Source organism: Salmo trutta, chromosome 3, assembly GCF_901001165.1.
Source record: "Salmo trutta chromosome 3, fSalTru1.1, whole genome shotgun sequence".
In the NCBI taxonomy this organism is placed as follows: domain Eukaryota; kingdom Metazoa; phylum Chordata; class Actinopteri; order Salmoniformes; family Salmonidae; genus Salmo; species Salmo trutta.
The window spans coordinates 6,338,419-6,481,279 of NC_042959.1; the positions used below are offsets into that span (position 1 = coordinate 6,338,419).

The window sequence follows — 142,861 nt, forward strand, 5'->3', positions numbered from 1 at the left end:
AGAAGGATAGCATGGTATTTACATTCACAATTATGCAATTAAATCCAATTTAAGAGGAATAAAAAGTGATTCTTGTGTACTTAGGACTCCAATCCAGTACTCAAATCTTTTTTTGGTATACAATATATCCAGGGAGCACAGAAGCAGTTGAAAAGGTCTGATCAAATACATAAATCCACTCTAATCAGGTTTAATTGAAATATACCTTCGGATACACCTATCCAGATAATATGCCCAACCCTCCTCCCCTGATTGGTTGTTTTGGGTTGTCACCTCTCTTTGAAGATCATGTGAGTTTAAGTCTATCAGTAGTCTCATCCCAAACACAGGGATTAGCTAAAGCTAACAACAACACCCTCCACCTGCCCTCTGCTACTCACGCAGATACCCCTGTCTGTCTCAACCCACACCACCTCAAGGTCAGGGAGGAGAATGATCCCCAGGTTGCAAGCCTCCCCTAAGGACCCATCAGGACCCATCAGACAGACTAACCCCTCACACCTTGTCAGTCTGTCATCAACCAGGACGGTTCCTGAAGATCTGAGGTTAGCTGGCAGCTTGGCTGGATGATTAGGAGGGTTAATGACTTGTTGGTAAAATAGAGGCTTATTTTCTGTCTAATTGATGTTGTCACCAGGTCTAAGTATCACAAACTGCTTCTTAGCACCTAGTTGTCTTGGCAGCATGCGATACTTAGCCAACACGTCGACAGTATAAATAAATACATCATTATGGAGTCATTAAGATAAGAACTAATACATAAAGTATGTCCCAATCAAATGATAAAGAACAGTATTATTACTCGCACATTCAACTATTCCATATTTACAGTATACTATGCTCTTATTACTGAGTTAAGAAGTACTCTAATAAAGACTACAGTCAGAGGAGCTGCTCGTATCAAGACGTTAGTCTGATTAAAAAGTGCTGGTATTCAACAGAGTAGCATTTTTACATTTTTTATTTAACCTTTATTTAACTAGGCAAGTCAGTTAAGAACAAATTCTTATTTATAATGACGGCCTAGGAACAGTCTTATCAAGACGTTAGTCTGATTAAAAAGTGCCGGTCTTCAACAGAATAGTATTGATCTCGTTGTAAATTCCTTAACATTGTTCTCAATTTAAAACCCATTTTATGTGCTTTGTCTGATGAAACCAAAGGCTCTGCAGTGTACATTTTACTGCCCGTTTTACGAAGGGCTGACATCTTTTTGTCCTGCCACTGATTCAGTTCTCCAACCACACAGTGTGAGGGGGAGAGAGGAATGTGTCAACAGAAGCCTAAAGCTAGTTTCCTCTGGCCTCTGAGGGAAAAGGTAAGATAACTTCCTTTCCACCACATAAGCATTATGCCACAGGCTCTGCTCTGAGCTACTGTATTGACTGTGTTCCTCCAAGCACTCTGACTAGCTGTTCTCAGACCTCTCATTGTTTACGGCAGGGGATATAGGTCAATGACTGTTTTATACCAGTTGAGACGGCGATAAAGACTAGCAGTGAGTGAAGTTGATGGAGGGCACTGTTACATCGAGTTATAATGTCAAAACATAGGTTATAACATGAACTCTTCATAAGGACGTTATAATGTCAGAACATAGGTTATAACATGAACTCTTCATAAGGACGTTATAATGTCAGAACATAGGTTATAACATGAACTCTTCATAAGGACGTTATAATGTCAAAACATAGGTTATAACATTAACTCTTCATAAGGACGTTATAATGTCAGAACATAGGTTATAACATGAACTCTTCATAAGGACGTTATAACGTCAGAACATAGGTTATAACATTAACTATTTATAAGGATGTTATAATGTCAGAACATAGGTTATAACATTAACTCTTCATAAGGACGTTATAATGTCAGAACATAGGTTATAACATTAACTCTTCATAAGGACGTTATAATGTCAGAACATAGGTTATAACATGATCTCTTCATAAGGACGTTTTGTGAAATGAGCAGACAGGATCACAGAGCGTACTGCCTAGATATCAATAGGCTTTTATTCGCCACGTTTGTAAAGTGTAATATTGATCAGAGTTGTATCTTCATAATGCAGAAACTGCATGGTCTAATAAAATAACTCTATTCCTCAGAAAATCATTGTTTAAGAAGACAGCTAGTCTATTTCGTCTTTTTGTGGGATGCCATAAACACCTTAATTCCTTGTCCCTGTAGTTACACTGATGTCCTGGTCATTTGAGATGGACCACATCCAGCTGTAGTGAAAGACGTACTGTGAGTGCAGATGTTCACCATGCTAGACTAGGCATATGCCACCCATAACCCGAGGTAGAGAGAGGCCAACCTCATTTAGGGGGAGAAGGTCCACTTTAGAACGGGGAGGAAATAATGACACAGAGGGTCCTAGCCCCAGGCCCTGGCTGTTCCAACTGACTGTTCTCAGTATGGAAAGATATCTTGTCTTCATTTGTAACAGAAGCTCCCAAACACACACTTAAAGCCATATGCCCCTCCCACCACACACACCTACAGCCATATGCCCCTCCTACTAAACACACACTTAAAGCCATATGCCCCTCCCACCACACACACCTACAGCCATATGCCCCTCCTACTAAACACACACCTACAGCCATATGCCCCTCCTACTAAACACACACCTACAGCCATATGCCCCTCCCACTAAACACACACCTACAGCCATATGCCCTTCCTACTAAACACACACCTACAGCCATATGCCCCTCCTACTAAACACACACCTACAGCCATATGCCCCTCCTACTAAACACACACCTACAGCCATATGCCCCTCCCACTAAACACACACCTACAGCCATATGCCCCTCCTACTAAACACACACCTACAGCCATATGCCCCTCCTACTAAACACACACCTACAGCCATATGCCCCTCCTACTAAACACACACTTACAGCCATATGCCCCTCCTACTAAACACACACCTACAGCCATATGCCCCTCCCACTAAACACACACCTACAGCCATATGCCCTTCCTACTAAACACACACCTACAGCCATATGCCCCTCCTACTAAACACACACCTGCAGCCATATGCCCCTCCCACTAAACACACACCTACAGCCATTTGCCCCTCCTACTAAACACACACCTACAGCCATATGCCCCTCCTACTAAACACACACCTGCAGCCATATGCCCCTCCCACTAAAAACACACCTACAGCCATATGCCCCTCCTACTAAACACACACCTACAGCCATATGCCCCTCCCACCACACACACCTACAGCCATATGTCCCTCCTACTAAACACACACCTACAGCCATATGCCCCTCCTACTAAACACACACCTATAGCCAAATGCCCCTCCCACCACACACACCTACAGCCATATGCCCCTCCTACTAAACACACACCTACAGCCATATGCCCCTCCTACTAAACACACACCTACAGCCATATGCCCCTCCTACTAAACACACACCTGCAGCCATATGCCCCTCCTACTAAACACACACCTACAGCCATATGCCCCTCCTACTAAACACACACCTACAGCCATATGCCCCTCCTACAAAACACACACCTACAGCCATATGCCCCTCCCACTAAACACACACCTACAGCCATATGCCCCTCCTACTAAACACACACCTACAGCCATATGCCCCTCCTACTAAACACACACCTACAGCCATATGCCCCTCCCACTAAACACACACCTACAGCCATATGCCCCTCCTACTAAACACACACCTACAGCCATATGCCCCTCCTACTAAACACACACCTACAGCCATATGCCCCTCCTACAAAACACACACCTACAGCCATATGCCCCTCCCACTAAACACACACCTACAGCCATATGCCCCTCCTACTAAACACACACCTACAGCCATATGCCCCTCCTACTAAACACACACCTACAGCCATATGCCCCTCCCACTAAACACACACCTACAGCCATATGCCCCTCCTACTAAACACACACCTACAGCCATATGCCCCTCCAACTAAACACACACCTGCGTTTATAATACGCATTTTTTTAAAGTCTTTTTACTTTTCGTTTAAAATAGCTGAGAAAATCCATTGCCTTTTCAGTCACAGAAATGTAGTAGTGTAATATAATGTAATACTGTAATATAATGTAGTACTGTCATGTAATGTAGTACTGTCATGTAATGTAGTACTGTAATATAATGGAGTACTGTAATATAATTGTTACAAAATATGCTTCAAAGTCATTGAAATAAAATCAATGAATATCTTGTTTATTTGTTATTATGCTCAGGAATAATACATGGTCAGGATTCAAATTGTTAGGGAACGGATGTCACACACACTTGAAGGTAAGTGGTTAGCATTGAAGGTAAGTGTGTAGCATTGAAGGTAAGTGTGTAGCATTGCAGGTAAATGTGTAACATTGGAGGTAAGTGTGTGTGTCAGGCCAGGTAACAAGTGCTCTTGACCATGATAAGTGCTGCCTAATTAGTCTGGAGTGGCTGGAGAGACAGAGAGAGAGAGAGAGAGAGAGAGAGAGAGAGAGAGAGAGAGAGAGAGAGGGAGAGAGAGAGAGAGAGAGAGACAGACAGACATAGAGAGAGAGAGAGAGAGAGAGAGAGAGACAGACATAGAGAGAGAGAGAGAGAGACAGAGAGAGAGAGACAGGGAGATAGAGAGAGAGAGAGAGAGAGACAGAGAGAGAGAGAGCGAGACAGAGAGAGAGAGAGAGAGAGACAGGGAGATAGAGAGAGAGACAGAGAGAGAGACAGGGAGATAGAGAGAGAGAGACAGAGAGAGAGACAAGAGAGAGAGAGAGAGAGAGAGACAGAGAGAGAGAGAGAGACAGGGAGATAGAGAGAGAGACAGAGAGAGAGACAGGGAGATAGAGAGAGAGAGAGAGAGAGAGAGAGAGAGAGCGAGACAGAGAGAAGGAGAAGGAGTGGCAAGAGGTGGAGGTACATCTACCTGAATGGATACGCACTGTCACCTACGCCTGCAGAGTGAGCGACCCCACCCCACCCTGCTTCCACCTCCCTTAAACGCTGCTTTTCTCTGCAGGCAAACGGGGGGGGCGACCAGGTGTCCACAGAGGCAGAACATAGCCACAGGAAAGTGTCAATCAAGAGGTTAGCCATCCAGCTAGCCGCCCATATTCAGTTTTATTCCTCTCCAAATAGAGGTCTGTCTAACCTAACCCCCTGCCCTTCCCTTCCCCACTCTGAGAGGAGAGGAGGTCCTCAGAGACCAGAGAGATAAACATCAGGGAAACCAGATCTCCATCCAGTACTCAGGATAAACAGATGGGATGTTTCTTCTCAAATCACGAGCAGATAACCTCTTCCCCTCTCCTCCCATCTTTTACTGCCGGCGCTTGCACCTGTACCCCACGCCTCAAGCACCAGATTGTAGAAGATCATTATAGTTGCACTACGCTGATTCAATCTCTATATTCGTTTAATCATTGATTCATTCCACTGTGGATGGTTGAATTGATTATACAGCGGAAAAGAGGTGTTCTGAATATACAAATCTCATTTTTTTTGCTAGTGAACATACTGTATTTTATGTGCAATACCTATACAATTAATTTGTAGAAATGTATTCACAAATGCAAAATGTATTAGTTTTCTTTCAAGTCAAAGTGAGAACAGGAGGGAAAAATAACATTAGTGCCCTGTGGCCTGAGGTGGACTGTGGCCTGAGGTGGACTGTGGTCAGAGGTGAACTGTGACCTGAGGTGGACTGTGGTCTGAGGTGGACTGTGGCCTGAGGTGGACTGTGACCTGAGGTGGACTGTGGCCTGAGGTGAACTGTGACCTGAGGTGGACTGTGGTCTGAGGTGGACTGTGGTCTGAGGTGAACTGTGACCTGAGGTGGACTGTGGCCTGAGGTGGACTGTGGCCTGAGGTGGACTGTGGTCTGAGGTGGACTGTGACCTGAGGTGGACTGTGACCTGAGGTGGACTGTGGTCTGAGGTGGACTGTGGTCTGAGGTGAACTGTGGTCTGAAGTGAACTGTGACCTGAGGTGGACTGTGGCCTGAGGTGGACTGTGGTCTGAGGTGAACTGTGACCTGAGGTGGACTGTGGTCTGAGGTGAACTGTGACCTGAGGTGAACTGTGACCTGAGGTGAACTGTGACCTGAGGTGGCGGTATATAGTTCCTGAAGCCCTAGGAAGATCCATCTATTTCTATTGTGTGTTTTACTGTCTGGGCTGGGGCCATTACTGAGGGCAGGCTGTGAGGGTTTTATGAGAACTTAATCAGGACTGAGGAAGGCAGGCCCCCCTCCTTGTCTTCAACAATTACCATGAAATTCTAAATGTCCACACGGCCCACAGAAACCCCACGTTTCACAAGAGTCAAGCAGAGGGCGTGCCCCCACCCCTCTCCTTCCCCCTTACATTTCTCTCCTACCAACCCTCCTGAGCTGAGCTGAACCAGGACACCTCTCCAGCCTTGGATTATTTAGGGTGCTGCGTTCAGTGTGGCTGAGCTGAACTAGGACACTGCTCCAGCGTAGGGATATTTAGGGTGATGCGTTCAGTGTGGCTGAGCTGAACTAGGACACTGCTCCAGCGTAGGGATATTTAGGGTGATGCGTTCAGTGTGGCTGAGCTGAACTAGGACACCGCTACAGCGTAGGGATATTTAGGGTGCTGCGTTCAGTGGGGCTGCAGCTGAACCCCTGACCTCTGTAGTTTGAAGAGAAGAGGCAATTTCCAGGGCAATAAACAGTACCATGGCAACAGCTACTGCAATAGCGACCCTTCTAGATTGCTACTTTTATGTCTCCTGTGTTGTGCATTGACGTTGACTATCCATCCATAATCAGTGGGATATTTAAATGTATTTAGTCTTTAGCTGTAGTGTTTGCCAATATCCTGTCCATAAAATAACAAGTTAAGTGACGAAGAGAGGTCATCTGTGGCTCATGTTGACTTTCTGGAAATATTTGAGAGAAAATTTAAATTAAAAAAATGAAGTAAAAAAAGTATATCATATTTTTTGTACGCTTCGAAGAATGCAATTTTAAAAGGTGCAATGTTGCATAAAAATAATTTCAGCAGCATCGCAGTACAATAAACGTTTCCAATTTTTTGTAACATTTGTCACTTTCTACAGTCGCTGGCTCCCTGTTGCTGGTTGAATGAGGAGGCCCGTTTCCCAACTCATACAATACAGCTGAGTCCTCCATTCATTTGGATCTCTCTTTTAGTTTTTTTGTTGAAAAGTTTAAATTCACCATGAAGACAAGTATAAATCAGACATGTAAGTTGGGTCTACTGCACGGTGGGGCCAAACAATGCTGCTGGAAAAGAAGGCTAACACCATAATGTAAAATTGTTAAAAGCTTATTAGAGCCATTGAAGGGCGGCCTGATTTCCACTTTGTTTCGGAACACCCTGAGCTCGGCCTTTCAAGTGATTGTGAAGGGGGCAATTCAAATCTCTTTGGGCCCATATGAATGAAGGCCTCTTAAAGCTCTTTTATAAGCCAGCAAATTCCCCACAGGCGTATGCCCTTTAGGTCCATTACTGATTTACCCAGAGCATTCATCTCAGGCCTTCTGCTTCTCACAGACCCATTGTTCTCCCCTCGCCACCCCAGCACCTGACAACTCTAGAACCAGGCTTCTCAACTGCTACTTAAAACGTATAGGCCCAAAATAATTGTACAATTTTGCTATATATTTTCTTCACCTTCTCTCTTATCTTTAATTTTTAGCATGAAAAAAAAACGGAATATAAAAAAGAAAAAGATATTGATCCATTTTCTTTCTCCTCACCCATGGGGTAGACAGAGCTAACATAGCGGTCGGTAGTGTTAACACTGAGGTCTGAATGAGACGGAGGCGGATCCAGCCCTCTTCTCTCTCTCTCTCTGGATAGAAAAGAAGTCTTGATCCCCTTTCTTTCTTGTCCTTTGGATAAAGGAGTGAAAAACTTCCAAGTGGGCCCATTCGGTCTGTACTTAGATTAATTAGGGTTTCTTCTAGAGTCTATTCAGACCATCTCTCAAACACGGCTCCAAGTTACATTATGGAAAGTTTTTCACAGTCATTTGCATTTGTTTGTGTGTCCCGGGTGAATGTTGAGGAGCACTTGGAGAGAGTCAGAAAGAAATTATAACAAAGAGAGAGAAAAAATATTCTGTTAATAGCTTTTTCACTGTTTCTATACTGTTGTCGTTGCCCATTCATGTTAACAACACTCCAAATAATAAGTGCCTTTGAGAAAATAAAGAAATCCTGTAAAGGGAGAAGTATAAACTAGATCTGTGAATGGTTGGTTGAAATACCTAACACTCAAAGAAATGTGAGAATACGTTTCTGAATGTGTGTGTGTGTGTGTGTGTGTGTGTGTGTGTGTGTGTGTGTGTGTGTGTGTATGTGTGTGTGTGTGAACTCATGCATTATAATCACATTGAACAACAAATATTGCTAATAAAGCACCTATAGCGCATCCAAAAAAGCTTCTGAAAAATAATTTACACAAAACACGTTTGGAGATTCGTCATTCAATGGTATTCTATTGTCAATACAACAGTATTTATTTAGTCTCATTTTGATCTGCTGGAGGAGGGGAAGTGCTCAACTATTTCACTGTGGTGTAATTCATTCAAACACCTGTTATGAAACAGTGAAGGTATATCATTTTTCGCTTGATCTTGAAATACAGCTGCTAAAGATATTGTCATATTGCCAATCTTTGATCATACATGTATACGGATGCGGATAGATAGTACTAACTCAAACTGTCAACCCACATGTTGGTCATGGAGGCAGCACAATTAATGAACTTGAATCATCGCGGAGTCCGTCCTCCATCTGAGTACATCTCGTGTCCACTGCTGAGACAACAACGGGTCGGTCCCGTGCAGCGCTGCAGGCCGAGAAGAGTGACAACAGTGGTGTTGTGGTGCAGGACCAGACTGGAGTTTGAGACCCAGACTTCCACTGTCTCTATATTAAATGGTACAGTCAGCACTGTGCACATTTTGATACATTTTGATTGAGTCCTAACCTTCAAAGATATTTAGGAATCTATAGCCAACAGTCTTGCCTGTAATACTCCTCACACCTGCCAAAGATGTTGTAAACTGACCGATTCTTCCAGATTTATTTGTCATAATCTCTGTACTGAACATAGTGGATTGGGTGAATTTGTAGATTTGTATACAGTTATTTGCATTGTCCCATAATGGATAATGTGTAGCACCTGCTTCTCCCTGGCTGGGAGACTCACTCAACTGGAGCTGCATCAATCACATTGTCAGCAGACAGACAGACAGACAGGCAGGCAGGCAGACAGACAGACAGACAGACAGACAGGCAGGCAGGCAGGCAGGCAGGCAGGCAGGCAGGCAGGCAGGCAGGCAGGCAGACAGACAGACAGACAGACAGACAGACAGACAGACAGACAGACAGACAGACAGACAGACAGACAGACAGACAGACAGACAGACACGATCCACAGGCCATCTCACTAACCTCTATAGTATGCAATAGGATTTCAACAATGAGAGAGAGAGGGATTTTCTGATCTTTTGGTGAGAAACAGTGTTTTTTAATAATACGTTTTTATTGAAATGGTTTGAAGTGTTTGTTGTGGAGTAAAAAGTTTGATCGGTATAAAATGATCTTCATTACGGCAGTATCTCTACTGCTCCAAGAATGGTTTCTTTACCTCAAGGATACATAGCACAAAGAGGCAAAGGGTTGAATGGAAACAGTGTATTACAGACTTGCAAAACAAGGAGGTCGCCTGTGGACATCAAATCTTCCTGGTTCCTCCAGCCCTCTCATGCGTCCAACAACATCTTCCCTGGTTCACCTTTGTGCCTCGCCCTCACCCTCTACAGCTCCTTGGGGAATGGCGCTCATGTGCGTTTGAACTCTGCTTCCCTCCCTCCACAATACAGCCCACCCGAGGCCCCTCTCCATTTCCTTGCAAAGATATAAGCACGTCCACACAGGGGTCACAAGGGGCATCCCAAAGTGGATAACAAAGCTTTGAAAAGCTTCGCCACTTGAAGATCGCCTGACGGAACCCCCTGGCCCAGTCCTCCTCCTCCTCCTCCTCCTCCTCCCTCACAGAGAGGCTCAAAGTGTTGCCTGTCAGATTGGCCCACCCTCACTCACATCAGGTCCTGTAGCCTGGAGCTGTTTCTGTCCATGCCCAGCTACCAACACAAAGAGAGCCCCTCACTGCAGAACACTCCTAAGGCTGTACTCTGCAAGCTTCTCAATACCTAGCCCTCATAACAATAGACATAGCAATGGTGGCTATGGTCCAAACAGTAATTGTGGATAGTGTGTCGGTCATGAAAAGTACAGTCTTCAGATTTGGTCCCTAATTCTTGGTGGTATAAGAAAATAACCCCCCTATCTACCCCTCCCCTCCAGGGTCAGAGAGCGCCTCAACAACTGGCAGTAGTCACGGTTCTGAGACCTCTACTGCTGTGGGCTATCGGCTTACTCTCAGAGATTTAACCCCAGCTTGGCGACCGCAATAAACGTTTCCATTTTAGTTTATTCTTTGTGCCATCTTAAATTCAATATCTAAAATCTTAAAATCTTTATTTATACCATTCTGATTGGCTCACGCTCTTCCAATAGCACAGTACTCACATTTTGTGCATCAGGAACATTTCTAGATTTTAATTTTCAAATAATTTGTGCCATTGTGAGAAGAAGAAGAAAATGAGGCAACCTACAACTGATACCAGTTCAACGATCGTGTTTATCTCCACATGATCTGCATCTTTTTGATTCAAATGAATTCAGATCAATTCTATTTGTTTTTCCTAAAATGTCCCAGTTGATGACAAGTAGCCACGTAGACCCAGCTGCAATCCAGGAGAGAACGGGCACCACTTCCCCTGTACTCCTGTCCTAATGTCACCCACTTCGAATGGGAACTTAGTATCACCTGTAGCGGTAACTTCTAAACCCCACTCATCTGCTCCCTATGTCCATCTTTGGGTTTGGGGGCCCCCACAGAACAAGGATGGACTGAGATGGGATGGATATGGGATGTAGGGGCTGCAGAAGTGTGCCGCCTGGCAGCCAAAAGCCTCCCTGAAAGAGCCAAGCAGGAGATCAATGCAAGCCCCCTGAAAATCCTGTTAGCTCTCAAAAGGCACTTGTTGCCTTGGCTTAGACCTCTGGCTCTGACTAGCCTGGCCGGCCTGCCCTGGGCTACTCTTTGTGCACCTTGTCTTTTTCATAGATTTGATCACATTAGTTCCAGGGTAAGCTGGAAATCGGCAATAATTACGAGTTCTGTGATGCTGGCAAGACGGAGGGGGACGGGGGCAAAGGTGAGGTGGGGAGGGGATGGTGGCGCTGCAGGTGGGGTGGGGAGGGGGTGGCGGCGCTGCAGGTGGGGTGGGTAGAGGGTGGTGGCGCTGCAGGTGGGGTGGGTAGAGGGTGGCGGCGCTGCAGGTGGGGTGGGGAGGGGGTGGCGGCGCTGCAGGTGGGGTGGGGAGGGGGTGGCGGCGCTGCAGGTGGGGTGGGTAGAGGGTGGCGGTGCTGCAGGTGGGGTGGGTAGAGGGTGGCGGCGCTGCAGGTGGGGTGGGGAGGGGGTGGCGGCGCTGCAGGTGGGGTGGGGAGGGGGGTGGCGGCGCTGCAGGTGGGGTGGGTAGAGGGTGGCGGTGCTGCAGGTGGGGTGGGTAGAGGGTGGCGGCGCTGCAGGTGGGGTGGGTAGAGGGTGGCGGTGCTGCAGGTGGGGTGGGTAGAGGGTGGCGGCGCTGCAGGTGGGGTGGGTAGAGGGTGGCGGTGCTGCAGGTGGGGTGGGTAGAGGGTGGCGGTGCTGCAGGTGGGGTGGGGAGGGGGTGGCGGCGCTGCAGGTGGGGTGGGTAGAGGGGCTGGTGGCGCTGCAGGTGGGGTGGGTAGAGGGTGGCGGCGCTGCAGGTGGGGTGGGGAGGGGGTGGCGGTGCTGCAGGTGGGGTGGGTAGAGGGTGGCGGCGCTGCAGGTGGGGTGGGTAGAGGGTGGCGGCGCTGCAGGTGGGGAGGGGGTGGTGGCGCTGCAGGTGGGGTAGGTAGAGGGTGGCGGTGCTGCAGGTGGGGTGGGTAGAGGGTGGCGGCGCTGCAGGTGGGGTGGGGAGGGGGTGGCGGCGCTGCAGGTGGGGTGGGTAGAGGGTGGCGGCGCTGCAGGTGGGGTGGGTAGAGGGTGGCGGCGCTGCAGGTGGGGTGGGTAGAGGGTGGTGGCGCTGCAGGTGGGGTGGGGAGGGGGTGGCGGCGCTGCAGGTGGGGTGGGTAGAGGGTGGCGGCGCTGCAGGTGGGGTGGGGAGGGGGTGGCAGCGCTGCAGGTGGGGTGGGGAGGGGGTGGCGGCGCTGCAGGTGGGGTGGGTAGAGGGTGGCGGCACTGCAGGTGGGGTGGGTAGAGGGTGGCGGCGCTGCAGGTGGGGTGAGGAGGGGGTGGCGGCGCTGCAGGTGGGGTGGGTAGAGGGTGGCGGCGCTGCAGGTGGGGTGGGTAGAGGGTGGCGGCGCTGCAGGTGGGGTGGGTAGAGGGTGGTGGCGCTGCAGGTGGGGTGGGGAGGGGGTGGAGGCGCTGCAGGTGGGGTGGGGAGGGGGTGGCAGCGCTGCAGGTGGGGTGGGTAGAGGGTGGCGGCGCTGCAGGTGGGGTGGGTAGAGGGTGGCGGCGCTGCAGGTGGGGTGGGTAGAGGGTGGCGGCGCTGCAGGTGGGGTGGTTAGTTCTTGATGCTTCAAAAAAATATACACTGCTCAAAAAAATAAAGGGAACGCTTAATAAACAATGCAATGTAACTCCAAGTCAATCACACTTCTGTGAAATCTAACTGTCCACTTAGGAAGCAACACTGATTGACAATAAATTTCACATGCTGTTGTGCAAATGGAATAGACAACAGGTGGAAATTATAGGCAATTAGCAAGACACCCCCAATAAAGGAGTGGTTCTGCAGGTGGTGACCACAGACCACTTCTCAGTTCCTATGCTTACTGGCTGATGTTTTGGTCACTTTTGAATCCTGGCGGTGCTTTCACTCTAGTGGTAGCATGAGACGGAGTCTACAACCCACACAAGTGGCTCAGGTAGTGCAGCTCATCCAGGATGGCACATCAATGTGAGCTGTGGCAAGAAGGTTTGCTGTGTCTGTCAGTGTAGTGTCTAGAGCATGGAGGCACTACCAGGAGACAGGCCAGCACATCAGGAGACGTGGAGGAGGCCGTAGGAGGGCAACAACCCAGCAGCAGGATGGCTACCTCCACCTTTGTGCAAGGAGGAGCAGGAGGAGCACTGCCAGAGCCCTGCAAAATGACCTCCAGCAGGCCACAAATGTGCATGTGTCTGCTCAAACGGCCAGAAACAGACTCCATGAGGGTGGTATGAGGGCCCGACGTCCACAGGTGGGGGTTGTGCTTACAGCCCAACACCGTGCAGGACGTTTGGCATTTGCCAGAGAACACCAAGATTGGCAAATTCGCCACTGGCGCCCTGTGCTCTTCACAGATGAAAGCAGGTTCACACTGAGCACGTGACAGACGTGACAGAGTCTGGAGACGCCGTGGATAACGTTCTGCTGCCTGCAACATCCTCCAGCATGACCGGTTTGGCGGTGGGTCAGTCATGGTGTGGGGTGGCATTTCTTTGGGGGGCCGCACAGCCCTCCATGTGCTAGCCAGAAGTAGCCCGACTGCCATTAGGTACCGAGATGAGATCCTCAGACCCCTTGTGAGACCATATGCTGGTGCGGTTGGCCCTGGGTTCCTCCTAATGCAAGACAATGCTAGACCTCATGTGGCTGGAGTGTGTCAGCAGTTCCTGCAAGAGGAAGGCATTGATGCTATGGACTGGCCCGCCCGTTCCCCAGACCTGAATCCAATTGAGCACATCTGGGACATCATGTCTCGCTCCATCCACCAACGTCACGTTGCACCACAGACTGTCCAGGAGTTGGCGGATGCTTTAGTCCAGTTCTGGGAGGAGATCCCTCAGGAGACCATCCGCCACCTCATCAGGAGCATGCCCAGGCGTTGTAGGGAGGTCATACAGGCACGTGGAGGCCACACACACTACTGAGCCTCATTTTGACTTGTTTTAAGGACATTACATCAAAGTTGGATCAGCCTGTAGTGTGGTTTTCCACTTTAATTTTGAGTGTGACTCCAAATCCAGACCTCCATGGGTTGATAAATTGGATTTCCATTTATTATTTTTGTGTGATTTTGTTGTCAGCACATTCAACTACGTAAAGAAAAAAGTATTTAATAAGATTATTTTATTCATTCAGATCTAGGATGTGTTATTTTAGTGTTCCCTTTATTTTTTGGAGCAGTATATATTGATGCAGCGCATGAAAGCTAATCTGAAAGATTCCTTTGGTGGGATTCAATACATCTGGAAAGAAAGAAAGAAAGAAAGACGGATAGACGGACGGACGGATGGATGGATGGATAGATAGATAAACAGAAGGAAAGAAGCAAGATGAAACAAAACATTGAACATACTACCTAATGATAATAACAATGTAACCGTAGTAACATTTTAAAGGTACTCCCATCCTTGACAAGAATCCTTGAAATCATGAGTCATTTTCCCCAGTCCCCAATGATTTTAAATGTAGCCTTTCTGTTATATGAATATTAAAGAGACCGGGGGAAACAAGGACCAGGAGAGCATCGCATCGTTGTGGGCTGTGTGTCACGCTTCAGCTGTCACAAGCTGACATTCCAACTCTCCAGAGTACGCCAGATAAATGATCAACTAGTCCTGTTGACCAATCACTGCCCTCCCTTTCTTATTCGTGGATGCATGGGCAGCAGCAGCCCACTCCACACTTGACGTAATGCTTCTCTGGCAGATCCTCAGATCCACAGATCCTCCAGTTTCCTGTTTCTCATTATCAGAGGACCAGAGGAGATCATTGATCACTGACTCAAGTGGGGCTTTGGTCTGACGTTGATACAGCAGCAGTAAGAGTAGTGGTGGGTTGGTTTAAGTAGGGCCACTGGGCCACTGGGCATCCATCATGGCTCCTGAGGACCTGTCAGTGGGATGAGGTAGCAGAAAGGCTTTCGCTATCAGCCTGACAATAGAATGATTACCAAACACACTAATATCCCCAGCTAGGCCCCAGCCAGGCCCCAGCCAGGCCAGGCAGGACTCTCCTCTTTCACACTCTTTCACATACAGTAGGAGGGAGCAGAGGGGGGTGAAGAGGATGTCAATACGGCAGGGGGAAATGACCTGGAAGATGAAGTGTCATCTTTCTATGCCATCCAGATTCCATTCTCACATTCTTATGACGGTCCTAAATGGTGCGTTATTACTGAATAAGTAGAGGGTTGAAAAGGTACACTCAATCAGAATAACCCAAGGAGGCCGAGGTAATACAGTTAATTGATTCCATGCTGGAAAGAATACAATAGGGTGACATTACTGAATAAGGTTTGGTTTGTGTCTGTTGACATAGTTCTTGTCAGAACTCAATGGAACATGTTAATGAATTGGAAATGAACTGGATACAATAGCTGGCACAATTACATTTGTGAATCATTACAAGGACTAGAAATGTTGTATGTACAATTTGTTTTTGTTAACCTTTATTTAAACAAAGCAAGACAGTTAACAACAAATTCTTATTTACAGTGACTGCCTACCCCGGCCAACGCTGAGCCATCTAACAACTGTGCAGTTGTTTCCAAGTGCCCTAGAGAAAAAAAGGCAGATTTGTTCAATCCAAAGCCTACATATAAAGAATATTAAATAACGCATTAGGGATTTGTGTTTCTTGCGTCTTTCTGAAGATGTAATAGCAGGGGAATGCCTGTCTGCTACTTTGTGTAGCCAGTTAGTGATGCCAAAACAGTCATTTCTAAAGGCTTTCCCATAAAACTTTCCAAATGAAATGATAACTGCCAAGTAGGCTTAGCAGGAAGAAAAACATGATATCATGATGATTTGTATTAATTGGGTGGTGTTTGTTTTGAAAACTCTGCTATTGAGCATGCAGTACAGAAACACCTCCAGAAAAACAGAACTCTCTTGAGGTGTCCATTTTAATTAAAGGGGAACTTTACCCTCCAAAATACATTTTGTATTTTCTTCCCCAGACCTTAAAAGTGGTTTCTTCATGTGGTTTAAGCATTGTTGTAGACTTAAAACATTCAATCTGGTTGTTTTTCTATTAAAACTTTGAGAGTAAAAACCTGAGGGGGGGGGGGTATTATTATTAAATGTATTGTCTGGTAGATCTACCTGTCTCAGAGGCTGGTGGACCAAAAAGTTTGTTTTTAGGCCCTATTCATAAACCATGTCGCGGGTCGTTCCAAAACAAACCACTCACAGACATTTACTTACACCTTGTTCAGTCATGTTAACCTGGTAACCAGTATATCTAAACCTCAGTCATGTTACATCATTAGCTAGCTAGCTAACTAACAACATGGTAACTTTACCAGTATATCTAAACCTCAGTCATGTTACCTCATTAGCTAGCTAGCTAACATCATGGAAACTTTACCAGTAGATCTAAACCTCAGTCATGTTACCTCATTAGCTAGCTAGCTAACTAACAACATGGTAACTTTACCAGTATATCTAAACCTCAGTCATGTTACCTCATTAGCTAGCTAGCTAACATCATGGAAACTTTACCAGTATATCTAAACCTCAGTCATGTTACCTCATTAGCTAGCTAGCTAACATCATGGAAACTTTACCAGTATATCTAAACCTCAGTCATGTTACCTCATTAGCTAGCTAGCTAACATCATGGAAACTTTACCAGTATATCTAAACATCTGGCAGCACAGAAATAAAAGAAAAAGGATAGCTTCTTCACTCATAAACTTGGCGCTCTTAAAGAGACAGCGTAGAATTTTCTATGTAATAGATCTTAGTGGTTTTACACAATATAGAAACATAATATTCCACAAATTAATTTGTAATTTCAATGACAGGTTTTTGTATAAACATTTTAGCTTTTTATAATAAACAAATGTCTTTACAGGGTTAAATATTAGTTTCTAGAACACAACATGTGCTTCAAAAGTAGCTAGATTGTGTTCATATATGTAGGTCCAATACTCTATATCTCAATCAATAAAAAAATATACAGTACCAGTCAAAGGATTGGACACACCTACTCATTCCTGGGTTTTTCTTTATTTGTACTATTTTCTACATTGTAGAAGAATAGTGAAGACATCAAAACTCAAAACATCAAAACTATGAAATAACTCTATGAAATAACACATATGGAATCATGCAGTAACATAATATATGATTAGCCACCCTTTACCTTGATGACAGCCTTGCACACTATTGGCATTCTCTCAACCAGATTCATGAGGTAGTGACCTGGAATGCATTTCAATTAACAGGTGTGCCTTGTTAAAAATGGGGAATTTGGGGAATTTCTTTCCTTCTTAATGTGTTTGAGCCAATCAGTTGTGTTGTGACAAGGTAGGGGTGGTATACAGAAGATAGACCTATTTGGTAAAATACCAAGTCCATATTATGGCAAGAACAGCTCAAATAAACAAAGAGAAATGACAGTCCATCATTACTTTAAGATATGAATGTCAGTCAATACGGAACATTTCAAGAACTGAACATTTCTTCAAGTGCAGTTGCAAAAACCATCAAGGGCTATGATAAAACTGGCTCTCATGAGGACCGCCACAGGAAAGGAAGACCCAGAGTTACCTCTGCTGCAGAGGATAAGTTCATTACAGTTACCAGTTACCAGCCTCAGAAATTGCACCCCAAATAAATGCTTCACAGAGTTCAAGTAACAGACACATCTCAACATCAGCTGTTCAGAGAAGACTGCATGAATCAGGCCTTCATGGTCGAAGTACTGCAAAGAAAACACTACTAAAGGACACCTAAGAAGAAGAGACTTACTTGGATGATCTCCTGGTTCCCACAGTGAAGCATGGAGGAGGAGGTGTGATGGTGTGTGGGTGCTTTGCTGGTGACACTATCAGTGATTCATTTAGAATTCAAGGCACACAGTATGGCTACCACAGCATTCCGCAGGGATACGCCATCCCATCTGGTTTGCGCTTAGTGGGACTATCATTTGTTTTTCAACAGGACAATTACCCCAAAAACACCTCCAGGCTGTGTAAGGGCTATTTGACCAAGAAGGAGAGTGATGGAGTACTACATCAGATGACCTGGCCTCCACAATCACCAAACCTCAACTCAATTTCGGTGGTTTGGGATGAGTTGGACGGCAGAGTAAAGGAAAAACAGCCAACAAGTGCTTAGTATATGTGGGAACTCCTTCAAGACTGTTGGAAAAGCATTCCTCATAAAGCTGGCTGAGAGAATGCCAAGAGTGTGCAAAGCTGACATCAAGGCAAAGGGTGGCTACTTTGAAAAATCAAAAATATATTTGGATTGTTTAACAATTTTTTGGTTACAACATTATTCCATATGTGTTATTTCATAGTTTTGATGTCTTCACTATTATTCTGCAATATAGAAAATAGTCAAATAAAGAAAACCCCTTAGGTGTGTCCAAACCTTTGACTGGTACTGTATATCTTCTGATGCTCCTAGATTTTATGTTTTACTCCTAACTTTTTAAATTGGGAGCACCAGTTCTCCAATGATTTTTATTTATTTATTTAGGGCCTTGGTTACAATGATTGTAAACCAACAGTGAAGCCAAGTAAAATAATATGGAGAACAACAAAATGTCACCCATTTCTCACCTAGAACAATTACAAATTCATATTTTGTGTCAGAAGAAACATGGAATAAGTCTGGATTCTAAGGACACTAGTTACGTTTTATAGCCCTTGTGAAAAGAGCTGTTGAATTCTTTAAATAGGACATCAGAGTTTTAGACATGTACGGGAAAAGGGTTGCATTATGTGGATATTTTGTGATCAGTAACAACGATGAACTATAAATAATTATGTCAATTATCTTGATAAGGCGTGAGAGCTCATGAACTTACGAACAACACTTCATAGATTGAAGAAAACAAAAGATAAAGGCAGCTAGCTAGCCAACTATAGCAAGTGCTATGCTAACCATATATGCTAGCTGTAGGCTAAATTAGAAATTATAGCTAGCAGACTACACAAAAATATACATCTTTGAGGACATGTTCAAAACCGCACATCTTTTTACAGTGTTTGAAATGGTCTAAGATGTGTTTGTACCTTGGAGGACATCGGCTTGCTAGCAGGCTGTGAGCAGTAGCCTAGCTGTGAGAGGCAGCCACAGCAACCAATGATTTTCCCCCTAAATAAATATTCATGCTTACCCCACTCTATAGCCAAGAGGTGTTCACTGCTCACTAATTGGACTGTCAAAAAACAGAATAGAGGAGGGGCAATGTTTCCTGTGAGGCCAACAGCCATTCATTAAAGATGTCCTATTCCTCTTAGGTAACCTGACCCGAGTGCACTACTAGCCCAGAGTGCCTGGCCCCTTCTTAAGAGTTGGCCACTGTGGTGCCACCTTCAAACCCATTCTATTGTTCCTAACTCAGAGGCAAAGATTATGTGGTCCGGTTAAAAACAAGGGAGAAGGCCCCACTCCAACCCACTCCTCCCCCTTAAAACCTCCCTTAAATGGTCCCTATACAGCGTGGTATGGTTTTACACATTAAGGAGCACTTGACTAACCCTTCAGGTTGCTACGGTCACCTGGTGTCTTTGCCACCCAGCAGGATGTGGCTTTTATCTTTTGTAGCCGAGAGGGGAACGGGGAAGAATGGGCGGTGTATCTGCCATACAGCTGGTATAGAAGGCCTGTCTGTTCCCAAACCTCCCTTCACTCCCAGATACCCCACCAGCTTTACCCCAGTCACCCCATGTTCCCACCGACACCATACCAAAAAAAAATAGTTTCGTCTTCCCTAGGAGAATTATACGTGAGAGTACACAAAGTGAAAGTGTACAAAGTTTTTATTGATGAGATACCACCACCTACACCACCACCACCACCTCCATCAACACCTCCACCTCCACCACCACCACCACACCACTACCACTACTACCACCACCTCCACTACCACCTTCATCACCACCTCCACCACCACCACCACCTCCACTACACCACTACCACTACTACCACCACCTCCACCACCTCCACCACCACCTCCACCACCACCACCACTACTACCACCACCTCCACTACCACCACCACCACCACTACCACCACCACCACTACTACCACCACCTCCACTACCACCTCCACCACCACCACCACCACCACCACCACCACCACCACTACCACTACCACCACTACCACCACTACCACCACTACTACCACCTCCACTACCACCACCACTACTACCACCTCCACCACCACCACCACCACTACCACCTCCACTACCAGTACTACCACCTCCACCACCACCCCTACCACCTCCACCACCACCTCCACCACTACCACCACCACCACCACCTCCACCACCACCACCACCACTACTACCACCTCCACTACCACCACCACTACTACCACCTCCACCACTACCACCTCCACCACTACCACCACCTCCACCACCACCACCACCACCACCACCACTACCACCTCCACTACCAGTACTACCACCCACCACCACCCCTACCACCTCCACCACCACCTCCACCACCACCACCACCACCACCACCTCCACCACCACTACCACCACCACCACTACTACCACCTCCACCACCACCTCCACCACTACCACCACCTCCACTACTACCACTACCACCACCACTACCACCACCACCACCACCACTACCACCACCGCTACCACCTCCACTACTTCCACCACCACCTCCACCACCACGACTACCACCACCTCCACTACCACTACCTCCATCACCACCACCACCACCACCTCCACTACTACTACCACCACTACCACCTCCACTACCACCTCCACTACTACCACCACCACCTCCACCACCACCTCCACTACCACCTCCACTACTACCACCACCACCACCACCACTACTACCACCTCCACCACCACCTCCACTACCACCATCTCCACTACCACCACCTCCACTACCACCACCTCCACTACCACCACCTCCATTACCACCATCACCACCACCACCACTACCACCACCTCCACTACTACTACCACCTCCACCATCACCACCACCACCACTACCACCTCCACCACCTCCACCACCTCCACTACCACCTCCACCTCCACTACCACCTCCACTACTACCACCACCACTCCTGCAACCACCACCACCTCCACCACCAACAACAACAGAAACAACATCATGCAAGGTACCTCTTCTTTCAGTCGGGATAACAACGAACTTTGGGAACTAGCCACATTGGCCAAATTCACCAGAACCATCAGTTTGACGGACGTCAGTTGGTGTGGAACACTTTTTTATTGGATAAGTGGAGTGCCTTTGTGCCTGTGAGCTGTAAGATAGCCTGTTGGGTTCTTAATCACTCACTCTTCTGAGGCTCTGAGGTAACCAGTGTTCAGAGGCCGAGTATAAAGGAGCCGAAGGAGCATTGAATGAGCTGTTGCTGTAGGCCTCATTGTCCTGCCGCTGGGGACTTGGAGAAGCAAGGTAAACAAATGGACAACAAAAGGCGGTGCTTCACATTGAAGCAGGCTCTGTTGGGGGGCTCCCTCTGAGAACAGGAGAAGAGAACGCGACCGACCGACCGACCGTGGTCCCCCCTTGGTTTGGTCCCCTCTGTGCCTATTAGCTATGCACCACCCTCACCTATACCCAGCCACCCACACTACTCCCCTGTTAGGCACGAGAGGCCAAGAGAGGCCACGGAGTGGTGGCGGTCCTAAGCATGTCACACTTACCCTTACACCACAGGCCCTTTGAAAGGACAACTTTTAAAAGATTATGATAATAGAGTAGCCTGAATTGAACCAGTTTTTTGGGGAGAATTTTTTCTTCCTAAGGCAGAATTGGTTTAGTGAAATTACATATCTGTGAAACGCAGGACCCCACTTGAAAATACTTTAAAATGCTGTTAAGGAAGGATGGGCATTTTAGGCAATCTCGATTTGTAGCCTATACGGTTCCTTAGTATTCAGAGAACAGATCTCTTTGACAAATACTTTTGCATACCAATTGGTGTTCAGTCAACCATATATTTTATTCAGATTTTTACCTCATAATTAGAAACAGGTGCATCATTATTAACAAATGCAAAAACAACAACAACAAAAAAATGTAAAGTGGCAATCATGTTGGGGACAATATCATCTTAAAAATGTACCCAGAGAGGGTTATGGCTACAATAGAGAAGCACAGACTGTTCACAACTTGTGATCCAAGACATTTGTAAGACCTACAACACAGTGCCATCTGCTGCCTGCTTAATGCATCACTACTGCTGTGTTTTACACTTGTATTCTCTCATGATGTAAGAAGTGTTGCATTGTATGGATATAGTGACAATCAGATTAATCTGTGCAGGTTAGGCGATAGGCTATATAGGCTAAATAAGATTTTAGATATGTAGGGAGATTTCTAAGCTAGTTAGTTTCTACTTAACCACTCAAGCAAGTCATTGAGAAGTTTAAATGAGATTAGAAAGACAGTCGAGGAGAGGAGAAAAGTGAAACATCGGTATGATGGCGCAGGATGCCATCTTTTAGATAATATAAAGCCCTCCCCAGACGGCGGTGGAGAATACTCTTAAAAAAGGCTTAAACATTTTTTACAAAGCTATCTAATTGAGAACAAACTGTCATTGAATGAGAGGAGACCATGACCGTGGGCTGAAGTGGAACGCAGTCCTCTTCTTCTTCTCCAATGCTACGCTCAGGGAAACAGACAGACAGACGGGGTAACAAGGCGGTGTAGGGGTGCAAGGTACGGCCCCAGTGGGGCCTAGTCTCTATGTGGTCCCTGGTCTCCTCCATCCCTCTGAGTGACAGGAGAGGCCCCAAGGCTAACAGGCCCAACAGGCCCGGACAATACCCTTTCACTGGCCTTCGCAGCAGATACAGTCCAAACGCATCCGACTGTTCAGTGTGAAGAAGGGAGAAGCTACATTTACAGAAACTGGCTTTGAGGTTTTCAACAGTCTATAGAATCAGTAGAAGTTGATCTCTGGTATGCAGACTGTTGGATACCAACATAGCATTAGATAGTGATTATCAGACTGTTGGGTCCCAACATAGCATTAGATAGTGATTATCAGACTGTTGGGTCCCAACACAGCATTAGATAGTGATTATCAGACCGTTGGGTCCCAACATAGCATTAGATAGTGATTATCAGACCGTTGGGTCCCAACATAGCATTAGATAGTGATTATCAGACTGTTGGGTCCCAACATAGCATTAGATAGTGATTATCAGACTGTTGGGTCCCAACATAGCATTAGATAGTGATTATCAGACCGTTGGGTCCCAACATAGCATTAGATAGTGATTATCAGACCGTTGGGTCCCAACACAGCATTAGATAGTGATTATCAGACCGTTGGATACCAACATAGCATTAGATAGTGATTATCAGACTGTTGGGTCCCAACACAGCATTAGATAGTGATTATTGGATGTTACAACAAGACTGCCGTTTGAATTCTTTGCAAATGCAGTCATGCGACGGTTAGTTCCCTTCAGAGCAGCAGAGAATTTGCTCAAGATTGAAGCATTCATTCCAAATGGAACAAATGTAGCTGTGTAGTTACATAGGTATGTAACCAAACGTAGGTGTTACCAATTGTGATAGAGTAATATTTGAACATAGAGTCTACAACAGGTTTATGTAGCTAACAATAGAGGCCCTCACACTTTGTGGCCGGATTCAAGCAAAACTACACCATGTGATTATTTCTATTTCAGTTCATATCATGTGAACAACAAAGTTGTTTATGCCATCAGCTCAGTAGAACAGAAGACAGAATCAACACAGCATCACAAAAGACAAACCAGATGTCACTGAAGGTTATTCTTTGCAATTTAAAAAAAGTGTCCTATTTATCTTTTTAAAACTAGTCTTCTTTGGACAGTCGAACCAGCAAGCGTAGATGATAAATACCCACATCAACAAAGATGAATGCTCATTGTAAAGTGGACAATAACGGCTCGCAAGAGGAACACTGGATTCACTCATCTCATTGCACCACTTTGGGACGATAGACAAAGGCATAAAAACAGAGAGTGCCGTGAGTGATAGAATCAAAGCAGCTACTCCTAGTTAAGAACAACTCATAGGATTCTGTCCCATCTCAATACACCATCAATCATTTCAGATCTGGAGTCAAAAAACTGATGCAAATGTTGGTCAAACTCATCAATCACGATCCAGACTTTCTGGGGTTATTTTTTTGTGTAATTGTGAACACTTTTTGGGGGGCATCAATCCACTCAGTCAGCTTCTATCTCAAGGCCATCAGACTGTTAAATAGCCATCACTAGCCGGCTACAACCTGGTTACTCAACCCTACACCTTAGAGGCTGCTGCCCTATAGACATAGACATGGAATCACTGGTCACTTTAATAATGTTTACATACTGCTTTACTCATCTCATATGTATACACTGTATTCTCTTCTACTGTATTTTAGCCAATGCCACTCCAACATTACTCATCCTAATATTTATATGTTTCTACATTCCATTCTTTTACTTTTAGATGTGTGTGTATTGCTGTGAATTGTTAGATATTACTGCACTGTTGGAGCTAGAAACACAAGCATTTTGCTACACCCGCAATAACATCTACTAAATATGTGTATGTGACCAATACAATGAGATAGTGTTTTACATGTGTTTTACATGAGAATGTATATATATTTTTTCATCAGATGGTGGTCGAAATAGGAAAACAATGGTACCGATGTGGTTCAATGCATTGGCACATTGCATGAATCACTATTTCTTCTTAAATAATAGAATTTGTAAAAAAAACAAAAAAACATTTGGTGTTGTTTACAGCTGTATTTGTGTTTATTTACTGCACAGGACCCAAATGCACTCAAAAAATGTTAAACTAAAATTATAATTTTTCACTTCAACGTCTCCAAAATGGCCTGGACTAAATTATTTTAAATTCTAATTAATTTGGTTGGAGGTAATGATTCTCATTTATTGTGTAATGTATTTCACCTGAGGTAAGCAGCAGGTGCATATAGTTGAAAATAGCCATTCAACCAGTCTTGAAAAGAACAGACCATTCTGCTCCATTGTACAGTGTAAAGGGGCCAATATATTTGACTGCCTCTGTATGCCATTGGAACATGACATGACTGCATGTTGTGAATACTGTATTTGGGCTTTATCTAGTCTGTAGTTGTCTGTGTAGTTGGCATGGACACAAGGTGAAGGCAGCATGCAAGGGAGGTTCCACGGAATCCTTTGGCCCAAGTGTCACTTGTTTCAAGCAGTGGCGGTCAGTGACGTTTAAGATGAGGGAGGACGATTTTTATTTTTTTATGAGCATGGCCTTATTTCTATTACAGAATATTGGATGACTGTCATTCATATTCCATTCGCCCAGTTCAGTGTAACATGGATAGGTTTAGGCTACTACATGATAATAGAATTTTCCCTATCCCAAACCACGTGGTTCCTACTACCTAGCTTATGAAAGAAAGTTTACGACGTAGGAAAAATTCCCTCTGGCTGTCTACTCCGATATCAGAGCACTTTCGTCTGAGTGCCAGAGCGCAGAATAACTGATGAATTTATGAATGCTCAACACTCATTGAATATGACAGATGTCAGTAAACTTTGGCAACAAAAAAAACGGAATTAAATTGTTGCCAGCAGCACAATTACAGACACTAACGCTCTAGATAACATGAAAACAGCCTAAGCAGCTCTGCTAAGGGGAGTAAAATGGTCAGAGTGAGCTGTTCTCTCATTTGTTTCTGGATGTAGCTAGCCAACTTTAGCCAATTAGCTTGGGTGCTTGACTGCAGTTGTGAGGTCAGAACACACGATCAACCCTACTGAACACTCCGAAAGTGACATGCTCTGAATTTACAAGACGGACAGTCTGACAAGTCTCTAAATTTACGCACGCCCAGAGCACATTATTTCGGCACTCTGGCACTCCAGAATTAATTTACGAACACACCCAAGGTGACAGACAGTGACACATTCAATACAGCCTTGTACACTCTTGCCTGCATCTAGCTGATTTAGGGTGTATTCATTGGTCCAACAGTTGCAAACAAGTTTCTATTGGACAAATTCAGATATGTTTATCCCCGTTTCATTCCATTTAAGAAACATTTTTCAACAGAATCGGCGGAATAAATACACCCCTGATCACTTTCATAGCAGCCACATACTAACTGCATGTTGTATATATAATTCCTTTTTGCAACTATCTACGCATTCTCCTCCTCTCACCTTTCCCCTCCGCTTGTGGACTTTAGTGCACAACACATCAGCTTGTGACCAGGCAAAAAAAACTTTCCAAGCCAAACCTTCATATCATGACCGCTAACCGCTACACACAGCCTACATTGTTGTCACGTCATAGACAATCACCATAGTTACTGGAACTAACGCCTTAGTAAACCTGCTACAATCATGCAGTACAGTGTACAGTCAGCAGCAAGCAGCAAGCAGCAAGCAGCAAGCAGTTTAGCAGTTACACCGGTGGGCCCAGATTAAAATAAATGAAGAAAACCACCTTGACTTCGAAGAGTTCCAGTGTTAGATAGCCATAGCCAGCTAGCTAACATAGCATCCCTCTCTGTTTGAGCCAGGTGTTTGAGTAGGCTGTAGTTTATGCTTTCAGTACTAGATTCATTCTCTGATCCTTTGATTGGGTGGACAACATGTCAGTTCATGTTGCAAGAGCTCTGATAGGTTAGAGGACGTCCTCCGGAAGTTGTCATAATTACTGTGTAAGTCTATGGAAGAGGGTGAGAACCATGAGCCTCCTAGGTTTTGTATTGAAATCAATGTACCCAGAGGAGGATGGAAGCTAGCTGTCCTCCGGCTACACCATGGTGCTACCCTACAGAGTACTGTTGAGGCTACTGTAGACCTTCATTGCAAAACAGTGTGTTTTAATTATTTGGTGATGTGAATATATTTAGTATAGTTTTATCTAAAAAGGATAACTTTAATGTTTCAATATTCAATTTTTTAAATGAAATTCACTGAGGAGGATGGTCCTTCCCTTCCTCCTCTGAGGAGCATCCACTGTTTCACAGCCATGTATTTTATGTTGTTTTGTATAAACAGCGGCATCACGCAGCACCTTTATCGTGCACGTTGCATAGCGTTGATTATTCCTCCCTTCCAAAGTCCTTCCATCTGTCCCTGTTTATCTGGCCTGGGCCTCTTTCTCCCCCCCTCCCCACCCCTGACAGAGCCTAAAGCTAGCAGGGGGTCTTGGCCTCACACCCACCCTCTGATTGAGCCCCTCCACACAGAACTACTCTTCTATAGCTTTTTGATAGGCTTTCAATCCTCACGCCACTGACAAGGTTTTCATTGGGAGGAGTAGGAGTTGTGGCTTTTTCGGTGTTGGGGCGAGGGGCTTACTGTGGAGATTTAGGGAGGGGGGTGCAGAGGTGATTTTGGGGGGGAAGGGAGGGAGGGAAGGAGGGTGGAAGGAGGGAGGGAGGGAGGGAGGGAGGGTGGGTGGAAGGAAGGAAGGAAGGAAGGAAGGAAGGAAGGAAGGAAGGAGGGAGGGAGGGAGGGAGGGAGGGGAGAAAGGAGGGAGGGAGGGAGGGAGGGAGGGAGGGAGGAGGGAGGGAGGGAGGGAGGGAGGGAGGGAGGGGAGAAAGGAAAAAGTAGAGCAGATGGGTCTGATTGTGCTCTCTACGCAAATTAAGGAGCGAGACATCTGCAGGAGAAGCATACTGGTGGTCTGAGCTCAGGCAATTAAGAGAGGAGGGGAGAAAAAGGAGAGGAGAAGACAGTCTTGCCTGCCGTTGCATAGAGATGAAGTGAGGCTCACATTACAATGAAGAGCGTGACAATAGGGGGAGCCGGTGAGGAGGACGCGGACTCGGGGGGGGGGGCGGGGAGAAAAGATTAATGTACGGAGGAAGAGAAGAGAGAGGAACAGTTAGCAACACAACACTCTGGGCCTTTATTGGAGGTTTCAGTCTAGAGTTATAAAGCCTAAAAGAGTAGCTGATTGGTTCTGTTTGGGGTTTCAGTATAAAGTTATAAAGCCTAAAGGAGTAGCTGATTGGTTCTGTTTGGTGTTTCAGTCTAGAGTTATAAAGCCTAAAATAGTAGCTGATTGGTTCTGTTTGGGGTTTCAGTCTAGAGTTATAAAGCCTAAAAGAGTAGCTGATTGGTTCTGTTTGGTGTTTCAGTCTAGAGTTATAAAGTGTTTCCTTCTCTCCTCTCTCTCTTCTCCATTTGAAACCAGAGGTCAAAGGTCCATTCAGTGTCGTGGATTTAATTTGGAGCTGCGTTTACTTATTCTTGGTCCCCTCTCCCCCTCTATCCCTCCGTCCCCCCTCTCTGTTTCAGAGAAGTGAGGTGACAAAGCGAGGTCGTCCATGGGATTATTCCCTTTAACCTAGGCTTTATGTACTGATCTGGTGCTGGGGGACATGCGGGGCAGGAGAAGAATGCAGGTAGGGTGTTTACAGGCTAGGCCAGCCAGGCCTCTCCAGGCATGTATGTGTGCAACAATGCAACTCACAGCACAGATTTGCATAACTCTATGCTAATCAACACAATCCCGGGTTGTTTCAGATAATTGGGGCCGCTAACTGTAATGCAATTGTTTGTGTTAGTAGGCCTCTCCTTTTGCACTAAACAAACTAGCGACCAATTATTCTACACAAATTATCCCACGGGGAGGCTAGGGGTAATATTTCCAGATTAGTCTACATGGGTGAGTATCAAAGGTTTGTATGTACCATGTTTTGTCAGAGATTTAGGAATAAGGAGAATCATTTGTGTTACAAAAGCAGGGTAGCCACGTGCATTGCATGAACTACTGAGCTTTTCTGCATGTGCGGTTGATGATGTTTGTTTTTCTCCAGTATGAACTGAAACCATATACACTATATATACAAAAGTATGTGGACAACCCTTCAAATTAGTGGATTTGGCAATTTCAGCCACACCCGTTGCTGACAGGTGTATAAAATCGAGCACACAGCCATGCAATCTCTGTAGACAAACATTGGCAGTAGAATGGCCTTACTGAAGAGCTCAGTGACTTTCAACGTGGCACCGTCATAAGTTGCCACCTTTCAAACAAGTCAGTTCGTCAAATTTCTGCCCTGCTAGAGCTGCCCCGGTCAACTGTAAATGCTGTTATTGTGAAGTGGAAACAAGCTCACAGAACAGGACCGCCGAGTGCTGAAGCACGTAGCGCGTAACAATCGTCTGTCCTCGGTTGCAGCACTCATTACCGAGTTCCAAACTGCCTCTGGAAGCAACGGCTGGAATGGTGTAAAACTCGCCACCATTGGACTCTGGAGCAGTGGAAAGGCGTTCTCTGGAGTGATGAATCGCCATCTGGCAGTCTGACGGACGATTCTGGGTTTGGCGAATGCCAGGAGAACGCTACCTGCCAGAATGCATAGTGTCTACTGTGAAGTTTGGTGGAGGGGGAATAATGGTCTGGAGCTGTTTTTCATGATTCGGGCTAAGCCTCTTAGTTCCAGTGAAGGGAAATCTTAACGCTACAGCATACAATGACAATATGGCAACAGTTTGGGAACGCCCTTTCCTGTTTGAGCATGACAATGCCCCCGTTCGCAAAGCGAGGTCCATACAGAAATGGTTGGTCGAGATCCGTGTGGAAGAACTTGACTGGCCTGTACAGAGCCATGACCGCAACCCAATCAAACAAGATTAATTGGAACGCCGACGGCGAGCCAGGCCTAATCGCCCAACATCACTGCCCGACCTCACTAATGTTATTGTGGCTGAATCTCAGAAATGTTACAACATCTAGTGGAAAGCCTTCCCAGTGTAGTGGATGCTGTTATAGCAGCAAAGGGGGGACCAACTCCATATTAATGCCCATGATTTTGGAATGAGATGTTCAACCAGCAGGTGTCCACATACTTTTGGTAATGTAGTGTACCTATAGCTGAATGTCACATAATCAAATTTCTGTTCCACTTAAACAACCATGTGTGACAATACAAAATATGTTATCAATCAAATATATTTATAAAGCCCTTTTAACATCAGCAGTTGTCCCAAAGTGCTTTACAGTAACCAACCTATGCAGTCCCTAATTGGCCTAGCCAAGGGACAAGTAATAGTAAACGATTCCTCCTATGAGCAAAATACTCTGCAGAAGAAGGTCTCAATGACTCCCTATTGTTCCAGAGAGCCCTCAGAGCTGCTGCCTCATCAATACACCCAGAGAGCCCTTAGAGCTGCTGCCTCATCAATACACCCAGAGAGCCCTCAGAGCTGCTGCCTCATCAATACACCTAGAGAGCCCTCAGAGCTGCTGCCTCATCAATACACCTAGAAAGCCCTCAGAGCTGCTGCCTCATCAATACACCCAGAGAGCCCTCAGAGCTGCTGCCTCATCAATACACCCAGAGAGCCCTCAGAGCTGCTGCCTCATCAATACAATCAGAGAGCCTTCAGAGCTGCTGCCTCATCAATAGACTGAGACACTGGATCCTTCTCTCTGCACTAATCTGGAGGTGTCTTCACCTTCTCAAGCACATCTCTCCCAAGAGAGACACCTCTCATCGGACCAGCTAGACAGACACCTCTCAAGTGTGAGACACTACTAAACTGGATTCAAAGGGGTGTAAGGCTGTGAGGTCCCCATCCAACTCAAAGTACTCAGTGACAACAACATCAATGAAGAGACCAAGGCCAGCTCAGTTCACAGAGCCTCTCTGGTCCCTACAGCTTTCTATGGTCTTAATTAATCCTTGTGGGATCCTTTCACAGAGCCACTCTCCTAGTCAGTCAGATTTAACAAGCCCTGTGTCTCTGTTTACTCACCAGGGAGGTTCCCAAAGTTCCAAAGGCCTGTATTTTAGTTCAGGAGGTCCTGTATTTTAGTTCAGGAGGTCCTGTATTTTAGTTCAGGAGGTCCTGTATTTTAGTTCTGGAGGTCCTGCATTTTAGTTCTGGAGGTCCTGTATATTAGTTCAGGAGGTCCTGTATTTTAGTTCAGGAGGTCCTGTATTTTAGTTCAGGAGGTCCTGTATATTAGTTCAGGAGGTCCTGTATTTTAGTTCTGAAGGTCCTGTATTTTAGTTCAGGAGGTCCTGTATTGTAGTTCTGAAGGTCCTGTATTGTAGTTCTGGAGGTACGGTGTTGTAGTTCTGGAAGTCCTGTATTCTGCCCTACCAATCAAAAAGTCAGTAACTGCTCATAGCGTGGAACTGAGAAAAATGGCTTTTATTTACATTAGTTTCACAGTGACTTTATACAGTTACTGCTAACATGACCCCAATTTCCTCCAAAACACAATACGAGGCAGGATACTTGTCCACATGATTAAGCATGTATTTAATGTAGCAAAAATGACATTAACTAATTTTCGACCAAATAAGCAGTTACTGCCTTTTTTCTTGGTAGGGCCGTATTGTAGTTCAGGAGGTCCTGTGTTGTAGTTCAGGAGGTCCTGTGTTGTAGTTCAGGAGGTCCTGTGTTGTAGTTCAGGAGGTCCTGTGTTGTAGTTCAGGAGGTCCTGTGTTGTAGTTCAGGAGGTCCTGTATTTTAGTTCTGGAGGTCCTGTATTGTAGTTCTGGAGGTATTGTATTGTAGTTTAGAAGGCCTGCATTGTAGTTCTGGAGGTATTGTGTTGTAGTGCTAGAGGTATTGTATTTTAGTTCTGGAGGTCCTGTATTGTAGTTGTAGTTCTGGCGGTCTTGTATTGTAGTTCTGGAGGTAATTGTAGTTCTGGCGGTCTTGTATTGTAGTTTTGGATCTAATTGTAATTCTGGCGGTCTTGTATTGTAGTTCTGGAGGTATTGTAGTTCTGGAGGTCCTGTATTGTAGTTGTAGTTCTGGCGGTCTTGTATTTTAGTTCTGGAGGTCCTGTATTTTAGTTCTGGAGGTCCTGTATTGTAGTTCTGGAGGTATTGTATTGTAGTTCTGGAGGTATTGTATTTTAGTTCTGGAGGTCCTGTATTGTAGTTGTAGTTCTGGCGGTCTTGTATTGTAGTTCTGGAGGTAATTGTAGTTCTGGCGGTCTTGTATTGTAGTTCTGGAGGTATTGCAGTTCTGGAGGTTCTGTATTGTAGTTCTGAGCACCCTCTGTTGTAATTCTGGAGGCCCTGTATTGTGGATCCTGAGGCCCTGTATTGTAGATTCAGAGGCCCTAGTTGTAGTTCTGGAGGCCTTGTATTGTAGTTCTGGAGGCCCTGTATTGTAGTTCTGGAGGTCCTGTATTGTAGTTCTGGAGGTCCTGTATTGTAGTTCTGGAGGTCCTGTATTGTGGATTCAGAGGCCCTAGTTGTAGTTCTGGAGGTCCTGTATTGTGGATTCAGAGGCCCTAGTTGTAGTTCTGGAGGTCCTGTATTGTAGTTCTGGAGGTCCTGTATTGTAGTTCTGGAGGTCCTGTAGTGTGGATTCAGGGGCCCTAGTTGTATTGTGTATCATCAACCAACCACTGACCATCTCAACATGGACCTCTGAGGAGATAATACGAAGGACAAACACGGGAAAGAAGAGCTTGATTTGAAATGAAGAACTCTTAACAAGATCAGGCTACTCCATAGAGCTTGGCTGTATCACAAGTACCCGGTGTTAAAAAAAAAAAAAGGGAGTCTGAACAAAGACTTTAGGAACAAAGATAGACTTGATGACCGAAGAGTTTGAACAGTTACAGTGTATAAGAGCAACTTGCTCACTGATTTAACACTTGAATGGGCTGATCTTAGACCAATGTTTTTTAAATCTTCTATAAACGTCTACTATACAGGTCATAGACATTTCAGATTGTCAAATGTTCAGTCTAGGATGGATGTCTGACATCAACCAGAACATTTCCTTGGTTGCTAATCCATACTTGTCCATGCAAGACTCTTAGAATCAAGCAATGGTTGTGAAAAAATGTAACATAACATCGCATATGCCACCTATGTCGGCCACCAAGTGCATCTATGTGGGAACAAGGCCTGTGCAACTTGAACTAAGTTTGAATAGGAAGCTACTCCTAGCCTGGGGATATTTTCTCAGGAGTCACTGATCCTTCTTATTATTGTTCAGTGGACTGGATCGGCCAATCACAAAACACGGTAGCACATTGAGAAGGCTGCATGGTGGAGGGCATCGGTTAGGTGACGAACGGACTGGCAGTGAGAATGAACTTAATCCCTTAAGCCTCGTGTTGGGGCTTGTCTGTTCTCTCTCTCCCTCCCTTCTTCCATCCCTCGACAGAGCAGAACACAGACAAAAAGCAACAAGAGCACCTCAATCTACTTGTTCCCAAGAAATACATATTTTCACACTTTTCAGAAATGCATTTCACAAACTTGCTCATGCAGATTTTTATTGCGAGTATAAAACATTGCCTTCAGAACTTTTTTAAACGTTTATTATTAGATTTTTTTTTTTACCTCAAAGTGTATTTGAGGGTGCCTACAGTAATATCTAAACAGAAGCCTTTAAATGGTAATCATAAACAAGATAAGGATTGATTTGGAAGAGTATTTTTTTGTCAGTCATTGCATTGGAATTTGAAAATAAAGGAAGATCTCTCTTCATTAGCCATGGGATCACATTCAGATTTATGTCTGGCAGGTGACACCTGAAGATAAAGTGTCACTTAAGGGATAGAGGCAACACCACTTTACGGTGATCCCTTTACCTTGAAAGGGTATCCTGCTAAAAGCTAGGATAATACAATTATTACTTAAAGGTGATTTAGTGGCCAGGATGGTTTGGAGTGACTGATTTCAGGAGGATTTTTGGGGGCAAATGCTTGTAATCTACCGTCTTTGTTTCCAAGAACCTTATGATAGTTTACAGGAAGGTCAGCAAGAGTCTAATTCTACTGTAACTTCTCTCTCTGTCACACAACATGTCAATTAACGAATGAATAACCTTTTTTTCCTTGATTTTTCCTTGTTTTTTACTTACAACCAATATTCTGTAGATTCTGTAAACCTGCAAATCCCATGAACAGCCACTGAACATGCATTATAATGCTGGTACCATTACACTGCAGTCCCAACAGGTCAATCAAGAAAGAAGTATTAGATTTTGGCAACAGTACACACGTAGGCCCTATACTAATATCACGCATGGTTGTAGCCAAAGCCTGATAATGAGATGCAACAAGGGTGTGCCTGCAACACACCAGGGTCATGAACTTGTGACTCTGCTGGGACATCTGTACACATTCTCCCACTGCGACTCCAGCACTCTCCTTGATATCAAGCCTAATGGTATAAAACCTTGCTTGGTCCTCTCCTCTGAAAGAATTTGGCACCCAGACAGAATAGGAAGTCCCAAAGGAGAGGAACCTCCTCGGGTTAGGAGACAGCCCTTTTTGTTCGGGGACTCCCCGCAACAAACCCCAAAAATATTTGTGGACATCTGCCCTGGGCTCATCTACATGCATAGTCCCAGCCTGGGGGTTGGTGACCTGCCCGGGAGACAATGGTGCTGCAGTCTGATCTATCACCACTACTGATACTGCTTTTCTGTCCCAGCTCAAAGAACAGACTCTAAAAACTGGAAAGAGAGAAAAGAGTAAGTGAATGTCAGGACCTCTTTTCAGGGAGGATAGATACAACTTACACTTTGGTTTCTCCTCCCTTCAAGCCTCCCACGAATTATAACTTTTCACTGTGCAGGCAACCAGACCTTTGTCCATAGGCTGCCATTCAAAGGGAAATTGGTGTAATAAAGGGAACTGGATGAAAAAAATAGGATGTATCCATCCGGATGAAAGGTGGATTTGGTGGTCCCTAAATTATCCTCCAAATAGCTATGCAAGTAGATTTTTTGATACCTCTTAAATGAATGTCAAATAAAAAGTTGATAGATTTACACATATATTGGTTTGTTTTTGTGAAATGCAGCATTTCAATTAACATTGCTTTGTGAAGTCATTGGGATAAGTAATAATCACAAGTAAATCCTTAGAAAAACAATCATCCTTAGGCCTGTTGAACAATACCACCATCTCCTGGTCACAACATGAACTGTACGTATAAAGTGCATGCTTACCAATAGAGGGGGCTCTCGACATTTCTTTGTACCCATTCTCCTCCAGTAACATGGTGCAAACATAAACTGGAAAAATAAATAAATGTACATTTCTAAAAACCTTTTTTTGCTTTGTCATTATGGGGTATTTTACTGAGTTACCATTTAAATACAGTGCATTTGGAAAGTATGCAGACCCATTCACTTTGTCACGTTACAGCCTTATTCTAAACACAATACTGTATAATTACAAAGCAAAAATAGGTTTTTAGAAATGTTTGCTAATGTATAAAATAAAATATGAAATATCATATTTACATAAGTATTCAGACCCTTTACTCAGTACTTTGTTAAAGCACCTTTGGCAGCGATTACAGCCTCGAGTCTTCTTGGGTAAGACGCTACAAGCTTAGCACACCTGTATTTGTGGAGATTCTCCCATTCTTCTCTGCAGATCCTCTCAAGATCTGTCAGGTTGGATGGGGAGCCTCAATGCACAGCTATTTTCAAGTCTCACCAGAGATGTTCGCTTGGGTTCAGGTCTGGGCTCTGGTTGGGCCACTCAAGGACACTCTGAGATGGGTCCCGAAGCCACTCCTGCGTTGTCTTGGCTGTGTGCTTAGTGTCGTTGTCCTGTTGTATCCTTCAACCCAGTCTGAGGACCTGAGCGCTCTGGAGTAGGTTTTGATCTATATCTCTCTATACTTTGCTCTGTTCATCTTTCCCTTGATACTGACTAGTCTCCCAGTCCCTGCCGCTAAAAAACATCCCCACAGCATGATGCTGCCACCACTATGCTTCACCGTAGCGATGGTATTGGCCAGGTGATGAGCGGTGCCTGGATTCCTCCAGACGTGAAGCCTGGCATTCAGGCCAAAGAGATCCTTCTTGGTTTCATCAGACCAGAGAATCTTGTTTCTCATGGTCGGAGTCCTTTTGGTACCTTTTGGCAAACTCCCAAGAACGCTGTCATGTGTCTTTTCCTGAGGAGTGGCTTCTGTCTGGCCACTCTACCATAAAGGCCTGACTGGTGGAGTGCTGCAGAGATGGTTGTCATTCTGGAAGGTTCTCCCATCTCCACAGATGAACTCCGGAGCTCTGTCAGAGTGACCATCGGGTTCTTGGTCACCTCCAAGGCCCTTCTCCCGCGATTGGTCAGTTTGGCCAGGCTACCAGCTCTAGGAAGTCTTGGTGGTTCCAAACTTCTTCCATTTAAGAATGATGGAGGCCACTGTGTTCTTGGGGACCTTCAATGACGCAGACCATTTTTGGTACGCTTCCCCAGATCTGTGCCTCGACACAATCCTGTCTCTGAGCTCTACGGACAATTCCTTCAACCTCATGGCTTGGTTTTTGCTCTGACATTCACTGTCAACTGTGGGACCTTATTTAGACAGCTGTGTGCCTTTCCAAATCATGTCCAATCAATTGAATTTACCACAGGTGGACTCCAATCAAGTTGTAGAAACATCTCAAGGATGATCAATGGAAACTGGATGCACCTGAGCTCAAATTTAAAGCTCATAGCAAACGGTCTGAATACTTATTTAAATAAGCTATGTTTTTTTATTTTTAATCAATTTGCAAAACATTTCTTAAAACCTGAAGTCTGTTACAACGCCAAACTGCAGTCAGGTCAAGACCCTGGTGATGCAGATGAGCTTCCCTGAGACGGTTTCTGCAGAATTTCTTCAGTTGTGCAAACCCAGTTTTATCAGCTGTTCGAGTTCATCCCGCAGGTGAAGAAGCCAGAAATGGAGTTTCTGGGCTGGCGTGGTTACACGTGGTCTGCGGGTGTGAGGCCGGTTGGACGTAATGCCAAATTCTCTGAAATGACGTTGGAGGTGGCTTATGGTAGAGAAATTAACATTCAATTCTCTGGCAACAGTTCTGGTGGACATTCATGCCAATTTCACACTGCCTCAAAACTTGAGACATCTGTGGCATTGTGTTGTGTGACAAAACTGCACATTTTAGAGTGGCCTTTTATTGTCCACAGCACAAGATGCACCTGTGTAATGATCATGCCGTTTAATCAGCTTTTTGATATGACACACATGTCAGATGGATGGATTATCTTGGTAAAGGAGAAATGCTCACTAACAGGGATGTAAACAAATTTGTGCACAACATTTGAGAGAAATAAGCTTTTTGTGGGTATGGAAAATTCCTGGGATCTTTTATTTCAGCTCTTGAAACATGGGAACAACACTTTACATGTTACGTTTATATTTTTGATCAGTGTACTTCCTCAACCAAGCAATGCAATTATCTGAATGTCTGCATGGGAGGCATCTATAAGTTCAAATGATCAACCAAGCTCCTTATTTTAGACTCTAACCCTAAAATAACTGGTTACATTGTTCCTCATCTCTGCATCACAACAGTTGGTGAACAAAAGACCAGCATCTGAGAGGGATGTAGTCCTACGACTTTAATATAAATCAAAAAATGCATCTTGCACTTACATTTATAGCAAGATGAGTTGTCAGAAAACAAACAAAACCAGGCATACAAAACTCAATACATTCTCCAGATCCCTTCATAGTTGGTTCCTCCTGGTACAGTGCATTGGTTAAAAGTAAAACTTAAAGCTCTATAGCTAAACATGAAAGCCTAAAAAAAAACTGCCGAAACATCCACTCTAGGGTTACAAACTAACTCTATCCATGCATGAACACTTGATCAACAGTTCGACACGTGTAAAATCCTACACAGGAGTCTTCATCCCTGTGCTACTTTGAGCTTTGGCCTTCTCTTTTTCCAGATGTTTCTGAAAATAAAAAAAAAGGACTTCATTTATGTTTCAGAGGATATAATTGTTCTTAAGCTGAACACTGTTTGATACCAAGTGAGAGACGTATTGGTGTGTTCTGTGTCAGAGCTTTAAATGACTGCTTAGATATTTTGGTATATCTGATAATTGACTAAAACATTGTATATCCCGTGTGGCTCAGTTGGTAGAGCATGGTGTGTGCAACGCCAGGGTTGTGGGTTCGATTCCCACGGGGGACCAGTACGGAGAAAAAAAAATGAAACGTATGCATTCACTACTGTAAGTCGCTCTGGATAAGAGCGTCTGCTAAATGACTAAAATGTAAATGTATATGTTTACCTTGAGTTTTTGGTAGTGAGATTGACTGCTGCAGTGAACCTTCTTGGCTGTCTCCTCATTGGAATAGAACAGGAAACAGACTCTACAGTAGTACCCCATCTTCACATATTCAACACCTGCAATCAGGCAACAGAGTCACTATGATGTTAGGATGTAACGTGTGAAATATACAGTACATATATAGTTCTAATGTTTATGTTTTAGACAAGATAAGAAGTTGCCTCACGGAAAAAGATGGTTATTCTATATGTTATTAAAAAAAGGTTGTACTAAACACACAGAAATCCCTTTCCCTCTAAAGAGTATTAATCTCAGCATGTCCTTACCCACTGGGTTGTTAGGCTCATAAGGCCCCAGAGGAACCGGGGTGGTTGATGAAAGCTTCCCCTCGGCCTGGGATGGTGTGCTAGCGGTCTCTCCATTCTCCTCAACGCTTCTCACACTCACTATGGAAATGGGTGCCTCGTTTTCCTCCGTTTTTATGTTCTACAGCGTAGAGCAATAGACCGTCAGTTCCTTAAGTTACTACTTTTGGTTGACAAACTAAAACTGCCTCGGATTACATCCCAAAATGGTGTCAACTTCCCCATCAGATCATCACTGAGGGATTGCTGATGATAACAGCAAACTACGTTTGACCAAAGCCCCATAGTGTGTTAATACGGCTCACAGTCCTATGTGAATATGGTGCCATTTCAGAACAACCTACACCAGATAAACTTACCATGTCAGTGTCTATTTCGTGTACAGTTGAGTTCTCAGAGGGTTGACCGTATTCCCCCTGGACCCCCTCCTCCTCCTTCCTAACCTCTACCTCACTCTGCTCAGTGGGCGCCTCCACCATCTTCTCCTTGTCAGGCTCGTCTGCTGATGAAGATGCCGTCTCCTCTCTGGACTTCTTGACTGGAGGTTCTTCATCCTGTTTGGCTGAGCTTTTGGCTGCTGAGCTCCTATGGGAGCTTGTTTCACTGCCTGATCGCTCCCTCTTCGACGGCCTCTTCTCCTTCTCCTCGGAGTCAGGGGCTGGTGGTCGGTGTCTAGTGTGGGAAAGAACATTTCATTTCAATTCAACTTTATTGTCCCAGAAGGGCAATTTGGTTTAAGGACATTACATATGTTACATTACATACAGTACAAAGAGAAGTATTTAGTAGTGACAAAAATAACTTGAAGTGTACAATGCTCACACCAAATACACCAACTGTTTAGTTTGACTCACCCGTATTTGAGTTGTTTGTACTTCCTGCTCACGTACACCGTTAGCCGCTTGCCTTCCAATTTAGGGGGCGTGTCCTTGTAGGTCTCAGCCATTCTCTCAGCGTCCTCTCCACGTTCCATCTCAATGAAACACTAGAAATTAAAGAATAAACATGTGATTTCTACCGTATCCCACTCATTCACCCATGAGGCATTCCAAAAAAAGCTCTGTAGCTGAAGAGAGAACAAAATATTGAATTAATATTCAATTACCTCGTTGCGAGATCTGTTCAGAAAATAGCGTCTCACTTTGCCGAACGGTTCAGCAATTTTCAGGAGGGAGGCATCAGAGGATTTGAAGTGTGGAATCTGTCCCACGTATACCACTCTCCCACTCTGCAAGAAGAACAGGAACATTACAAAGAAGTTCTACAGTAGAAGGTTGGCAAATGGAATCTTTATGTACGGAGCTCACCTGAATGGTAGCGTATGTCTGTGAATGGTAGATTTTCACAGATTTCCCACACACCGTTGGTGTTACATTCCCACTGTAGAAATTGACCATTGCTTTCGCCTCTTCTTCCGAAGTGAGTTGCAGAAAGGCCTAGATTCACCAACAACAACAAAAAAGATACACAAATGGTTAGATGTTGACGTCCATCATACTGTTTTTGCTTCACTGTCAAATTAATTAACTAATAAAATCAACCAACTAACTTTACCTCAGGTCTCACGTCAAGCACCAGGTGCTGAACTACTGTACCGAAGGGTTTGGCCAGGGCCAAGATCTCGTTCAGAAAACCATAGGCTCGTTTAAAGCCCACAACGTTGACCACTCTCAATCCCCCAATTTTCTTAGAGCTTCCTGCAAAGAGAGAATGAGAGAGAGAATTACACAACTGTTTCCTTTTTCAACAATAGTTGCTGTAGCCTATTTTATGTGGGCCGACACCGTACCAATGGGTTTATCAATTCCACAGGCGCTGTCATCAATCATCCTAAATGAAATATCATGCTAGAGGTGAAGTTAATGTTGTTTACTTGAAGATGAGTATTTTTCTTTGGATGAGGAGTCCTGTCTCTCCAAGTCCTCGTCCTCTGCCAGCTCATCCAGAGTCACAAAGTCATCCATGTTCTCTGGGAAATCCTGCTCCATGCTGCCCTCCTCCTGTCGGAAAGGAACAACATGTACGTCAACATATAAGTTACATGTTCATTACCATTCAAAAGTTTGGGGTCACTTAGAAAATGTTCTTGTTTTTGAAAGAAAAGCACATTTTTTACCCATTTAAAATAACATCAAATTGATCAGAAATACAGTGTAGATATTGTTAATGTTGTAAATGACGATTGTAGCTGGAAACGGCTGATTTTTTAATGGAATATCTACATAGGTGTACAGATGTCCATTATCAGCAACCATCACTCCTGTGTTCCAATGGCACGTTGTGTTAGCTAATCCAAGTTTATCATTATAAAAGGCTAATTAATCATTAGAAAACCCTTTTGCAATTATGTTAGCACAGCTGAAAACTGTTGTTCTGATTAAAGAAGCAATAAAACTGTCCTTCTTTAGACTAGTTGAGTATCTGGAGCATCAGCATTTGTGGGTTCGATTACAGGCTCAAAATGGCCAGAAACAAAGACCTTTCTTCTGAAACTCGTCAGTCTATTCTTGTTCTGAGAAATGAAGGCTATTCTATGCGAGAAATTGCCAAGAAACTCTGCCTTCTAGGCAGAGTTCTTCTGTCCAGTGTCTGTGTTCCTTTACCCATCTTAATACATTTTTTTATTGGCCAGTCTGAGATATGGCTTTTTCTTTGCAACTCTGCCTAGAAGGCCAGCATCCCGGAGACACCTCTTCACTGTTGACGTTGAGACAGGTGTTTTGCAGGTACTATTTAATAAAGCTGCAAGTTGAGGACTTGTGAGGCGTCTGTTTCTCAAACTAGACATGAATGTACTTGTCCTCTTGCTCAGTTGTGCACCGGGGCCTCCCACTCCTCTTTCTATTCTGTTTAGAGCCAGTTTGCGCTGTTCTGTGAAGGGAGTAGTACACAGCGTTGTACGAGATCTTCAGTTTCTTGGCCAGTTTTATTGCTTCTTTAATCAGAACAACAGTTTTCAGCTGTGCTAACATAATTGCAAAAGGGTTTTCTAATGATCAATTAGCCTTTTAAAATGATAAACTTGGATTAGCTAACACAACGTGCCATTGGAACACAGGAGTGATGGTTGCTGATAATGGGCATCTGTACACCTATGTAGATATTCCATTAAAAAAATCAGCCGTTTCCAGCTACAATCGTCATTTACAACATTAACAATGTCTACACTGTATTTCTGATCAATTTGATGTTATTTTAAAATGGACCAAAAATGTGCTTTTCTTTCAAAAACAAGGACATTTCTAAGTGACCCTAAACTTTTAAACGGTAGTGTATGTCAACATATTAGTTACAGATTCTATATATATCTTGAGAAATTGGTTACATATTCTAAATATATGTGGACATATTAGTTAAATATTCTAAATATATGTTTACAATATGGACAACAATCAGAAAAGGCAGATAAGTAATTGTGCTCAACAGAACTTAGTCTCAAACTGAACAAAACACAAGAGTAGCGCCAACTTGTAAGCAAGACAAATATAATATTTTCTTGAACTATAAAAGTTTTCTGTTTTTGACCAACCTGATCTGCAGGTAACTGTTCTTCATGCATCTCTGAGCTCTCTGCTGGCCCTGCCGACGGCGAGTCATCCTTGTCCTCGGTTTCTGGCTCATCTGTAGTGGCTTCAGTTTCCATCTGTTCACTCTCAGGCTCTGCTTTCTCCTCTGGACCAGGGACAGTCCCTTCCTCCACCTCTGACCCCTCAGCCTTCTCTGTGACATCACTACTGCTCAGAACCTTGGCAGTGCTCGGAACGTCATCTGAGTCCGGAGCAGGTTCTTTCTCCTCCTGCGATTCCAGACTGGTGTTGGCAGCAGTTTCTGGGTCTTCCGTCACGGCTTCAGCATTGTCCGCTGACGGCCCAACATCATGTGAACCCTGGTCTCCCTCTCCTTCATACTCCTCAGCTTTATCTCCCTCTATCACACCAGCCACCACGTCCCCTGATCCCACTCCCTCACCCTCTCTCCCTGACCCCTCTCGCTGTCTCCCTGACCCGCCGTCCTCTCCTTTTGGTGGTTCCTTCGTGTCCTCTTTGGCTTTGCTGCTAGAAGAAGAGGACGATTTGGTGCTCTTGGAGGAGGAAGATTTGTCTTTGGGCCCAGTACTACTGCTCCTTCTCCTTCTCTTGTCATCCATCATTTTGTTGGAGCGATTACTCACACTGTTACAGACAGACAACAATCAGTCCAGAAAGCTCTGTGAAAAAAAAGGACAACTAAGTCCTCTAACATAATAATGAAGCACTGAATCAATCTTGGAATTCTTACTTTAAGGTCTTGTACTTGGTACAGATGTTTAAGCGGACACTCTTTCCCTGGATGGTCAGCGGATTCAGAGTGTAGTACTTCACCAACATCTCAGCATCCTCTGCAGACCCCAGCTGAACAAAAGCCTTGGAAGACGAATGCTAACGATACATTTTAAGCATTCATGACACATCCAGAAATAAATACAAAAATACTGAGAATAATATAATACAATTAACATGTGCAATTTAGCAGACGCTATCATCCATACATTAGTATGATTTTTATACAAACAGAAGAGTAACTTTTACCTCTTCAGTTAGAAACAAGTGTTTCTTCACGATGCCGAAGCGCCGCGCGATGGTGAGGAGTTCCTGCTTCTTCTCATTCTCACGCGGCAAGTTGGAGAAGAAGACTACCTGCGATTGGTTCGCTGCCGCTGGCTCTTTGCCTTGTTTCGCCTCCCGGTTGATTCTCTCAGTTCTGCTGTCTTTCTGTATTCAGAAAGAGGACAATATTACGTCTGCTGATCTGCATGCATGATCACTGCTTGAATTGAATGGGGGTAGTTAACGGTCAGCGAAGTTAGAAACGCAGCTGAGTGATTTGAAGTATTTCAAATCTACACAGCAGATAGATACAGGCAAAACTAATGAAAATAGATGAATAAGGGCATTCCAATATTACCTGAATCACCATGAGTTCTTTGGACAGATAAAGGGTGATTTGTTTCCCATTCAACACCGCTGGGTTCTGCTGGTAGTAGCTCACCACATCCCTAGCTTCCTTATGAGTCTCCATTTCTAAAAAGGCCTGTGGAGTAGGAATACACACCATGAACCCTACAGGACCAGTCAGCAGGTGCTCTAATACAATGCCATCTGTTTACTTCTGTTAAATGAGGCAATAAGTACAAGTCAAGTTTTAGTTTTTTTTTTTTTTTTAAACCTAAATCTTCACAGACAGTTACTCTGTTATTCAAAGTGGAGTTCACGTTGATTTCCGTTGTACTGCAATACGTTACTGGTTTATTCCCACCAGGGATGCACGATATATCGGTGAACATATCGGAATCGGACGATATTAGATAAAAATGCCAACACCAGTATCGGCCCGATGTCTAGTTTAACGACGATGTGAAAAACCGTTATCAAAGCTGACGTGCATACCTATATAATGTACATGACGGAATGACGCCACGTAAAATTTTGCGCTACACGTGCAACACAGCATTCCTAACCTAGCCCACAATGTCTGCTGTGTGGATCGAGCAGTCAACACGTCGAACACTCATTTCAAAGAGTAAGAACATTTTAGCAAGACAACTCAAAGGGGAAATCCATTAACGTCAAGATAATGGAATTCATTGCCCTTGACAATCAACCATTCTCTGTCGTGGGTGATGTTGGCTTTCGCGACTGGTCGAGCACCGGTACGCAGTAACGTTACCAAGTGCGTTATTGTTCAGATGTTTCCCTACCGGAGTTAAACAGTAATAGCGTCACTGCTATTAGCTTCACGACATACTATGGAACGCCGGTTGGGTCTTTGCGTGTCAAAAAAGATACATGTCAAATAACACTATTTGACAATAACACTATTTGACACGTTAAATAAGCTTTCAATTTGACACGTCAAATAACACAGTTCTATTATAGAATGTTGTGTGTTCTGAATTTGCACGTGCAAGCCAAGTGCCATCACTACTATCAGTAGCACTGACAAAGCTGTACAAAAAAAGTCTGCAAACAAGCAAACACCGGCCACGAACGATGTGTTTACAATACCGCGTTAGTAATAAAGCATTATTTGTTCGACCGCAACTTTTGGGGTAGCTAGCTAGCACCAATACAACCAGCCTGAAAACAATGACCAGTAGAAACTGCAGTCATTTTCCCAATTCTTAGCAATGATTTAGGAATCCTTGTGAGGAAGTTTTAGCTAGGTAGCCACTTGTTGTTTGCCTATTGAAATTGAACTTCAGTTCATGAAAATAAATAGCTAGCCAGCTACATAACCATGTTGCCCAAAGCTAACATTATAGACAGCCAGCGAGCTTCATCTGGCTAGTGAGGCTCGACCGGACCGGGTTCTGTGTTGTGAAGTTAGCCAAAATAAGGATTAGGCACAATAGTGGCATTTGCGGTTTGCCTTCAAAAGAAAAGTACCTCTTTGAAAGTGATGCAGAAGGTTACATTTGGTGGAATCATGTCATATTTAGACTAGATAATGTTAAACAAGGTTGGAATGTGAAGCAATGAAATGGGGTATCAGTATACTCTGACACCCACAGAACACAATGGTGAAGAGTTTATGCAAATATTAGCGTTGTAGCTCTTATCTCGGGACTGTGACTGTGTGAAATCACCTCCCCAGTCAGCCTATTGTGTGTATTGACATTCATATTGCACTGTATAACTTTACCTAAGGATTGGGGATCAATAAAATGGGGGTAACAGTCTATTTAATACCCAATATATATTTTCCCAACGTCCTCCTCAGAGTTATCAGACTCCAAAACATCCAAGCAGTATTGTTTTTCCTCGGGAATAGTGTTCAATACACATAGGTTGACAATAAATGTGGCTCAATTCATAGTTGTTTCAGAGTCCCACAATAAGAGCTACGATGCTAATGTTCTCTGGGTGTCACTGAGTAGATTGATACCCCATGTCATTGATCCGCAATCCATAGGTAAGGCTGTACAGTGAAATAAGTATGTCCCCAATGCAATTCTAAAGTATAATACATCCAGTGTGATTTCAACAGATTTTTGTCAAATTAACAAATTAATGTATTTTGTTGATTTTATATAACATTCCAACCTCGTTTAGCATGATCTATTAAATTATGGCATAATTCTACTACTTGTATTCCCTTGCATCACTGTCAATTACATTTTGAAGTCCACTACTGTGGCTAATCCTTATTGTGGCTAGCTTCACATAGATGGGTCCGACCACCATTAATCAAATAAGAACTGTCTTATAAATTAGGGTTATTTAAGATGACACCTAGCTATATAGTTAGCTAGCTAACTATATAGCTACTGAAACAGATGTCATTTTGCTATGTTTTTGGGGAAGAACATCCATGAGCTAGCTTTTTTTTACGACCAGCAACTTTACCAGCATATCGATGAATCATTATGACATGAAATACGAGTGATAGTGTAATCAATGTGTAATAACTACATAAAAAATGAATGAACGAGTTAAATTATTATTGTGACGTACAGTTATTCAGGTCCTGATTGGTCAACAAGCTTATTTGACACGCTATTTGACGTGTATCTGTTTTGATACACAAAGACCCAAACGACGTTTCATAGAAATCCTGGTTGAGAATGAAACGACTGAACAAATGAACAACCAAACAGCACAGCAAGTAAGTTAAAGAAATAGGTTTTGATTATGTTTTACTGGTGATGGGGACATACGTAAATGCCAACAAAATAACTTTTTGGTCAGTGTGGTGTGTGTAACCTTTAACTAGGCAAGTCAGTTAAGAACACATTCTTATTTGCAATGATAGCCTACCCCGGGTAAACACGGATGAGGCTGGGTCAATTGTGCGCCGCCCTATGGGACTCCCAATCACGGCCGATGTGATACAGCCAGGATTCGAACCAGGGACTGTAGTGATGCCTCTTGCACTGAGATGCAGTGCCTTAGACCACTGCGTCCATGTGTGTGTTAACTATTTAACTAGAATGATTAAAAGGCCGCTAAAATGTTAAATATGGGTTATCGATATCGTTTTTTTGTTGGCAAGGAAAATATCAGGTATCAGTATCAGCCAAAAATGTGCGATAGGTGTGACATCGTCAAGGCAGGAGACAGAAAAACAACGTATTGATAAAGTAAATATTGAACAACAATTCATATTTTTGTATAGAAGTGTTGGCTGTAGCATTTACTTTAAAATTGTTCAATAGGCCAATAACTCTTACAGAATGCACAGCCAGTGTTTGGCACCCTCTATAGGCAGCATGCATTTGAGTTTCAAAGCCACTGCAAAAAATTCTAAACATTCTGCCCACACCTCTACAAAAATGTGATAATTTGCTATTGCGCTTTAGAAACTGTCATGGTCTTGTTCCAAATCATAGAGCAAACGAGGGCGTTTTTGTTACCATTAAAAAGGTGAATGGAGGGCGTTTTTGTTACCATTAAAAAGGTGAATGGAGGGCGTTTTTGTTACCATTAAAAAGGTGAATGGAGGGCGTTTTTGTTACCATTAAAAAGGTGAATGGAGGGCGTTTTTGTTACCATTAAAAGGTGAATGTAGGGCGTTTTTGTTACCATTAAAAAGGTGAATGGAGGGCGTTTTTGTTACCATTAAAAGGAGAATGGAGGGCGTTTCTAGGCAAGGTTGTAACGCTTGCTCACGAGTGCAGAAATATAGTATGGCTCTGACATATCAATTTTTATTTATTGTGTGGAAAACATATGTATATGTTGCGTGCGACAGATTGATAAATCGCAATAATTTGTTGCGCACGCAAATCCTAGAATCTCCACGTACGCCAAAATTTAGTGAGAAATGTATAACTGAGACCTCAGGCACAAAGTGTCGTGCTTTACCTTGTTCTTCAGAACCAGGTGTTCACAGAGAGTTCCAAAGGGTTCAGCCAGGGCTAACAAGGCTTTGTTAGACAGAGGACTCTTCTCATATTTGGCCACCACTACTTTGCTTCTGATCTGATGAGAACAGTTACAAAACAGGTTGAATCCATCACTTTCACACCAAAGACACACCAGTAAATACATTTTGATTTGTGGAGGAGTTACTTGGTCACTGCATTACAGTAAAGAGAATTGTATTTTATCAAGATAATATGACAAATTAAACACATTACCTGCTTAAGTGCCATAGAGTGTTGATGTGGCTTGCCTGTTCCAATATTAGATCCAGCACCACCACCTAAACGAAATGATAATAACACAGGGCTTTTATATATGCGGCTTTTCAAGGACCCACAGTCACTTAAATTACAACAGTGGCCAGCTAAACAAAAGCAAACATGGATTGCTAGCTTACTTGGTCTATAGAGTGATTACAGGGTCAGGAAGCCAATATGTAATTTGGGTGAACTAGGCCTTGCCCTTCAATGATAATGATAACATGGTAATGAATACAAAAAAAATCACCAGTAAGTGAAAGCAATAAGCATACCTTGGTTGCGTGCGAAAATGCACCCTATTCCCTATATAGTGCACTACTTTTGGCCAGAACCCATTAATAAGGAAGTAGTGCACTACTTTTGGCCAGAGCCCTATGGGACCCTAATCAAAAGTAGTGCACTAAAAGGGAATAGGGTGCCATTTCAGACACAGACGTAATCTTTCACACAAACACAGAATTACCCCAGCCGGAGCTCATGCGACCTCCTCCAGCCTGCTGCCCACCGCCCATGGGGATTGGTCCCAGGAGACCGGCTGATTGATTGGTGGTCTCCAGTAGATGAGACCCACCTCTGAAAAGGGACAAACATGAGATTCAGTCTACTATTATACAAGACTGATTCATCCACGTATTTAAACGTGCAACTGCACTTCCTGATTTAGCCTCATTTTAGATTTGGTTAATTAAGAAATGGTAGCGGCCATTACTGAATTCAAACGCTAGTTGGTTTCAGGGTGTGGTTTGATGTGGGTGTCTCGTGTGTGTGTGTGTGTGTGTTCACAGATGGGAAGAGTTAGACAAATTATTTCCACAATTAACTTTAGCAGTCTGGTGTGCGACCGTGGTAAATTTGCTTTGACTTTGGATAGCCTATCTCCGGGGCTAGTTATAGACCGTCAATAAATTACACAATGTAAATGAGACAATATTTTCATGTTGCATACCTTTTAGTTCTCATTAAATGCTTTCAGTATTTGAGGTTTTTAAGTCATTGAAATTTGGATTTTAACATATAGTCCCATGTACATTGTGTAATTTACCGATGGTCCCCAACTAGCCCATATGGATATCCAAAGTCAACCCTGATTTACCACAGGCATTACGATCAGGTGGCGTGCAACTGCACTCCGAATTGATGATTACTAGTGTGCTGCCAGCTGTGGGCAGGATTAAAACAAAGCCAACTTTCATTTATGTTGTGATGCAGTCACGACTGCAAGTCTCACAAAACTGTTTTGGACAAGACTGACTTTATGACCAAAATGATTCTATTTATACTTTGTAGTAAATTTTGACATTCTAATAAATGTTTCACACTCATATTGATGCCACACAGCCTGTTTTCAAAATGAGAAGTCGTTTTTTTAGGGTAGTTGCTCTTTAACATCAAACCACCTGAAAGGTTCTGGTTTACTGTGTTCTTATGTTCTTTAACAACCTGAAAGGTTCTGGTTTACTGTGTTCTTATGTTCTTTAACCACCTGAAAGGTTCTGGTTTACTGTGTTCTTATGTTCTTTAACCCCCTGAAAGGTTCTGGTTTACTGTGTTCTTATGTTCTTTAACCCCCTGAAAGGTTCTGGTTTACTGTGTTCTTATGTTCTTTAACCCCCTGAAAGGTTCTGGTTTACTGTGTTCTTATGTTCTTTAACCCCCTGAAAGGTTCTGGTTTACTGTGTTCTTATGTTCTTTAACCCCCTGAAAGGTTCTGGTTTACTGTGTTCTTATGTTCTTTAACCACCTGAAAGGTTCTGGTTTACTGTGTTCTTATGTTCTTTAACCACCTGAAAGGTTCTGGTTTACTGTGTTCTTATGTTCTTTAACCACCTGAAAGGTTCTGGTTTACTGTGTTCTTATGTTCTTTAACCACCTGAAAGGTTCTGGTTTACTGTGTTCTTATGTTCTTTAACCACCTGAAAGGTTCTGGTTTACTGTGTTCTTATGTTCTTTAACCCCCTGAAAGGTTCTGGTTTACTGTGTTCTTATGTTCTTTACAAACTGTTGGGACTAATATTTGCAAACATGTTATAACAACCGGCATGTGTGTGTGAGAATTTTTTATTTAACTAAGCAAGTCAGTTAAGCACAAATTCTTATCTAGAATGACGGCCTACACCGGCCAAACTAGGAAGAAGCTGGGCCAATTGTGCGTCGCCCTATAGGACTCCCAATCACAGCCGGTTGTGATACAGCCTGGATTCGAACCAGGGTGTATGTAGTGACGCCTCTAGCACTGAGATGCAGTGCCTTAGACCGCTGCGCCACTCGGGAGCCCAAGAAAGAGAAAGTGAGAAAGAGAGAGCGAGTGTGTGTGTGTGTGTGCGCAGGCGGGAGACACACATACCCTCTGCTTGTGGCCATGTGTGGATCCCATTCTGGGTACCTAAAGATCATGGGAGAATATTGGTAAAAAAATGGCTGGTGGTAGCACACATTTTTATTATAAGACAAAACTCCAAAAAAGTTCCTTTCTTTTTACAACAGGCACGGGAAAAGATGTACACAGACGTTTCAGTGTGTATCACCTTCTTCGGTGTTTATCTGAACATTAGTGAAAATAACCTCATTGCTAAAAGGCCTATACATAACATAGTGTGTTTGAATAGAACGAGTAACTTACATTTGCAGGAGGAGCCTCTGGTTTTCTGCATGGCGTAATCCATCCGTGTGCTGGTTCCACTCCTGCAGACCAAGACAACCACTGGGTGAGTGACTGATTTACTGAATACATACACTGTATACATGAATTGGCTCCCACACCAATTAGAAAGCAAAGGGTGATTAAACTATGGCTCTTCAAAAGGAGAAAGAAGCTGAATAAGTGGAGATATGATGCTAATATAAACTTGTTGAACCATTACTTTTTGTGTACAGTAGGATTGGCTTTCGTCACTTGATAATAAAAAGATAAAATATTTGATCATAAATTCTGGTCTTGAATTGAAAAAGTGTCCGTGTGTGCATGACAGCAGCAATCAAACTGAGATCAGAGTAGACAGTGTGTGTGGATGGATGAAACAGACAGGTAAAGTGGAAAAGGAATTGGAGTTACTACTCACCATGGTAGAATGCACGTCAAAATCACAAAGCGAGCACACATGGGGAAACATGTGAGGTATAACTCCTAAGAAGTCCTGCACTTTGCCTTGGGACGGGGAACCCATTCTCCTGGTCATAAAGACACTGTCTGCCGCTGAGGTGGGACCCATGCCCATACCGCTGTAGCGATCATGGGAAAGATCTGAATACCAGCCTGGATCTCTTCCACCACTGCCGTGGCCATAGTCAAGTTCATACCTTCCAGCTGGAGTGTCTTGAATGGAATTGTAGCCCAAGTCTCCTTGCTGAGCGTGGGCCGAAGCTTGCCCCATGGAACCACCCAGTCTTCCAACACGCATGTCATCCCAGTTGTCTCTGCCGGCTCTGTATGCGGGCTCAGAGGAGAGCCCGGACAGGTCCCCTCTAGAGTTGCCTGCCATGCGTCTGTCAGAATCCACCTTCCGGTTCTTAAGCTGCATTATAAGCTGAGGCAAGGACTCCACACTAATGTTTTCTTCTGGGATCTGTGCCAGCACGTCTAGGTCAGCGGGCGACAGGCCCAAGCTGGCAAACAGCTTCATGGAGTTGCCAATGTGGCTGCCACCACGACGGGACAGCTGCGGGTCATGGTCGCCCTCACCACCACCCATACCTGAGGACATGCTGTGCAACTGTCTGGAGGTTGAGCCATGATGGAGGCTGTCTGAACGCTGTTCATTCATGCTGAAGTTGAGGGTCTCAGCAGCAGCCAGGAGCCCGCGTCCCACAGCAAAGCCTTTCTGAGAGGTATCAGATGGAATCTTCTGGGACATGGCCACTCTCAAAATGGCTGACGTGCTCTAAACTAACTCAACGTGAGACTTCACGGTACAAGAACAGAATAAGGAAGCAGTTAAGGGAGGGCCAATTTAAGTCTTTGATCGAAGGGAAGATTCAGTCAATTCAAAAAGAGACAACGACGTGGCAACAAGTCAATGTGGATGAGGAAAAGGAAAACTCTCCTCTTCATCTGATGGAATATTTCTGCAGAAACATAATGGTGAAAGTGTAGGGTGTAAGTTCTTGTCTGCCACCCTACTCCACAGTTAGCATGGGGACATGGAGGTGCAAACAACACTGTCCGCAGCCAGGTTCAGTTAGCCTACAATGTACAGATAGCAAGTGTAGAGAGGAGGGCCCAATTCAAATAGTAGTCAATTGAACTGTGTTCAGAATCAGACTGTTAGGTTTATATGAAAGAAACAGGAAGAATCATTTACAAAGCATTGAAGAGAGACAACTCACAGAAAAGGAGGGAAAAGTACAGCAAAGATTCAGACGTGAATTGACCTCATACGAAAGTAGAGGAAGATACTGTATATCATGAACTGTATGTCATAGCCAGAAAAGAAGATTGATTAACCCAAGTTTGATCTTCATAAAACAAGGACAATGCTCACACTTTATCAGATGAAACAGAATAGGCCGAGTGGACACAACTTGAAGAGCTAAAATTTGTAGCTACTAGGTTACAATGAGCAGTGGGGTTTGTGATAAAAATGGAATTTGGATCCAGTCTCTGATCAGGAAAGACTTGGATCAAGCTATAGCAAAGACAAGAGTATAGAGAATGTATCGCAACATTAGCTATCCATCTTAAAAAAAAAAAGTTGCTAGCTAACACGAGATGCAGCTAACCGCAACAGCTTTCGTCTGTACTGCAGCTGTGCAGCCAAAAACATCTGCACTCAGTGTGTGAATATTTGCTTAATTCTGTCCGTATTAGATATAAAAACGTTGTTTTGAAGATGATAGCAACTAACTAAATGTTAATATGCAACAACAGAACCAACATATTTGATCTGAAAGGCCTCTGGCCTAGTTAGCTTGCTAAGCTAATTTAATGGCGGCATTTAGCTGCATGTTTTCACGATGAGATGTACATTATATGCTACAACAACAACAACAAAAATTGGAGTTCTATGAAAACAATATATAGTTGTAATTTTGTAACGTTTGTTATTTTCTATTGAAAAGGACGTTTTTTCCGTGGTTAAGGAGCTCAGTGTTTATTGTCCTTACCTGCGCAGGGGGGGTGATGACGCTGTAGCGAGCCAGGGAGTCTGCGCACTAATCACGTGGGAGGGTCACATGATTTCTTCAGCATGTAAACAAACATCCCCAGCAGCCATTCTTTACACGATCTGAGTTCAACTTACACCTCCAGCTTTGAAATTTCACCGGGTAATTTCACCGTTGTGAAATATCGTAGAGATATATGACATTGCTGTGGTCCGTATAAAACAGAAATGAGTGTCCTTACTTGCTGCTTTTAGACTTTATATCGAGTCGTCTTAATAACAAAGGCAGACAACACGTGTCTGTAGATAGCTACGCTGTTGTCATACTTAGCATTTTGAACTGTACTGTGTGTTTTCCCCTAGTCGTTGGTTGTTTATTTCTGTGTCTTATTATTACTGTGTTCTGAAATATTGTCTTATTCCTGTTGTTCTGTTTTTGCAGATATAGCTAACTTGTCTTGGTTACAGCCAAAATGAAAGACCCAAGTCGCATCAACAACACACCAAGCCTCAGCAACATAGAATTGATCCTACATGGACAGTTCATCAATGATGACAATCCCTTTGCTGAATACATGTGGATGGAGAACGAGGAGGAATTCAACAGACAGGTCCTCTACTTATTCTGTCTATTGATGATGTACTAGATTAGGTAGCTAGTTGATGTAATTTCTCATGCCTACACCACACACAAAGAAATACCTATTTTTGTAATGGTAATGTATCGTTATTTATTTAATTGATAGTGTTACGAAGAGTTGGGTGTCTAAAGTATGTTGAATGCTTTTTCCACAGATTGAGGAGGAACTGTGGGAGGAGGAGTTCATTGAGCAGTGTTTCCAGGAGATGTTGGAGGAAGAGGAGAACGAATGGTTCATCCCAGCCAGAGATCTCCCTCCAACCCTCGGTCAGCTCCAGGACCAACTAAACCTACTGGTCCTCAGTGACACAGGCATCGTCGACGACGACCTGGCGGTAAATGTTTCAGAGTTGTTTTGTTTGTCCAGGTTTTATGAAAGTTAAGTCTGTGGAAAGTAGCCATTTTAGTTGGCCTAGTCCCAGTTTCGTGTTAGCCTCGTAAATACCAGAATGATTACCTCTGCGTGTAGGGATCCATTCATGTAAACGTGCAGGATCAGGCGGCTAGCCAGGCTAGTCTCGTGTGGCCATCCTTCCAAATCTGTTCTCATCAACTCGTGAAAAGCCTGTGTTTCTGAGGCTTTAATATATATATATATATATATATATATATATATATATATATATATATATAACTAGGCAAGTCAGTTAAGAACAAATTCTTATTTACAATGACGGCCTACCCCGGGCCAAACCCGGATGACACTGGGCCAATTGTGCGCCGCCCTATGGGACTCCCAATCACGGCATATATATCTTATATCTATAAATATATATAGATAGCACATATATATCTTGTTCTAGTTTCAAGTTTTATTAGTCGTATGTACGGGATACACAAGGGATACACCATCCAATGAAATGCTTACTTGCAGGTTCCTTGTCGACAATGCAACAACAATAAGAAATAATAAAAGATAAGAATACGAACAGGAAGTAAATGGCTCAGTAGAATCGAATAAACATTTTAGCATAAGTATAAAGTATGATTTTTGTCAAGATGGCACAGGCTGGAACATACTGTACAAATAGTCGGCCTATGACATCGCCATTTGTTTGGATTGAATAATCTCTGTAAGCTTTGATGACATTTTCCCTCGTGTTTTTTTTCTGTTTAGGTTAACAGCAATTTGAACCCTGAAGCGCAAGAATTCGTACCAGGATTGAAGCACTGAGACTAGTCCTCTGATGAACGAGTCATCTGTCCACACTGAAGCCAGCGTAGGAAGATCTGTTGGAGTTTTGTTAATCTGTTGCACTTAATGTGTTGCCAAAGTTTTCCAGCTAGCCCTGCATGTTTAACGTTTTGAATAATGTTGTGTATATAAATCATGGTTTTTTTGTAACTCTTCTGAATGTAAAAACAGCCAGAAGACCTTTTTTACTTTTATTTCCTTTTTGAATATTATAGGCCTATGTTATGTAAGTAGTTCTAACATACCTGCTTTATCAAATAATAATTTTCTGTTCAATCAAAATTAGTGGTTCATTACAAAATCAAAATACATTTTTCATTAGATCTTGGCTTGCATTATGAATTCCTTTTATTGAAATGCAGATTGTAAATAGTCCGGGTGGCCATTCGATTAATTGTTCAGCAGTCTTATGGCTTGTGGGTAGAAGCTGTTAAGGAGCCTTTTATTTTCATTGCTCCTCTACTTCCTGCCATTATTGTTCAGAGCCTGGTGCTTGATATCCTACTGCCATGTAGATGTTGACCTTAGATTTTTTTTTAATGCACATAAAAAGGAAAACTACTGTATAAAAATGTACCAAAAGTATTGCACAAACATACAAAAAAAAAACATATATTTTTTTCTTAAAGTATTTGAAAATAAATATTGATGGATGGACTATATATTTGTGATTTCACACAAAAAAATAAACATGGCTCCCTCATAAATGTATACTCTTGAATACCCTGTTTTCATATAGTAAACAAACGGCAATCGACTTTTACTTTGTACAAATATATTGTAGTTTACTTTTCACTTCCGGTTCCGGTTTAGACGCCTATGAAGCGCGCTATTTCCTTCGCTACAGGTTACGGTAAGATACTTAATGAATAAAGTTGTATACCGATATTTATGTCAGGTCTTTATATGTATTCACTAATTATCTTCATCTTTTAAAAATTGCTGGTTTGTATGATAGCTAGTTATCGAGTTAACGTGAGAGGACGTTAGCTTGCTTACGTTAACGTTAGCTTTGCAGTTCAGCCAGTCATTCGTTTTAGTAAATTCATGCTATTTTAAAAAATGTTGGTATTTAGATGGTCTACAATATCTATCTAGCTTTCTATGCAATTTTTATCACTTGCATGAGCAACCCTTTCAGGCCTATGGTTTGGCTCCATGTCAGAACTAACTAACGTTCAGCCAGCATTTGCCAGATAACGTTAGCTATCTAGCTAACGTCATCTGCATGACGGTTCGGGCTAGGCCTGCCGGTTATCGCCAGCATGTCACACCTACAAGGAATCAGCTAAAGTCAAGATAGACCCCGCCCCCAAGTTTCCTGATATTGAATCCATATAACCCCTAGATTGCTTCTTTGACCCCTCATCTCTTCACTGGCAACTTTCTCTACAGAGATTTGATACGTTTACGTTCCAGCATGTCTCACAACTACTCCTACAGACGACCACCACCAGCTAAAGATCTAAGAGCCAGCGCTTTCGACTCTCCAGATCACCTGCACCCTGGAGACCACGGTCACAATGTTTACAGATCGTCCCAGGAGCCACCGTCTCATTCCACAATACCATCCTACCCATCCTCCTCATCCAGAGCCTCTGCTGCCACCGAGTCCCCTTACTCCTTCTCACTAAGCCAGTCAGACCCTTACTCCTCCCTAAGCCGGTCAGACCCTTACTCTTCCTCTCTGAGCCGGTCAGACCAAACGCTGACCCTCCTGAGCAGCTGTGGGCTCGAGCCCAAAGACTTGTCTCTACTAGCCGAGATGCCTGAGGAGCTCATCACTGTGGAGAACCTACCACGTCTGCTCCTGGAGATCAGAAAGAAGAGGGCGACACAGCAGCCACCATATCCAGCCATGACCTCTTACCCCCCTGCTGCCACATCTCACCCCCCCACTGCTACCCCTCCTCCAGGCCGTGCGTGGGAGCAGGGGGACCGGAGTCATTCTCAGACATTAGACTACCCATTGGACCCCCACCCCGCTCTTCCCCCTTCCCAACTCCTTCCCACCGAACAGGCTGAGCCCTGGCAACTAGATCGTCATGGCAACCCGATGCAGTACACACGCTCTCGCCTAGAACCTGTGCCTGTCCGAGTTGTGGACTACCACTATGGTAAAGAAACTCCCAGAAGTTACCAAACTCCTAGGTCCACTTACAGCACGGCCCAAGGAGGAAGCAGCAACAGCTGGAAACCCCCCAACTCATCCCAACCAGCAGTAGATTACAGGTACCCACCAGCTACAAACTACAGACCACGCCCAGACCAAGATGTCCCAGTTGTCGCAATCAAGATGGCCACCTCTGGCAAAACTCCCACCAAGAAGGCTGCTCTTGACTTCCACGGAGATATCCCCCAAACGTTTCCTTATTCGTGCTCTCTCTGCGATATTACTGTGCTCTCTGAAAAGGTAAGTAGCTTACTCCTCTTATTTCTGTTGAATCTGCATTATTTGGGTCTCCGGTAGGTTCATGTGTGTGTGAAAGGGTCCAAAGTGTATGAATCTTAAGCCTATTTGTGCCACTAATAATATACAGTTAATGCATAGGCTGTCTTCTAACATACGTAGCAGTATCTTAAATATGAACAATCAGTGAGAACATTTTTTTTTTTTGTCCTTTTTGTTGTTGTTACAGTGCTGGTTCACACACGTCAATGGAACTCAACATGCAGACGGACAGCTCACACTTCTTCAAATGTGAGTAATCACATACTCAATGTGTTTTTCCAGTTCTCCACTCAACAGCATGACACAAGCATTTTGCTATATCTGCTAAATATGTGTAGGTGACCAATACATTTGATGACGTTTCAAACTCATACTGTCAGTATTGATATTGTAATAGGCCTAGCTTAAATCGATTTTAAGTGCCTAAGTTGTCCAGCTTTTTAAAAAATCATTCCATCTCTTCTTCTTGTGCCTACGTTTTTAGGTATCCTGAATGGGATTGCCGGATGCAGACCGCCAGAAGGTAAGTGCATATCTCTCTGTCTGTGTGTGTGTGCTTGGTATTAATGTAGAATAGATCCTAACTACAGGCCTTTTAATCCCTTTAGTGGTGACGACCACACAGAGAGACCAAGGGTTGACGAGAAGACTGGTGGACCTTCCCATAGGTCTATTAACTACTTAGGTAAACTAACTGCATTAGCTTGCCTGTACACAATACAGTGCCTTCAGAAAGTATTCATACCCCTTGACTTATTATACATTTTGTTGTTACAGCCTGAATTTAAAATGGATTCAATATATTTTGTTCTCTCTCGCCCATCTACACACAATACCCCATAATGACAAAGTGAAAACATGTTTTTTTGAAATTGTTGCACATGTATTGAAAATGAAAAACAGAAATCTAATTTACATAAGTATTCACACCCCTGAGTCAATGCATGTTAGAATCACCTTTGGCAGTGATTACAGCTGTGAGTCTTTCTGGGTAAATCACTAAGAGTTTAGCACATCTGGATTGTACACTATTTGCACATTATTGTTTTTTAAATTCTTCATTCTCTGTCAAGTTGGTTGTTGATCATTGCAAAACAGCCATTTAAGTCTTGCCATAGATTTTCAAGCGGATTTAAGTCAACTGTAACTAGGCCACTCAGGAACATTCAATGTCATCTTGGTAAGCAACTCCAGTGTATATTTGGCCTTGAGTTGTAGGTTATTGTCCTGCTGAAAGGTGAATTTGTTTCCCAGTGTCTGTTGGAAAACAGACTGAACCAGGTTTTCCTCTAGGATTTTGCCTGCGCTTTGCTCTATTCCGTTTTTTTTATCCTAAAAAACTCCCTAGTACTTGTCGATGACGAGCATACCCATAACATGATGCAGCCACCACCATGCTTGAAAATATTAAGAGTGGTACTCAGTGATGTGTTGGAGCTGCCCCAAACATAATGCTTTGTATTCAGGACATAAAGTTAATTTTTTGGCCACCTTTTTAGCAGTTTTACTTTATTGTAAACCGGATGCATGTTTGGAATATTTTTATTCTGTACAAGCTTCCTTCTTTTCACTTTGTCATTTAGGTTAGTAGGTAGCCTAGTGGTTAGAGCATTGGGCCAGTAACCGAAAGGTTGCTGGATTGAATCCCTGAGCTGACAAGGTTCAAGTCTGTCATTCTGCCCCTGAGCAAGGCAGTTAACCCACTGTTCCCCGGGCACCGAAAACATGGATGTTGATTTAAGGCAGCCCCCCCGTACCTCTCTGATTCAGAGGGGTTGGGTTAAATGCGGAAGACACATTTCCATTGAAGGCATTCAGTTGTACAACTGACTAGGTATCCCCCTTTTCCCTTTAGTATTGTGGCTTAACTACAAAGTTGTTGATCCTCAGTTTTCTCCAATCACAGCCATTAAACTCTGTTTAAAGTTACCATTTGCCTCATGGTGAAATCCCTAAGTGGTTTCCTTCCTCTCCGGCAACTGAGTTAGGAAGGACACCTGTATCTTTGTAATGACTGGGTGTATTGATACACAATCCAAAGTGTAATTAATAACTTCACCATGCTCAAAGGGATATTCAATGTCTGCTTTATTTTATTTTTACATCTACCAATACGTGCCCTTCTTTGTGAGTCATTGGAAAACCTCCCTGGTCTTTGTGGTTGAATCTGCTTGAAATTCACTGCTCGACTGAGGGACCTTACAGATCATTGTATGTGTGGGGTACAGAGGTGAGGTAGTCATTCAAAAATCATATTAAACACTAGTATTGAACACAGAAGGAGTCCTTGTGACTTATTAAAGACATTTTTAATCCTGAACTTATTTAGGCTTGCCATAACAAAGTGGTTGAATACATATTGGCATTTCAGCTTTTCATTTTTCATTACTTTGTTAACATTTCTCAGAACTTAATTCCACTTTTACATTATGGGGTATTGTGTGCAGGCCAGTGACACAAAATCTAAATTGAATAAATTTTATATTCAGGCTGAAACACAACAATGTGGAGTAAGTCAAGGGGTGTGAATACTTCCTGTATATACCATTTTATCAGACACTTATCAAGTATACATTTTCTTATTTCGATTTTTTTTTTTTTTTTTTTTTTTTTTTAACCTTTATTTAACTAGGTAAGTCAGTTAAGAACAAATTCTTATTTTCAATGACGGCCTAGGAACGGTGGGTTAACTGCCTTGTTCAGGGGCAGAACCACAGATTTTTACCTTGTCAGCTCGGGGATTCGATCTTGCATCCTTTTGGTTACAAGTCCAAAACTCTAATCGCTAGGCTACCTGCCGCCCCACAACTCTGGTGTTGGTAGCGCCATGTTCTACAAACTGAGCCACACAGGACCATTTGCTTTAACGGTATATGTCTGATATATTCATATAACATATTAACGTGCCAGTAACTTACCTTTTATATTGTCCTGTAGGTAAACCGTCAAGTAGCGGCTCTAGAAAAAACGTAGACACTAAGACAAAGGTTACAAAGGTATTGTTGTTCTTCCTGCTCTTCTGGTTTATTACTATCTAGTTTTCCCCTTTTTTTTTTTTTTTTTTCACATTGTCTGTTTACTTTCCTTAATTTTCTAGGGGAGTGGCAAAGTGGTTTGTGCCAAATTTACCGCCCGGTGTCTCAACGAAGATGGTTTGAAGGACCTGATTAAACCATTTGGGGAAGTAGTGAAAGTCATCATGTTTCCTGCTTTGGTAAGAAGACTAGTAACCTATTCATCCTGCCATCTATTCAAATACCTAATATATGTGTTTTAAATTCCTATGAAATGGGTCAGAAGTCTTGTATTGACTGAATAATAATTGAGAAAATCTTATAGTCATCATGTTGTAAGTATAGAAATAGAATCGCCACCCATCATGGCCTCATTGACTACAATAGGGATATCCATTCTAGTAATAATGTTTTTATGGTTCTTGTAACGCTGCATCTTCAGGCGTTTGTGGAGTTGGGCTCAACGGACCAGGCCGCCGATATTGTGACATACTACCTCAGTAACCCAGTGATGGTGAAAGGAGGACACGTCACCTTCTCCGTCTCGTCAACATTTAATTTCCTACAGGTACATTTTTACAAGATTCATTAATTTACACAATTTTTGTTAAATTTGGTTGAAGGGGTAATTGAGGATTTTCCCTAAAACAACCACACACGCACACAGTATTATTCAATGAGTTAAATAAATCCATTTATGTCCGTATAGAGTTCCCGGGTGTTGAGTTTTTCCCCTGTGCCTCCTGGTAAAGAGTCTGCCGCGTGGAAAAGAGAGTTACTGGCTGTAGCTAAAGGATTTGGACCTGTGGAGCACTCTCTATTCTTACCTACGCAGGTATTAAACAGCATATTGCTTTGAACTTTTTTGGCATCTTTGTTATAGTATACTACAATTTGCTTACAGTGTATTCTGTCCTCTTAGGCATTTGTGGAAATGACTAATGCACTGGATGCACAGAAGCTTGTACGACACCATACGTCCAAACACCTGAAAATAGATGAGATACATATTAAAGTGGCCTTCTCATCAGAGTATAATACACTTCGGTAAGTTGATGCGTCCCCTATTGTGCTATTAGCTTTTGTTTCGCATGCAAACATGCATTAATTATGGCTTCTGAATTCAGATTGTCAGACAATGTCACTGTTATAACCACTGTATTAAAGGAGAAATAGTTCATTTAGACTCTGTAAAAGCCAGAAAACATGGAAATAAAAGTGTTGTCTGTAAACCTTTTCTCCATCACATCATGCAGGACCATGTCTGAGAGGAAGTCTTCAGACAGGAAGTCTTCAGACAGGAGCAGGAAGTCTGAAGACCGATCTAAGAGAAAGAGAACCCCAAGCCCCAGAAGGCGGTCCCTAAGCCCCAGGAGAGATTCCCCAATCTCCTCAAAGAGGAGGAGGAGTAGAGAGAGGGATAGCGACCGTCACAAAGAACGAGTGAAATCAAATTGTGGGGGTAAAAGCAGGCCAAGGTCCCCCAGCAAACAGAGCTCCAGTCGGTCCTCCAGAAGCCCTCGCTCCCATACTAAAGAGCGGGTGTCCAGTGAGAAGGTATCCCCCATTTCCACATCCACTCGCTCACAACCTCCCACCAAGAATAAGACCCCATCCCAGTCCTCCACTGTGATGGATAAGTCCGAAAAGGCTGTCGACACGATTGACCAGAGCAAGCAAGAAACTGAGACGCAGGACAGCCACGAGGATGGAGCCATGGAGGCCTGTGATATGGACAGTGACATCGAGGGGATGGCCGTGTATGGGGAGGATGGGGAGGAGAACTCTGACATGGGAGAGGAGGGAGAGGAGGGAGGGGAGGAAGAGGAACCGCAGGAGAGTGCTGAGGACTTGATCCAGGAGTTTAAAGACCTATGTGAGCCCAGGCAGAAAGCAACCTCTGAGACTGTAGATGATGCTCCTACAGAAGAGCTCTCAGCTACTGGGTCAGAACAGGGGAAAGAGCTCTCAGCTACCGGGTCAGAACAGGGGAAAGAGCTCTCAGCTGCCGGGTCAGAACAGGAGAAAGAGCTCTCAGCTGCCGGGTCAGAAGAGGGGAAAGAGATCTCAGGTGCCGGGTCAGAACAGGGGAAAGAGCTCTCAGCTGCCGGGTCAGAACAGGGGAAAGAGCTCTCAGCTGCCGGGTCAGAACAGGGGAAAGAGCTCTCAGCTGCCGGGTCAGAACAGGGGAAAGAGCTCTCAGCTGCCGGGTCAGAACAGGGGAAAGAGCTCTCAGCTGCCGGGTCAGAACAGGGGAAAGAGCTCTCAGCTGCCGGGTCAGAACAGGGGAAAGAGCTCTCAGCTGCCGGGTCAGAACAGGGGAAAGAGCTCTCAGCTGCCGGGTCAGAACAGGGGAAAGAGCTCTCAGCTGCCGGGTCAGAACAGGGGAAAGAGCTCTCAGCTGCCGGGCCAGAACAGGGGAAAGAGCTCTCAGCTGCCGGGCCAGAACAGGGGAAAGAGCTCTCAGCTGCCGGGTCAGAACAGGGGAAAGAGCTCTCAGCTACCGGGTCAGAACAGGGGAAAGAGCTCTCAGCTACCGGGTCAGAACAGGGGAAAGAGAGAGATGGTGAAGACCAGAAAGGAGATATTTCATACGTTGATGAGGTAAAGTACACGCCGGTCTTTAACATGTAGTTCATCTATACATGCTCTGTCAGGTCTTTAATGTGTAGTTCACCTATTTAATAAGTCAAATTGAAAAAAGACAAGTGACATAGTTCCAATATGTAAAATACAAGGTGTCATGTTTAATACGTGTTGTGTGTTTCAGTAAATCCTAAATGTTACGTTTTGATGTTTGTTCCCCTCAGCCTGATTTCCCAGAGGACCTTGAGAATCTTATCACGTTGGATGAGCTGGAGGAGGATTCCTCAGGTGATAACCAAGGTGACTTATTACTCAACACCTAACAACTGGACCATAGATTCCATTCAAACTTCAGCACTTCTAAAGAAAGAGTAACATTGTTATGAAGGTCATTGATTGTATGTTTATCTTACATTGCAGATAACCAATCAACAGATGAGACCAAGAGCAGATCCAAGAGCAAGGTGAGCAAATGTGTATATATATAGTTTTTTATTATTGTTTCTGATGTGTTCTGTGAGTCAGTACTGGTCATCTGTTTAGAATTGTTCATTCAACCTTCTAACTGGGGAATATTGGTTTTAAGCAATATATCAGTCTAACACACACATATATATATATATATATATACATACATACATACATACATACATACATACATACATACATACATACATACATACATACATACATACATACATACATACATACATACATACATATACGATCTGGGTTGAGTGGGTTCATTGCAGCTTTAGTTAACTATTGTCAATAAGGTTGTTACAAACACATCTGTAAAATATTTTCATTTCAGCCCTCAGGACGTGATCAGACACCTGGTAGAGTGATCTACGTCAAAAACCTTCCCAGAGGCTTCTATACAGATAGTGACTTCCTGAAGATTGTTAAAGGCTTTGGGAGAGTGCACCGCTATTTCCTCCTTCGCAATGGTGAAGAGGTATTTTCCCAACAGAAGGAAATCTAAAATGGAGTCGATCCTAATGATGTACTACAAGTCTGGTCACATTTGTTGTTTCAGTAACCATGGTCTCTCTACTCTCATCTATCTCTCAGGGCTTCATTGAGATGGAGAGGTCTTCTGATGCGACAAAGGCTTTAAGAGAGCTGCGTTATAACGGCTGTAAATTATATGGCCAGAAGTTGATCATCCTGCGGTCTCAGAAATACAAAAGACTAACAACGGGGTTGGTGCTGCTCTGCTAAACAGACGTATAACACACTCAGTCCCATCCCGTGTGGGAGCCACTGATAATTGATGTTCCTCTGTCTCTTCTGACAAAATATGATCAGACAGGGATATTTTCTATGTGCAGTGATTTCTGCCTATCTATTTTAAGGTTTAACGTTTCTAAACTTATATAATTCTGGACTAAAAAGAAATTATCTTATTTTGTCAGGTGGAAACCTGAATCTGATTCTAAAAGTGATCGGAAGAAAGATCACAGGAGTACTAGAAGCAGTAGCAGAATAAGGAGTGGACGGACCAGCAGTCACTCAAAGTCAGCGGCTAAGGACGAGGAGACAAAAGAGAAGGACGAGGAGACAAAAGAGAAGACATCACGACAAGTACGCTCCGAGCCAGCCCAACACTGTGACAAGGAGGACAGAGGAGTGTCTGAAGGGAATATTGACAAATCCTCCAACAGTGAAGACCAAAAGGATGCCCCTGTCCCTGCTGCTGAGGAAGAGAAGCAGGCCTGTAGCAATGAGGATAATGTGGAAACCAAGATGGAGGATAATGTGGAAACGGGACCAGATTCCATGAAGACTGGAATGGAGTCATCGTTCCAGGCCAACAACCCAGTGGGTAAGTGTTTGGATGGGATTTATATCCTCACTGCACTCACGGTAGCTTGGTCTCAGATCTGTTGTCTTCTTCTATAGCCTGGTCTCAGATCTGTTGTGTTCTTCTATAGCCTGGTCTTAGATCTGTTGTCTTCTTCTGTAGCCTGGCCCCAGATCTGTTGGTGCTCTTGTCAACTCCATGGCATGACAATTCTATTAGGAGTAGGAAAGAGAGCACAATAAGACTGGCACCCAGGCTACTGCCATGTCTCCTTTCAAGAAAAATAACCCAATTACCTTTTTAGACTTCATCACTGAAACAACTATTTTAATTTGTTTGCTTTGAAAACACTACCAAGTTGTGCAGCAATGAACTGTAGTAAGAGGCATTGTCTTTATGAAGTACAGTACTATGTTTTCTAATGTGTTTGCTACAGGAAGAGAATTCATTAAACCTGTCACGGGCTACTTCTGCGACCTGTGTCAAGTCATCTATGTCAATGAGGACGAAGCAAAGAACCAACACTGCAGCAGCCTCGGTCACTATCTGAAGTTTATGGTAAAGCACCAGAATCCTGTTGAATCTCATCAGAATCATCTCACTTGAGTTTTTTTATGCTTCTTTACCGTAAGTGTAGAAACAATGGTTGGCCGACTGCTCTTCTATAGTCCCTATTACCAAATAATGTAAGTCACAGGTGCGTAGATTTGAAAAAGTAGGATCGTGGAGGAGATAGGTCGCGGGTATCTATTCTTCACATTATTCAACCACCATTTCTGTGCAGTTATTTGCTGTGTACATTAGATGTTTACCTGGACGATTACTGAGCTGTATGATTTGTGTTGTCTCACAGGAACATTCAGGTAAAGACACAGCCTCTAGCTAAAAGATGTCCATCTCTGGAGGAAGTTGACAAGATGACAGTTTTAGGCCCAATTTGACGGGAAGTGTACAAGTGCACACTTCCGCAGGAGGGTGGAGAATCTGGATTTTTCTTTATATTGCACTCAAGAAGAACAGCACAGGTTTACCTAATCCACGAGAGGCTCTTTGTGAAACTCATCCTAGAACAATAAATGAGATTGCAGATTACGTTAATCTGTATTGGTTTATATGAACAAATGTTCAGCACCTACCTACATGTTATGTTTGTGTTTATAATAGCTCAGATCTACTTTCTGTAACGTGAATAGTTTGTTCAGTTTTCCTATGTTATTTTTTTTCAAGATTTGTTTGAAATTCATTCTAAAAGATTGTTAATAAACATGCTTAATTATTAATGTTGTAATTGAACATTCTTCAAGCAAGATAACATCACCGCCTTTTAGTTTGCTCTAGGTTCAGGATTATAACCAATGATGTATATAAACCCTGGATGACTGACGCTATGTATTGGCAAATGAAAGGCTTTGAAGCCACCGGTCGGCCATATTGGCACTCCTCAGTAGGAGCAGTCCTCCATAGGAATGAATGGAATTCTACAATATTTAAATTAAATTACATGTATAATATAGGTATATATATTTTGTAGTAACATTAGTACTTTCTACAAATTATACTTAAAAGGAAAATGTTTATTTTATTATGTTTAGCTCACATAATTTAAGTATGCATTAAGATGTCTGTAATAGAATAAATGTGGCAAAAACAAATGTAGACATTTAAAGGAATTTCTATATCTTCCAAAATGTTTTGTTACAATAGTGGCTTCAAAACAGTGCCCCATGTCAGTCATCTATTTGTCAACAGCTAGTGAGCGATGTCTAATATTAAAGAAGTCTTGAGGTATTGCTTGCCTGAGGTAGTGTACCTTATGATAAGCTGTAGACCACACTATCTACCGAGAGAGTATTCAATATTATTTGTAGTGTCTATTTACCACCACAAAACGATGCTGGCACTAAGACCGCACTCAACCAGCTGTATAAGGCCATAAGCAAACAAGAAAATTCTCATCCAGAAACAGTGCTCCTAGTGGCTGCAAACTTAAATCCGTTTTACCTCATTTCTACCAGCATGTCACGCACAACCAGAGGGAAATCCACACACAGAGACGCATACAAAGCTCTCCCTCGCCCTCCATTTGTCAAATCTGAACATAATTCTATCCTGATTCCTGCTTACAAGCAAAAACTAAAGCAGGAAGTACCAGTGACTCGCTCAATACGGAAGGGGTCAGATGACGCGGATGCTACGCTACAGGACTGTTTTGCTAGCACAGACTGGAATATGTTCCGGGATTCATCGAATGGCACTGAGGATTATACCACCTCAGTCATTGGCTTCATCAATAAGTGCATTGACCACGTCGTCCCCACAGTTGACCGTACGTACATATCCCAACCAGAAGCCATGGATTACAGGCAACATCCGCATCGAGCTAAAGGAGCTGCCGCTTCAAGGAGCGGGACAGTAATCCGGACGCTTTTAAGAAATCCCGCTACGCCCTCAGAAGAACCATCAAACAGGCAAAGCGTCAATACAGACAGGAGTAAGATTGAATCCTACTACACTGGCTCTGATGCTCGTCTGATGTGGCAGGGCTTGAAAACTATTACAGACAACAAAGGGAAATCCAGCCGCGAGCTGCCTAGTGACACGAGCCTACCAGATGAGCTAAATGCCTTTTATGCTCGCTTCGAGTATTTTACACTGCTGCTACTCACTGTTTATTATCTATGCATAGTCACTTTACCCCTACCTACATGTACAAATTACCGACTAACCTGTACGCCTTCACACTGACTCAGTACCGGTATACCCTGTATATGCACTCAGGCTATCCGGAAGGCCAAAGTTAGTTACTTTAAGGAGCAGTTCTCTCTCTGTGGGTCTAACCCCAAGAAGTTCTGGGAGCATTAAAGACCTGGAGAATAAACCCTCTTCCTCACAGCTGCCCATGTCCCTTAATGTTGATGATGTGGTTGTTACTGACAAGAAGCACATGGCTGAGCTCTTTAATCACCACTTCTTTAAGTCAGGATTCCTATTTGACTCAGCCATGCCTCCTTGCTCATCCAACATTTCCTCATCTCCCACCCCTTCCAATGCAACTATCCCCGATGCTTCTCCCTCTTTTTCCCCTGCTACAAAGTTTCTCCCTGCAGGCAGTCACTGAGTCTGAGGTGCTTAAGGGGTTCCTTAAACTTGACCCCCCAAAAAAACATCTGGGTCAGATGGTTTAGACCCTTTCTTCTTTAAGGTTGCTGCCCCTATAATCGCCAAACTGATCTCCAACCTTTTGAACCTATCTCTCCTTTCTGGGGAGGTTCCCATTGCTTGGAAGGCAGCCATGGTTCGTCCTTTATTTAAAGGGGGAGATCAAGCTGATCCTAAGCTGATCCTAAGGCCTATTTCTATTTTGCCCTGTTTATCAAAAGTGTTTGAAAAACTTGTCAATAATCAACTGACTGCCTGTCTTGATGTCTATAGTATTCTCTTGGGTATGCAATCTGGTTTTCGCTCAGGTTATGGATGTGTCACTGCAACCTTAAAGGTCCTCAATGATGTCACCATTGCCATTGATTCTAAGCAATATTGTGCTGCTATTTTTATTGACTTGGCCAAAGCTTTTGATACAGTAGACCATTCCCTTCTTGTGGGCCGGCTAAGGAGTATTGGTGTCTCCGAGGGGTCTTTGGGCTGGTTTGCTAACTCCCTCTCTCAAAGAGTGCAGTGTATACAATCTGCTGTCTCAGCCACTGCCTGTCACCAAGGGAGTACCCCAAGACTCGATTCTACGCCCCACGCCCTTCTCAATTTACATCAACAACATAGCTCAGGCAGTAGGAAGCTCTCTCATCCATTTATATGTTGATGATACAGTCTTATACTCAGCTGGCCCCTCCCCGGATTTTGTGTTAAATGCTCTACAATAAAGCTTTCTTAGTGTCCAACAAGCTTTCTCTACCCTTAACCTTGTTCTGAACACCTCCAAAACTAAGGTCATGTGGTTTGGTAAGAAGAATGCCCCTCCTCCCACAGGTCTTATTACTACCTCTGAGGGTTTAGAGCATGAGGTAGTCACCTCATACAAGTCCTTGGGAGTATGGCTAGACGGTGCACTGTCCTTCTCTCAGCAAATATCAACGCTGCAGGCTAAAGTTAAATCTAGACTTGGTTTCCTCTATCGTAATCGCTCCTCTTTCACCCCAGCTGCCAAACTAACCCTGCTTCAGATGACCATCCTACCCATGCTAGATTACGGAGACATAATTTATAGATCGGCAGGTAGATGTTCTTTACCATTTGGCCATCACATTTGCCACCAATGCTCCTTATAGGACACATCACTGCACTCTATACTCCTCTGTAAAGTGGTCATCTCTGTATACCCTCTCTGTATACCCGTCGCAAGACCCACTGGTTGATGCTTATTTATAAAACCCTCTTAGGCCTCACTCCCCCCTATCTGATATCTACAGCCCTCATCCTCCACATACAACACCCATTCTGCCAGTCACATTCTGTTAAAGGTCCCCAAAGCACACACATCCCTGGGTCGCTCCTCTTTTCAGTTCGCTGCAGCTAGCGACTGGAACAAGCTGCAACAAACACTCAAACTGGACAGTTTTATCTCAATCTCTAAATTCAAAGACTCAATCATGGACACTCTTACTGACAGTTGTGGCTGCTTTGTGTGATGTATTGTTGTCTCTACCTTCTTGCCCTTTGAGATGTTGTCTGTGCCCAATAATGTTTGTACCATGTTTTGTGCTGCTACCATGTTGTTGTTATGTTGCTGCCTTGCTATGTTGTTGTCTTAGGTGTCTCTTTATGTAGTGTTGTCACTCTTGTTGTGATGTGTGTTTTGTCCTGTATTTATATTGTATTTATTTTAAAAATGTAATTCCAGGCCCCTGTCCCCGCAGGAGGCCTTCTGGTTGGTCGTCATTGAATTTGTTCTTAACTGACTTGCCTAGATAAATAAAATAAATATTATTGTTGTTATTTTATTGTGTTACTGTGTTACTGGTTGTTTTTAGGCAGAACAGTGCCGTAATTTCTAACAATACACACATTTTGTTATGTTACAGCCTTATTCTAAAATTGGTTAAAAAAATAAGTATACCTCATCAATCTACACACAATAGCCAATAATGACAAAGCCAAAAGAGAAATGTTTGCAAATGTATACAAACGAAAACAACAGAAATATCACATTTACATAAGTATTCAGTCCCTTTTCTCAGTACTTTGTTGAAGCACCTTCAGTCTTGGGTAAGACGCTACAAGCTTGGCACACCTGTATTTGGGGAGTTTCTCCCATTATTCTCTGCAGATCCTCTCAAGCTCTGATAACTATTGTTCCACTAACTACCTGACAAGAGTGCTAGCTAGCTACATTAGCTTGCTAGGTACATCAACAGCTTTAGGTACGTTATTTTTAGGCTCAACTTCCAAGATTTTCACCAAGAACGTTGCCTCTCCATCGCTTGGACAAGGGACATTTTTAAGGTACACTCAGATGTGAGGATGTAAAACATAATTCGAGGGTTGAGAGCAGTCTACTTCACATTTGGACCGCAACCGATATTCACGTAATAATAATGAATTTACCTCGTCCACAAATTGGTGAAAACTAACAATCTTTCCCCGATGTGTGGACCCGGTGTCCAAGTAGGCTACACGTAGCTATGTGTGTGGAAAACATTTAATCACAGGAAATACGTTTAACTTGTTTAGTATCCTCCGTTTGTAACTCAACTCACTACTTGTAGCTGTACAGTCAGTGTGTTTGTTGTTGGTCTTGGCTATCTTAATGTTCTGGTTGGTAGCTAGCTATCATTGACGTGGCTGCTAGCGCCACCATATTATATTATATATCATATAATATTACGCTTTTCTTAGTGAGAACGCTCAAGAGCAGGAAATGTTGAAAAGTAATTTAGGCATGTACTTTTCTTAAATATAGTTGTGTAATCGACTAAAACAAACAGACAACAAGAACATTGCGTTTGGAAAATATCATTTTTGTTGTTGTTGCTGTGAGCCAAATGGGGTAACCTAGGTAACCACAGTATTTTGCGGCGTCTGTCTCCATGGTAAATAAACATGGCGGTATCTGGTGAGTGGGAAAATAGTTTTCATAAATGTGCAGACAACTTGGGAACGATAAATGTCTCTGGTTATTAATCGCGTGTCATAATGTGGATATGAGTTGCGCTTTCAGTTTCAAGATAATTTACTTTAGTAGGTTTAGCATGGGAGAAGTAACGTTACCTACTAACTGGCTAGCCACTTAGCTAGCTAGAGAACGTTAGCTACCTAGCATCCTATCACGAACAGCACAGCAACAGCATGTTAAATGTTTAAGCAGGCGTGACAATCAGACATTTTGGAAATATATCACTGTAAGCATGTACATAATCGATATGAAATGGGAGGATTTAGAAGAAGACTTGTTTAACTGCTCATTTGTCTCATTCTTGCAGGAAAACATCCAATTGTATCCTTTGTTTTTTTGTTGTAATGTAGAATCTGCATCAGCTGCATTTAATAGCTAGTTAACATCAACTATTTCATTAGCTACTGTGACAGCTAACGTTAGTCTGCATCTTTAATCCTTATATAGTGCACTACTTCTGACCAGAGCCCTATGGGTACCGATTTGGGACATAACGTTAGGGTTTAGGCTGCTTCACACTCCTATGGAAGCTCTAGTCTAGAGCAGGGGTTCTCAAACGTTTCTCATAACCCGAGTGACATCAAAATACAATTCAATGAGTTTTACAATGACGTCGGCAGTGCATGGCTGGCTGAACCAAGTCTCGGGCTCTGGGAAGAAACATTTTTAAAGCCCACCACTTGGTATCGAGAGAGAATTTTGCCGTTTAAGCTAATATCCTGCAATTCTACACAATAAGCCATGAGGCAGCGAGAAAACGTTGCAGTTTTAAAGCTGGAGTTCTTAATTGAAACAATAACAAAGCGGACACCCCCTCCTCCGTTTTGGGAAAAAGCTGAGGGATTGTCCTGGAGAAATGTAACCAGTGTTTTGAGGCTATACAGTGTTTGTTTACGTTGATATTGTTTCCAAACAGAGTCTTTTTTAAAAAAAGGAACAATTTTAGGTTCTGATGGGGTACAACAGTTGAGGCATTTCTAAGTGTTATTCTTCAAGATTCGATTAGTATATCATGGTATTCCATACCAAAAATGCACTTAGCAACTAAGGATTACATTTTTAAATTACAGTGCATTTATTCTCAACTAGTCTAAAGAAGGCCAGTTTTATTGCTTCTTTAATCAGAACAGTTTTCAGCTGTGCTAACATAATTGCAAAAGGGTTTTCTAATGATCAATTAGCCTTTTAAAATGATTAACTTGGATTAGCTAAACTTTTGAACAGTAGTGTATATCTTTTTATTTTTTATCATGCCCTTGCAGTACCTCTGCATCCCCCACTTTGAGAACTACTAGTCTAGAGAGCACAGTAAACATTTGCTTAGGAGTATTTTTAAACTCTCCATGGTTAAGCAGGAAGACATGGATGTCATTGTTGTAAAAAAAAACTGTGAGTGTGCTTGGTTTATCATCATCCTAAATTTAAGTATTTCATTATTTAGTTGTATTTTATTATTTGACTTTATTCCAATTTCCCCAAGGTTTGTGTTACTACATTACACAAGCTCACATTTTCAACAGTAACATTTTGTTGAGATACAAGATCCTTTTTTCTTCAGATTGGTGATGCTAAATATAAAAGTTCACTGTCATCACGAATAGATTTAAATCGATTGCTTTAAACAGATTAATCATCATTTTTAAAGGTCCAATTCAACGCTTTCAATATCAATATCAAATCAGTTCTGGGTAACAGACAGATAAGTACCTTACTGTGATTGTTTTCAATTAAAATTGTAATCTCCCACCCGACATTCTAGAATTTTGATGACTGTCTTCAACAAATTCTCTTCTTACCAGTGATGTGAAAATGATTCTCAGATTCCGTGTGGCCTAAAAAAATGAACAATTCCATTATGCTTACCGTGTTGTCGACCCACTTGAATCAAAATGCAACACTTCAGAATGTAGCTAGGTGTCTTCTACAAATTGTCCTGTAACCAGTGATGTACACATTATTCACAGATTCCGTGTGGTTTTTGAGCTGTTAGTTTTAACAGGACGTGCAACCTCATCTCCCCCCCTCTAAAACTATTGATTTCAATGTGATAATCGATAGGAGGGACTGATAAGTGTTGCGTTTCTTTCTGTTGGTGTCCCCCGTATCAAAATGCAACATTCCAAAATGTAGCTGACTGTCTTCTGCAGGTTGTTCTCTAACCAGTGAGTAAAATGATGTGGTTTTTACATTATTCCCCCCTAATCGATATGAGTGATTTATTGTTAAAACAACAGGGTGCCGTTTCTAAGGTGCTCATTTAAAAAATACAAGTAATATGATTAGTATTGTTGCACATTTATGTGTAGACAGCACATTTTATGTTTAGGTTTTCAACATATTACAAACTGTTTCTGCATGTTGGTTATTGATTTGGACACGTTAACTGTGTTTTTACATTGAGCTATTGAGCTAAATGTTTTGTCAACAGCGACAGCATCATTTTGAACTTAAGTTTTAGGAATATAAATTGAACTTTCAACATTTTAATTTGCAATGGTATTGGACTTACTCAGGGGAAAACTGCTCAGTGGGTCCAAAAATGTGCTGTGATTTATTTTAGATGATATAGGCTGCCAGAAATCACCAAAATGGGTTTTCCCTGCCTACTCATATAGATCCTTGGTTATATCATCTGCCAGTGGGCTACCATTTGCAAGTCTTAGATATGACCTTAACGACACATCTCAGTTGTCCTCCACACCACTGCAGGTCCTGTTCTACCTCAACAGATGGTATTTTGCTGCCTACTTCCTTGCTGAGGGTCTGATGTTTGTTTACAAAGGTTTGTAGTCTACTCAAATGGTCACACAAGAGACAAACTAATGTTTAATCAATCGCTCACTGCCTGATGTTTTGCAAACCCAGTGTCAAGGCTAAAAGCAAAATTATTGATTTGTAAATATGCCTTTGTATTTCCACAGGATTGTTGTTACCATACCCACCAGCTAGTCTCACGTTGGACGTTGGGCTACTACTTGTTTTCCTTGGCTTGGAATCCCTCCGAATATTTTACGGTTTGTGTTTTGTTAAGCTGTATTCTGGGCTACAGGTATGTCTCTGCATCATCACATGGTGTAGAATAATACATGTGTTCATTAAAGCAAGAATATTCACATTATATAGCCTACATTGTGTGTTTATTACTTGTCATATTTATTGCCATAATGGCATCTGATAGTTCTATTTGGCACCTACTGTAGGACTATGCTATATGTTCTTCCTTATGATCATGTGCTAATGTTTTTTTTCCGTCCACACTTGTTCCAGGTTGGAAGGGGAACTTAACAGAGCGTTCTCTGGCCATGTCAGTGAGTGTGCTGGTCCTGGTGCCGTGCACAGTGCTGTCTGTATACTACCTGATGCTGCAGACCTTCGTCCTGCGCCTGGAGTTCATCCTTAATGCTGTGTTGCTCTGCTTCTACAGTCTGGAGATGCTGCTGGGAATCATGTCCATATCTGCTTTCTCCAGGTAGGAGAAACATGACATATAAACTGGTACCCAGGCTTTCTCCAGCAAGAATAAACATGACATGACATAGCCTGGTTACCAGTCTCTTTCTCCAGGTAGGAGAAACATGACATATAAACTGGTACCCAGGCTTTCTCCAGCAAGAATAAACATGACATGACATAGCCTGGGTACCAGTCTCTTTCTCCAGTAGGAGAAACATGGCATAGCCTGGGTACCAGTCTGTTTATACTCTCTTGCCAACTCCTTATGGAATTTACATTTAAAGGGTTGGCAAGAGAGCAGAAAAAAAACTGGTACCCAGGCTAGGCATGACATGTTTCTCCTACTGGAGAAGAGACTGGCACCCAGGCTAGGCATGACATGCCTGGGTAGATTCCTTGGTTTTAGGCCTCATCAATTGTTGATTATTGATCAATGAATGAATGTGTTATGCTTTGCGCTTAAGCTGTGACCTTGCATAATGTTTCACTGTAAAGGTCCTATATCAGTGATGCTGGATGTGACCTTGCATAATGTTTCACTGTAAAGGTCCTATATCAGTGATGCTGGATGTGACCTTGCATAACGTTTCACTGTAAAGGTCCTATATCAGTGATGCTGGATGTGACCTTGCGTAACGTTTCACTGTAAAGGTCCTATATCAGTGATGCTGGATGTGACCTTGCATAACATTTCACTGTAAAGGTCCTATATCAGTGATGCTGGATGTGACCTTGCATAACGTTTCACTGTAAAGGTCCTATATCAGTGATGCTGGATGTGACCTTGCGTAGCGTTTCACTGTAAAGGTCCTATATCAGTGATGCTGGATGTGACCTTGCGTAACGTTTCACTGTAAAGGTCCTATATCAGTGATGCTGTATGTGACCTTGCATAACGTTTCACTGTAAAGGTCCTATATCAGTGATGCTGGATGTGACCTTGCATAATGTTTCACTGTAAAGGTCCTATATCACTGATGCTGGATGTGACCTTGCATATCGTTTCACTGTAAAGGTCCTATATCAGTGATGCTGGATGTGACCTTGCATAACGTTTCACTGTAAAGGTCCTATATCAGTGATGCTGGATGTGACCTGATCTGCTCAGTGTTTCATGCTCATCAGTTTTTCCTCCATTTTGCTTGTCAGGTCAAAGGTGTTCTAAGGAAGAGGAATGCTGTAATGTTCCACATCGTTTCAACAGGAATGAAGAAAGGGTTTTCACCAGGATTGTTATGTGAACATATTTAAATCCCACATGTTGTAGTTTTTCTCTTTTTATATTGTCTGTTAATAGCCGAATATTTATATTTTTGTAACGATGAAATGTCATCTATTTGATTTTTTACCTGTTTTTGTATCAACTGTCAATCTTGTATGGTACTAGCAACACTAATGGAATTGTCTTATGAGGTTATTCCATCTGCTGTGCCTGATAATGGAATGTATTTGTATGATTTTTTTGTTGTTGATTCAGAGCACTATATTTCACTATTTACTTCAATAAATACAATTCCTCATTCATTCATTCACCAGAGGACTTTTTTCCTTGAGTAATTTATATTCCTGATTTGCTGAATCTCCCAAGCAGCCTGTGGTTAAACCCAGATCCTAATTGCATAGAACAGGGATATTGACCAAATATGTGTTGTTGAGCATTCTGAAGCAACGTTGATACATTTTTATCGTCTCTCGAGAGATGGGCAGTTATTATTATTATTATTATTATTATTTTTACATTTATTATTATTATTTTTACATTTAACAGTTGAAGACATTGAATAAAACGTTTATCCCTAATTACAATGCACAATCAATCTGATGGGGTGGAGCTTTTATGTTCATCAGCAAATGTAGACGAATACGAAATGAGGATGCATGCGCAATAAACCCTGGATGGGGGGGCACCGGGGGAGGGGGGGCACGGGGGGGTGCACCGGGGGTGGGAGGGGGGGGGGGCACCGGGGCAGGCTATGCTGTCAGCGAAAGGATCCAGTGTGCCTGAATAGCGGTAGCAGTCATCTATCCCATATAGACATAAAATGCTATTTATTTCTAAGGCGTATCAGCGGACTTGCAAGTTGTTGTTAGAAGTAGCCTAGTTATTTTCTTTCTATAATAGGATATTATTACAGGCCAAGATATTAGTTTAGTTATCGGCCGGGGTGAATAATGCTACAGTCTTCATCATCCGGGCTGGTGCAGATGGAGGGATGTGGGGAAGAGGCGAGGGATACGCAGAAAATGCAGGTAATAGATGCTTTTCTGTTACATGTATTTTAGACCTTTTTTTCCAAGATGACAGAAGTAACATAGTAGACAGAACGAGATCAAGGTGACACGTTCTTATTTTTCCATGCAAATGTTTGTGCCGGCCGGCTTCTTCGTTGTACGTAAACTATGCTGAGAGAAATCAAAAGGGCTGACCCCTCCCAAAATCTCGCTGTTCTAGGAAAACCCGGTGTCGGCAAGATTTTGGTAGCTAGATTTGTTTGGGATCCTTAGCTGGACACACTAAAATAATGATTGGATCTCAGTTGAACAAACCAGATTAGATGCTTGGTAATTGGGAGCATCATATTATATTTTATAGGTCATTTTATCACCGTGATTGAAAACAAATTCTATACTACCTAATTTGTTGTTTCTACAAATGCAATCCTATGCACTGTAAATTAATTACATCAGGCATTGACTAAAGGGTCCCACCAAGTAGACCTATCCTAATTCTTAATTAAACCTTAGCATTTTTTAAAATATCAATAAATAAAATGTTAATTCAAGCATGATTACACAATGGGCGTATTTAAAACAGGGGTGATACTACTGTACAAATAATAATAATAAAAGTATGAAATCTGTGGGCCACATGCTTTAACAGTATGCTAGTCAACACCATTTCTGATCAGAACATCCCTGGCAGAGCTAGGGGCCTGGCAGAAATACACAGATGGTAGGTATGAGCTTCCTGTGGCTGTTACAGAATAATTGGTAAGAAAATGGAAAATATAAGTATATCCTACCTTAACTGATAATGACCCAATATAGGCTACATCAAGGGCGCAACTTTGGTTTTAGAAGTGGGGGGGAGACATTTTTTTTTTTGTGTAAAAAAAATCCTGGCAGATAAACACTCCAAACAGCCCCCCTACCGCTTGGAGGTGTCCGCCTGGTTATAAAGCACACCATTGCCTCGTTTGTATCACATTCCAATGAAAAAACTGTGGGGGGGGCAAAAATGCAATTTCAGAATGTCCCCAGTGAAAGTTGTGCCCCCTGGGCCACATACTACCTACTAAATGTACACTGAATTGTAGAAGAACCGTTGTTTTCCATGTCCTCTATTACCAACATCTCAGAGGAACTCTGCATACTCTAACTACCCATTACTGCGGCATATATATATATAGAGTGAACCATGTAGTAGAAGCTGCTCCCTTGTCTGTCCGACAAACTGAACCTATAGGGAGGTAGTTCTGCAGTACATCATAGGAGTCCAGTGTCAAATCAAAGCACACGTTATTGGTCGCAGATGTTATTGTGGGTGTAGCGAAATGCTTGTGTTCCTAGCTCCAACAGAGCAGTAGTATGTAACAATACACAACAATACACACAACTCTAAAAGTAAAAGAATTTAATATAGAAATATAGAAATATTACATGGAGCAATGTTGGCATCCGGAGTATAAATAAATATATATATATATATATATATATATATATACAGTTGAAGTCGGAAGTTTACATACACTTAGGTTGGAGTCATTAAAACTCGTTTTTCAACCACTCCACAAATTTCTTGTTAACAAACTATGGTTTTGGCAAATTGGTTAGGACATCTACTTTGTGCATGACACAAGTCATTTTTCCAACAATTGTTTACAGACAGATTATTTCACGTATAATTCACTGGATCACAAATCCAGTGGGTCAGAAGTTTACATACACTAAGTTGACTGTGCCTTTAAACAGCTTGGAAAATTCCAGAAAATTATGTCATGGCTTTAGAAGCTTCTGATAGGTTAGTTGACATCATTTGAGTCAATTGGAGGTGTACCTGTGGATGTATTTCAAGGCCTACCTTCAAACTCAGTACCTCTTTGCTTGAAATCATGGGAAAATCAAAAGAAATCAGCCAAGACCTCAGAAATATAATTGCGGACCTCCACAAGTCTGGTTCATCCTTGGGAGCAATTTCCAAACGCCTGAATGTACCACGTTTATCTGTACAAACAATAGTACGCAAGTATAAACACCATGGGACCAAGCAGCTGTCATACCGCTCAGGAAGGAGACGCGTTCTGTCTTCTAGAGATGAACGTACCTTGGCGCGAAAAGTGCAAATCAATCCCAGAACAACAGAAAAGGACCTTGTGAAGATACTGGAGGAAACGGGTACAAAGTATCTATTTCCACAGTAAAACAAGTCCTGTGTCGACATAACCTGAAAGGCCGTTCAGCAAGGAAGAAGCCACTTCTCCAAAACCGCCATAAAAAAGCAAGACTACAGTTTGCAACTGCACATGGGGACAAAGATCGTACTTTTTGGAGAAATGTCCTCTGGTCTGATGAAAACAAAAATAGAACTGTTTGGCCATAATGACCTTACTTATGTTTGGAGGAAAAAGGGGGAAGCTTGCAAGCCGAAGAACACCATCCCAACCGTGAAGCACGGGGGTGGCAGCATCATGTTGTGGGGGTGCTTTGCTGCAGGAGGGACTGGTGCACTTCACAAAATAGATGGCATCATGCGGAAGAACAATTATGTGGATATATTGAAGCAACATCTCAAGACATCAGTCAGGAAGTTAAAGCTTGGTCGCAAATGGGTCTTCCAAATGGACAATGACCCCAAGCATACTTCCAAAGTTGTGGCAAAATGGCTTAAGGACAACAAAGTCAAGGTATTGGAGTGGCCATCACAAAGCCCTGACCTCAATCCTATAGAAAATTTGTGGGCAGAACTGAAAAGGCGTGTGCGAGCAATGAGGCCTACAAACCTTACTCAGTTACACCAGCTCTGTCAGGAGGAATGGGCCAAAATTCACCCAACTTATTGTGGGAAGCTTGTGGAAGGCTACCCGAAACGTTTGACCCAAGTTAAACAATTTAAAGGCAATGCTACTTAATACTAATTGAGTGTATGTAAACTTCTGACCTACTGGGAATGTGATGAAAAAAATAAAAGCTCAAATAAATTATTCTCTCTACTATTATTCTGACATTTCACATTCTTAAAATAAAGTGGTGATCCTAACTGACCTAAGACAGGGAATTTTTACTAGGAATTAAATGTCAGGAATAGTGAAAAACTGAGATTAAATGTATTTGTCTAAGCTGTATGTACATTTCCGACTTCAACTGTGTATATATATATATATAGTGCCTTCGGAAATTATTCAGACCCCTTGACTTTTTCAACATTTTGTTACTTTACAGCCTTATTCTAAAATGTTTCCCTCATTAGTCAACACACAATACCCCATAATCACAAAGGAAAAACAGGTTTTTAGAAATGTTTGCAAATGTATTAAATATAAAAAACTGATATCAAATTTACATAAGTATTGAGATACTTTACCCAGTACTTTGTTGAAACACCTTCAGCAGCAATTAAAGCCTAGAGTCTTCTTGGGTATGATGCTACAAGCTTGGCACACCTGTATTTGGGGAGTTTCTCCCATTCTTCTCTGCAGATCTTCTCTCAAGCTCTGTCAGGTTGGATGGGGAGGATCTCTGTACAGCTATTTTCAGGTCGCTCCAGAGATGGTTCAATCGGGTTCAAGTCCGGGCTCTGGCTGGGCCACTCAAGGACATTCAGATACTTTTCCCAAAGCCACTCCCGTGTTGTCTTGGCTGTGTGCTTAGGGTTGTTGTCCTGTTGGAAGGTGAACCTTCGCCACAGTCTGAGGTCCTGAAGGTCTGGAGCAGGTTTTCATCAATGATCTCACCGTACTTTGCTCCATTCATCTTTCCTTCGACCCTGACTAGTCTCCCAGTGCCTGCCTCTGAAAAACATCCCCACAGCATTATGCTGCCACCACCATGCTTCACCGTAGGGATGATGCCAAGTTTCCTCCAGACGTGATGCTTGGCATTCAGGCCAAAGAGTTCAATCTTGGTTTCATCAGATCAGAGAATCTGGTTTCTCATGGTCTGAGAGTCCTTTCGGTGCCTTTTGGCAAACTCCAAGCCGGCTGTCATGTGCCTTTTACTGAGGAGTGGCTTCCGTCTGGCCACTCTACCATAAAGAACTGATTGGTGGAGTGCTGCAGAGATGGTTGTTCTTCTGGAAGATTCTCCCATCTCCACAGAGAGAGAATCAGAGAATCTCTGAGCTCTGTCAGAGTGACCATCGGGTTCTTGGTCACCTCCCTGACTAAGACCCTTCTTCCTGATTGCTCAGCTTGGCCGGGCGGCCAGCTCTAGGAAGAGTCTTGGTGGTTCCAAACTCCTTCCATTTAGGAACGATGGAGGCCACTGTGTTCTTCGGGACCTTCAATGCTGCAGACATTCTTTGGTATGCTTCCCCAGATCTGTGGCTCGACACAATCCTGTCTCGTAGCTCTTTGGACAATTCCTTTGACCTCACGGCTTGTTTTTTTCCCTGACATGCACTGTCAACTGTGGGACCTTATATAGACAGGTTTTTGCCATTCCAAATCATATCCAATCAATTGAATTGACCACAGCTGGACTCCAATCAAGTTGTAGAAACATCTCAAGGATGATCAATGGAAACAGGATGCACCTGAGCTCAATTTCGAGTCTCATAGCAAAGGGTCTGAATACTTATGTAAATAAGGTATTTCTGTTTTATTTTTTTTAAATTTGCAAACATTTCTAAAAACCTGTTTTTCCTTTGACATGATGGGGTGTGTGTAGATTGATGAGGGAAAAAAATAATTCAATCAACGTGGAAAAGGTCAAGGGGTCTGAATACTTTCCGAATGCACTGTGTGTATATATATATATATATATACAGTACCAGTTAAAAGTTTGGACACACCTACTCATGTTTTTCTTTATTTTTACTATTTTCTACATTGTAGAATGAAAGTGAAGACATCAAAACTATGAAATAACACATATGGAATCATGTAGCAACTGAAAAAGTGTTAAACAAATCAAAATATTTTCTTTTTGAGATTCTTCAAAGTAGCCACCCTTTGCCTTGATGACACACTCTTTGCATTCTCTCAACCAGCTTCACCTGGAATGCTATTCCAACAGTCTTGAAGGAGTTCCCACGTATGCTGAGCACTTGTTGGCTCCTTTTTCTTCACTCTGCGTTTCAACTCATCCCAAACCATCTCAATTTGGTTGAGGTAGGATGATTGTGGAGGCCAGGTCATCTGATGCAGCACTCCATCACTCTCCTTGGTCAAATAGCGAAGGTGTGTTTTGGGTCATTGTCCTTTTGAAAAACAAATGATAGTCCCACTAAGCGCAAACCAGATAAAATGGCGTATCGCTGCAGAATGCTGTTGTAGACATGCTGGTTAAGTGTGCCTTGAATTCTAAATAAATCACAGACAGTGTCATCAGCAAAGCACCCCCATACCATCACACCTCCTCCTCCATGCTTCATGGTGGGAACCACACATGTGGAGATCATTCGTTCACCTGCTCTGTGTCTCACAAAGACACGGCGGTTGGAACAAGAAATCTCAAATTTGGACTCATCGGACCAAAGGACAGATTTCCACCAGCCTAAAATCCATTACTCGGGTTTCTTGGCCCAAGCAAGTCTCTTCTTCTTATTGGTGTCCTTTAGTAGTGGTTTCTTTGCAGCAATTCAACCATGAAGGCCTGATTCACTAAGTCTCTTCTGAACAGTTGATGTTGAGATGTCTGTTACTTGAACTCTGTGAAGCATTTATTTGGGCTGCAATCTGAGATGCAGTTAACTCTAATGAGCTTATCCTCTGCAGCAGAGGTAACTCTGGGTCTTCCTTTCCTGTGGCGGTCCTCATGAGAGCCAGTTTCATCATAGCACTTGATGGTTTTTGCGACTGCACTTGAAGAAACCTTCACTGACTGGTATTGTGTATATATATATATATAATGGGATGCATAGACATCATGGACAGTATATGGATAGAATATGTAGTATATAGAATACATAGGATAGAATAGTATATGTACAGCAATAGCTAAATAGGATGGCCTTGACTAGAATACAGCATATATATAAATGAAATGGGTAAAACAGTATGTAAACATTATCAAAATGACCAGTGTTCCTTTATTAAAATGACCTGTGTTCCAGGTCTATGTGCATAAGCAACAGCCTCTAAGGTGCTGGGTTGAGTAACCGGGTGGTAGCCGGCTAGTGACAGTGGCTAAAGTTTAGGGTAGGGTACTTGGGAGAGGTTGGCTAGTGGTGACTATTTAACAGTCTGATGGCCTTGAGATAGAAGCTGTTTTTCAGTCTGTCTGTCCCAGCTTTGATGCACCTGTACTGACCTCGCCTTCTGGAGGATAGCGGGGTGAACAGGCCGTGGCTCGGGTGGCTGAGGTCCTTGATGATCTTCTTGGCCTTTCTGTGACACCGGGTGCTGTAGATGTCCTGAAGGGCAGGAGGTATGCCCTCGGTGATGCGTTGGGCTGACCGCACCAACCTCTGGAGAGCCCTGCGGTTGCGGACTGGGCATTTGCTGTACCAGACGGTAATACAGCCTGACAGGATGCTCTCAATGGTGCATCTGTAAAAGTTTGTGAGGGTCTGTCACAGACTGAAATTTTGTGACAGAAAGAGACAGTGTGTTGACAGAAGGTCAGTGTTGTGAGTCCAGTGTCCTATACTTCATACCCTATAACAATGAAGGCCCATGGGATTACTGTAGTCAATTAACTACACTTAAATTATTTGTGAATGGAGATCTATTTGTGTTTGTTAATTGGTGACTGTGACCTGCATATGATCGTATATTGTAGAACATGACTTTCTTGTGACCCCATTAATTCCTGTTCCTCAGTGCAAGAGACTGACTGAAGAGAGAGATGAAGCAGAGAGCCAGCTGAAACACATCAAGAGAGGTGAGTTCCAGACACTGACACACACACATTTTACACTACTGTTACCCAGATTAACCTTCCTCACAGCTCTCTACACACCCCTCTGGTGATGACCGCCGCTCCAAACTGGCTCCTGAATGGGTGTGTAAGAAGGTATCCCAGTTTCCATCACTACTTGGAGCCTCAGCCAACCATAGTCATGGATTTGTGTTTTGGCAACCCTGCCCAGTTCTTACTAGCAACATGTAATAAAATACTACAGGAGCTCCATTAACAATTGATTTGGTAAGGAACAAGGTTACAGGGTTGAGTGCTGGAGTCTGATATCATTATGCGAGGTAAGAAAGACAATAATCATTCAATATTCAACATTGACAGCTACAGTATACTGTAGGTTTTAAAGTCCAGCGTAGCATTAGTGTGACAGTGTTGTTGTGCTACTTTCTCACAGCTTTCAGCTAGCTGCCTTTGGGAATGTTGTGTTATAGGTTACGTCATCAGCATTTCGTTCAGATGGTTGGCTGTATCGTTACAAAGTCAAGTTTCTGAAATGCTTCTGCTTGACACTTTTGCAGGATCGGTGAATCGTGTAAGAAGTGTTTACCTTTTGAAGTGGAGCATGAAATCATTTTTGTAGTTCTTACGTAACCTAATACAGTTAGATGTGTGTCTCTCTCCTCAACCAAGCTGGGACCAATCCTGCTGACCAGTTTCAGCTTCCCAGACAGATAATCTTTAAACAGAGAGGTAGTCTATTTTGTTTGCTGGCCTTTAACCTAAACAATAGATAGTTAAAGACAGGTTGCTCTGAATTATGACTGTAGACTCCTAGACTCCATAGGAGTCTTCAGCTAGGGCAAAATAACGTGTAATTACCAGGTCTTATTATAATCAGGGGACTGTGTCTCTCCTCTGTCCCCTGCTGTGGTCGGCATTCATTCATCTCGCTGATCTGAACCACAGGCACCACGCCAACGCCTCGTGTTATTTCACTGCATCATTCAAGTCCTCAATTATGAATGATTCATGACTAGAGAAAGAGAGGGGCTGTTCCTGTGTTCCAGTCTGGCATCTATTCTATTGTGTCCTTTCACTCAGAGTGATACTGGTTATTTTATAGGTACATTATACTCTAGTCAATATGGGGAAATAAGCTTTTAAAATATCATTTCGAGTTGACATGCACTTAAAACAAGAGATATTAGTATGTATGACCAACTACCATTTATCATACAATTACCATTAGCTATATAATCTCTGAAAAGGAAGATTGCTTATTTTCAATATTACTGAAATCCTGAAATTATAGGCTATAAGCTATTTGCTTTGCTAGGACCAGAAGATGGCTGATTACATTCAACCAACAATAGTACTTCCAAGACCACATCGCTGACTCAGGCCTGCAGCATTTGACGCAGCGAGCCAGCATGATGCTGCAAATGTCCCTGCTGATTGGCCTAGCTTAGCCCCTCTCCCTCCTGACAGCGGTAAATGCTTGGTGTCTAGGATAATATTCTGCTGCCTCTCTAGAGGAGCTCTGAGTAAGTCACTGTCTGTGTCCCAAATGACACCCTATTCCCATAGGCTCTGGTGAAACGTAGTGCGCTATGTAAGAAATAGGGTGCCATTTGGTACACAGCCACTGCCTGTAGTTATTGACCTAGAATCTCTACCACAATACAGACACACAGCCCCTCCAGCTCTGCTCTTCCACTAGTCTCATGTGGAGATCCCCTATCCAGGGAGTCGGAGAGGAGTAGTTTAACTGTGGGACAGCTATAGAGATCAGCCTGTCATCATGTGTGTGTGTGCTGCAGAACTTTCCAACTGCTCCTAAGCGTGATAACAAGCATAATCACCTATCCCCTTTCCCAGAATTCTCAGGGACTCATGCATGCTCAGTGTTAGACACCAGGGTTAGGATTGACCTACTGCTTTGTAAAAATGGTGTAATCAAGCTGGGGATAATATGCAGAGGCATGTGTGTTCAGAAGGCATTAAAGCAAGTGAATGAATAAGCATTAACATGTTGAATATTGCATTAAAATGTTGTGTTTTTTTTGCAACGGAACAATATAGCACATGAATAAACACAGCGGCTGCTTCTGCAGAACATAGAGGACAGGGGGAGTTTAGCAGACTAGGTAGGCTGTTGTACCCTTAGTTGGATTGGTGAACACAGGCTGTACCCTTTTTAAGTTACAGTTATGACAGTGGTCAAGTAGGCTAATGTGGCTATTTGATCATAATGTAGTTCTACCAGAGTGGCGTTCCATCAAAAACAATGGAGAAAATGCATCCCAGAACATAGCTGTTCTATCATTCAGCCTGCCCAGGCACGACCCATACTCTACCAGACCGGTGTGTCATATCCAATCAGAGCTGCATTATCCGTATACTGTATGCAAATAGATCATTTCCATATATGAATCTGTGCCATTCACTTTGAACTGGACAATGTTAAGGCTACAGTATACGCGGTGTGAGAAGATGAGCTTGTTTTGAGATCAAAGTGAGAGTTGCATTTAGCCACATGTGTACATTTTGTTCATATCTTTTGCTAGTTAGTGAGTTATTAGCCCAATTATAGCTAATTTCTAGTCGGCAATGGGGGAGTGGTTGCTTCCTACAAGAGCACAAAACGTATTTCTAGCCGTCTTTGAAAAACGAGTCAGGTAAAGAGCTTTTTTTTCTGTTTTAAAGGGGGAGTGTTGTATTTTCAGACGAGTAGCCAATAGGCAGAGGGTAGCAGAATTTGTCTGATTCTCTGTAGTAATGGTATGGGAATAATTCTATTTTGTTTCTTGCATCAAACCAACACAACATTTTCAGTCACCTCCTTGACTGAAGGACAAGCAGATAAGCCCTGCATGTTTTTTTCAAATGTCTCATGGAATGTAGGCCTACATTGAACACCACACATTGGCTGCTACTGCAGGCTGTAAACTGCTCGCGTGCAGGACTGCAGTGCAGAGTAAAAATCAGCCAGAGCAGAGAAGCACGAAATGGAGGTTCACTCAACTTTCTACAGTTTCCCCCTTTAGTTAACACTATCGACGTTTCCCTCTACTGTTGGAATTGTGATCGAATCAACGCAGTGTTAAGCAACATTCCAAAACAGAGAGCATTGGAGTAGGATTCTCTGCTCTGGCTGATATTTACTCTGCACTGCAGTCCTGCACACGAGCAGTTTACAGGGAACATTGGTTGGGTAGCATTTCAATAATTAACAAATGATGGCTATCTGGGTGTTGTGGGTGTTGGGGGTGTAGTGGGTGTTGTGGCTATAGTGGGTGTTGGGGGTGTTGTGGGTGTTGGGGGTGTTGGGGGTGTAGTGGGTGTTGGGGGTGTTGTGGGTGTTGTGGGTGTTGTGGGTGTAGTGGGTGTTGGGGGTGTAGTGGGTGTTGTGTGTGTAGTGGGTGTTGTGGGTGTAGTGGGTGTTCTAGGTGTAGTGAGTGTAGTGGGTGTTGTGGGTGTTGCAGGTGTAGTGGGTGTAGTGGGTGTTCTAGGTGTAGTGAGTGTTGGGGGTGTTGTGGGTGTAGTGGGTGTTGGGGGTGTAGTGGGTGTTGTGGGTGTTGGGGGTGTTGTGGGTGTAGTGGGTGTTGTGGGTGTTCTAGGTGTAGTGAGTATTGGGGGTTTTGTGGGTGTTGGGGGTGTTGTGGGTGTTCTAGGTGTAGTGGGTGTTGGGGGTGTTGTGGGTGTAGTGGCTGTAGTGGCTGTAGTGGGTGTAGTGGGTGTTGTGGGTGTTGGGGGTGTTGTGGGTGTAGTGGGTGTTGGGGGTGTTGTGGGTGTAGTGGGTGTTGTGGGTGTAGTGGTTGTTGCAGGTGTAGTGGGTGTTCTAGGTGTAGTGAGTGTAGTGGGTGTAGGGGGTGTAGTGGGTGTAGTGGGTGTTGTGGGTGTAGTGGCTGTAGTGGGTGTAGTGGGTGTAGTGGCTGTAGTGGGTGTAGTGGGTGTTGTGGGTGTAGCGGGTGTAGTGGGTGTTGTGGGTGTAGGGGGTGTAGTGGCTGTAGTGGGTGTAGTGGGTGTTGTGGGTGTAGCAGGTGTTTTGGGTGTAGCGGGTGTAGTGGGTGTAGTGGGTGTTCTAGGTGTAGTGAGTGTAGTGGGTGTAGTGGGTGTTCTAGGTGTAGTGAGTGTAGTGGGTGTAGCGGGTGTTGTGGGTGTTGTGGGTGTTCTAGGTGTAGTGAGTGTAGTGGGTGTTCTAGGTGTAGTGAGTGTAGTGGGTGTTGTGGGTGTAGTGGGTGTAGCGGGTGTAGTGGGTGTAGTGGGTGTTCTAGGTGTAGTGGGTGTAGCGGGTGTAGTGAGTGTTCTAGGTGTAGTGGGTGTTGGGGGTGTTGTGGGTGTTGGGGTGTAGTGGGTGTTCTAGGTGTAGTGGGTGTAGTGGGTGTTCTAGGTGTAGTGAGTGTAGTGGCTGTAGTGGGTGTAGTGGGTGTTCTAGGTGTAGTGGATGTAGTGAGTGTTCTAGGTGTAGTGAGTGTTCTAGGTGTAGTGAGTGTTCTAGGTGTAGTGAGTGTAGTGGGTGTTCTAGGTGTAGTGGGTGTAGCGGGTGTAGTGGGTGTAGTGGGTGTTCTAGGTGTAGTGGGTGTTCTAGGTGTAGTGAGTGTAGTGAGTGTTCTAGGTGTAGTGAGGGTAGTGGGTGTTCTAGGTGTAGTGAGTGTAGTGGGTGTTCTAGGTGTAGTGGGTGTTATAGGTGTAGTGAGTGTAGTGAGTGTTCTAGGTGTAGTGAGTGTAGTGGGTGTTCTAGGTGTAGTGAGTGTAGTGGTGTTCTAGGTGTAGTGGGTGTTCTAGGTGTAGTGAGTGTGGTGGGTGTTCTAGGTGTAGTGAGTGTTCTAGGTGTAGTGAGTGTAGTGTGTTCTAGGTGTAGTGAGTGTAGTGTGTTCTAGGTGTAGTGAGTGTAGTGGGTGTAGTGGGTGTTCTAGGTGTAGTGAGTGTAGTGGGTGTAGTGGGTGTTCTAGGTGTAGTGAGTGTAGTGAGTGTTCTAGGTGTAGTGAGTGTAGTGGGTGTTCTAGGTGTAGTGGGTGTTCTAGGTGTAGTGAGTGTAGTGTGTTCTAGGTGTAGTGAGTGTAGTGGGTGTTCTAGGTGTAGTGAGTGTAGTGGGTGTAGTGAGTGTTCTAGGTGTAGTGAGTGTAGTGGGTGTAGCGGGTGTAGTGTGTGTTCTAGGTGTAGTGAGTGTAGTGGGTGTTCTAGGTGTAGTGGGTGTTCTAGGTGTAGTGAGTGTAGTGTGTTCTAGGTGTAGTGAGTGTAGTGGGTGTTCTAGGTGTAGTGAGTGTAGTGGGTGTAGTGAGTGTTCTAGGTGTAGTGAGTGTAGTGGGTGTAGTGGGTGTAGCGGGTGTAGTGGGTGTAGTGGGTGTTCTAGGTGTAGTGAGTGTAGTGGGTGTTCTAGGTGTAGTGGGTGTAGTGGGTGTTCTAGGTGTAGTGGGTGTTCTAGGTGTAGTGGGTGTAGCGGGTGTAGTGGGTGTAGTGGGTGTTCTAGGTGTAGTGAGTGTAGTGGGTGTTCTAGGTGTAGTGGGTGTTCTAGGTGTAGTGGGTGTAGTGGGTGTAGCGGGTGTAGTGGGTGTAGTGGGTGTTCTAGGTGTAGTGAGTGTAGTGAGTGTGCCAATATGCAATGGTTATGTGCAAATGGGAGAATGATTGCACTTCTTTTCCTTTCAACAGCAGCAGCCAATCTAATTTTCCCGTTAAATATTTTAAGAACCTTTTAAGTACTGTAGCCTTATGTTTTGAAACAAAAATAACCACAAATTCAGGATAAGCTGAAATGTTCAGTGGAACCAAATGGACCTTAGTTAATGTGATTGTAGAGTATTTAGTAGCTAGAGTAAATACTAATAAATGACAACAAAGGGCCAGAGCCTTCCTGGCGTCCAATGCAACATGATCTGGTTACATCAGAATGACAACAAAGGGCCAGAGCCTTCCTGGCGTCCAATGCAACATGATCTGGTTACATCAGAATGACAACAAAGGGCCAGAGCCTTCCTGGTCTCCAATGCAACATGATCTGGTTACATCAGAATGACAACAAAGGGCCAGAGCCTTCCTGGTCTCCAATGCAACATGATCTGGTTACATCAGAATGACAACAAAGGGCCAGAGCCTTCCTGGTCTCCAATGCAACATGATCTGGTTACATCAGAATGTCACATGGACCCTGCTACAGTTCTGTCTGTCGCCAGAGGGAAACTGAATAGATCAATATGGAGAAATAGAGGGAAACTGAATAGATCAATATGGAGAAATAGAGGGAAACTGAATAGCTCAAAGGGGAAATACAGTATCACAATAGACATATTGCCCCCCATTCAGTCATTCATTCATTATTTAAAATAGGAGTCAAATCGTACCATAAAACAAACTGCAATGCAATGTTTTTTGTATTCCAGTTTCCCAAATGGTGATTGAGGAGGTGAGCGTTCTGCAGACCCAGCTGGAGATAGAAAAATCCTGCAGAGAAAATGCTGAGGCCCTTGCCACCAAGGTAAGAGACTGATACTGCTTGATTTAGTAGTTGAGGCCCTTACCACCAAGGTAAGAGACTAATACTGCTTGATTTAGTAGTTGAGGCCCTTGCCACCAAGGTAAGAGACTAATACTGCTTGATTTAGTAGTTGAGGCCCTTACCACCAAGGTAAGAGACTGATACTGCTTGATTTAGTAGTTGAGGCCCTTGCCACCAAGGTAAGAGACTAATACTGCTTGATTTACTAGTTGAGGCCCTTACCACCAAGGTAAGAGACTGATACTGCTTGACTTAGTAGTTGAGGCCCTTACCACCAAGGTAAGAGACTGATACTGCTTGACTTAGTAGTTGAGGCCCTTACCACCAAGGTAAGAGACTGATACTGCTTGATTTAGTAGTTGAGGCCCTTACCACCAAGGTAAGAGACTGATACTGCTTGACTTAGTAGTTGAGGCCCTTACCACCAAGGTAAGAGACTGATACTGCTTGACATAGTAGTTGAGGCCCTTACCACCAAGGTAAGAGACTGATACTGCTTGACTTAGTAGTTGAGGCCCTTACCACCAAGGTAAGAGACTGATACTGCTTGATTTAGTAGTTGAGGCCCTTACCACCAAGGTAAGAGATTGATACTGCGAGGTGATTAAATGGATCTAGACTAGAGATCATTAGAATGTTGGTTATTTGTATAGGCTTGTGTGCATAATGTTTATTTCCACAAGCCTCTGATGTGTAGGCTACAGTACATACATATTTTACAATATTACAAACAATCAACATGCCAAATCAGTGTATTTTGATGTGTGCTATCGACCTCTTATCAGCTTTATATAATTTGTCTTTATCACATATAATCCAGTGTGTGTTGTTTGTCCCCCAGTTGAACAGTGAGAACAGGAAGCTGAAGTATCTGAGCCTGTCGTCTCGACCCTGTCTGGATGAGATGCTACCTAGTATCACAGACTGCATGCCTCTGGAAGAGGAGACGGACACACAGGACACCAGCCCTGACCCGTACAGCCAGTACCAACAGCAGGTTAAAGGTACCTACCAGACCAGTACACAGACAGTACCAGGTAGCTACCAGACCAGTACACAGACAGTACCAGGTAGCTACCAGACCAGTACACAGACAGTACCAGGTAGCTACCAGACCAGTACACAGACAGTACCAGGTAGCTACCAGAACAGTACACAGACAGTACCAGGTAGCTACCAGACCCGTACACAGACAGTACCAGGTAGCTACCAGACCAGTACACAGGCAGTACCAGGTAGCTACCAGACCCGTACACAGACAGTACCAGGTAGCTACCAGACCCGTACACAGGCAGTACCAGGTAGCTACCAGACCAGTACACAGACAGTACCAGGTAGCTACCAGACAGGTAGCTACCAGACCAGTACACAGCCAGTACCAGGTAGCTACCAGACCAGTACACAGCCAGTACCAGGTAGCTACCAGACCCGAACATAGACAGTACCAGGTACAGACCAGTACACAGACAGACACACAGGACACCAGCCCTGACCCGTACAGCCAGTACCAACAGCAGGTTAACGCTATATCAGACCCTTTGTCTAGATTTGTCTTGACGGGGTAATGGACTGACTGCAATTAAATTATGTGGTGCCTGTACAGCATGTTAGGATTCACCTTTCTGTAGTTTTTTTCTAATGGTATTTCCAGTAACAAGATAAACCATGTTAAAATGTCAGAGTAGTAGAGCTATATGTTAGAATCTTAGGAGTGAAGAGATGTCATCATGTAGTGTCACTCAGGAACCTCTTTCTTCCCCTCCAGAGCTTCAGGAGACAGTGAGCACTCTGCTGGAGGAGAAGAAGAGGCTTGCCTGTCAGCTTCAGGAGCAGCAGAGACAGATTGAAGAGCTAACCATTCTGGTGGGTACTACCAACTACCAGGCCTGGTAATCAATACCTCTCACAGGAGGTCTGTCTCAGACAAGCACAGAACTTTTCTCTGTCTGTTTGGGGTGGGATTCTGAGGGCTGGTGAGAGGACTTGTATTCTATTATATGAGCGTGAATGCAGAATATCGCTGTTCAGATAGTTTCATCTTTTTTCCAGTGCATTCGGAATGTATTCAGACCACTTGACATTTTCCACATTTTGTTATGTTACAGCCTTATTCTAAAATGGATTAAATTGTTTTTTCCCCTCACAATACCCCATAATGACAAAGAAAAAACATGTTTGTAGAAATGTTTACTAATTTATAAAAAATACAAAACTGAAATATCACATTTACATAAGTATTCAGACCCTTTACTCAGTACTTTGTTGAAGCACCTTTGGCAGCGATTACAGCGTTGAGTCTTCTTGGGTAAGACACTACAAGCTTGGCACACCTGTATTTTAGTTTCTCCCGTTCTTCTCTGCAGATCCTCTCCAGCTCTGTCAGGTTGGATGGGGAGCGTCGCTGCACAGCTGTTTTCAGGTCTCTCCAGAGATGTTCAATCGGGTTCAAGTCCGGGCTCTGGCTGGGCCACTCAAGGACACTCAGAGATGGGTCCCGAAGGCACTCCTGCGTTGACTTGGCCACTTTGTTTAGGGTCGTTGTCCCATTGGAACGTGAACCTTCGCCCCAGTCTGAGGTCCTGAGCACTCTGGAACAGGTTTTCATCAAGGATCTCTCTGTACTTTGCTCCATTCATCTATCCCTCGAACCTGACATGTCTCCCAGTCCCTGTCGCTGAAAAATATCCCTACAGCATTATGCTGCCACCACCATGCTTCACCGTAGGGATGTTGCCAGGTTTCCTCCAGACGTGACGCTTGGCATTCAGGCCAAAGAGTTCAATCTTGGTTTTATCAGACCAAAGAATCTTGTTTCTCATCGTCTGAGAGTCTTTAGGTGCCTTTTGACAAACTCCAAGCGGGCTGTTATGTGCCTTTTACTGAGGAGTGGCTTCTGTCTGGCCACTCTACCATAAAGAACTGATTGGTGGAGTGCTACAGAGATGGTTGTCTTTCTGGAAGGTTCTCCCATCTCCACAGTGAAACTCTAGACCTCTGTCAGAGTGACCATCGGGTTCTTGATCATCTCCCTGACCAAGGTCCTTCTCCCCAGATTTCTCAGTTTGGCCGGGCGGCCAGCTCTAGGAAGAGTCTTGGTTGTTCCAAACTTCTACCATTTAAGAATGATGGAGACCACTGTGTTCTTGGGGACCTTCAATGCTGCAGAAATGTTTTGGTACCCTTCCCCAGATCTGTGCCTCGACACAATCCTGTCTCCGGGCTCTATGGACAATTCCTTTGACCTCATGGCTTGGTTTTTGCTCTGACATGCACTGTCAACTGTGGGACCTTATATAGACAGGTGTGTGCCTTTCCAAATCATGTCCAATCAATTGAATTTACCACAGGTGGACTCCAATCAAGTTGTAGAAACATCTCAAGGATGATCAATGGAAACAGGATGCACCTGAACCAAATTTCCAGTCTCATAGCAAAGGGTCTGAAAACTTTTGTAAACAAACTATCTGTTTTTTAATTTTAATAAATGTGCAAAAATCTCTAAAAAACTGTTTTTGCTTTGTCATTATAGGATATTGTGTTTAGATTGTTGAGGGGGAAAAAAAGATTCAATCCATTTTAGAATAAGGCTGTAACGTAACAAAATGTGAAAAAAGTCAAGGGGTCTGAATACTTTCCCAATGCAGTGTATATACAGTATATTATATTCTCAGTCATGTTGAAACACCATAAACCTTGATTGTTCATGTTTTACCAGCCTTTCTTCTCTGTTTGAAATGTTTTTGTAGGCTGAGAAGGAGCAGGCTGAAATGAAGGAGCTTCACAAAACCATTGAGCAGCAAAGCAAGACCATCAAGAGGTTCAATAGAGGTGAGTGACATGATACGCCCATCTCACCATCCTTAATCAACTGTCAAGGCTACTGCTACACGATCTTCCTATTCCCTTCAGAGACATCATTATGGTAGAGAGACATCGTGGTAGAGAGACATCACTATGGTAGAGAGACATCATCGTGGTAGAGAGACATCACTATGGTAGAGAGACATCATCGTGGTAGAGAGACATCATCGTGGTAGAGAGACATCATCGTGGTAGAGAGACATCATCGTGGTAGAGAGACATCATCATGGTAGAGACATCATCGTGGTAGAGAGACATCATCGTGGTAGAGACATCATCATGGTAGAGACATCATCATGGTAGAGACATCATCATGGTAGAGACATCATCATGGTAGAGACATCATCGTGGTAGAGACATCATCATGGTAGAGACATCATCATGGTAGAGACATCATCGTGGTAGAGACATCATCGTGGTAGAGAGACATCATCGTGGTAGAGAGACATCATTGTGGTAGAGAGACATCATCGTGGTAGAGAGACATCATTATGATAGAGAGACATCATTATGGTAGAGAGACATCATCGTGGTAGAGAGACATCATCGTGGTACAGAGACATCATCATGGTAGAGACATCATCGTGGTAGAGACATCATCGTGGTAGAGACATCATCATGGTAGAGACATCATCGTGGTACAGTGGTCTGTAAACAGGTTCAGGCTTTATGCGCTAGATAATTCAATTAGACCCATCCTTCTCAAGTGTCTGTGTTTTAGTGTTTTACTGTTACTGTTATGCCTCAATTCCCCTCTTTCTCTCTCTCTCTCTCCCCCCCTGTCTGACTGTCTGTCTGTCTCTCTCTCTCTCTCTCTCTCTCTCTCTCTCTCTCTCTCTCTCCCCCTGTCTGACTGTCTGTCTGTCTCTCTCTCTCTCTCTCTTTCTCCCTCTCCCCCTGTCTGACTGTCTGTCTGTCTCTCTCTCTCTCTCTCTCTCTCTCTCTCTCTCTCCCCCTGTCTGACTGTCTCTCTCTCTCTCTCTCTCTCTCTCTCTCTCCCCCTGTCTGACTGTCTGTCTCTCTCTCTCTCTCTCTCTCTTTCTCCCTCTCCCCCTGTCTGACTGTCTGTCTCTCTCTCTCCCTGTCTCTCTCTCTCTTCAGTGTCTGTGATGGCTACTACAGAGTATGAGGAGATGAAGGAGCAGCTGGATTTGGAGCAGAGCCTGAGGGTGAAGGCTGAGACCTACGCCCATGAGGTAGACAGACAGACAGACAGGAAGGGATTTGGAGCAGAGCCTGAGGGTGAAGGCTGAGACCTACGCCCATGAGGTAGACAGACAGACAGGCAGGCAGGCAGGCAGACAGACAGACAGACGGCAGGCAGGTACGTAGGCAGGCAGGCAGGAAGGGGAAGACTCATATCAGACATGATGACTGGGATAATGGCACTGTACTGTATGAAAACTTAAAGCACCATGTTAATTAATCACTTGTACAAATGTTTGTTGTCTCAGTGTGACATCTCCACATGTCTGTTGTCTCTTAGTGTGACATCTCCACATGTTTGTTGTCTCTTAGTGTGACATCTCCACATGTTTGTTGTCTCTTAGTGTGACATCTCCACATGTTTGTTGTCTCTTAGTGTGACATCTCCACATGTTTGTTGTCTCTTAGTGTGACATCTCCACATGTCTGTTGTCGTTCTCTAAGTGTGATATCTAACACCTCCACGTCTGTTGTCGTTCTCTAAGTGTGATATCTAACATCTCCACGTCTGTTGTCGTTCTCTAAGTGTGATATCTAACATCTCCACGTCTGTTGTCGTTCTCTAAGTGTGATATCTAACATCTCCATGTCTGTTGTCGTTCTCTAAGTGTGATATCTAACATCTCCACGTCTGTTGTCGTTCTCTAAGTGTGATATCTAACATCTCCACGTCTGTTGTCGTTCTCTAAGTGTGATATCTAACATCTCCACATGTTTGTTGTCGTTCTCTAAGTGTGATATCTAACATCTCCACATGTTTGTTGTCGTTCTCTAAGTGTGATATCTAACATCTCCACATGTCTGTTGTCGTTCTCTAAGTGTGATAACTAACATCTCCACATGTCTGTTGTCTCTTAGTGTAACATCTCCACATGTTTGTTGTCGTTCTCTAAGTGTGATATCTGACATCTCCACGTCTGTTGTCGTTCTGTTAGTGTGATATCTAACATCTCCACATGTCTGTTGTCGTTCTGTTAGTGTGATATCTGACATCTTCAAATGTTTTCTGAGAATATGGTTATTTTATTACCTTACAATTGTTGTATTACTAATGTTTAAATTAGTGTTAGATAAACAGTTAGTTATATTCTCACTGCTAATTAATTTGAGTATTCATTATTTTGTGTTGAGGAATTGATATTAGATTTGTCTGAATGCGTGTTTACTGACATCCAATAGCAGAAACCCTCCAGATCTATTCTGGGGACTGAGCAGCAGTACTAGTCCTAGTCTGGGGACTGAGCAGCAGTACTAGTCCTATTCTGGGGACTGAGGAGCAGCAGCAGTACTAGTCCTAGTCTGGGGACTGAGCAGCAGTACTAGTCCTATTCTGGGGACTGAGCAGCAGTACTAGTCCTATTCTGGGGACTGAGGAGCAGCAGCAGTACTAGTCCTAGTCTGGGGACTGAGCAGCAGTACTAGTCCTATTCTGGGGACTGAGCAGCAGTACTAGTCCTATTCTGGGGACTGAGCAGCAGTACTAGTCCTATTCTGGGGACTGAGCAGCAGTACTAGTCCTATTCTGGGGACTGAGCAGCAGTACTAGTCCTATTCTGGGGACTGAGGAGCAGTACTAGTCCTATTCTGGGGACTGAGCAGCAGTACTAGTCCTATTCTGGGGACTGAGGAGCAGCAGCAGTACTAGTTCTATTCTGGGGACTGAGCAGCAGTACTAGTCCTATTCTGGGGACTGACCAGCAGTACTAGTCCTAATCTGGAGACTGAGCAGCAGTACTAGTCCTATTCTGGGGACTGAGCAGCAGTACTAGTCCTAGTCTGGGGACTGAGCAGCAGTACTAGTCCTATTCTGGGGACTGAGCAGCAGTACTAGTCATATTCTGGGGACTGAGCAGCAGTACTAGTCCTATTCTGGGGACTGAGGAGCAGCAGCAGTACTAGTCCTAGTCTGGGGACTGAGCAGCAGTACTAGTCCTATTCTGGGGACTAAGCAGCAGTACTAGTCCTATTCTGGGGACTGAGCAGCAGTACTAGTCCTATTCTGGGGACTGAGGAGCAGCAGCAGTACTAGTCCTAGTCTAGGGACTGAGCAGCAGTACTAGTCCTATTCTGGGGACTGAGCAGCAGTACTAAGCCTATTCTGGGGACTGAGCAGCAGTACTAGTCCTATTCTGGGGACTGAGCAGCAGTACTAGTCCTATTCTGGGGACTGAGCAGCAGTACTAGTCCTATTCTGGGGACTGAGGAGCAGTACTAGTCCTATTCTGGGGACTGAGCAGCAGTACTAGTCCTATTCTGGGGACTGAGGAGCAGCAGCAGTACTAGTTTTATCCTGGGGACTGAGCAGCAGTACTAGTCCTATTCTGGGGACTGACCAGCAGTACTAGTCCTAATCTGGAGACTGAGCAGCAGTACTAGTCCTATTCTGGGGACTGAGCAGCAGTACTAGTCCTATTCTGGGGACTGAGCAGCAGTACTAGTCCTATTCTGGGGACTGAGCAGCAGTACTAGTCCTATGTCTGGGGACTGAGCAGCAGTACTAGTCCTATTCTGGGGACTGAGGCAGCAGTACTAGTCCCTATTCTGGGGACTGAAGCAGGAGTACCAGTCCTAGTCGTGGGGATTGAGGCGCAGTATAGTCCTATTCTGGGGACTGAGGAGCAGTACTAGTCCTATTCTGGGGACTGAGCAGCAGTACTAGTCCTATTCTGGGGACTGAGCAGCAGTACTAGTCCTATTCTGGGGACTGAGCAGCAGTACTAGTCCTATTCTGGAGACTGAGCAGCAGTACTAGTCCTAGTCTGGGGACTGAGGAGCAGCAGCACAGACTCAGCACTGCTTTGAAGGGCACACATATGCTTGGGGGAACCACAGCTACAGTAGTGTGGTGTACTATTATCTGTTATGCTGCTTAGCCTGAGGCTGGAGAGGGAGAGGGGTTCTCTGGAGAATGCTGGCTGTGGTTGTTGTAGACCATTTAGATAAAAACAACGCCTGCTTACTTCCTGCTTCATGCTACAGTCTAATGCTTCCATATACTGCTTCATGCTATAGTCTAATGCTTCCATATCCTGCTCCATGCTACAGTCTAATGCTTCCATATCCTGCTTCATGCTACAGTCTAATGTTTCCATATCCTGCTCCATGCTACAGTCTAATGCTTCCATATCCTGCTCCATGCTACAGTCTAATACTTCTATATCCTGCTTCATGCTACAGTCTAATGCTTCCATATCCTGCTTCATGCTACAGTCTAATACTTCTATATCCTGCTTCATGCTACAGTCTAATACTTCTATATCCTGCTTCATGCTACAGTCTAATGCTTCCATATCCTGCTTCATGCTACAGTCTAATGCTTCCATATACTGCTTCATGCTACAGTCTAATGCTTCCATATACTGCTTCATGCTACAGTCTAATGCTTCCATATCCTGCTTCATGCTACAGTCTAATGCTTCCATATCTGGAGAACCCGCTCATTCTCTCACTCCCTCCTCTACTTCTCTCCTGTTCTCTTTCCCTCCTCCCCTCCCCTCCCTCCTTCCTTCCTTCCTTCTCTCTCCTCCTACAGATGTTGGTGAAGCAGAAAGAGGCTAACAGACAGAGTATGATCCTGCTGCAGAACGCTGACCCCAGCCTGCAGCTGATCAAGGCTCTGGAGGACGTGGCTAATGTTACCAAGACTCTGGAGCAGGAGAGACTGCAGCATCACCAGAAGGTAGGTATGTCTGAGACTGTCTGTTTAGTGTGCTGCAGAGCTCTGTTCTAAAATGCCCATCCTTGGCAAGGGAGAGGAGAGGGTGTGTTGTCAGAAGAACAAGGAGGATACAACAGAAGGGCTTTAGTGAAATCAATACATGTTTAATCACAAGGCTCAAGTCTTCTCTTACACAGCACTTCAAAATGTTCTTGGTCAAAATGCCAGGTGTTGTAGAGTGAACATTAACACACACTCCTATATGGTCTCGCCTTGTGGTGTTTGGAATTAAAAACTCTGAAGGTCTTTAGAGACCAAAACGTAGAGTTCCAACAAGTCAAAAAGCAGAATTGCTCATCTTGATCACATAATGAGTAGTTATTTGAGGTGGAAAATGTTTTATAGATCAGTGATTATGTGCAGTCCAACTAAAATATAGTCTATCAGGATCTCAAACACACTGGTTGTCTCCATTCATCTCCGTGTAGGTGAAGGCTCTGGAGGCTGAGCTACAGGAGTACTCTCTGAAACAGCAGATAGCAGAGCTGCAGAGCCAGCTGGAACTGATGGAGGAGGAGAAGAGAGAGACAGAGGGACGTCTGCAGGAGATAGAGAAGAAGAACCGTGACCTAGAGAAAAGAGGTGAGGAGGACACCTACGGGCTGTCAATCACATCACACTGTGGGTAACCACAGCTTTTATTCCTGGAGCTTTGTGAAATGAATACGTCTCCAGCAGTACCAGTGGAATAGATAGTTGTCCATCTTCTCGTGTTAAAAGACTGGTGACCCAGGCTTCATCTAACACATCGGTCTTTTATATCTTTAGTGCAAGAGCTACTGCAGGTCCAGAAGAGCACTGAGACCTCACCAGGCCCTGAACCAGGGATCGCCCCACCCCCCGCCCCTGTTCCCCAGCCCCCTCCCCCCCCACCACCACCCCCTCCCCCTCCTCCACCCCCTCCCCCATCGCGATGCAACCCCCTCAGGTAAGACAATAGTCTGTTATTTTGTTGTGTACAGGCTTGCATGGAGGAATTAATGCTCTAACCACCTATCTGTCTAAACATACTTTAATTTACACTCTTCATTCAATAGCTCACTGATTGCAATCATGAGGAAATCATCCAAGGGTTCAAAGGGGAGATCCCCGAAGTTGGAGCAAGCTCCTGGTACGTTTGAAATCACTTAGAATCAAATTTGCACCTGTCAGAATAATATACAATTTCAAGAATATGATTGAAATAATCCTTCATAATTGAGGAATTTCTTATTTTAAAATCACACATCTTTACAATATTGTCCATGTAACCCTCTGTCTCGCTCCTTGTCCTGCAGAAGGAGGTGCAGAAGGAGGTGCAGAAGGAGGTACAGATGACGTCAAAGTGAAGGCAGTAAATGAGATGATGGAGAGGATTAAACATGGAGTGGTTCTGAGGCCTGTCAAGGGAGGAGACACTAAGGTGAAGAGGTCAACAGTTCATGTTTTGTTTAAATAAGTGTCTTGGAAAATTGTGGAAATATAGACTCTACTTAATGTTCTCAAACTGTGGAAATATAGACTCTATTTAATGTTCTCAAACTGTGGAAATATAGACTCTACTTAATGTTCTCAAACTGTGGAAATATAGACTCTAATTAATGTTCTCAAACTGTGGAAATATAGACTCTATTTAATGTTCTCAACTGTGGAAATATAGACTCTACTTAATGTTCTCAAACTGTGGAAATATAGACTCTACTTAATGTTCTCAAACTGTGGAAATATAGACTCTAATTAATGTTCTCAAACTGTGGAAATATAGACTCTACTTAATGTTCTCAAACTGTGGAAATATAGACTCTACTTAATGTTCTCAAACTGTGGAAATATAGACTCTACTTAATGTTCTCAACTGTGGAAATATAGACTCTACTTAATGTTCTCAAACTGTGGAAATATAGACTCTACTTAATGTTCTCAAACTGTGGAAATATAGACTCTACTTAATGTTCTCAAACTGTGGAAATATAGACTCTACTTAATGTTCTCAAACTGTGGAAATATAGACTCAAACTGATTACTCCCTTATTTTTCCAACCATGCCATGTTTTCTAATCAACTGACTGTCTCCCCAAAGAGAGTTGTCGTGAAAGTGAGTATATTGACTTTTACATCAATTTTGTGACAGTGAAGTCTCTCTGGATCCTAAAATCACCAACAAAAAAACTGACATGCTAAACCCCATAACACAGGGGTAATCCACATCATATGGTACTAGAGTGAAATGGATTATAGCAGTTCTGTTATTAATCTCTTACTAAAACCGGTCTTCAGTTTGTCTTTTGGAATGGGCTCTTTCTCCTTGTGTAACATTGCCCATGGATTACCTCACAGTGTAGACTGGCAGACACCACATGGCTGTTGCTTTCATTTCATTTATTTTACATTGATTGACACCATCACCATGACAATTTACAGGCTCCGAGGAGAAAAATCTATAAAATGGCCTCCAGCTTAACCTTTATTCTCTCTAATATAGACCAGCTATGTGATAAAAGCTAACACTAGCTGCCAGGCCCGATGTGTGCGTAAGCACATAAGTAAAATATGTGTTATGTCCTGTTTATTAACTTAGTTGATGTATTAATACCATTCTCTCAACCCCTAGAAACCTCCAGTAATGGAAGAAAAGCTGCCACAGGAGAGTGCCATGGAAGAACTGAAAGGCATTCTGGTATGAAGGGTTTTGTTTTATTTTATTAGTCTTATTATAAAAGCTCATATATGCTTTTAAGAAATGATGAAACATATATGTTATATAATTATATCTGTTACCAACTGTAAAGCATGTTGTCTGTATTTTTGGACCCCCCCCCAGGAGACGGTGAAGAAGAGTCCCAGTCGGGGGTCTCAGGAGTCGGCCCCATCCCCCCCAGGGAAGAGCCCTGTCAGCAGTGAGCTGGAGGTCATCCTTAGGAGGAGACGTAAACAGGCCTGCGACTCTGGAGGAGGTAGCAAAACCATTTGTTTGTTTGGCTTTCTTCATTCTCCTAAAATGGGTATCAGTAGAGTCTCCTCAGAGGAGGAACAGGAGGACCATCCTCCTCAGTGAATTTCATAAAAATATAAATAGTGAAACAAAGATGAAACTATACTAAATATATTCACGTCACCAATGAATTGATTAAAACACACTGTTTGCAGTGAAGGTCTACAGTAGGTCAACAGCTAAGGTAAGGTAGCACCAGGGTGTAGCCGGAGGACAGCTAGCTTCCGGCCTCCTCTGGGTACATTGACTTCAATAGAAAACCACGAGCCTCCTAGGTTCTCACCCTCTTCCATAGACTTACACAGTAATTAGGACAACTTCTGGAGGACATCCTCCAACCTATAGGAGCTCTTGCAGCATGAACTGACATGTTGTCCACCCAATCAAAGGATCAGAGAATTAATTTAGTACTGAAAGCGTAAGCTACAGCCAGCTAGCTAGCACAGCAGTGCATAAAATTTGGTGACTAGTTGACTCAGAGAGAGTTTGTTTGAGATGTTTGAGATGGGTGTTTGAGTAGGCTAAACTAGCTAGCTGCATTCGATGCTAGCTAAGTAAGTGAAAGTGAAATATATATATTACAAAATATAGCTAGCTCTCTCTCTTGCTTCTCCTTAATTTTTGGAAGAAATGAATTTGTTCAAAACTATTGTCTTTCTCTCTCTGGGTCAACTAGTCACCACATTTTATGCACTGCTGTGCTAGCTAGCTGTATCTTATGCTTTCAGTACTAAATTAATTATCTGATCCTTTGATTGGGTGGACAACATGTTAGCTAGCTGGCTATCTAACACTAGAACTCTTCCAAGTCAATGTAAGCTTTTGATTTCATTAATTTATTGCCACAGGGCCCACCGGTGTATCTGCTAAACTGCTAGCTGCTGACTGTACACTGTACTGCATGATTGTAGCAGGTTTACTAATGCGTTAGTTCCAGTAACTATGGTGATTGTCTATGACGTGACAACAATGTAAGCTGTGTGTAGCGGTTAGCGGTCATGATATGAAGGTTTGGCTTGGAAGTGAAGGGAATAGGTGAGAGGAGGCGAGCTCGTAGATAGTTGCGAGAAGGAATTATATATACAATGAGCAAAGTGATCATGCTGTTTGTATGTGGGTTGCTATGAAAGCGAACTGTGTGTTTGTGTGTGTGATCAGGGGTGTATTCATTCCGTCCGAGTCTGTTGAAAAAACATTTCTTAAACGGAAGCAAACGTAACGAAACGGGGATAAACATACCTGAATTTGTCCAATAGAAACTCTCATTTGCAACGGTTGGACTAACGATTACACCCTGGATAACTTAGATGCAGGCAAGAATGTGCAAGGCGGTATTGAACGTGTCACTGTCTGTCACCTTGAAAACTCAAAAATGATCTCGACCTGTGTGCACCTACGTTGTAAACTTTCATTCATAGGCTAGGTTGTAGCCACCCCATGACGGGTATAGGGGACATTCTAGTATCATGCAGTAGCCTAAACCGATTGATGTGAATATGATTGACAGAAATAGTAAAATAAGGCCATGCTCGTAAAACATTTAAAAGACATCAACCATCACTGATGGGTATATACAGACTATTTGAGTGTCCTGCTGAAAAAGAGATGCACATTCTAGCCTTGACTATTCTACATTTCCCCACCAGAGGGCTTAATAGACCCTGTCATGATCATATGCATACAGTACTCTAATGATTAAACTATAGACCAGGGCATGCAGGATGTCACTATTCATTACATTTTTTACATTTTAGTCATTTAGCAAACGCTCTAGTGGTGAGCCACATTCACAGTGTTATGAATTCAATAAGAATGATGCAGTGCAGTCTTTGTATCCAGTTCCTAAAATATCTTTGCCTTTGAATATGTCCTGGGACAACCGAGTGTACTGGATGTTTAGATGTTAGGCCTACAGTGTACTGAACCTGTGGTTAGATGTTAGGCCTACAGTGTACTGCACCTGTGGTTAGATGTTAGGCCTACAGTGTACTGGACCTATGGTTAGATGTTAGGCCTACAGTGTACTGGATGTTTAGATGTTAGGCCTACAGTGTACTGAACCTGTGGTTAGATGTTAGGCCTACAGTGTACTGAACCTATGGTTAGATGTTAGGCCTACAGTGTACTGGATGTTTAGATGTTAGGCCTACAGTGTACTGCACCTGTGGTTAGATGTTAGGCCTACAGTGTACTGGACCTATGGTTAGATGTTAGGCCTACAGTGTACTGGATGTTTAGATGTTAGGCCTACAGTGTACTGAACCTGTGGTTAGATGTTAGGCCTACAGTGTACTGAACCTATGGTTAGATGTTAGGCCTACAGTGTGGCTAGTAAACGCTTGCATTACTGTTTACTTTTAGAAATGCCCATCAAATATGTGATTACTATATGATCTAAGAGCATAAACAATCTACTGGAGATAATAACGCACAGAGAGAGTGAACATGCTGTTCTCTTACATCATGTCCCTACTAACCCCTTTGTCTCACTCCCTCAGATGAGAGCAGGGACGGACAAATGAGCAAGGTCTCGTCCTCTGACAGCCTGAATGGGAGGCACAGCCAGAGTTCCCACAGCTCCGACAGCTCTGGCAAAGAGCCAGAGGGGCCCACAGGGCCAGGGCCTGGGCAGAGCCCCAGAGAGCCAGCCTCCCCCAGCGGAAGGGGGCCCGGCCCAGCTGTAGCAGCCAGGCGCAGGTCAGACTCTTGCCAAGAGCCCCAAGCAGGGTCCTGGCAGGACAGGAGGTCCCGTACTTCTTTGTCTGAGAAAGAGGTCTACTCTGAGGCACCGGTCATCAATGGATGCATTGTCAGGTAATGTACATCTATTATGGTGACCATCCTCATGTCAATTATTTCAGCTAAATTGGCCCAGATATGATAGGCACAACTACGTTGGGTCAGTAACCGAAAGGTCGCTGGTTTGAATACCTGAGCCGACATGGTGAAAAATCGGTCAATGTGCCCTTGAGCAAGGCACTTAACCCTCATTTGCTCCAGGGGCGCCCTGCTACTATGGCTGACCCTGTAAAACAAAACATTTCACTGCACCTATTCAGTGTGTGACAATAAAATATTTATTTGTGTTTTTTACCATAAGAATCAAAGTGGGCAATTTGCTTATTTTCAAACAAAAGGATTCTTTCAAATACTTTTTTGGTGCAAAATACATGTAGGAAAATGTGAAGGACTTTTGAAGGAGAACTTGCTCACACTTTTTGTGTGTTCCAACAGTGGGGAGGAGCCTGAGAAGCAGGAGCCTGAGAAATGGGCACCGCAACCCAACGGAATCAGCCATCTTAACCCTATCCTGAGTGTGGAGTTGGACACGCATGCCACACACTCTCCCAGCCTCTCCGCAGGGCCCAACCCACTCAACAGGAACGGGAACACGGATGCAGAGTGTTGAAGGTCGGCTCCAGAGGTCCCTGGGCAACCAGGAAGGCAGGCAGGCCGAGGAAAGCTGCACAATTTGCACAGAATCTCAGTTATCTGCAGTTAGAGACACTTAATTATAAAAGCTTTAGGTTATTTTATTTTATGCACAAACTCTCTCGGTCTGATGTGGCTTTGTGTCATCATCTAATGCACTGTTTTAGAATACAACCTTTTTATTTGACCAGTCTCTCTCTTCCTCTAACAGGAGCTGAATGATACTTCTAATATATGGCACAAACATATTTAATTCTAGTTCTGCTTCTTCCTTGCTCTTCCTGAACCTAAAGAAGACAATACCCTACCGTAAGACTTTCAGTAAAGTCACTGCTTACTTTTTTGCAGCAGAAGCACCACCTAAACATCGATAAAGAACAATGTTTAAGATCTGGATCATCATAAGCAAATAGGATACAGATATTGCACATTATTAAAGGCACTTTTGCTATTTCAAAACTGGAGCTCTGTTTCGGTTTGTGAACTATCTATCTTTAATGTGTAATCAATGCAAATACAGCGTAGGGATGCAAATGAAAGCCATGCACGTGTTTCAATCAAAATAGCCTACCATCCTTGAGGATTAGGTGCTTGTGTACTCAGTCTACCTCGTATTAGACACACTTGCCTCTTGACTATCCTAAATTGTATTTAAAGGGAAAAACATGATATAGTAGCATCTTCATGCAATGGGACAACATTTGTAAATGTCTTCCACCTACATTCCCAAGCTGTATAAGGTGCTTTGTTCATATTTGCTGGGATACTCCCATTGTTTCTTTACTGCTGTAACCTGATTTCATCCTATGTGTATTCCCCACCTGTATTATGTTAGTAGGTAACGCTTTCAGATATCTAGTACAACCTAAAACAACTGGATTAAACAGTATGCAAACTTAACTGATACAGCAACTTAAGAAATAAATACATTTGAAGGCTCATAGGACATTCATTCTCACACCCATCATGACATTGTAAATGTTTCTTCAAAACATAGAAACAACATTGAGAGCATTGACTCTATTGTAAGTAATTTATATGAAGCCTTCTTTCATCATGAAAGGAAATCTTGTTTTCCAGATGCAATGATTTACTAAGTCTTAAACCTATCACCATTTTCTCAATTCCATCTTTATCAGGCAAGCAGCTGATGGAAAAGGAAATAACTGGACTGAGTTTGTGTGAATCTTGATTTTGTGTGTGTTTGGGATTTTAAAAGTGTTGTTTGTTTTTTTTACATTTACATTGATGTCCATTCACCACTTGTCTGAAATAAAATTACTATTCAAATGACAAGACTTGTACTTGAATCTATTTCTCCATCTTTATGTGTAATATATTACTAATATTATAATATTTAAGGGCTGTGTTTCGTGTAGGCTTACCCTGGCGTGACGTTTTGATAACCATGTAAATCTCTCTAGGACAAGGTGACTTATCAATATATTCACTTGTATTTACCCCCCCAAAATGAAATGCTAATTAGCTACTCATGTGGCTATCATAAAGAACTTCAAATGCCATGATGATCTGGATGAGACTGATGAATCGACTCAAAGGTAAAAATCTCTGGATTAACTACCTAATGTTAGCTAAATGTAGTAATGAATAAATTGGCTACATTTCTTTAAATGGTCAATTCTGTGAACTGTTTTAAATGGACACAATACCTGTTAGCAAAAGCATAATCTAGGGATGACGGGCAGGAGCTTGCAGGGATTTGTAGATTTGCAAGATGTCTACTTTGATGCTAATTAGCATTTTCAAATCTGACAGAAAATAGAGCCGAATATATTGATAAAAGTCATCGTTATCAAAACATCATACCAGGGTAAGCCTACACGAAACACAGACCTTTGTTTTAAGTGTTTCTAAAATCCCCTATGGGAAAAATGTATGGCGCAAAAACGATTGGAACCATTTCCCTGATTGACCGCTAGGTGTTATGGGTATTGTGATGCCTCCACTGTGGGGCTCTATTTCGTATTTGTTTTCACTGTTTAATAAAAACCATTTAACTTTTTAGACAATGGTGACATATTCGTTTATAATTAATGAATTAGCCACGATAATCCAAAAACATAAGAAATGACTGTATCTAGATCAAACAGCCCCTGTAGCGTCATAACGTGGAAGCTAGCGTCTTCCAAAATGGCGTCCAGATATTATCAAGAGATGCAAGAGAGTTTCAGAAATAACAACAAAAGCAGGGAATTCCCTGCGCATACCGCTAAAGTTCATTCAGTAGCATGGAGTTGCGACGGCAGGAGGTTGGCATCTGGGTCTTTTGATAAAACAGCAAGCGTATTTGTCTTGGAAAAAGACCGTTTGGTAAGTCGCTAGCTAGCTTGGTAGTAGTATGCTATCGATGAACATGGAATGAATGAATCACGCAAACAACACACTTCCCCAGTGGTATCTTGTAACATTCAGCCTCCCAAAATTATACACGCACTGTGTTATCTAGCAGATATCGATTCATTTGCTAACTGGTATGATCAGACCGCGAATAGAAGAACATGCTAACTAGATGCTATGTTTTGGTGCGAATCCAGCGAGCCTAGTTAATTTTTAGTAGTTACAGTTACTTTTAGTGGTAGCTACCTCCCCCGTAGCACCATCTTGTTGATTGCTAGCTGTTTTTGCCTATATCAACCCCTTGCAGGTGAAAGAGAACAACTACAGAGGCCATGGAGACAGTGTTGATCAGTTGTGTTGGCATCCTACCAACCCAGACGTGTTTGTCACTGCATCAGGGGACAAGACCATACGCATCTGGGACGTCAGAACAACAAAGTGCACGGCTACTGTCAACACTAAAGGTACCCTCCGGTTTCAGTCCTTGTTTTGGACAGTGATACAAATGATTCATCTGCTGTGTCTTCAGCCAAAAACAACCCTTAAGTCTTGTACTTTAGTTTTGACTCTACAGTAGTTTTTCATTTTCGGCCATTTGTAACATTCGGTTCTTTCTGATCTGAGCGGACAACCGTGCTTGATCTGTTTTGTTTGTTTGCAGGGGAAAACATCAATATCTGCTGGAGTCCTGACGGCCAAACGATAGCAGTTGGGAACAAGGATGATGTGGTTACCTTCATCGACGTCAAATCACACCGGTCACGGGCTGAGGAGCAGTTTAAGTTTGAAGTCAACGAGATCTCATGGAATAATGACAACAACATGTTCTTTCTCACCAATGGAAACGGGTGCATCAACATCTTGAGGTAAGACATTGGTTCCATCCAAAATGGCATCCGAGGTTATTCCCTATATAGTGCACTACTTTTGGCCAGGACTCATATGGTGCTGGTATAAACCAGTGCACTATTTAGGGAATAGGGTGCTATTTCCCCACACACCCTGTTACTCTAGTATTCACAATCCTGTCTAAACTAGAATGTGTTACTTATGTCCTGTGATGTAACTTATGCCTATTGCTGCTGCACATGAACATGGATATGACTTAAAGTAATAGATGGATTCATAAGTTACGGGCTCCCTGACTTTGACTTGTTGTTTTCAGTTACCCTGAGCTGAAGCCCATCCAGTCGATCAACGCCCATCCCTCCAACTGCATCTGCATCAAGTTTGACCCCACGGGGAAGTACTTTGCCACAGGAAGTGCAGATGCTCTGGTCAGTCTGTGGACCGTTGAAGAACTGGTCTGTGTTCGTTGTTTTTCCAGGTGAGTGAGTCAACATTAAAACAAGTAAATATGGACTGATATCTATCTACAACAAATGGTGCAATTGCAAAACCGTCATCAGCAAACCCAAGTAGCCCGTGTAAGCATCCAAACCATGATCAGTATTTGTATCACTTGACATGGATGCTTTTGCAATGCATCCATATGTTGTGTCTGATTGTCTTATGAATGTGTTTCAGGTTGGACTGGCCAGTGAGGACATTGAGTTTCAGCCATGATGGGAAGATGCTGGCTTCAGCCTCAGAGGACCACTTCATAGACATAGCAGAGGTTGAAACAGGTTAGTTGAAGAAAGTCAATACAACTTTCTGTGGATACATAAAGAAACCAAAATAGAATTGGATGTGCAAGAATAATCCCCTCACTCCCCTCTGCTCCCTGTGGAATGTACGATACACACAACAAGCCCACACTATGCCACATAGTCCTTGGCAAGAATCAAGTCCTCTTTAATTTGATTTCATCCTTCCTCAGTATCCTCTTCTTTGTTTTGTGTTTATGCAGGAGAGAAGCTGTGGGAGGTCCAGTGTGAGTCTCCTACATTCACAGTAGCCTGGCATCCTAAGAGACCGCTGCTGGCCTACGCATGTGATGACAAGGAAGGGAAGTACGACAACAATAGAGAGGCAGGCACTGTCAAACTGTTTGGATTACCTAATGATTCCTGAATGGGATAGTGAGGCAGGCGCTGTCAAACTGTTTGGATTACCTAATGATTCCTGAGTGGGATAGTGAGGCAGGCGCTGTCAAACTGTTTGGATTACCTAATGATTCCTGAGTGGGATAGTGAGGCAGGTGCTGTCAAACTGTTTGGATTACCTAATGATTCCTGAGTGGGATCAAACGCACACGTCTCTTGATTCACTCTTTAAACTGAGTTTATGCAGATGATTGGCCCTACTTTGTAGAGGCATGTTACCTATCCCTGTGCTGTAAGACTTCTTCTTTATATGTTCAATACAACATCCTTGACTTTTGTTCCTTTTAAATACAGCCAGAAGGGATGTCTGTATAAATACATCCGTCACGTAAACTGATATTTCTCCATAAGTCAAATCCTCAATGTTCTTCTGTTTTTTTTTATTTCTAGAAAGAGTGCCATCTTAGATGTAAAATGAACAGATAATTACAGCGATTCTGCAAAGGAAAGAGGGTCTCGAGTTGCCCTTAAGGGAAGAGTTAAAACATCATTTACTCTCTGTAGTGAGGGGGAAAACACTAGTGTTCTCTTTGAAACCACCAGATGGCAGTGCATCCCAATGATGAAATAGTTGTTTGTTTGTGTGGAGTTTTCTGCGTGACTGTTTCTCCATACAGTTTGCAATTACACACAGTGCTGTATCACATTTTGTTGAAACAGTAAATATATATTTTTATATATTAAAACAACAGTCTTGTATACTTGTCTTTGTTGAACATATCAAGGTATAAAACTAATATGGTGCCTTGTATGTCTGCTGTCTAGATTTAGTGGGTTATTTCACTAAGAGGGGACTGTATCTCAGCCAGGAAATGGTGATTCATTGCAGGCTATGGCATGAAGACGTTGTGTAACTAAATGCATTTATGTAATGTACACAGAGATGGTGGGTGTGAGGTCTTGGACTTGATATGTTAGCCTACCCTCTGTATCACAGCTCCCACACATCAACCAGCACAAGACCATATTATCTTAACTGGGTGAATATGATGCCCTGCCAACTAAGTACAGTATACAGTCCGGTCCAAAGATGTATCAAAGAGACTTTCAAATAAATCATACAAGGTCTGGGTTATTTAGCATTTTCCTGTCCAATGATGCAAAAAAATATATATAATTAAAATATTTTATACTAATACAATTGCTCAGAGAAATATATTTTGTTTAACAAGTAATACTTTTCCCCCCCTCAGATGTTTTCAATACCTCACCTTTTGAGTATAATGGCACCGAGCCTTTTTTTGTAAAATATATCAGATTGGAGAACAGGTTGGGAAGGATCATAGATCATTGATATCCTTCATCTGCGCTTAGGGACGGCCCTCATCAAGGTCCGGAGAATGACATGGCTATTGCAATATGTTTCTTTTATTTTGTGGTCGATTTAACATTTTCTTTGTGTATTTTGATGTGTGCTTGGGGTTATTGTCTTGCTAGAAGATCCACTATCTTTTTGAGAAAAAAATGTATTTGTTTTACAAAATGTCTTTATTTTTCTTAATTTGTATTAGTATAAAATAATAAAATGTCCCATTTTTTTTTAACAATTTATCCCAGTATTTGTGTTATTTATTTGATAGTCTTCTTTGCTGATTTTTATAAATGGTGTCATTAATGTTGGACCTGACTACTTGGCTGTAAGTATTCTGTATGTAATGTGCACTTGTGTTTTCAGTCATGGCATAGTGAGTATGAGACGAGTGGTAAGCGTATAAGTTCAAACTAAGCAGTTATCATGATGGGTGATTTGTTGTATGAGACAACAGTGGTAACAGGTTTGAATAAATGTGGGTTTTGATACTTATGTAGGTGTCATAACCTGCCATGAAATAACACTGTCACAACAGGTGTACTGTAAATAAGTAGGTCATGGGTGTTATGACCATGTTATGTCAGCTGTTATGACGCTGGATGTCAAGTAAAGTGTTACCACAACAGCTTATGTAGCTTGCCTCTGTGGCCTGCTGCCATAGTTGAGGTGGGAGAACACACTGCTTGTTTAGATGGAAGCACAGCCTGTTCTTTCATACTGTTCTAAGAACATGCTGATACTTCCAGAATGGAACAGTTCCTCGTGTCTGATGCTTCCAGAATGGAACAGTTCCTCGTGTCTGATGCTTCCAGAATGGAACAGTTCCTCGTGTCTGATGCTTCCAGAATGGAACAGTTCCTCGTGTCTGATGCTTCCAGAATGGAACAGTTCCTCGTGTCTCATGCTTCCAGAATGGAACAGTTTCTCGTATCTGATAACAAAGGAGAAGGTCATCCCTGTGGCTCAGTTGGTAGAGCATGGTGTTTGCAACGGCAGCATGGTGTGTGCAACGCCAGGGTTGTGGGTTCGATTCCCACGGGGGGCCAGTAGAAAAAATAAATGAAAAAATACATGAAATGTATGCATTCACTACTGTAAGTCGCTCTGGATAAGAGCGTCTGCTAAATGACAAAAATGTAAATGTAGAAGGTGAGCGATGGAGGGTTGGGAGAAAAAAAAAACGAATGTCTTGACATTGGGTCTGTGTGAGGCCAGTTACACTTCCTCTAGGGAATCACCATCTGTGACTAGAGATTAGACATGGTGTCAATTCCTCGTTCATCTTCCTCAGCCAAGACAGACACTGCCCAGTGAGAGCCGTCTCAGTGCCCAGATCAGGATGCTTCGGACTTGGCTGGTGACAGCTGTCCTCTCCCCTCTCTGGTGCTTCTGAGCAGCGGGCTCCAGGATGTTTTCATTTTGCAGCATCCTATTCCTAGCAGGGATGGAACAGGCTCCCCCTGGCCACTCCCTAATGTCATTTAGTTTGGGGTATCCTATATCTTGCATGCCCCGGTCTGCTAACTGCTAGCTTGCCTGCCCCGGTCTGCTAATTGCTAGTCCCGGTCTGCTAACTGCTAGCTTGCCAGCCCCGGTCTGCTAACTGCTAGCTTGTTTAGCCTTGGCCTACTAACTGTTAGCTTGTTAGCATCGGCCTGCTAACTGTCTGAATCGCTGTGTCCCCAGTCAGCCCAACCACTCACTGGACACATATGTTCACTTGGCTACGCATGCCTCTCTCTAATATCAATATGCCTCGTCCATTACTGTCCTGGTTAGTGATTACTGTCTTATTTCACTGTAGAGCCTCTAGCCCTGCTCAATATGCCTTAACCAACCATGTTGTTCCACCTCCTACATATGCGATGACATCACCTGGTTTAAATGTCTCTAGAGGCTATATCTCTCTCATCATTACTCAATGCCTAGGTTTACCTCCATGTACTCACATCCTACCTTACCTTTGTCTGTACACTATGCCTTGAATCTATGCTATCGTGCCCAGAAACCTGCTCCTTTTACTCTCTGTTCCGAACGTGCTAGATGGCCAGTTCGTATAGCCTTTAGCCGTACCCTTATCCTACTTCTCCTCTGTTCCTCTGGTGATGTGGAGGTTAATCCAGGTCCTGCAGTGCCTAGCTCCACTCCCACTCCCCAGGTACTCTCATTTGTTGACTTCTGTAACCGTAAAAGCCTTGGTTTCATGCATGTTAACATTAGAAGCCTACTCCCTAAGTTAGTTTTACTCACTGCTTTAGCACACTCTGCCAACCCGGATGTCTTAGCCGTGTCTGATTCCTGGCTTAGGAAAACCACCAAAAACCCTGAAATCTCCATCGTTAACTATAACATTTCCCGCCAAGATAAAACTGCCAAAGGGGGCGGTGTTGCAATCTACTGCAAAGATAGTAATAGAGAACTCTGCAGGCTATCTAAGTCTGTACCCAAACAATTCGAGCTTCTACTTCTAAAAATTCACCTTTCCAGAAACAAGTCTCTCACTGTTGCCGCCTGCTATAGACCTCCCTCTGCCCCCAGCTGTGCCCTCGATACCATATGTGAATTGATTGCCCCCCATCTATCTTCTGAGCTCGTGCTACTAGGTCACCTAAACTGGGACATGCTTAACACCCCGGCCATCCTACAATCTAAGCTTGATGCCCTCAATCTCACACATATTATCAATGAACCTACCAGGTACAACCCCAAATCCGTAAACACGGGCACCCTCATAGATCTCATCCTAACTAACTCGCCATCCAAATACACCTCTGCTGTTTTCAATCAAGATCTCAGCGATCACTGCCTCATTGCCTGCATCCGCTATGGGTCTGCGACCAAACGACCACCCCTCATCACTGCCAAACGCTCCCTAAAACACTTCTGCGAGCAGGCCTTTCTAATCGACCTGGCCGGGGTATCCTGGAATGACATTGACCTCATCCCGTCAGTAGATGATGCCTGGCTATTCTTTAAAAGTGCCTTGCTCACCATCTTAAATAAGCATGCCCCACTCCAAAAATGTAGAACTAGGAATAGATATAGTCCTTGGTTCACTCCAGATCTGTCTGCCCCTGACCAGCACAAAAACATCCTGTGGCGTTCTACATTAGCATCGAATAGCCCCCGTGATATGCAACTTTTCAGGGAAGTTAGGAACAAATATACAGAGGCAGTTTGAAAAGCTAAGGCTAGCTTTTTCAAACAGAAATTTGCATCCTGTAGTACTAACTCAAAAAAGTTCTGGGACACTGTAAAGTCCATGGAGAATAAGAGCACCTCCTCCCAGCTGCCCACTGCTCTGAGGCTAGGAAACACTGTTACCACCGATAAATCCACTATAATTGAGAATTTCAGTAAGTATTTCTCTACGGCTGGCCATGCTTTCCACCTGGCTACCCCTACCCCGGTCAACTGCCCGGCGCCCTACACAGCAACCCGCCAAAGCCCCCACCATTTCTCCTTCACCCAAATCCAGATAGCTGATGTTCTGAAAGAGCTGCAAAATCTGGACCCATACAAATCAGCCGGGCTAGACAATCTGGACCCTCTCTTTCTAAAATGATCTGCCGAAATTGTTGCAACCCCTATTACTAGCCTGTTCAACCTCTCTTTCATATCGTCTGAGATTCCCAAAGATCGAAAACTGCCGCGGTCATCCCCCTCTTCAAAGGGGGTGACACTCTAGACCCAAACTGCTACAGATCTAAATCTATCCTACCCTGTCTTTCTAAGGTCTTCGAACGCCAAGTTAACAAACAGATTACCGACCATTTCGAATCCCACCGTACCTTCTCCGCTATGCAATCTGGTTTCAGAGCTGGTCATGGGTGTGCCTCAGCCACGCTCAAGGTCCTAAACGACATCATAACCGCCATCGATAAGAGACATTACTGTGCCGCCTTATTCATCGACCTGGCCAAGGCTTTCGACTCTGTCAATCACCACATTCTTATTGGCAGACTCGACAGCCTTGGTTTCTCAAATGATTGCCTCGCCTGGTTTACCAACTACTTCTCTGAAATAGTTCAGTGTGTCAAATCGGAGGGCCTGTTGTCTGGACCTCTGGCAGTATCTATGGGTGTGCCACAGGGTTCAATTCTCGGGCCGACTCTCTTCTCTGTATACATCAATGATGTTGCTCTTGCTGCTGGTGACGCAGACGACACCATTCTGTATACTTCTGGCCCCTCTTTGGACACTGTGTTAACTAACCTCCAGACGTGCTTCAATGCCATACAACTCTTCTTCCGTGGCCTCCAACTGCTCTTAATCGCAAGTAAAACTAAATGCATGCTATTCAAACGATCACTGCCCGCACCTGCTCGCCCGTCCAGCTCTGACTTAGAATACGTGGACAACTACAAATACCTGGGTGTCTGGTTAGACTGTAAACTCTCCTTCCAGACTCACATTAAGCATCTCCAATCCAAAATTAAATCTAGAATCGGCTTCCTATATCGCAACAAAGCATCCTTCACTCATGCTGCCAAACATACCCTCATAGAACTGATCATCCTACCGATCCTCGACTTCGGTGATGTCATCTATAAAATAGCCTCCAACACTCTACTCGACAAACTGGATGCAGTCTATCACAGTGCCATCCGTTTTGTCACCAAAGCCTCATACACTACCCACCATTGTGACCTGTTGGTTGGCCCTCGCTTCATACTTGTCGCCAAACCAACTGGCTACAGGTTATCTACAAGTCTCTGCTAGGTAAAGCCCCGCCTTATCTCAGCTCACTGGTCACCATAGCAGCACCAACTCGTAGCACGTGCTCCAGCAGGTATATCTCTCTGGTCACCCCCAAAGCCAATTCCTCCTTTGGTCGTCTTTCCTTCCAGTTCTCTGCTGCCATTGACTGGAACGAACTGCAAAAATCTCTGAAGCTGGAGACTCATATCTCCCTCACTAGCTTTAAGCACCAGCTGTCAGAGCAGCTCACAGATCACTGCACCTGTACATAGGCTGTTTACAGATGGGCTATCTATCTACCTACCTCATCCCCATACTGTATTTATTTATTTATCTTGCTCCTTTGCACCCCAGTATCTCTACTTGCACCTTCATCTTCTGCACATCTACCATTCCAGTGTTTACTTGCTATATTGTAATTACTTCGGCACCATGGCCTATTTATTGTCTTAACTTACCTCATTTGCACTCACTGTATATAGACTTTTTGTTTTCTTTTGTTCTACTGTATTATTGACTGTATGTTTTGTTTATTCCATGTGTAACTCTGTGTTGTTGTATGTGTCGAATTGCTATGCTTTATCTTGGCCAGGTCGCAGTTGCAAATGAGAACTTGTTCTCAACTAGCCTACCTGGTTAAATAAAGGTTAAATAAAAATAACTCTGTCACGTTGGTCAAAACAACAAAGGATCTAAAATCTGCACATCAAAACAATGTTAGCAACTCTCAATCTCTTAATTCAAAGACTCAATCATGGACACTCTTACTGACAGTTGTGGCTGCTTTGTGTGATGTATTGTTGTCTCTACCTTCTTGCCCCTTGTGCTGTTGTCTGTGCCATGTTTTGTACTGCTTGTTGTGTTGCTACTATGTTGTTATGTTGTGTTGCTACCATGCTGTGTTGTCATGTGTTGCTGCCATGCTATGTTGTTGTCTTAGGTCTCTCTTTATGTAGTGTTGTGTTGTCTCTCTTTTCGTGATGTGTGTTTTGTCCTATATTTATATTGTCCCCGCAGGAGGCCTTTTGGTAGGGCCGTCATTGTAAATAAGAATTTGTTCTTAACTGACTTGCCTAGTTAAATTTTTTAAAAACTCTCTCTCTCTCCTTCCTGTCATGACAAATGCTAATGTTTCCTATTGTACTTCCATTGTAAGATGTTTTTCCATTGTCAGCCATCATCAATCCGAATGTTAATAAATTACCATTGTTGTTTTAATGGGCTGGACTTAAAGGGGAAAATGGAGATAAAAAAAGGTTGGAAAAAAACACTCCAAACCAATTTGCTGTGAAAGCCCCCTTAGAGGACAACAGGGTAGATGTCTTTGAATTGTTCTTCTACGTAAATCACCATGTTGTAATGAAGGATTCATCTGTTTGAACGATGAGCTCAGATCACAGAACATGCCATCTGAATATGTATTACTTGTATTGATCTACCATCTACACCAATGTCCTATTGAAAAAAAAACATGTTGAATTAATAACTTCTGATCAACATATTGGTTTCATTATGTAGTTACTGTACACTTCATATTAGTGTTGCAGAGAGTATTATAAATACTGTTCTGTAAGATAACTAGTAACCAAGCCCACATAACAGTTTGATAAACGACTAGACTAAATTTGAGACATCTTTATATACGTGGATGCTGTAATATCAAACTGTTAAAGATGAGCTGCCAGCGTAAATCATATCATTCCCTCCAGGTCTTATATCTGATGAACAGGGCCAGGTCCAGACTTCTAATGTGAACATCACTAGCAAGGTCAGCAGGAGAGGCCTGCTACCTACCTCCATGTCATCGGGATGGCCATAGATGTGAATGCTGATCCGTCTATTACGAGGCTGTGCTGTCAGTCATGGTGTGTGTGTGTGTGTGTGTTTTGACAGTGAAGGGTGATAGTAATTACACCCCCGCCGTCCATTTGCTGCCGTCCAAATGAGTTACTCTCTGGATCTATGAAGGACAAATTCTCCAGTCTAGATGGATTGGCGTTGGGTTGGTTCTCCAGTCCAGATGGATTGGCGTTGGGTTGGTTCTCCAGTCTAGATGGATTGGCGTTGGGTTGGTTCTCCAGTCCAGATGGATTGGCATTGGGTTGGTTCTCCAGTCCAGATGGATTGGCATTGTGTTGGTTCTCCAGTCTAGATGGATTGGCATTGGGTTGGTTCTCCAGTCCAGATGGATTGGCGTTGGGTTGGTTCTCCAGTCTAGATGGATTGGCGTTGGGTTGGTTCTCCAGTCCAGATGGATTGGCATTGTGTTGGTTCTCCAGTCTAGATGGATTGGCATTGGGTTGGTTCTCCAGTCTAGATGGATTGGCATTGGGTTGGTTCTCCAGTCTAGATGGATTGGCATTGGGTTGGTTCTCCAGTCTAGATGGATTGGCATTGGGTTGGTTCTCCAGTCTAGATGGATTGGCATTTGGTTGGTTCTCCAGTCCAGATGGATTGGCATTGGGTTGGTTCTCCAGTCTAGATGGATTGGCATTGGGTTGGTTCTCCAGTCTAGATGGATTGGCATTGGGTTGGTTCTCCAGTCCAGATGGATTGGCATTGGGTTGGTTCTCCAGTCTAGATGGATTGGCATTGGGTTGGTTCTCCAGTCCAGATGGATTGGCATTGGGTTGGTTCTCCAGTCTAGATGGATTGGCGTTGGGTTGGTTCTCCAGTCTAGATGGATTGGCATTGGGTTGGTTCTCCAGTCTAGATGGATTGGCATTGGGTTGGTTCTCCAGTCTAGATGGATTGGCATTTGGTTGGTTCTCCAGTCCAGATGGATTGGCATTTGGTTGGTTCTCCAGTCTAGATGGATTGGCGTTGGGTTGGTTCTCCAGTCTAGATGGATTGGCATTGGGTTGGTTCTCCAGTCTAGATGGATTGGCATTGGGTTGGTTCTCCAGTCCAGATGGATTGGCGTTGGGTTGGTTCTCCAGTCTAGATGGATTGGCGTTGGGTTGGTTCTTTAATTGATTGAGCACCTTTTCATTGTCAATTCCAGTCAATTCTGGAACTGGAATTCCAATTCTAAATATCTTCAATGCTTTTTAATTAGTAACATTTATTATTTGATTTTGGTTTAATTTCTGAATTGAACTCAGCCCTGCAACCCACTATTACCCACTGATCACTGATAGTTAGGGTTATGTAATACCCCCAAGCTTAGCCTTGGACGCCATGCTCTTCACAAGACGAGATTTGGAAGGATAGTGTGACGATCGTCGTAAGGAGTAGACCAAGGTGCAGCGTGTTGAGTGCTCATGATAAATATTTATTTTAACTCAGAACACTAAAGCAAAATAACAAACAAACGGAAAATGAACGTCACATTCTGCAGGCTTTACAGAGCTGTGCAAAAACAAGATCCCACAACTAAAGGTGGAGAAAAAAAAGGGCTGCCTAAGTATGATTCCTAATCAGAGACAACAATAAACAGCTGCCTCTGATTAGGAACCATACTCGGCTCAACACAAAGAAATAGAAAACATAGAAATGAACATAGAAATACAAAATCTAGAATGCCCACCCAAATCACACCCTGACCTAACCAAAATAGAGAAAATAAACGGCAATCTAGGGTCAGGGCGTGACAGATAGCTCTGCGAGACGACCCTCACTCTGATTCTCCATTCTCCTACTAGCTACTAATCATGATAAAGGTTAGATGTGGAGGAAAAAAAAACATCCTTTCTTCACTGAATTGAAATATAACTCATTGCCCTCAGCCTCTTCAACCTTTCCAAACACATGCTCTGCTCTCAAGATTGAAAGTAATTGATTCCAGTAATATGATTGGAAGACAAACAGAATGACGTTTACACATTCTAAATAGTTTTTGGGGGTTAGATAGATATTCATTTTGTTTATTTTGTGTATACATTTGAATGAATTGAATGTACCAGGTGGTCTGCATCAATCAGTACATCAGGTAGCAGGAATTCAACATGGTGTGCCAGAGATGTCTTTTATTGGATGGTGGTTGAGAATTTCTGTGTTTTGTACTTGAAACTGATGTTTTTACTGGTTTCTTGTTTGTCTTGAAATTTTCAATGGAGATTCCCCATTGAGCGTCATGCTTTTCAGTCCGGGAGTAGGCCTAATCTGGAGTTGGAAAATCAACCCTATGCTTCTTTAACAGTAGTATTACAGACATATCAACTGTTCTGTATGTCTTTCTGTCAGTCCATTACACCAGTGAAAAGAAAATCTGCTGCCTGCGCTATAGTGGACTATGGATTTTTCCGGGGATTCGGGTTATATCTGAAGGAGGTAGTGACACTACAGCTACCTCTCTATACTGTATACCACTATTGTTGTTTTCCTGCAAGAAAATAGGCCTAAGGATTTCATATTTATTTTGATGAAATATGAAGGCCCAAACAAATTACTATGCTAATGCCTTGTATGTATGCTTTTACTATGAGAAATTAATTCATTAAGCCACTTTCAACTGTCCATCATTCAAAGCTGTAAAACAAGGAAGTATTATTTTTTTTTTTTTTTACGCAATACAGACACTAATCCATGTATAGGTTTCTAATGCTGGATTAGCTAGATGTTAAACTTCACAGCTTTTATTCCATCACATTGCAGGGATTTTATATTTTAGTTTTATATAGAGAGTATTATGAGTATGATCTTATTTTCATGAGTAACTGTTAGAAATTAAATGGAAATGATCTGGCTTGTGGTTTAATTAATCTCCATATTAACATTTCATTATTGCAGCACCTTATCTGACTACCAAATCATTTCTGGGTAACAATTAAGTACCTTAATGTGATTGTTTTCAATTCAATGGTCAAATAAAATAAAATAGCTTCTTAGCAAACAGCAATTTCTCAAGCAATCATTTTTCTAGGACTGTCTGGGAGTGGTCTGAGTGGGGAGGGGAAAACTGAAAACAGGCTGTTATTGGCAGAGAGGTTTGGAACTCTTATATGCCGCCTTGATGACATCACCAGGCAGGCCAGAACTCCATCCCACCAAAACAGGCTGAAATTTCAGGTGGTCTTTTCAAACAGCTCAAACACTAAAAGGGTATTATCATAATTTCCACAATTTCATAGTATTATTACAACCTCATAGCGTGGAAATATATACTGCTCAAAAAAATAAAGGGAACACTTAAACAACACAATGTAACTCCAAGTCAATCACACTTCTGTGAAATCAAACTGTCCACTTAGGAAGCAACACTGATTGACAATACATTTCACATGCTGTTGTGCAAATGGAATAGACAACAGGTGGAAATTATAGGCAATAAGCAAGACACCCCCAATAAAGGAGTGGTTCTGCAGGTGGAGACCACAGACCACTTCTCAGTTCCTATGCATTATGGCTGATGTTTTGGTCACTTTTGAATGCTGGCGGTGCTTTCACTCTAGTGGTAGCATGAGAGGGAGTCTACAACCCACACAAGTGGCTCAGGTAGTGCAGCTCATCCAGGATGGCACATCAATGCGAGCTGTGGCAAGAAGGTTTGCTGTGTCTGTCGGCGTAGTGTCCAGAGCATGGAGGCGCTACCAGGAGACAGGCCAGTACATCAGGAGACGTGGAGGAGGCCGTAGGAGGGCAACAACCCAGCAGCAGGACCGCTACCTCCGCCTTTGTGCAAGGAGGAGCAGGCGGAGCACTGCCAGAGCCCTGCAAAATGACCTCCAGCAGGCCACAAATGTGCATGTGTCTGCTCAAACGGTCAGAAACAGACTCCATGAGGGTGGTATGAGGGCCCGACGTCCACAGGTGGGGGTTGTGCTTACAGCCCAACACCGTGCAGGACGTTTGGCATTTGCCAGAGAACACCAAGATTGGCAAATTCGCCACTGGCGCCCTGTGCTCTTCACAGATGAAAGCAGGTTCACACTGAGCACATGACAGACGTGACAGAGTCTGGAGACGCTGTGGAGAACATTCTGCTGCCTGCAACATCCTCCAGCATGACCGGTTTGGCGGTGGGTCAGTCATGGTGTGGGGTGGCATTTCTTTGGGGGGCCGCACAGCCCTCCATGTGCTCGCCAGAGGTAGCCTGACTGCCATTAGGTACCGAGATGAGATCCTCAGACCCCTTGTGAGACCATATGCTGGTGCGGTTGGCCCTGGGTTCCTCCTAATGCAAGACAATGCTAGACCTCATGTGGCTGGAGTGTGTCAGCAGTTCCTGCAAGAGGAAGGCATTGATGCTATGGAATGGCCCGCCCGTTCCCCAGACCTGAATCCAATTGAGCACATCTGGGACATCATGTCTCGCTCCATCCACCAACGCCACGTTGCACCACAGACTGTCCAGGAGTTGGCGGATGCTTTAGTCCAGGTCTGGGAGGAGATCCCTCAGGAGACCATCCGCCACCTCATCAGGAGCATGCCCAGGCGTTGTAGGGAGGTCATACAGGCACGTGGAGGCCACACACACTACTGAGCCTCATTTTGACTTGTTTTAAGGACATTACATCAAAGTTGGATCAGCCTGTAGTGTGGTTTTCCACTTTAATTTTGAGTGTGACTCCAAATCCAGACCTCCATGGGTTGATAAATTGGATTTCCATTGATTATTTTTGTGTGATTTTGTTGTCAGCACATTCAACTATGTAAAGAAAAAAGTATTTAATAAGATTATTTCTTTCATTCAGATCTAGGATGTGTTGTTTAAGTGTTCCCTTTATTTTTTTGAGCAGTGTATATCTATATGTGAATGGAATGTAAAATACTGTAAGAACATTACATTAATACTGTACAAATCTCTCTGAATCTCTCCTTTAAATCTCTCTTCAACTGATAAAGTACTTTTGTCCTCCTACATCAGACTCTAAGCAGGGGGGATAGGTGGCCAGTAAATAGGTAGAAGGTACACTATACAGCTGGATAGAAATGAGTAATACAAATCTACAGTACATTACAAATACTGTTTGCACATAATGAGAAGAATCTTCAAAATCATCCAAGAACAATTTAACAATTTTTTTAATAAAATGTTTTATTTGTTATGCATTTTAATTTCCCAAATGTATGATGACTCAGTTCCATTGATGAGACAAGTCTACGGTGATTTGGTTCCACATAGATTATATGACATGCAGATAAGCAAAGAAATATTATAATAACTCATATTTTACATTCTCAAACCCCGACACACTCTATTATTTACAAAAATCCTCAAACGGACATAATGAACAGGATTTGATTTCCCTTTTTATAACATTGATGCCCAGTCACATTGAAAAGTACAGCAACAGTGAGACACATAGAGAATGTTCTGAAAGAAAGGTTGACACAATGATTGATCCCACAATATCTTCTCTCCATAGGGAACGATCCAAAGATATTTTAGTGCAAATATCAAAACATTGGAATGTATTGAAGGTTTAGCGTTCGTTTACCCTTTCACACTAGTGTTAGTTGAATATATGGCTGAAAAGGCACCCTATTCCCTATACACGCTCAGGAGAAAAGGTGCTAGAACCTAAAAGGGTTTTACGTCTGTCCCCATAGGAGAACCCTTTGAAGATCCTTTTTTAGTTCCAGGTAGAACCCTTTTAGTTCCAGGTAAAACTCTTTAGGGTTCCATGTAGAACCCTTTTCACAGAGGGTTCTACCTGGAACCAAAAAGTGTTTTCCTACGAGGACAGCCAAAGAACCCTTTTGAAACCCTTTTTACTAAGAGTAGAGCCCTAATTTTGACCAGGAATAGGGTGCCATAGCACTAGCAGGCAGTGGCCATTTTCTCAAGACTGGACTGCATGCCCCACTGCATGGTGGGATTCTTTCTGTGCATAGTGCTTTGTTTCACACCTCTTTTCGTCAGGACAACAACGTGGCTAGTTATGAGCTTAAAAAATAGCTTAAAGGTGTTAAGCAACATGACAGAGATGTAACAGCAGTCCAGTCGTCCAAATAAAAGTCACACATCAATCTCAATAACGTCTACAGTTTGACAGACGATAAAGTTGAATGGAGTGAACTATTTGACAGGTTTAATCTGAAACAGGATGTGTGATCTAATCGTAAACCCTGACCACACTAGAAATCTCCCCATATCATTGCGTGAAAAAAATTGATTTGAAGAAGTAAACATCTCTCTCAGACTAATTATACATTTTATTGTATTATTATTATTATTTTTTTACATTTTAATGTATATATATCATATAATAATCACTTATTTTAGAAATACCCCCATACCCATGTTGATCATTTTGACATGAACATGATGTCTGGTAAAACAGTCATTCCGTCTTTGGACAAAGTATACCTGTGAATGTTAAGATGGAATGTAGGCGTTACATTTAAAGTTTTCCATGACAACAGAATAGTTTGTCTCTCCATGACAACAGAAACTGACTTAATAATCCAATATCAGACCTTTGTTTACATCTAAAACCTGATATCATTTGTCTTTTCCTTCAATTCTGAAAGAGTAATCCTGAACCATAATCCAAAGACTACTGTCAAAGTCCAAGTAATATACCGGAGAAAAGTTATAATTCTGTAGCTTTTCCACCTTTTCAAGTTAAATTAAAGTAATCGAACATTTCACCAGGGCTGGGCTCAATTCCATTTCAAATCAGTCAAAAATAGGAATGTTCTTGTGTAATACCAGAGGACAGATATCTACATTATTAAATCACGCTATCTGAGAGTTTTATGAGCCTTGTGTTCTTGGCCTTGCTAATAGTATTGGTCCAAAGAACATCAATAAATATTTAATGCAACCAAAATAACAAAATATCTAGTAAACATTACCAGAACAAGTATTGTTTGTGACAGATGTACTCATCTACTCTATGTGGAAATGATAATAGCCCTTTGCAAAAAGGCAGTTCACATCATGGTGTGGTGCCTTGAGAATATGTCAGAGAGAGAGAGCGAGAGAGGAAAGAGAGAGAAGGAAAGAGAGAGAGAGAGAGAGAGAGAGAGAGAGAGGAAAGAGAGAGAAGGAAAGAGAGAGAGAGAGAGAGAGGAAAGAGAGAAGGAAAGAGAGAGAGAGCGAGAGAGGAAAGAGAGAGAAGGAAAGAGAGAGAGAGAGAGAGAGGAAAGAGAGAGAAGGAAAGAGAGAGAGAGAGAGAGAGAGCGAGAGAGGAAAGAGAGAGAGAGAGGATAATAGACAGAAGAAATATGGCTGTTTTTCCTGTTTAACCATCCCTACTCTAAACAATTACAGGAGGAAAGTGTGAGTCTCCAAGTTGGAGTTTGGACACAGATTTATGCCCCTATCCCAGCCAGGGACAATCACCCAACCATCATATAGCACTAATATGCTGCAACAAGGCATAGAGAAATATGCATTATTATTGTAAAGCCAAATTGGAACCACTCATACATGTTCCATACGTTACTGTAATCACAAGAGTATGTTTACAACTGGGACAGAATATTTAAGTGTGATCTGTATGCTGATTGGAATACATGCTATTATCTTAGAGGACAATAATATACACAGATGTTTGATTTCATGGTTACTGCATATAGTATATCCCCAACAGTAAATGTGGAGGAAGCATATCTGAACTACAGGGATTAGGAGGAAGACAAAAACCTCACCAGCTTCTTTGACCAAAATGGAAACATATTGTTCAAATGGTCTGTAATAAGGAGAGCAAATCTGTATTGCAACATATCCTGTCTGGACTTTACTTGGCAGTGGCACAATATCTCTGTGATGTGTGTTATGTAGTTTAGGATATAGGAGAAACTGATTAGAAACTCAATGCATACATATAGTTTGCCCAGTTTAGGGTTAACATAAGTGTTATTGAATATGAATGACATACAGTTGAAGTCGGGAAGTTTACATACTTTAGGTTGGAGTCATTAAAACTCGTTTTTCAACCACTCCACAAATTTCTTGTTAACAAACTATGGTTTTGGCAAGTTGGTTAGGACATCTACTTTGTGCATGACGCAAGTAATTTTTCCAACAATTGTTTACAGATAGATTACTTCACTTATAATTCACTGTATCACAATTCCAGTGGGTCAGAAGTTTACATATACTAAGTTGTCTGTGCCTTTAAACAGCTTGGAAAATTCCAGGAAATTATATCATGGCTTTAGAAGCTTCTGATAGGCTAATTGACATCATTTGAGTCAATTGGAGGTGTACCTGTGGATGTATTTCAAGGCCTACCTTCAAACTCAGTGCCTCTTTGCTTGACATCATGGGAAAATCAAAAGAAATCAGCCAAGACCCCAGAAAGAAATTGTAGACCTCCACAAGTCTGGTTCATCCTTAGGAGCAATTTCCAAACTCCTGAAGTTACCACATTCATCTGTACAAACAATAGTATGCAAGTATAAACACCATGAGACCACGCAGCTGTCATACCGCTCAGGAAGGAGACGCGTTCTGTCTCCTAGAGATGAACGTACTTTGGTGCGAAAAGTGCAAATCAATCCCAGAACAACAGCAAAAGACCTTGTGAAGATGCTGGAGGAATAGATGGAATTAGATGGTATCATGAGGCAGGACAATTATGTGGATATATTGAAGCAACATCTCAAGACATCAATCAGGAAGTTAAAGCTTGGTCGCAAATGGGTCTTCCAAATGGACAATGACCCCAAGCATACTTACAAAGTTGTGGCAAAATGGCGTAAGGACAACAAAGTCAAGGTATTGGAGGGGCCATCACAAAGCCCTGACCTCAATACCATAGAAAGTTTGTGGGCAGAACTGAAAAAGCATGTGCGAGCAAGGAGGCCTACAAACCTGATTCAGTTACACCAGCTCTGTCAGGAGGAATGAGCCAAAATTCACCCAACTTATTGTGGGAAGCTTGTGGAAGTTAAACAATTTAAAGGCAATGCTACCAAATACTAATGGAGTGTATGTAAACTTCTGACCCACTGGGAATGTGATGAAATAAATAAAAACTGAAATAAATCATTCTCTCTACTATTATTCTGACATTTCACATTCTTAAAATAAAGTGGTGATCCTAACTGACCTAAAACAGGGAATTTTTACTAGGATTAAATGTTAGGAATTGGGAAAAACTGAGTTTAAATGTATTTGGCTAAGGTGTATGTAAACTTCCGACTTCAACTGTAATTACATAAAGGTCTCAATAAAGGTAGGGTTGAAGCCACCATTTGGAAAAAATGTTTGTCATTAAATAAATCACATTATCACATGAGAGCAGGTCTGGTTGAGCAAGCAAAATGAATAGCATCTGGGGATGTTATAGCAGTAGGATGTTATAGGAGTAGGATGTTATAGCAGTAGGATGTTATAGGAGTAGGATGTTATAGCAGTAGGATGTTATAGCAGTAGGATGTTATAGCAGTAGGATGTTATAGGAGTAGGATGTTATAGCAGTAGGATGTTATAGGAGTAGGGTGTTATAGGAGAAGGATGTTATAGGAGTAGGATGTTATAGGAGTAGGATGTTATAGGAGAAGGATGTTATAGGAGAAGGATGTTATAGGAGAAGGATGTTATAGGAGTAGGATGTTATAGGAGAAGGATGTTATAGGAGAAGGATGTTATAGGAGTAGGATGTTATAGGAGTAGGGTGTTATAGGAGAAGGATGTTATAGCAGTAGAATGTTATAGGAGAAGGATGTTATAGGAGAAGGATGTTATAGGAGAAGGATGTTATAGGAGAAGGATGTTATAGGAGTAGGATGTTATAGCAGTAGGACGTTATAGCAGTAGGATGTTATAGGAGAAGGATGTTATAGAGCCAGGTGTTATAGCGGTAGGATGTTATAGCAGTATGATGTTATAGCAGTAGGATGTTATAGGAGAAGGATGTTATAGAGCCAGGTGTTATAGGAGTAGGATGTTATAGGAGAAGGATGTTATAGGAGTAGGATGTTATAGGAGTAGGGTGTTATAGGAGAAGGATGTTATAGGAGTATGATGTTATAGGAGAAGGATGTTATAGGAGTATGATGTTATAGGAGTAGGGTGTTATAGGAGAAGGGTGTTATAGGAGTAGGATGTTATAGGAGTAGGATGTTAGAGGAGAAGGATGTTATAGGAGTATGATGTTATAGGAGTAGGGTGTTATAGGTGTAGGATGTTATAGGGCCACGTGTTATAGGAGTAGGATGTTATAGGGCCAGGTGTTATAGGAGTAGGATGTTATAGGGCCAGGTGTTATAGGAGTAGGATGTTATAGGGCCAGGTGTTATAGGTGTAGGATGTTATAGGGCCAGGGGTTATAGGTGTAGGATGTTATAGGGCCAGGTGTTATAGGAGTAGGATGTTATAGGGCCAGGTGTTATAGGAGTAGGATGTTATAGGGCCAGGTGTTATAGGAGTAGGATGTTATAGGGCCAGGTGTAGGATGTTATAGGGCCAGGTGTAGGATGTTATAGGGCCAGGTGTAGGATGTTATAGGGCCAGGTGTTATAGGAGTAGGATGTTATAGGAGTAGGATGTTATAGGGCCAGGTGTAGGATGTTATAGGGCCAGGTGTTATAGGAGTAGGATGTTATAGGGCCATGTGTTATAGGAGTAGGGTGTTATAGGGCCAGGTGTTGTAGGAGTAGGATGTTATAGGAGTAGGATGTTATAGGGCCAGGTGTGATAGGAGTAGGATGTTATAGGGCCAGGTGTTATAGGGCCAGGTGATATATAGGAGTAGCATGCTATAGGGCCAGGTGTAGGATGTTATAGGGCCAGGTGTAGGATGTTATAGGGCCAGGTGTTATAGGAGTAGGGTGTTCTAGGGCCACGTGTTATAGGAGTAGGATGTTATAGGGCCATGTGTTATAGGAGTAGGATGTTATAGGGCCAGGTGTAGGATGTTATAGGGCCAGGTGTTATAGGAATACATTTTACAGCATTAGATATAAATTTATGGACCGAGTTCGAAAATGATTCTTTATCTTTGGACATTTTTTAGGAGCTGAATGAAAGTACATGATGGAGTTACATGATGGAGATAGATACACAGACACATGTTCTAATACGACATGTAGCACTACATCCGAGGCCAGTGCCAGAACCCTAATATTTCAGTCTATTTGTCATCATCAAACTGTATGTGGTCGACACAGGCCATCCACAGAGCTGAGAATCTATAACAACGCAAACCTCTGGATTCAGTAAACAGAGTCTGTTGCCGGGAGACTACTACTTAAACAGGCCATCTTTTGTATTGTAGTATTTGGTGTAATTTTCCCCCTATTTTCCTGTAGTTTTGTATGCTGGAGATGTGAAAGGAATGTGTTAAGTATTTTTTTTAGCGGGCATATGGTACAACTATTACAGTCTAGTTAGAGTTTGTGTACATAAGATTCAAAGACACTTACGAAACAGGGTCTATATGAATCAACAACATGGTGTCACGTCACGATAGAAAGACACACATAGTATAAACATACAATATTGTAGTAGTACACAGACATCATTACAATGGCTTCCTCATATTTCTCCTCGTCTTTTCTCTGCGTATACAGTTGTATACACGTTAGGATACAGTTGGTGAGAAGGGTTTAGACACGTAGGTAGATAGCTTCACAAAACTGTACTTTTTTTCTTTACAGAAAACAAACATTATCATTTTTTTTGCAGTATAAACAATATGGCTTTACCTAGTGAAAAACCCTATCAGACCTAAAAAATACAAAATAAGTATTAAGAATAATTTACTCATAACCTATGATTATTGAAATGTTTTTGTTAATTTTTTTAATATATCAATCTTCAATGTCATGTTGCCATGTACGTTATTAGAAAGATATGAGAATTTCTTACAATAAAACTTCACAGGATTTGGTCTTTGGAAAGTGAAACCCAAAATGACAACAGTATTCATAACAACTGTATGTTGCCAATCTATTCCTACTGCTATCAACAAGACCAAATCTGGACCACTTCCTTAGTTCTGGACCACTTCCTTAGTTCTGGACAGTTTCCTTATTTACTGGTGACGAAAGAAATGATCATGTTTTTTGCAGTATCTTTGGATTCGATATTAATGAATTCAAACAGTAATTAGTTAAACATGTACCTTGTGTAAAACAGACATGTGGTATGGGAGGTGAGTAGTGAAATAATGACATAGGCAGAAATGGCTTCCTTCAATGTAACACAGTGCTGATGTTTCCTTGTTTTTGGCACCAACCACCAGCTGCTAAACATGATGTTGACTAAATCATTTTTATAGAACTGTGCCTGTTTTTCTTCTTCTCTACACTGAATATGAATCATGTGTATTCTATGGATAATCTGAGTGTATAATGTTGAATACGAATCGTGTGTATTCTATGGATAATCTGAGTGTATAATGTTGAATATGAATCATGTGTATTCTATGGATAATCTGAGTGTATAGTGTTGAATATGAATCATGTGTATTCTATGGATAATCTGAGTGTTGAATATGAATCGTGTGTATTCTATGGATAATCTGAGTGTATAATGTTGAATATGAATCGTGTCTTCCCTGTGGCTCAGTTGGTAGAGCATGGTGTTTGCAACGCCAGGGTTGTGGGTTCGATTCCCACGGGGGGCCAGTACAAAAACAATGCATGAAATGAAATGTATAAAATGTATGCATTCACTGCTGTAAATCGCTCTGGATAAGAGCGTCTGCTAAATGACTGTAATGTAAATGTGTGTATTCTATGGATAATCTGAGTATATAATGTTTAATATGAATTGTGTGTATTCTATGGATAATCTGAGTGTTGAATATGAATCGTGTGTATTCTCTGGATAATCTGAGTGTATAATGTTGAATATGAATCGTGTGTATTCTCTGGATAATCTGAGTGTATAATCTTGAATATGAATCGTGTGTATTCTCTGGATAATCTGAGTGTTGAATATGAATCATGTGTATTCTCTGGATAATTTGAGTGTATAAGGTTGAATATGAATTGTGTGTATTCTCTGGATAATCTGAGTGTTGAATATGAATTGTGTGTATTCTCTGGATAATCTGAGTGCATAGTGTTGAATATGAATCGTGTGTATTCTCTGGATAATCTGAGTGTTGAATATGAATCATGTGTTTTCTCTGGATAATCTGAGTGTATAAAGTTGAATATGAATTGTGTGTATTCTCTGGATAATCTGAGTGTTGAATATGAATTGTGTGTATTCTCTGGATAATCTGAGTGTATAGTGTTGAATATGAATCGTGTGTATTCTCTGGATAATCTGAGTGTATAATGTTGAATATGAATCGTGTGTATTCTCTGGATAATCTGAGTGTATAATGTTGAATATGAATCGTGTGTATTCTATGGATAATCTGAGTGTTGAATATGAATCGTGTGTATTCTCTGGATAATCTGAGTGTATAATGTTGAATATGAATCGTGTGTATTCTCTGGATAATCTGAGTGTATAATGTTGATGCAGTGATCTTTGTTTATAATGCAACAGTAAGTGAAGATGGTTTCTCTCACAAAAATGCAGTCTGTCGGTCAGACTGATAATTAGAGATGTTTTATATTAGTCACGTCTTTAAAGGGAAATCAAATAACCCAGTTGCCTTAGTGTTTCATAGCATAAGAAGGTATGGGACCAGATCTATACATAGAGCCAGACTAACATACGTCATAATGTGGCAGGTTTACTTCCGATTAAGACAAACACCATATTATAAAGTTAAATTACGTCGTCAAACGACTTCAACGAGACCCTCAGTTAACAGCTCCCCTGTTGGAGGAAGTCCTACGAAGGCACAGTCTAAACTAACTAAACCGGTGTTCTCATAAAGACCTAGAATAGAATATCCACTTCCCATACAGTTACAGTAGCTTACTTACTATAAAAATAGAAAAAGCCAGTGAATTAAAAAAAAGCGCTCCTTCTCCAGATAAGTGTTGGCAGTGCCCATTGAAGTGTCCATTAGTACGGTGTATTGAATCCTGCTCTCTAATGCATGGCTGGACAGAAACTCCATACCCCAGTTAATACCAATGGCCAACCAATCCAAATGCATCTACCTGGTTCCGTGGATCGATCTACCAATGTTTGAATGTTAGATAAGTGGATAATTTGTTTTATATACACTTAGTCGGTGGTTGAGAGACCGACCAAAAACTGTAGGGCGATATATAACCACATTGTGTCTAGTCTAGAAAACAACAAATATTTCTGTAAAGGCAGTGAATAGCCACCTCCCACAGTTTGGCAAGAACCCTTCCACCCCTCCTACCCCCATCCTCCAGTCCCAGATCTCCCCTCCCCCTCCCCCTCCCCTGGCTGGACCGAACCATGTGTTGTTGTTGATGTCGATGTGTTCATTACTTCTTGAACATGTCCTGCAGAGGTCCAGGGAGGAACTTGAGGACGGTGTCCAGAATGCTCTCCTCATCCTCGTCGTCCTCGTCTCCGCACCCGGCTGGGATGGCCTTCTTGGCGCGCGTCAGAGACCCCTCACAGGCCTGCTCCATGGCTGCCTTCTCCTCCGCCTCCTTCTCCTCCTTCTTCTTCAGGCCATACTGCACGGATGAAGGGCAGAGAGTTAACGATATACAGTATATATGAAGATGTCACTTTGAAAGAAGCAACGCCCCACCCCCCTGTTGAGGTCATATTGTGTTCCACAAGGTTTGATTCTTGGACCTATAGTGTCTTCAGAAAGTATTCACACACTTTTACTTTTTCCACATTTTGTTGTATTACAGCCTTAATTTTAAATATATTAAATTGACATGTTTTTTTTGTCACTGGCCTACACACATAACCCCATAATGTCAAAGTGGAATTATGTTTTAAGATTTTTTTTGTTACTAATTAAAATGAATAAGTATTCAACACCTTTGTTATGGCAAACCTAAATAAGTTCAGGAGTAAACATTTACTTAACAAGTCACATAATAAGTTGCATGGACTCGACAAAACCTATTCCTATCCCCCCTCAGGAGACTGAAAAGATTTGGCATGGGTCCTCAGATCCTCAAAAAGTTATACAGATGCACCATCGAGAGCATCCTGACTGGTTGCATCACTTCCTGGTATGGCAACTGCTCGGCCTCCGAAAGCAAGGCACTACAGAGGGTAGTGCGTACGGTCCAGTACATCACTGGGCCAAGATTCCTGCCATCCAGGACCTCTGTACCAGGCAGTGCCAGAGGAAGGCCCTAAAAATTTTCAAAGATTCCAGCCACCTCAGTCATAGATGGTTATCTCTGCTACCGCATGGCAAGCGGTACCGGAGCACCAAGTCTAGGCCCTTATGCTGCTGCTACTCTATTAATTATCTATGTATAGTCACTTTAATAATTCTACCTACATGTACATATTACCTCAATTACCTTGACTAACCGGTAATCCCGCACATTGACTCTGTACCGATACCCCCTGTATATAGCCTCCACATTGACTCTGTACCGGTACCCCCTGTATATAGCCTCCACATTGACTCTGTACCGGTACCCCCTGTATATAGCCTCCACATTGACTCTGTACCGGTACCCCCTTTATATAGCCTCCACATTGTCTCTGTACCGATACCCCCTGTATATAGCCTCCACATTGACTCTGTACCGGTACCCCCTTTATATAGCCTCCACATTGTCTCTGTACCGGTGCCCCCTGTATATAGCCTCCACATTGTCTCTGTACCGGTACCCCCTGTATATAGCCTCCACATTGTCTCTGTACCGGTGCCCCCTGTATATAGCCTCCACATTGTCTCTGTACCGGTGCCCCCTGTATATAACCTCCACATTGTCTCTGTACCGGTACCCCCTGTATATAGCCTCCACATTGACTCTGTACCGGTACCCCCTGTATATAGCCTCCACATTGACTCTGTACCGGTACCCCCTGTATATAGCCTCCACATTGACTCTGTACCGGTACCCCCTGTATATAGCCTCCACATTGACTCTGTACCGGTACCCCCTGTATATAGCCTCCACATTGACTCTGTACCGGTACCCCCTGTATATAGCCTCCACATTGACTCTGTACCGGTACCCCCTGTATATAGCCTCCACATTGTCTCTGTACCGGTGCCCCCTGTATATAGCCTCCACATTGTCTCTGTACCGGTGCCCCCTGTATATAGCCTCCACATTGTCTCTGTACCGGTACCCCCTGTATATAGCCTCCACATTGACTCTGTACCGGTACCCCCTGTATATAGCCTCCACATTGTCTCTGTACCGGTACCCCCTGTATATAGCCTCCACATTGACTCTGTACCGGTACCCCCTGTATATAGCCTCCACATTGACTCTGTACCGTAACACCCTGTATATAGCCTCCACATTGACTCTGTACTGGTACCCCCTGTATATAGCCTCCACATTGACTCTGTACCGGTACCCCCTGTATATAGCCTCCACATTGACTCTGTACCGTAACACCCTGTATATAGCCTCCACATTGACTCTGTACTGGTACCCCCTGTATATAGCCTCCACATTGACTCTGTACCGGTACCCCCTGTATATAGCCTCCACATTGTCTCTGTACCGGTGCCCCCTGTATATAGCCTCCACATTGTCTCTGTACCGGTGCCCCCTGTATATAGCCTCCACATTGTCTCTGTACCGGTACCCCCTGTATATAGCCTCCACATTGACTCTGTACCGGTACCCCCTGTATATAGCCTCCACATTGTCTCTGTACCGGTACCCCCTGTATATAGCCTCCACATTGACTCTGTACCGGTACCCCCTGTATATAGCCTCCACATTGACTCTGTACCGTAACACCCTGTATATAGCCTCCACATTGACTCTGTACTGGTACCCCCTGTATATAGCCTCCACATTGACTCTGTACCGTAACACCCTGTATATAGCCTCCACATTGACTCTGTACCGTAACACCCTGTATATGGCCTCGCTATTGTTATTTTACTGCTGCTCTTTAATTATTTGTTTGTTACTTTTATTTCTTATTTTTTACTTAACACTTATTTTTCTTAGAAGTGCATTGTTGGTTAAGGGCTTGTAAGTAAGCATTTCACTGTAAGGTCTACACCCGTTGTATTCGGCGCACGTGACAAATAACATTTGATTTGATTTGACTCACTCTGTGTGCAATAATAATGTTTAGCATAATTTTTGAATGACTACCTCATCTCTGTACCCCACACACAAAAGTATCTGCTAGGTCTCTCAGTCGAGCAGTGAATTTCAAACACAGATTCAACCACAAAGACCAGGGAGCTTTTCCAATGCCTCGCAAAGAAGGGCACGCATTGGTAGATGGGTAAAAAAAGAATTCTAACATTGAATACCCCTTTGAGCTTAGTGAAGTTATTAATTATACTTTGGATGGTGTACCAATACACATAGTCAGTACAAAGATACAGGTGTCCTTCCTAACTCAGTTGCTGGAGAGGAAGGAAACCGCTCAGGGATTTCACCATGAGGCGAATGGCAACTTTAAAACAGTTACAGAGTTTAATGGTTGTGATAGGAGAAAACTGATGATGGATCAACAACATTGTAGTTAATCCACAATACTAACCTTGTCCCTGACCAGTAAAGGGGCTGTTTGTTACTGTAGTTTGGTCAGGGCGTGGAAGGGGGTGTTTGTTTAGTGTGGTTCGGGGTTGTTTGGGTTATGTTCTATGTTAGTGTATTTCTATGTTATTTCTAGTTGGTCTATTTCTATGTGGTGTTTATTGGGTTGACCTTCAATTGGAGGCAGCTGCTTCTCGTTGCCTCTGATTGAAGGTCCTATTTATAGGGGTGTTTGTTCTATGGGGGTTTGTGGGTAGTTATTTCCTGGTTTAGTATACATTTTGCGTTTGATCCACTCCTTACGACAATCGTGACAAACCTAAATCACAGAGTGAAAAGAAGGAAGCCTGTAAAGAATAGAAATATTCCAAAACATGCACTAAAGTAATACTGCAAGAAATGTGGCAAAGTAATTCCCTTTTTGTCCTGAATTCAAGTGTTTCGTTGAGGGCAAATCCAATACAACACATTACTGCATCATGTTATGGGTATGATTGTAATCATTAAGGACTGGGGAGTTTTCAAGGATAAAATAAAATATGGAATGGATCTAAGCACAGATAAAATCCTAGAGGAAAACCTGGTTCAGTCTGCTTTCTACCAGACACTGGGAGATGAATTCACCTTTCAGCAGGACAATAACCTAAAACACAAGGCCAAATCTACACAAGAGTTGCTTACCAAGCGGTCAATGAGTGTTCCTGAATGGTTGAGTTACAGTTTTAACTTAAATCTACTTGAAAATCTATGGCAAGACCTGAAAATGGTTGTCTAGCGATGATCAACAACCAATTTGACAGAGCTTGAAGAATTTTGAAAATAATAATGGGCAAATATTGTACGGTCCAGGTGTGTAAAAGCTCTTAGAGACTTACCCAGACAGTCTCACCACTGTAATAGCTGCCAAAGGTGATTCTAACATGTATTGACTCAGGGGTGTGAATACTTATGTAAATGAGAAATTTCTGCATTTCATTTTCAATAAATTAGCTAACATTTCTAAAAACATGTTTTCACTTTGTCCTTATGGAGTATTGTGTGTAGATGGATTAGACACAAAATCAATTTAATCCATTTTGAATTCAGGCTGTAAAACAACAAAATGTGGAATAAGTCAAAGGGTCTGAATACTTTCTGAAGGCACTGTACATTATTTCTAATTTACATTAAAGGGGCAATCTAGGATTAAAAGAACAACAAAACACGTTTTTAGGTACAGTATACAGGTGAAGGTTGGGTCTGGAGAAATGTAACAGTTTTTTAAAAGGGGGGTGCGGGGGGGCTACATTGAATGTAAAATAGTTTCAGACTAGCTTGTGGACTGCTGCAGTGCTCACCTTGTCCCTGATGGACTGTCGTACTACTTCTCTTTCTGCCTCCATTTTCCGGTGCTTATCCTTCCTCTCCTCCTCCTGTTGTCTCAGTGCCTCCTGTCTCTCCTCCTCTTCCTCCTTCTTCTTCTTCACGACCTCTGGATCCTTCTCCTCCTCTCCTCCTAACATTTTCCCCATGTCTTTAGTGGCCCCTGGAGGAAACAGTCACACACACAGAGCCAGAAGTCATTCAATTAAAATACTGTAGACAGCTGTGTGCCTTTCCAAATCATGTCCAATCAATTGAATTTACCACAGGTGGACTCCAATCAAGTTGTAGAAACATCTCAAGGATGATCAATGGAAACAGGATGCACCTGAGCTCAATTTCGAGTCTCATAGCAAAGGGTCTGAACACTTATGTAAAAAAATGTATTTGTGTTTTCATTTTTTAAACATTTGCAGAAATGTCTAAAAACGTATTTTTTTTGCTTTGTCATTATGGAGTATTGTGTGTAGATCAATGAGGAAAAAATGATTTAATAAATGTTATAATACGGCTGTAAAATAACAAAACGTAGAAAAAGGGACGGGGTCTGTATACTTTCTAAATGCACTGTATAGCATCATCTTTATAAGGTAAAGATCCTAATCCTGATTTAAAGAAGAGTGGTGAATTCTCTCCTTAGAAAAAAGGGTACTTTCAAGCTTCAAGAATGAGATATTAATCAATTAGGCCTATGCTAATTCAGTTAAGGTCCATTTATGTCTTTGAAGTAAAAAGAGAGGATGGTCGTAGTGAGATTCCCATGAACTTGGTGGATCGAATCCCCGAGCTGACAAGGTAAAAATCTGTCATTCTGCCCCTGAACAAGGCAGTTTAACCCACTGTTCCCCGGTAGGCCGTCATTGTAAATAAGAATTTGTTCTTAACTGACTTGCCTAGTTAAATAAAGGTTAAATAAATACAAAATATATATTTTTTAACTGTGGCTATGAATGTGCAATGTATATTGTATACAGTATAAACAAAGACGTTGTTCCATCATTCTTAAAGGCCCAGTGCAGTCAAAAATCAGATTTTCATATGTTTTATATATATATATCCACACTGTAAGGTTGGAATAATACTGTGAAATTGTGAAAATTATGATAATGCCCTTTTAGTGTAAGAGCTGTATAAAAAAAACACATGAAATGTCTGCCTGTTTTGGTGGGATGGAGTTTTGACCTGCCTGGTGACATCACCTGTCGGTAAATTAGCTAATTGACCAATAATAAAGAGTGTTCCAAACTTCTCAGCCAAAAACAGCTACTTTTCAGTTTCCCCCTCCCCTCCCAGACAATCCTAGCAAAATTCTTGCTTGAGAAATTGAAGAAGCTAATTTAGTTTATTTTTGACCATTTTAATTGAAAACAATCACAGTAAGGTACTTCATTGTTACCCAGAAATGATTTGTTATTGATATTAAAATGGCTGCATTTGGGCCTTTAGATGAAGGTGTATCTGTGGTGTTACATGGGTATATCATTAGTTAGACTGCTAAGAGAGATGTAACAGTGTTACTTCCGTCCCTCTCCTCAACCCAACCTGGGCTCGAACCAGGGACCCTCTGCACACATCGACAACTGCCTCACATGAAGCATTGTTACCTATTGCTCCACAAAAGCCGCGGCCCTTGCAGAGTAAGGGAAACAACTTCTTCAAAGTCTCAGAGTGAGTGACGTCAACGATTGAAACGCTATTAGCTCACACCGCTAACTAGCTAGCCATTTCACACCAGTTACAGAGACAGTCTCTCTCCATTGGATATCAATGTCATTGTCCTTTGCACATATCCTCCCCTTCCCTTGTGTCCAGCTTGCCCTACAACATACCGTTAGCAATTTGGAGCTATGTGCTAAAGTGGTCTCTCTTCATACATTCTTTGACTTGATGGTAATTATTTTTTTTAATACCTCAATTATATATTCAGAGGATGGGAAGGACACAGACTGGGACAAATCATCCTTCAACAGTGGATGTCATGTCTTATGAATCACCATAACTAACCCTTTGACAAGAGAGAGAGAGAGAGAAAGAGAACGAGAGAGAGAGAGAGAGAGAACGAGAGAGAGAACGAGAGAGAGAACGAGAGAGAGAACGAGAGAGAGAACGAGAGAACGAGAGAGAGAGTGAGAACGAGAGAGAGAACGAGAGAGAGAGAGAGAGAGAGTGAGAGAGAGAGAGAGAGAGAGCGCGAGAACGAGAGAGAGAGAGAGAGAGAGAGAGAGAGAGAGAACATGCTAGACAAAAGGCTGTTGCTGCTGAAAAATGTGTTAGGGATGGGGAGAAGATTGGAGAATGGAACTCATTTGAATAATGGATGACCCTCATTGGTAAATTATGCCCTCGTATGTCAAAAGTAAACCTAAATGTTGGACACTTTGGGATTAACTTTTAAAATGATGACCAGCATCAAGAAGAGCTCATGAAGATGTACTGTAGCTAGGCTGTTTCCCAAATGGCACCCTAATTCCTACATAGTGCACTTCTTTTGACCAGAGACTTATGAGCCCTGGTCACTAGAAGTGCACTACGCAGGAGATAGGGTGCCATTTCTGCTGTAGGCTACAGATGATCATGCGTGTACAGAGCGGCTTTGTACACTAGCTATCTGGGGTTTTTCTATGCTTCAGGAGAAGTAACATGCCTGACTATTACAGGTATTATAATACTATTACAGGTATTATAATACTATTACAGTAGATATCTGGACTGTTAGCATCATACTATAACAGATGACATGAGTGGTCAGTCTCATAGTGAAGATATAGCATCTGAGTGAGCTGGTTATGACTATATATATATATATGAGCTGGTTATGACTGTATATATATGAGCTTGTTATGACTATATATATATATGAGCTGGTTATGACTATATATATATGAGCTGGTTATGACTATATATATATGAGCTGGTTATGACTATATATATATGAGCTGGTTATGACTATATATGTATGAGCTGGTTATGACTATATATATATGAGCTGGTTATGACTATATATATATGAGCTGGTTATGACTATATATATATGAGCTGGTTATGACTATATATATATATGAGCTGGTTATGACTATATATATATGAGCTGGTTATGACTATATATATATGAGCTGGTTATGACTATATATATATGAGCTGGTTATGATTATATATATATGAGCTGGTTATGACTATATATATATGAGCTGGTTATGACTATATATATATGAGCTGGTTATGACTATATATATATGAGCTGGTTATATATATATATATATATATATGAGCTGGTTATGACTATATATATATATGAGCTGGTTATGACTATATATATATATGAGCTGGTTATATATATATATATATATATATATGAGCTGGTTATGACTATATATATATATATATATATATATATATATATATATATATATATATACCTGGCGCTAACATGCGTCCTTTGTCCTGATCTTGTCCACATTCTGACTGGCCCACATTTTCAGAAATATTGTATGTTTACACATGGTATTTAAATGTGTCTCTTATCTGTCCATTGTGTCCACATTGTGACCAGATTTCCTGGCCCCTCCCTGTCTAGAAATTATTTGACAGCTATTCTTTTCAAAATAATATATTATTTATTTATTTGAAGAGACATATTGATGCCGCCTGTCAATGACTTTAGAGGGCGGGATACTGATGATTTTAAATGGTTTCTCTGTCCAGATCTGTCTACACTTGTAAGATATCCAGACACAATACGTGCCTGACTACCTCCAGAGGTGGTCAGGAAGATCTGATCACAATCAAATCACAATGTGTCTTTTAATCGTCTACACCTGTCTGAAAATGTGTCCACAATTAGAATGTGGACAAGATCAGGACAAAAGCTGCATGTTAGAACCAGGTGTAAAAAGGGTTTTAGTCTTCTCTCCATGTTTTGACCTGCTGCAGTAACTCCTCAGCTGTCTGTCTGTTTGGAGACTGATTGAAACAGGCCCGCAAATTAGCAGTCCCTGCTAATCTAATGTGGTCAGTCAGAGAGCCTGATGAACCAATATCTAATTAACTATGCAGCGACGCAAAGCAATCCCAGGCCAGAGGCTAGGATCCAGACGGAGATCTGCGTGAGATGCCGGAAGCACGTAACAAAGCACATCCAGCTTATAGCCAATGATATCAGTCTAAGCTAAATGTGATAGAGAAGTGGAAAAATAGGACTTTTTAAAATATATATATTTTAATGCCCAGAATGTACTATTCTGACATATCAAGAGTTTGGGACTACACGGTTCTATCCGCAAAAATATTATTCTAAGATAATTTGATTTACACCTCCAAACTCTAATTGGTTTGAATGATGTCAGCTATTTTTATCTCGTATTCTTTGGAGGTTAACAACATGAATGAAGGTATTTAGAGTACTATATAGGTAGAGAACATTGAACAGAACGAGGCTACGTCAATAATTACATTTAGACAAAAATCCAGATAGAACCTAATCGTCCTAAACTCTGAATTTAGAATATTTTCATGTCTTATCTGAAGAAAGTCAAGGGGAGTGGAGAAAACCCGATCAGGTTTGTTGGTTGGATACCTGGCTGTGCCAACATAACAACTTTTCAGCTATCTACATAAACACACTTGAACACAGTGCGCTGCACTGGCTCAATTAACCTTCCATTTCAAACCCATCTTAATACTTTTAGGAATACTGTCTTGTGGTGTCACTCTATATCTCAGAAGGTTTTAAGAGCAACTGGAAACTTCCCCCAGCACAAACCCAATCCTAGCCCCACAGTCCCGCTGTCCCCCAGCCCGTCTCCCCTCCCCCCTCCCCAGCCCTATCCCCCCAGTCCCGCTGTTGGAGCTGTATCTGAGGTTGAGCTGACTATAGATATAAATGATGGAACTGTATCTGAGGTTAAGTTGACTATAGATATAAATGATGGAGCTGTATCTGAGGTTGAGCTGACTATAGATATAAATGATGGAACTGTATCTGAGTCTATAGGTTGAGTTGACTATAGATATAAATGATGGAACTGTATCTGAGGTTAAGTTGACTATAGATATAAATGATGGAGCTGTATCTGCGGTTGAGTTGACTATAGATATAAATGATGGAACTGTATCTGAGGTTGAGCTGACTATAGATATAAATGATGGAGCTGTATCTGAGGTTAAGTTGACTATAGATATAAATGATGGAGCTGTATCTGAGTCTATAGGTTGAGCTGACTATAGATATAAATGATGGAGCTGTATCTGAGGTTGAGTTGACTATAGATATAAATGATGGAGCTGTATCTGAGGTTAAGTTGACTATAGATATAAATGATGGAGCTGTATCTGAGGTTGAGCTGACTATAGATATAAATGATGGAGCTGTATCTGAGGTTGAGTTGACTATAGATATAAATGATGGAGCTGTATCTGAGTCTATAGGTTGAGTTGACTATAGATATAAATGATGGAGCTGTATCTGAGGTTGAGTTGACTATAGATATAAATGATGGAGCTGTATCTGAGGTTAAGTTGACTATAGATATAAATGATGGAGCTGTATCTGAGGTTAAGTTGACTATAGATATAAATGATGGAGCTGTATCTGAGTCTATAGGTTGAGCTGACTATAGATATAAATGATGGAGCTGTATCTGAGGTTGAGTTGACTATAGATATAAATGATGGAGCTGTATCTGAGTCTATAGGTTGAGTTGACTATAGATATAAATGATGGAGCTGTATCTGAGGTTGAGTTGACTATAGATATAAATGATGGAACTGTATCTGAGGTTAAGTTGATTATAGATATAAATGATGGAGCTGTATCTGAGGTTGAGTTGACTATAGATATAAATGATGGAGCTGTATCTGAGTCTATAGGTTGAGCTGACTATAGATATAAATGATGGAGCTGTATCTGAGGTTGAGCTGACTATAGATATAAATGATGGAGCTGTATCTGAGGTTAAGTTGACTATAGATATAAATGATGGAGCTGTATCTGAGGTTGAGTTGACTATAGATATAAATGATGGAGCTGTATCTGAGGTTGAGCTGACTATAGATATAAATGATGGAGCTGTATCTGAGTCTATAGGTTGAGTTGACTATAGAAATAAACGATGCTAGCTGTATCTGAGTTTATAGGTTGATATTGCTTCTCTCTGAGACCTTTAACCAGAAACTGGTCATAAATTGTCAGCGTTTAATTCCTCGATACTGATCATAGCTTTACATGACAGTATATTGTCTACAATAAGTTTACCAGGCAGCTTGTTTGACTTGTTTATAGTTTAGCAGTTCTTCCAAATTCAGTTTTGTATTTTCAAGATGTCAAGAGGTACGTGCTCCCCTGAGGACAAACATCAGATCGCATGGGGAACAGATGTTCAGTCCATAATATTGACACGTTCATATAGCAGTGTATACAGTACTTACCACCTAAGGCTTGCTTCATCACAAAATTCATGGTTCCTTCTGATACTCTGGTCTTCTACAGACAAACACAACTGTGCATGCAGTCGCCCCTTCTTTACCAGATCTCTGTTTCCTTCCTCAGTCTGTGTTTACCTCTTGATCCAACCTGTGGAGACAAAGGAGAGAGAAAGACAAAACAGTTAACCGGAAGATGTTAGCAAAGGATATGGAAAGTGGCTAGGTGTGGTTGAGGCGGTAGGGTGTGTGTGTGTGTGTGTGTGTGTGTGTGTGTGTGTGTGTGTGTGTGTGTGTGTGTGTGTGTGTGTGTGTGTGTGTGTGTGTGTGTGTGTGTGTGTATATGTGTGGTTGTACAGCATAAAGATGTTTCAATCTCTATGTTGTGGAGTCTATGTCTACGTCAATACATCCTCACTGAGCTCTAATAGAACAGAGTATATTTCCTGCTACAGTAAACCATCTCTATGTTGTGGAGTCTATGTCTACGTCAATACATCCTCACTGAGCTCTAATAGAACAGAGTATATTTCCTGCTACAGTAAAC

General features: G+C 42.7%; 8 protein-coding genes and 1 long non-coding RNA gene across 16 annotated transcripts; 6 read left to right on the forward strand and 3 right to left on the reverse strand.

Annotated features, from left to right (window-relative positions):
• Positions 1–11,250: 11,250 nt before the first annotated feature.
• On the reverse strand, positions 11,251–17,884 carry LOC115163895 (proline-rich extensin-like protein EPR1). The gene is made up of 2 exons (XM_029716103.1): positions 17,852–17,884; positions 11,251–12,681 (listed from the first exon to the last, which is right to left on the reverse strand). Exons 1-2 carry the CDS (start codon positions 17,882–17,884, stop codon positions 11,251–11,253), a joined length of 1,464 nt encoding a protein of 487 aa, XP_029571963.1.
• A 19,261-nt stretch (positions 17,885–37,145) lies between these two features.
• On the reverse strand, positions 37,146–52,786 carry LOC115167155 (matrin-3). 3 transcript variants are annotated; one of them, XM_029721314.1, is made up of 20 exons: positions 52,741–52,786; positions 50,700–51,702; positions 50,261–50,322; positions 49,985–50,023; positions 48,104–48,213; positions 47,596–47,660; positions 47,321–47,437; positions 43,422–43,547; positions 43,046–43,228; positions 42,756–42,895; positions 42,007–42,649; positions 40,351–40,477; positions 40,032–40,174; positions 39,785–39,913; positions 39,583–39,705; positions 39,332–39,462; positions 38,837–39,149; positions 38,439–38,598; positions 38,113–38,228; positions 37,146–37,770 (listed from the first exon to the last, which is right to left on the reverse strand). In XM_029721314.1, the coding sequence occupies exons 2-20, from the start codon at positions 51,489–51,491 to the stop codon at positions 37,708–37,710; spliced, it is 3,582 nt and encodes a 1,193-aa protein (XP_029577174.1). In that variant the 5' UTR covers positions 51,492–51,702; positions 52,741–52,786; the 3' UTR covers positions 37,146–37,707. The 3 variants fall into 3 exon arrangements, with proteins under 3 accessions (XP_029577174.1, XP_029577183.1, XP_029577166.1); XM_029721323.1 differs by lacking the exon at positions 52,741–52,786 and having other exon boundaries at positions 42,756–42,880; positions 50,700–52,734; XM_029721306.1 differs by lacking the exon at positions 52,741–52,786 and having other exon boundaries at positions 50,700–52,734.
• A 12-nt stretch (positions 52,787–52,798) lies between these two features.
• On the forward strand, positions 52,799–55,232 carry LOC115167170 (polyadenylate-binding protein-interacting protein 2). Of its 2 annotated transcripts, none has more exons than XM_029721337.1 (4): positions 52,799–52,902; positions 53,182–53,350; positions 53,535–53,714; positions 54,497–55,232. In XM_029721337.1, exons 2-4 carry the CDS (start codon positions 53,213–53,215, stop codon positions 54,551–54,553), a joined length of 375 nt encoding a protein of 124 aa, XP_029577197.1. In that variant the 5' UTR covers positions 52,799–52,902; positions 53,182–53,212; the 3' UTR covers positions 54,554–55,232. The 2 variants fall into 2 exon arrangements, with proteins under 2 accessions (XP_029577197.1, XP_029577207.1); XM_029721347.1 differs by having other exon boundaries at positions 52,842–52,950.
• A 133-nt stretch (positions 55,233–55,365) lies between these two features.
• Positions 55,366–65,713, forward strand: LOC115167147 (matrin-3). Of its 2 annotated transcripts, XM_029721293.1 has the most exons (19): positions 55,366–55,427; positions 55,970–56,987; positions 57,214–57,275; positions 57,511–57,549; positions 57,635–57,711; positions 59,964–60,022; positions 60,124–60,240; positions 60,483–60,608; positions 60,750–60,875; positions 60,963–61,087; positions 61,297–61,986; positions 62,548–62,644; positions 62,851–62,926; positions 63,047–63,090; positions 63,441–63,584; positions 63,701–63,831; positions 64,045–64,454; positions 64,870–64,991; positions 65,287–65,713. In XM_029721293.1, the coding sequence occupies exons 2-19, from the start codon at positions 55,995–55,997 to the stop codon at positions 65,317–65,319; spliced, it is 3,471 nt and encodes a 1,156-aa protein (XP_029577153.1). In that variant the 5' UTR covers positions 55,366–55,427; positions 55,970–55,994; the 3' UTR covers positions 65,320–65,713. The 2 variants fall into 2 exon arrangements, with proteins under 2 accessions (XP_029577153.1, XP_029577144.1); XM_029721284.1 differs by having other exon boundaries at positions 55,373–55,427; positions 61,297–62,644.
• A 3,950-nt stretch (positions 65,714–69,663) lies between these two features.
• On the forward strand, positions 69,664–75,545 carry LOC115167183 (transmembrane protein 216). Of its 3 annotated transcripts, none has more exons than XM_029721363.1 (6): positions 69,664–69,890; positions 70,868–70,881; positions 73,249–73,342; positions 73,482–73,574; positions 73,828–74,029; positions 75,163–75,545. In XM_029721363.1, the coding sequence occupies exons 3-6, from the start codon at positions 73,327–73,329 to the stop codon at positions 75,176–75,178; spliced, it is 327 nt and encodes a 108-aa protein (XP_029577223.1). In that variant the 5' UTR covers positions 69,664–69,890; positions 70,868–70,881; positions 73,249–73,326; the 3' UTR covers positions 75,179–75,545. The 3 variants fall into 3 exon arrangements, with proteins under 3 accessions (XP_029577223.1, XP_029577229.1, XP_029577217.1); XM_029721357.1 differs by lacking the exon at positions 69,664–69,890 and adding an exon at positions 70,040–70,500; XM_029721369.1 differs by lacking the exon at positions 70,868–70,881 and having other exon boundaries at positions 73,270–73,342.
• A 434-nt stretch (positions 75,546–75,979) lies between these two features.
• Positions 75,980–106,014, forward strand: LOC115167206 (shootin-1-like). 2 transcript variants are annotated; one of them, XM_029721380.1, is made up of 17 exons: positions 75,980–76,263; positions 82,995–83,055; positions 89,415–89,509; positions 90,372–90,534; positions 91,296–91,393; positions 93,277–93,358; positions 94,493–94,587; positions 98,130–98,276; positions 98,744–98,897; positions 99,084–99,243; positions 99,353–99,426; positions 99,593–99,717; positions 100,375–100,389; positions 100,906–100,971; positions 101,116–101,248; positions 103,785–104,100; positions 104,521–106,014. In XM_029721380.1, exons 1-17 carry the CDS (start codon positions 76,186–76,188, stop codon positions 104,693–104,695), a joined length of 2,037 nt encoding a protein of 678 aa, XP_029577240.1. In that variant the 5' UTR covers positions 75,980–76,185; the 3' UTR covers positions 104,696–106,014. The 2 variants fall into 2 exon arrangements, with proteins under 2 accessions (XP_029577240.1, XP_029577249.1); XM_029721389.1 differs by having other exon boundaries at positions 101,119–101,248.
• Positions 106,015–106,817: 803 nt separating this feature from the next.
• LOC115167215 (THO complex subunit 3) lies at positions 106,818–110,589 on the forward strand. The gene is made up of 6 exons (XM_029721402.1): positions 106,818–107,049; positions 107,384–107,540; positions 107,738–107,942; positions 108,242–108,403; positions 108,604–108,704; positions 108,929–110,589. Exons 1-6 carry the CDS (start codon positions 106,870–106,872, stop codon positions 109,090–109,092), a joined length of 969 nt encoding a protein of 322 aa, XP_029577262.1. The 5' UTR covers positions 106,818–106,869; the 3' UTR covers positions 109,093–110,589.
• Positions 110,590–127,324: 16,735 nt separating this feature from the next.
• Positions 127,325–128,507, forward strand: LOC115167229 (uncharacterized). The gene is made up of 3 exons (XR_003870460.1): positions 127,325–127,448; positions 127,540–127,670; positions 127,750–128,507. It is a non-coding gene; the product is annotated as an uncharacterized LOC115167229 (long non-coding RNA).
• A 1,274-nt stretch (positions 128,508–129,781) lies between these two features.
• Positions 129,782–142,486, reverse strand: LOC115167220 (complexin-2). Its single transcript, XM_029721415.1, has 3 exons — positions 142,321–142,486; positions 135,873–136,060; positions 129,782–131,550 (listed from the first exon to the last, which is right to left on the reverse strand). Exons 1-3 carry the CDS (start codon positions 142,349–142,351, stop codon positions 131,353–131,355), a joined length of 417 nt encoding a protein of 138 aa, XP_029577275.1. The 5' UTR covers positions 142,352–142,486; the 3' UTR covers positions 129,782–131,352.
• Between the last annotated feature and the right edge of the window lie 375 nt (positions 142,487–142,861).

Bases quoted from the DNA above. Each gene is read 5' to 3' on its own strand.
- LOC115163895 (XM_029716103.1), bottom strand. From the start codon at position 17,884: ATGCTTCACTGTGGGAACCAGGAGATCATCCAA. The intron at 12,682-17,851 runs GTAAGTCTCTTC...ATTTTTTTGAAG, and splicing joins GGAACCAGGAGATCATCCAA to CATCAAGAACTAACCACCCC.
- LOC115167155 (XM_029721314.1), bottom strand. From the start codon at position 51,491: ATGTCCCAGAAGATTCCATCTGATACCTCTCAGAAAGGCTTTGCTGTG. The intron at 50,323-50,699 runs GTGAGTAGTAAC...CTTGGTCTGCAG, and splicing joins TTGACGTGCATTCTACCATG to GAGTGGAACCAGCACACGGA. The intron at 39,706-39,784 runs GTGAGCTCCGTA...TTCTTCTTGCAG, and splicing joins AGACATACGCTACCATTCAG to AGTGGGAGAGTGGTATACGT.
- LOC115167170 (XM_029721337.1), top strand. From the start codon at position 53,213: ATGAAAGACCCAAGTCGCATCAACAACACACCAAGCCTCAGCAACATA. The intron at 53,351-53,534 runs GTCCTCTACTTA...CTTTTTCCACAG, and splicing joins AGGAGGAATTCAACAGACAG to ATTGAGGAGGAACTGTGGGA. The intron at 53,715-54,496 runs GTAAATGTTTCA...TTTTCTGTTTAG, and splicing joins TCGTCGACGACGACCTGGCG to GTTAACAGCAATTTGAACCC.
- LOC115167147 (XM_029721284.1), top strand. From the start codon at position 55,995: ATGTCTCACAACTACTCCTACAGACGACCACCACCAGCTAAAGATCTA. The intron at 60,023-60,123 runs GTATTGTTGTTC...TTAATTTTCTAG, and splicing joins CTAAGACAAAGGTTACAAAG to GGGAGTGGCAAAGTGGTTTG. The intron at 60,241-60,482 runs GTAAGAAGACTA...CTGCATCTTCAG, and splicing joins TCATCATGTTTCCTGCTTTG to GCGTTTGTGGAGTTGGGCTC.
- LOC115167183 (XM_029721357.1), top strand. The intron at 73,343-73,481 runs GTTTGTAGTCTA...GTATTTCCACAG, and splicing joins TCTGATGTTTGTTTACAAAG to GATTGTTGTTACCATACCCA. The intron at 73,575-73,827 runs GTTTGTGTTTTG...CACTTGTTCCAG, and splicing joins ATCCCTCCGAATATTTTACG to GTTGGAAGGGGAACTTAACA.
- LOC115167206 (XM_029721380.1), top strand. From the start codon at position 76,186: ATGCTACAGTCTTCATCATCCGGGCTGGTGCAGATGGAGGGATGTGGG. The intron at 83,056-89,414 runs GTGAGTTCCAGA...TTTGTATTCCAG, and splicing joins GCTGAAACACATCAAGAGAG to TTTCCCAAATGGTGATTGAG. The intron at 101,249-103,784 runs GTAGCAAAACCA...TCACTCCCTCAG, and splicing joins GGCCTGCGACTCTGGAGGAG to ATGAGAGCAGGGACGGACAA.
- LOC115167215 (XM_029721402.1), top strand. From the start codon at position 106,870: ATGGCGTCCAGATATTATCAAGAGATGCAAGAGAGTTTCAGAAATAAC. The intron at 107,050-107,383 runs GTAAGTCGCTAG...AACCCCTTGCAG, and splicing joins TCTTGGAAAAAGACCGTTTG to GTGAAAGAGAACAACTACAG. The intron at 108,404-108,603 runs GTGAGTGAGTCA...AATGTGTTTCAG, and splicing joins TGTGTTCGTTGTTTTTCCAG to GTTGGACTGGCCAGTGAGGA.
- LOC115167220 (XM_029721415.1), bottom strand. From the start codon at position 142,351: ATGAATTTTGTGATGAAGCAAGCCTTAGGTG. The intron at 136,061-142,320 runs GTAAGTACTGTA...TGTTTCCTCCAG, and splicing joins GATGAAGCAAGCCTTAGGTG to GGGCCACTAAAGACATGGGG. The intron at 131,551-135,872 runs GTGAGCACTGCA...TCATCCGTGCAG, and splicing joins GACAGTCCATCAGGGACAAG to TATGGCCTGAAGAAGAAGGA.